We start from the raw sequence: 144,179 nt of genomic DNA, 5'->3' as shown, positions 1-144,179 counted from the left end.
AAAAGTTTTCTTCTCTGCATGCTTCCTGCAAATAATTAGGGCACATTTTCGAACTTTTTTTCCGTCACTACGTATTTCCTGAATTTTCATAAAATATGTTTTCTCAGTCTCTTTTTTCGTCACCATTATAATGACACTATATTATGTTAATACATTCATTGAATTTGAGGACAGTGTCAACCACTGGTTGGGCAATAGGTAGCGTAAACCTTCCTACAAGTCCAGATTACTAAAAGGCTGGTGTATGGAAAGATTTCACAGAACCGCTCTACTATTTGAAAATCCCTAAGTATGTCGGTGCAAGAATGTTGCAAATGAGGTCGCATTTAAACAAATCAGGAAGATTAAGTAATGAGAATGTAAATATTTCCCTTAACCGACACTTGCACGTCTACACCACTGAGTTAATATTTGTAGAAGTATCGAACGCGATAATCGTGTAGCTTATTTCATTATGATGGTATTAATAATAGGTTTGAATATTTATGATACTAACAACCAATCTCTTTCTGCATTAAACATTCAGAAAATGTCATAATCTATGTTGCTTAAATGATCTGGCAGGGATACCGAAGCGCTTGATGCATTTTTGGATAAGCAGGACAAGGACTAATAAGCGCTGTAATTTCAGTTCACTTTAGTACAGACAGCTTTCCCCAACGTGCAGATAGCTGGTTTGTTTGTGTAAGGTTTAGAGGCATCCCTGAAATTTAGGCCATATACAGGGTGTTTCAAAAGTGATGGTCAATAATTTAAAGGTGAACTGTACAGACTAAAAGTGAATCATTTTCGAGATATTGCACATTTCTAGTTGGGATCCACCATTGACGAGGTGAACTGTACAGAGTTGGGATCCACCACTGACTTGTTTGTTTAGGTGAGGTTATGCTCATTCCCGCCCTTTCCCTTCTCTCAATGCTCTGAGACATAGGAGGCATACTAACACTTTTATGGAAAGATGTTACAGCAACGAAGAGTACTTAAATCCCATGGATTTTTGTATCTGGGGTCATGAAAAAAGCTTGGTGTACACTTCTGACATTAACACAGTTGAGGAATTGCAGCGTCGGTTTGGAGCCTTTCAGCAAATCAGAAATTGCCCAGAAATGCCTAAGAGGATTCGCAACTCAATGCAAAGAAGACTAGAAAGCAGTGTATGGATGCAAGGGCAGCATTTTGAGCTCATCCTGTAACAAGTAACATCTGTAAAATCCTGTGGTGTTGAAACCAAAAATTAAAAATATATTATCTAATGTTTAATAAAACCACCCTTAGCAAAGGATTCACAGCTTTTTGATACACTAGTGCTCCCATAGTCAGTGGCACATTTTAACAGAAAATGTGCATTATCTCGAAAACGGTTCATTTGCTGACCGATGTTCACTGGGACTTTTTTTTCTTATTTTAGTTTGTACTTTTCACCTTTAAATTATTGACCATCATTTTTGAAACACCTTGTACAATATGTCGGTAAATTGCGTGGTCGGTTTGCTGTTTATTGGACGAAATACCCGAGTTTCCCGGAGGAAAAATCATGCTACCCTCGCCTAAGACCGACTAACTTAGACAAGTTGTGAAAAAGGACCCATAAAAATTCCTCGGTTATTGACGGGATTCAAACTCAAGTCTTTTCCACCCGGTGTGGGGAGGACGGTAATTCTACCAATTGCGTTACACACGAGAGCCGTACAGTTGGAGAAGTTGCAGAAGAGTTGCAGAAGAAGTTGCAGGCCGTACAATTGCAGAAGATATTATCTCAATAAGAATGACAGAAAGAACGTGTTATTTTATAGTAAAGAATAGTTTTCTGGACTGAGCAGGAATGTAAATTAATAATTTTTACTGAAGTCATTGTTTAAGAAAATAATGAACCACCCAAGAAATATTCTTGAAAGGGAAACTGGACTCATTAACTCATGGTGTCAGCAGAAATTTCTGTAGATAGACATATTGACCACCATATGTTCGATTGAGGAACTCTTAATGATTTCAAAGCAAATTCAAGAGCAAAATCTTCGAATCTTCTGTGAGGTCATATGCAAACACCATATAGGAAAAAGCAGACTTTCGTTTTCATCGGCGATAATGATGTTCAACCCAAGCTGATGTGAATGAAAAAAATAATATCGATCTCAAAGTTTGGAAAAAACCTCACTAGATTTGAATCTCATATAACAGTGGCATGGAAACTTTTAAGGTAGTGCGTATCATTATCATTTATGATGATTACAACGCAATTTCTACTCCCATTTACTTGAAAAGGAAGATTGAATTGCATTGACATTAAATAAATTTCAATGAATACAATAGTTTTTTTTATACCATTTCAATGTGCTGGTTTCATTTGTTTATGATCTTAAACAAATATCAAAGTCAGCTTAAGTATCTTTTATGGTCACTATCTGAGACGCATGAGGGATTTCACCTTTCTGTGTTTCTGATAATGCAGTCAAGATCAGCGTACAAATAGTATTTTTATGTTTTCCCAATTTGTTCTTAAAAGAAAAAATAGTCAGTTAGTTCCCCTGCGCAGGACCTCTCCTTCTTACCCCATCCCAGATCTCCTCCACAAGAATGCAACTACTATAGAGATTATCGGGATGCATTGTGGGGATGTCTATTAAAGTTTATTATACTCCCAGTTCTCTCCCACGAAGTATGTAGAAAGTGTTGCACCGCAGGAGTGGTCCTTATTGACTGTAGGACTGCTAAATTCATCTACTGGTATTATAAGTACTTCACTATGAAGTTAAATCACAGGTATGACCGGATGGCTGTTATTAATTAGAATAATTTTCACGTATTTAACTGGATCCATTTGAATCGTAATTTAGTTTTTTTCATGACATTAGAACATAACTATCTCTTGATAAAAGTTTACATTTTTTGTCATAGCTTGACATGCTAACCAGTAAATTACTTACCTTGTGTCTCTTATAGTTTTAAAAATACTAATAAATATTAAGGGCTATAACGCTTCAAGCTATGAAAAAATTCAGAGTATAATGTACTTCTACACATGCATCATTGTAACGTACACTGAGTGATCACTGAATTATGACACCTACCTAATACTTCGTAGGATCTCCTTTTGCCCTAAGTACAGCAGTTATCCGACGTGGCATTGATTCCACAAGATGTCGGAAGCGTTCGGGAGGTATGGCCAATGCAGCTATCAATGCAGGTATGGATGTGATTGGTGTATCCAGACACCTGATATGCGATTTCCATAGTGTCCCACAAGTGCTCTATGGGATTGATATAGGGGGACTTCGGAGGTCAATCGATATGCTGGAAGTCAGAACTGTGTTCCTCAAACTATTCCTGCACATCAAGTGTTTGGCGCATTGTCATCTTGGAAACACCAGCGCCATTCGGGAAAAAGAGTAACATAGCGGGGTGTACACAGTCAGCAAACAGTTTACGATAGCTGAGACCAGTGATACGTTCTTCCACGTGCACCAGGGGTCCAAGTTCCTGCCAGTGAAACATACCCCACAGCATACAACCGCCTCCACCGGCCTGCACTTTTGATAATATGCATGATGGATGAAGAAGCTTCATGTTGTTGAAGACAAATCCGTACACTGTGAGGTTGAAGCCAAATCCACAGTGTACAGTAAATAACGTGACTCATCCGACCAGCACACCTTCTTCCACTCTTCTAACGTCCAACATACATGCTCTTTGCATCAGGCGAGTCTTTTGCGCCGATGAACCTTGGTTAGGAGAGGATGCTGTAGGGGTCGTCTGCTGTTATAGCCTATACGTCCGAGCGTGCGACGCATTGTCATGCCAGATATTGTTCCTGGTTGGCCCATGTTGTATTTGGTAGTCAATTCCTCAACAGTGCTGCGCTTATTTGCCTGTACGAGTCGTCGGACCCGGCGCTCACCTCTAACATCAACCTTTTTGCTGATCTTTGCAGTTTTGCCATCGAGTCGTTGTTTGACCATTTTGATCGGGTCGTTGTTTGACCTGGCACACTTTAACAACGACGACTCTCGAACACCCTAGCAGTTCAGCCGTTTGGGAAACTGAGGCACCAGCTCGTCGAGCTCCCACAATCTGTCCTTTATCAAAGTCCGATAAATCCTTCCTTTTACCCATCACGCTCGGAATTTTATTACTACTGAACCACTGAAATCTTATCTATGCTACGTAGGTCGATTAACTGCGTAGTCTCGTATCTCACGTGGTCAACGGGTCGCATTCAGTTTTCATAGGTGTGGTCATAATTCATTGATCACTCAGTGTAGTTGTAATGTATCATTATACATCGTTGTTAGGATTGCCGTCTTCCCCATACATGGTGGAAAAGATCTGAATTCGAGTCCCCTCGATCACGAAAGGAAATTTTATGGGCCTTTTTCACAAGGTGGCTTAGTTAGTCGGTCTCAGGCGAGAGTAGCATGGTTTTTTCTCCCGGAAACTCGGGTTTTTCTTCCAGAAAATAGAAAATAGCTCTCAGAACACACGGAATTTACAGACAATATATACGGAGCAATATTTCCTTAGTCGCACATGCTCCTAAAACCCAATAACAACGATAACTCATATTCATAAACATTACAGTTCACAAATTTCGGAATAAATGTTATGACTTTCAAAGCTTTTATTCCCAGACAGTTTTTTCACTAACTACTAAAAGCAGAAGTGTATAATAGTTCAGTGTCCGTTTAAAATTATGCATATGTAGTATTTGTAAAATATAAAAATTTCATTGGATTTAATGAAGGAAAAGAGAGAGAAGCACCCCTATTTCATAAGAGAAGCAAGTATAACGAATGGAACATACCCTGCAAAAATGTTAATTACCAGGTACATTCCAATGGTCCTGGGACAAAGAAAGCTGAGGAATGATGTGTATAGAATCCCGGATTTCAGCTTTTAGTCCAATTCATTTAGTTTCTGATAATAACTTTTAGTCCAAGAATTTAAGTTCTGAATTTTATCTATCAAAATCTGGTCTATCCAATTGTGAACTTTCCACAAGTTCCTACTTGATGCAGAAAATGTGGACATCATAAGGTTAACTATAATTGTCGATCAATTAACACTACACTTAATAGTTGTCTTTAAATCATCGATAATATTAAGCAACTCAAGGTTATTCAAACATTTCTCTTTATACGAGCTTAAATTTTGGCAAGGATGAAAACCTTCATCTTCAGACACTTGGGCATCAATCAACTGAAATATATCAGAGTAAATAAACCTTTTAAACTTAAATCTTTTTTGAAGTTCACCGTTGCTTAGATTTCTCTGGATACGATGACTGAGGTTAAAGTGAACAACTAGTTATTTGAAATAACCTGAAACTGAGATCTTGGTGATTATTAAACCAAAGTACGCAATTCGATATTTCTGGCGTTATCGAGAATATATCCATACACATAATTTAGCGTACACTACATAAATGCACTAAAATGGATAGTCTGCTACAAATAAAATAAAGCACCGAAATGCGTGAAGAATTGTTTTTGTTCTCCTTCCGCTCAGGAAGACCTCAGGAAGGTAGTGGAATTGCTTAAGAGTTGTTGTTGTTGTAGGCTTTTAGGAGCATCAGCATATTGCTCTGTATGTAATGTTGGTAAATTTTGTGTAAATGTGTGCTGAGATTGATTTTCTGTTTGCTGGACAAAAAAACTGAATTTCCTGGAGAAAAAACAATGCTAGCCTCTCCTGAAACCGACTAACTCAGCCAACGTTGTTAAAAAGGACAATAAAAATTCCTCCCGTCATTGGCAGCATTCGAACTCAGGTCTTTATTTTAGTCACCAATTATTTTAGTGGATTAATTGATAACTTCTGTTAGCATAATACGAGGGGATATCAGTAAGCGAGTTAGTAAGTTGCACAGAAGGCAAAACTCTGGAATCCCGCTACGCAAAAAGATATTGGTTACTGTCATAACCAGTGAATACATAATTTAAAAACCCCAGCATTGTGAGAAAAATATCAGGATTGTCTTCAACGATGAATCATGGGTCCATTACATTCAATCCAAATCCAAAAGTCCATCAGCGCAATGGAAGTATCCTAATTCATCCCAAGCAAAGAAGTTGAAGATGGTGAATCTAGGAATGTCAAGGTGTCGAAAATGATGTAATTAACGACATTTCTATGAATTTTTATTCATAAGAACATTTTTAAATATTAAACATTTATATCGAGTTTCATCCAGTTGTTTAAGGTAGCAAGGAACGAAGTATAATTTCTATCCATATAATTGAATCCACTCAAGTTCTTGGATTTAACAACATATCTCGAACAGTTGAAGACCAATAATAATAAATCATTTCCCATTCAAACCAACGCAAATTGCACAACAGTATGCCTTGTGAATATCAGAAGCTTATGAGAAAGAGATAATACAACTTTAAGTGGGCACATTGTACTCCGAGTTCAGATTCCAAATGTTATAATCACGAGGCAATCGACCTTCCTTATTTGTCTTCTTCATTCACAGTTTCATGCATTTTGAGTATACTATAATGCTAATGTTTGATGTCTTAACCTCTTTCGTATAACCATTGCAGATAAATACTCAAATACGTCTTGACTGATATGAAATGATTTCTTACAGTTAGAGAATAAGACTCTAGTGAATTCACTGTTATTTTTTCTGATGTTCATGTAGGAGCAATCGAAATACTCCTACATAAAAGAGCCGTCTTCTATGTAGGTTTAAGTTGTCATGCAGCATGGTCATTCCAGCGAGATGCACTTTGCGTTTTTGTAAATGTAAGATAAACATGGGTTGTAGAAAAATTTAAAATGTAACATTTAAAATTTTTTGTGATGCTAGTAGAATGAAGTTAGAGATATCTACAAGCATTTCTTTTTTGACATTTTACATTGCAATAAGTTCTGACTTCTATCTACCCACGTAGTCGTGGATGAAGTTCCACTTTTTCTAGTGCACGAATTCATTCATAATTGACAGATCTTTGAACTTTTCCAACTCAGTATTTCAGCAATATGTTTTGTTTTTCTTGTTTCCCATTCTTCATTGGAGACAACCCCAAAAGTTCCTTCCCATCTACTCGAACCATTTAGCAACAATTTCTCCGTTCCACGACGACCACCAAATATATTTCGTGGTAGCTAGAAGGTTAGTAATCATCTCTGTCGCGCCAGAATAGAGATTAATGAGTACAGATTATCTCTAATTAAATAAGAGATAATCTCTAAGATTATCTTGGGATTATATAGGGATTAATACTTACTTCAAGAGATAATTCTTAAACCATTCTGCTTATTGTAATGATGAAATAGCAATGAAAATAATAATAATTATTATTATTAATATTTGTTTATTGCTCTGCTTTAGAGCCACCCCCTAGACAGCAGTAAGCTAGGGGGGGGGGTGATTATTACATTCATATGTCCATTAGTTTCTGGCGTCTCTAAGTGTGATGCTAGCAGAATTTATCGAGGTCGATGGTTGGACTGTTTATCAAATCAATCGGGTGTCCTGGGAAGATGGGCGTCTCAGGCCTTTCAGGTTGCTGAAACTGATATTCGGCGGGAGCCTTGTGTCCACTTGACTTCTTCCGGCTATTCGGGGAGTTTTTATTAGGTCACTGATATCAGGGGCGTCAAGTCGTCCTATAATTAGTCTGGCCAGTGCAAGAAGGTTAGCTGCAACAATTCGTTGTTTCCATGGTGTGACGTCTAGATTGATGTAGAGTTGGGCCCCTAGAAATAGTGTACTGGTTGCCAGTCTGCCAGTCGAGCCATTTCAGGAGCCAGTATTCCAGGCTGAGGAACTTGTTGAAGTGTGTGGTAGGGGCCGATGACCAAATAGTTGCTGCATAAAGAGGAATGGGGTAGAGACATCGAAGGACGTATTTCTTGACCAATTCAGCATTGTGTATCCCCATTAGTTCCTGGCGGATTGCCCACACAGCAGAATACATTTTTGTTTCCATGTTCTGGAGGTGTGCCTGGGATGGCAGACTCTCATCCCATACTAACCCCAGATCCTTGTGCATTTTAACTTTTTTAATGGGTGATCTGTTGATGGTAACGTTGATATTATTGTGTGACTTCTTTCAGGTGAAAGACATTTTGGTTGGTTAATCTGTAAACCAATCGAGGCCAGAAATTGTTCAAGTTGATGGATCAGGCTTGGTGTGGCCCAGTGGTCAGGAGCGGGAGTGCATAGCACGCGTTCCTTGAGTAGACCGGGGTTCAAGCTCGTGACTACTAAATACGATAAATATTTGTATTGACGATTTATTGTAAACTCTACTGACTTGGTTGTCGTGCCGGAGTATAAACAGGAAATTTATTATTATTATTTGATTTATTTATTTGCCTGCAGAGTGGCAAGAACCTGCTTTTTGTTAGATGATGTAATGTAAAATTTCAGGTAATCAGCATATGACTAGAAATCAGCTTGGGATGCCAGGAAGGGCTCTAGCACTGCGGCAAATAGGGTTGATGATAGGACTCCCCCTTGTGGGATACCCCTATTAATAGTGCACGTTGTCCGAAAGCTACGATGTGAGATGATGAGATGTCTATGCTCCAGGATTGATTTAATTGATTTAATCACGATGAAGTGGTCGGAATATATCACAAAGCTTCTCATTTCCATCTACTATACTTTTCAACTGGAATTTTTTTTATGGATATCCCAAACACGAAAAGTATTAGAACCTATAGTATTTAGTACGAGCGTGGATTGAAGGTTGAGTAGCTGAAAAAAGATTTCTACTGATATTAGACTTAAATTTCTGTAGATTGTAATTTTCAGGAAATACATAGGTAGAAGGTTGTTCCAGAAAACGGAGAGTAAAGGAATAAACGAGGAATAAGAAAAGTTGGTTCTGTGAGTTTGATATTGGAGAGTAAAAGGATGCTAACTGTTTGCAGTGCATATTCGGACTGGTTTCCAAGAGACAAGGGGAATTACAGAAGAACAATGTCCATGGAAGTATCTATAGAAAAGGCATGCAGCAGGAACAGAAAGTCTATTAACAGAATTGCCCTATTTTAAATGGAGTGTAGAAGTCAGGGAGAGTTTATGGTGGCATCGGCCCAAATGTGGGAATATTATTCCATGGGTAGGGCGGACTTGAGATTTCTACAGAGTGGGGAGCTGTTTAGAAGAAAAATAACTCGAGAGCGAAAGAGAAAATCTAGTTTTTTAGATGCAAAAGAAGCAGTACTTTTGTTGTGCTTATGCCAAGAGAGATAAGAAGTCAATCTTTTCTATAAATCTGAGTGTCAAATAAGAAAGCAGAGAAGCAGAAGAATTCAGAACTGAATTTTAAAAGAATTGAAATTATTGAAGTTATCTTTGTTCCACAGTGCAAGGTTTCTCAAACTGGAAGGTAGGATGCAATGAGCTATCATCAGCAAACCTATGGATAGGATATCTAGTTAACGGAAGATAGTCATTAATATAATAATAGCGGAGAAGGTAGAAGACAAAGAGCCGTATGCCATCATACGCAGTTAAAAAAAAAAACTGGATATCCAATTACAAAACACAGTTGACAATCCAAAAGATGGAAGCTTATTTAGAAGACCTTTATGCCAAATACGATTAAAAGCCTTTGATATGTCAAGAGCAACTGCTTGAGTTTCACCAAACCTATTCATCGAACTTGTCCATAGATGGGTAATAGAAGCCAGAATATCACCAGTGAATCGACACTGACGGAATCCATATTGGCAATCATTGATGAGGTAGAAGGTTTCTACAGAGAGTTTAAAAATGACCAGTAAATAGATTTCACCATTACTTTAGAAAGACTAGAAATAAGTGCTATGGGACGATAATTGGATCGGATTGGATTTTTAACTCTTTTTAGGAACTAACTAGCAAGTTTCCAAGCAGAAGGGAAAAACGCCAGTGGAATAAGAACGTGTAAAAACACACAACAGGAGTAAGCTCACGAGCATAAGTTTTGAAAACGAGTGGAGAAATATCGTTAGGACCTAGAGCTTTCTTAGCACCAAGATTGTACAAAATTCCCTTTCACGACAAGAGGCGTTGAATAGAGTGCGCTGGGAATGGTAAGAGATGGTTTACCAAAATCATCAATATAAGAGTTAGAAGAAAAGTAAAATGGTAGTAGGTCGAATTTATCATTAGCTGAGGCAGCGACAAAGCCATCTGGGTCTAACATAGGTGGGAGTAGAGATGGGCAAAAGTTTTGGACAATATCTTTGGCAAGAGACCGGAATGCTCGACTACGTTTGGACAAGAAGGAAGTTTTCAACTCTTAGCCTGTCAAAATAAATGCTATGGGACTTATTTTGTTGCAAGATTTGATGAAGGCAAAAAATGAATCAGGAGATTTGGATGCAAGTCAATTGCGATATGCAGCATTCTTAACTTGAACAGCCTTTCTCCATTTATTGGGAAACTAAGGTTTAAATAAAGGATGTGCTTTTAAGGTGGAATGTGAAATAAGGGATTTCGTCCAGACAAGAATAATTTCACTGACACGATCACACAAAAAATTGACATCAGAAGATTTAAAACTGTAATTTAACCAAGGAAAAGAAGAATAGCAATCTGGCAGATCATTGCATTTTGCATTCTTGTAATTCCAAGCAACACGGGGCTGAGAAGGGCAACAAGAGAAACGCTCCATTAGAGAAGAGATGATCACCAATTTGTGAACTGAGTTGCCTAGAGGACCACGCACTTCGACCGTGTTTATGGAAGGGTTGTTCGTGAGAAAAAGATTAATAGTGTTGGCTGTGCGGTTACGATTGTCTGGTGTTCTGGTAGGTAAATGAACAGTCTTTGCAAAAGCCTCGGATCTCGAAACGCTTCAAGCTATGGATGGCCTATTCCAGGCCCACTAAGATTAATGTTCCAACCAGAAAACGTAAGCCAGCGCTGGAGTTATGAAAATTAAAATCATGAAGGGAAATTTCCCACTGTTAGGAAAGTTTGACTGTAGAAAGTGAAGTTTAAAAGAAGGGAAGTCAAAGAGTTCCAACTGATAGGTGGAGTTGGGAGAACGATTGAGGCAAAATTGGGAGAACGATTGAGGAATTGGACAAATTGGGACAGAGACATTTTAAGCCAGAGAAAATAGAAAACAAGAGATTCGAATTACTAAGTCTCTGACAGGGAATATCAGAGCGGACATATGTACAAGTACTTCTTTTGAAGGGCAGTGGTTGAATATACTGATAATTGGGATTCAGTCAAAAGGTGGATGGCTTGTACATCCCCAGTGGCGCAATTGGTTAGCGCGCGGTACTTATAAGACAGTATTTGTGAGTTATGCCGAGGTTGTGAGTTCAAACCTCACCTGGGGAAAGTTTTATCTATTTTTTTTTCTTTCTTACTATTTTCCTAGCACAGATTCATCAGCTGATAGAGCAGAAATATAACAATATAGTGTATGTTCCATTTATGTTCTGAAAAGCCAGTTCAGATTTTGGCCGTTTTTGAACGACAGGCCCGCTAAGATTGGTGTTATCATACACTTTTGAGTCCTATACACAACACTTCAATTCTTCTTTTATCTAAGCTGCTTTCACAGCGGTTTTGAGTGGTTCTCTGTCCGGTTTTTTTTTTTTTTCTTTTTCTTAAACTAATATTTCTTCTCCAATTGTGAAAATACATCATCCGTATCAGTAATTACCGAAGTAAAAATGGAACTTCCAGAATGACTATTTGAACTTGTTGACGGGTTTCGCTAACTATTTATTACTGTAATTAAATTGTTTTTCACTTTTTATTTATAGATCGTAACGGCACTTATCGATTGGCACCGAACAAAATGCTCTAAAGTAAAATTAACGAAGCCTATTTCCCTCCTATTTCAACACGATGAATCACAAAATCTATTTTAATTTTGTTTCAAGATGATTGAAATAAGAATACTCCAGAACTGCCTCCCACATGCTGTAAATTTAGTTTGTATCAGACTGTAACCACAAAAGTTATGCCAGAGATTTACAGTACACGCAGACACCATGATTTCATAAACGCATTTTTTTCCCCCGAAAGTAGGCTAAAAATACAGCATTCGTCTGACTAACCCAGTTCCTGAGAGTTTAGCAAGTTATTCACATTTATATATTCACTTGTCTTTTGGTTATTGAATTTTTTTTACTATATTCGTTTGTCTTTTGGCTACCGAATTTTTTCCCATATTCACTTGTCTTTTGGCTACTGAATTTTTTTCCTGTATTCACTTGTCTTTTGGTTATTGAAATTTTTTTCTCTATATTCGTTTGTCTTTTGGTTATTTTTTTTTCTTCTGATACAAATGTTGATTTATAAAATCGATTGGTAGCAGTGTATAAAGCAGACGAACGGAACATTACACGACAGCTGGATGACATTCAGTCCTAAGTGTGCGAGTGATATAGTTCCTGAAATAATAATTTAATGGATGTCTCTGCTCTTAGCATGGTAGGCGAAATTTCCTGATGTCATGTATTATGTCTAAGGTGGAAGTAATTTGGGGCTTATTAAGAAAATTCTTTCTCGTCATTTGAGGAAAGCGTGAGCCAGCTCTGCACGCAATTCCGAACGTCAGAGTTTCATTCAAACCGGAGTCTTTTGGTACAAATCATGCCAAGTTTGTTCAAGTCACGCAAACGATGTGCGCGTGTGTGTGATCAGAGATGGAAAGGAGGTGACTGACATTTGGTTTGGCACACGTCTGTGAAATCGAGTTGAAATATTTTTGATTCTTGAGTGAAAATTTTGAATGAATGAGTGATTATTTCAATTACAAATTCTTGAATGGAAAATTTTTGAAAGAGTTTATTTCTTGAGACTTGCATCTCTAACGGTGACAACATATTTTTTAAAAAAATCTTTTTATTTAACTCATAGTATTTTTGGCAAGCTTCCTAAAATGAAAGCAGGCTTACGAGATCAGTATGTCTTTAGATTTCTGTTTGTCCTTCCGTAACTTTTGGGTTCGCATTGTAATCCAAGCTAAATTCACTGTGTATATGAGGGTATGAAATTGGTGTTTTGAATTGAGCCCATTACCTTGAAATAAGGTGATAGCTAGTCATAGTCATATTATAAGGAGAAATAATTGAGTGTCCGGAATCAATTTACACTGCCTGTGCACTTTTTTAGGACAATAACCAATGCCAAATTCATGGTTAGTGGACAGGATCTTGGGGACTTCCAAAGACGTATGATTGTCACTTAGCGAGTGCTATGGTAAAGAATGGTTGCGCATTATGACGGGTAATCGACGGCAGACGATGAAACAAGCTTTCGTGGTTAGCACAGTGGATATAATTACCGTCCTCCGATAGATAGTGGGTGGAAGAGACTTGAGTTTCAATCCATAAATGGGGCGGAGAAATCTTATGAGCCATTTTCACAACGTGGTGGAGTTAGTCGGTCTCAGAAGAGGGTTGCATGGTTGCTCCCTCCAGAAATTCTAGTTTTCGATTCAACAGAATTCAACATATAGCCTTAGCTGCTTTGGCATAAATATCGATGAAACAGTGCACATATGGAGGAAAGCACAGGAGAAATTGAACTGTCCTGTTTTGTGTACTGACAGTACAGGCTGTTGGAGGAGGTGTAATGGTGTGGTGCATGTTTTTGTAGCATTTAGCATTAGCAAAGGCACATGATGCAAGAAAGCAAGCTTATATAGTATCAGCCAAAAAAAAAAAAAAAAAAAAACCCTTATTTCACCCATTCACTCGCTCCAAATGTTTGTCTTCTGCCTTGACTCTATTTAAGCTATCAACTTCTACAACGACAGATGGAAGTTTGCTCAGCAATCAACCACCCGCTGGCTAAAGGCAAACTTCCGCACATCTATCCTACAACCGTCTTTCCTCTATTTGAATTTATGCCCTCTCAGGCGATTATTCTGAGCAAGACGAAGAATCCCATCATCATTGAGCATGATCAAACCATTCAAGGCTTTCCACACCTCAATCAGATCACCTCGCAGGTGCCTAGTCTCCAGACACTGTAATTTGCAAAACTTAAGCCTTTGTCCCATTCACTAATCTTGTTGCCCTTCTCTGTACTCAGTCCAACAGCTCTACATCCTTAAAATGAGGCCTCCAGACCTTTATACAGTACTCAAGGTGTGGCTTGACCATTGCCTTATGCAAGGGGATAATCACCTCCTTATCCCTGCTAGAAAAATTACTGTATATCATTGACAAGACACCATGAGCTACACTTGCCGCCCGAATGCACTGCTCAGTAAACACCATATCTGCCTGCACAATTAACCCCAGGTCCTTTTCATTCTCTACTACTGTCAGTGTAGTACCACAGAGTTCATACGCTACTCTGGGGTTACTGCTTCCCATATGTAGTACTTTACATTTGTCAATGTTAAACTTCATTTGCCACCTCTCAGCCCATCTGCTCAACCCTTCTAGATCCTGTTGGAGCAGCGTACTATCATTATTGTCATTAACAACCCTGCCAGCCTTCGTATCGTCCAAACTTGGACATTAAGCCTGATATACCACCATCAATATCATTTATAAATACAGAAAACAACAATGGACCCAACACTGAACCCTGAGGGACTCCACTAATAACATTAGTCCACGAAGAGCAGTGTCCATCGATTACCACTCTCTGTCTTCTCCCACTCAACCATCCTTTTATCCATAGCAGCAATTTGCCTCCAATGCCACACTGCTCTAATTTGTACAATAGTCTTCCATGTGCAACAGTATCAAAGGCCTTTCTAAAATCCAAATATATGATATCAAAGTTATTCTTTGCATCCAGTTCCTTTGTGACTACATCATAGTATCCAAACAAATTAGTCAGACAAGACTTCCCCTTAACAAACCCATGCTGTGTCCGAGCTATAACTGAAGTCTTCTCTAGATGATCCTGCAATGTTTCTTTAACCAGTGCCTCCACTAATTTCACTGGAAGAGAAGTTAAACTAACAGATCTGTAATTACCTGTGTCTCCCTTTGATCCTCCTTCGTGGATTGGGGTCACATTTGCACATCTCTAGTCCATGGGTACCGAACTTTATCTATAACATAGCCTTTATCTCTAATCACACTGGAGGATATCTAAGAAGCCAGCGCATATCTGAACATTGTTAAAGATCATGTGCACTGAACAATGTTGCCTGGTTACTACTATAGACACAGGTGTTCCCCACCATGTTGTGTCAGAACGGTGTTTTGAGCTAAAAACGTGCTGGCCCAGAACGGTTGTGTCAGAACGGTGTTTTGAGCTAAAAACGTGCTGGCCCAAATCAATCTGCTTTTGGTCCATGGTCATAATAGAGTGGCCATGCAGTGTATTATAGATTATTAAAGTCGTTCTTGATATATCTATGTTTGTTTAACCTCTGAACCTTCGATTTTGCATGTACTAATACATCAAAGTTGAGCTAATAAGATCATTAGCTCAACTATGATGAGCTACAACAATCAAGAAGCAACTGTCATAACAACATTTGAAGATATAGACTGTTTGAAATCGGAAAACGTGTGCGACAGAGCTGTGTCTTATCCCCATTTATATTTAATTTGTATACTGAATCAGTTATGAGAAAATTGTATTTGAATGAGTCAGAAATTGGAGCTAAAATTGGCGGCAGAAACAAATAATTTAAGATGTGCAGATGATACAACTCTGGTTGCAGAAAATGAGAAAGATCTAATACAATTGATCTTAATGGTTAAAGATGAGAGCGAAGAAGGGGGACTGCAGCTTAACATCAAGAAAACAAAAATTTTGACAACGCTGAGACAGGAGAAGTTAAAATTAACAATGAAGAGGTCGAATCTGTCCGGGATTTTAGCTTTCTTGGATCTAAGAACTATCGGGGGTGGAGAATGTGGTCCTGAAATTAAAAGAAGAATTTCACATGAGCATGGAAAAGATCTGGAAAGATAAAGACGTCATCCTTACAACGAAGATCAGAATGATTAATGCTATAGTGTTTCCCTTAACAACTTACGGGTGTGAAAGCTGGACAATGAAAAAGGCAGACAGAAGAAAAATTGACGTTTTTGAACTCTGGTGCTGGAGAAAGCTGCTTCGCATACTATAGACAACGAAAGTTACGAACAGAGAGGTTTTGGATAGCATCATGCCAGAAACATCACTGGAAGCCAAGATAACCAAGCTACGATTGACATATTTCGGTCACGTAATGCGATCCAGTTCATTGGAAAAATCGATAATGCTAGGAATGGTCAGTGGAACAAGGAGAAGAGGTCGGCAAAGAACACGCTGGCTCGACACCATCAAGAGCAACACTGGCATGAGCATGAAGGACTTGAAATAAGCTATTGAAGACCGGACAGCATGGGGGCAGCTCGCCCATAAAGTTTCCTAAAGTCGACTGCAACTGAACAAATGAAAACAACAACAAGGCATCATACATCATTATACAGATCATGATGAAAAATCAACTTTATGATATGTATTGGTTACCATACACGGAGCGATCATTGAATTATGACTACCCCCATCCGTAATGGAACATGCCATATAGCTTTCAGCATAAAAAGGCGAACAGCTTCATTCTTTAGAGCAGTGGTAATTTGCATCTGGTATTGCAATTCAAAGTGATAAATTTGCAGTTATGGGACGTAGTAAAGATATCAAGGAGTTTCAGAAGGGAATGATTGTGGGAGCTCTTACGAAGTGTGCGTCCATATTAAATTATTATATTAGGATTATCCATAATTGATTACATAAACCCGTATTTGTGTCTGCAAATTGCGTGTGTTCCCTGGTCGATTTGCCTGTTTTGCCAGACGAAAAAACCTCAGTTTCTAGGAGAAAACATTGCTTTCTACGCCTGAGACCGACAAACTTCGCCACGTAGTGAAAAAATCCCATTAAAGTTCCTCGCGTCATAGACGGGATTCGAACCTGGGCCTTTTCTACCCAGTGTGGGGAGGACGGTGACGATACCACTGTGCTACACGCACAGATGTGTGCGTCCATATCGGAAACTTTGGTTGAGTCAGTCCAACGATTCTGCCAGATTGTTTGTAGATATGTTTCCAGTCTTTTCTTCTTTGCTTGTCTGTTATTTATCGGATCTGTGGTATGGTCTAGATACGTTGTGGCTTTTCCACGCCTGAGTTGCTGCTGCATTCCTGAGGGGATTACTTCCAAGTCGAGAGGCAGGGCTGCCGCGATAACTTGCAGTGCATGTGTGGGTACTATATTGCATGCTCGGGTGATGGTTAGGAGGATCGGTCTGTGTATTATGTCCAATCGTTGGCGATTCACCACTGTTGTGGCCTTGTGATACCAGGCGCCGGAGGCATATGTAATCGCCGGATGATGGCCGCCTTGTAGAGGAGCGCGAGATTGCGCCTCTTCAGGCCGAATCTCGGCGGATGACCATGGCAAGCATGGCCACGCAATTTTTAATCTTTGTCTGAACATAGTTGAGGTGGGAGGTAAACGATCGGTTCCTGTCTAGTATAATTCCAAGGTATTTAGGTTCAGTGACAAGCTTAATAATTCTATCATTAATTCTTATTTGCGGTGGTCTGGTTGGGGTTAGGTAGCATTTTAGGAGTATGGATTTAGTCTTGGTTGACGAGATGGTCAGGTGATGTCCCTCCGCCCAGTCTCGGAGGGTGGTTAGTGCTTCGTGGTGCATATGGACCGTTTCACTGGTGAGGTCTTTTTTTTGTTGTTTTTTATTCTTGTTTGCGGTCTCCCGGGCTTCCCACATACGCCGCTGTATCATCTGTACTTGGCAAATGCGAAAGCCGGCCTTGTAAGGGTAAATGTAGGTCTGTAAGTGTTATATTTGTTGTGTTGTGTTGCGTTCACCTGGCGACTTCACAGCCACGTGGAGGCGCGCCAGGAACTATTACCCAGGACGGGTTTCGCACTGGAATTTCCGGAAAATTCTGGAAGGCCCAAAAGAAACATTGAACAGTAGAGGAAATAGTTGATGAAGTGTGGGGTAAAATGGAGGGGAGAAGCAGACAGACAAGTACAGGAAGAAAGAAGGAGACATCTCCAAGAAAAGTAAAAGTTACAAGATCAACGAAGGAAAGTAAAGGCAAAGAAAGTCTGGACAGTGGCGTCTGTTAATCCCACTCCCTGAAATGGTCAGCAGAAGGGTCCTACCTCGGGCTATCAAGGTCAGCAGGTCTTCAGGAGCATTAGAGCATTAGAGCCAGAGCCATCAAAGACCTCAACCCAGCTGGTTTGCTGGGCAAGCAGGGGCGAGCAGTTCTTGCAGAGTTCCCAACCTTGGAGGTAGGGGTCAAGAGTTGACAACTTTGGGTGAGATGTAGTGGAGCAGTGGTCCAGTCCAGTGAGCAGTCAATCCGGGTTCTTCATTATAGCCAATGAAATCTCAGGTCATTGTTTATCAATTGTTTATCCTTGTTTTTCAATGTTGGTAGTAAAATTTGGGGTTGGTATGCGCATACAGCACAATTAATATAGGCAACGAAGCTTGTCTATGTGCATAGCAAAGATGTCAATTGTAATCCAGTCGAGGTAGATCTCTTCGGATAGTGTTTGTCACGTCTGTGTGGAGGTATATGCTCACTTAAGACACAGAATCCAGGAGAATTCATTCGGGGTTATGTGATGTTAGCATTAGGATTAGAATTAGCATTAAATGAGGCATATGATGCAAGAAAGCAAATTTATACAGCATTAGCCGAAAAAAAAAAAAAAACCCTTCCATTTCACCCATCCGTTCACTCCAATTGTTTGACTAGTTCAGCCTTAAATTTATTTAAGCTATCAACTTCCACAACAACAGATGGAAGTCTGTTCCAGGAATTAACTACCCGCTGGCTAAAGTCAAATTACCGCACATCTATTTTACAATTGTCTTTCCTCAATTTGAATCTATGCCGCCCTCAGGGTCTTAATCTGAGCAAGTGGAAGTATCTCGTCAGCATTGAGCCTACTCAAACCATTCAAAGCCTTATACACCTCGATCAGTTCACCTCGCAGGTGCCTAGTCTCCAGTTGCTGCAACTTGCAGAACTTAAGCCTTTCTTCTTATGCGCACCCCTTTGTTCCTCTCACCAATCTTGTTACCTTTCTCTGTACTCGTTCTAGCAACCCCACGTCCTTTTTAAATGAGAACTCCAGACCTGTATACAATACTCAATGTGTGGCCTGACCATTGCCTTATACAAAGGGAAAATCACCTCCTTGATTCTGCTAGCAAAATTCTTATATATCATTGACAAAATTCCATGACCTACTCTGGCACCAGTCTGCACTGCTCAGAGAATTTCATACCTTACTGCACAATTACCCCCAGGTCTTTTTCGTTCTCCACCTCCCTGAGTGTGGTACCACACAGTTGGTACGTTTATCTTGGGTCACTGCTACCCATATGGAGTAATTTCTATTTATCAATGTTAAACTTCAGTTGCCACTTCTCAGCCCATCTGTCTAACTTTTCTAGATCCTGTTGCAGTAGCATACTGCCTTTACTGTCGTTAACAACCCTGCCAGCCTTTGTATCATCTGCAAACTTGGACATTAAAACTGATATACCTTCATCAATATCATTAATAAATCCACAAAACAACAATGGGCTCAGCATTGAACCCTGGGGGACTCCGGTAATAATATTAGTCCAGGTAGAGCAGTGTCCATTTATTACCACTCTCTGCCGTCTCTCACTCAATCATCCATTTACCCATTGCAGTAACTTGTCCTTAATGCCATACTGCTCCAATTTGTACAGTAGTCTTCCATGTGCAACAGTACCAAAAGCTTTCGTGAAGTCCAAGTATATGATATTAAAATTATTTTTTGCATCCAGTTCCATTGTGATTAAGTAGTATCCAATAAAATTGGTCCCCTTAAGAAACCCATGCTGTGTTTGAACTATTACTGCTGTCTTGTCTAGGTGATCCTGTATCACCTCTTTAACCAGGGACTCCATTATTTTACCTGAACAAAAGTTAAACTAACGGGTCTATAATTATTTGTGTCACCCTTTGAACCCTCTTTGTGAATTGGGGATACACTTGCACTTCTCCAGTCCATGGGGACCTCTCCTGAATCTAAGGATGCTCTCATAATTATGGCTAAGGGTTTGGTTACTTCCCTTGCTGCCTCCTTCATTATAACTGGATAGATTTCATCTGCCTCAGGTGTCTCTTTTATGTTTAACTTCAACAATTTCTCCTCTACTTTTCTCTCAGTTATTACAAAATCATCTAGCTCACTGCCAGAGTTTAATTCACCTGTGGTATTCCCCTCCCTGAATAACTCATCATGTATGAATGTAGATGCAAAATACTCATTCAGTTTATCAGCTACTTGAGCAGGATCATCAATATCGAACCATCTATGTCAAGTGGACCAATGTGATTCATCCCCTTCCTTATAGAGTTTACATAAGTAAAGAACTCTTTGCTGTTTTTCTTTGAGGACTTTGCTAAAGATTTCTCGTAATCTGCTTTCGCCAACCTAACCTCCTTTGTGACTTGATTACAGACTAGCTTATATCTGCCGTAGTGCTTCTTTGTCGCCTGATAATTTATATGCATCCCATGCATTTTTCTTCTCTGCCACGAATCTGATTAATTCATCCAACATCCATTTAGGCCTCAAGCTTGAACAGTATTAGTTGGTATGAAAGGCCTAGTAGTCTCCAAGATTAAGTCCCTGAAGGCTTCCCATTTCGAATTCACCGTTGGTAACATCATCAGTTGATCCCTCTGTATAGAATTTAAAAACTATCTGAGACCACTGTAGTCACCTTTACGAAAACAAAATCTATTAATGGAAGTTAGTAAATTTTTTGGGATTTACTAAAAGGAGTCTTTTAATAATTACCACATCAGTACACCGTGATCACTATTACCTAGTAGTTCCTTTATCTGCAAATTCTTAATGCATGAATAATTATTGCTGATAATCAGAATAAGGGTATTACTCCTTCTGGTTACACCGCGAACATTTTGTTGTAGAAAACAATTCTCCAGAAAATCCACAAAAATCTTGCTAGTGCGAGTGACCAAATACAAGTTCCAATCAATATCTGGAAAGTTAAAATCCCGCATTACAAGACGTTCCGATTTACTGGTCCATCCAATTCTCTGCACAACTGTTCATTGTACTCATCAGAGTCATTGGGCCTATAACATACTCCTACTCTCATTTTCCCTTTCCCAGTGTTTATGTCACACCAAACAGACTCAACATTGCACTGTCCACCCATCTCAACTGGATGCACTTCCTTAGACTTTATTGTGTTTCTTAACTAACAGCATAACCCCTCCTCCCTTCTTACCCTGTCTGTCCTTCCTGTACACTGTACAGGAAGGACAGAATTCCAATTCTGCACCCCAAATTTCAATTCTGCACTGCTTATATACTGGTGTGCAAAACTTAAGGACCAACACTATTTCTAAAGGTTACAACCACAAAATATTTACTTAAGGTACTCTTTACTAATGAGAGTAGATTCAGTCTCAGCAGCGATTCTGAACGTTAGCTAATCTGGTGAGAGGTTGGCACACGTTATCACCCCGGAAACATTACTGAAAAGGATCGATATGGCGGTCGAGGTGTTCTCGTCTGGCGAGGCGTTATCTTGGATGGACGAACACAACTTCAGAACTGGAAGGCGATATTGTAACCGGTGCACGCTACTGTACTGAGGTAATCCTTCCCCATGTGCGTCTGTTCCGAGGTTATTTTGCCCCCGAGTTCGTGTTTATGGACGATAATGCCACACCCCATCGCATTGCAGCTGTTGATATGCTTTTGGAAAGTGAGGACATTGTTCGTATGGATTGGCCTGCCGTTTCCATCGATCTAAATCCCATCGAACACATATGGGACGTTCTGGGGAAACGCCTAGCAGCACGTCCACACCCACCAGAAAATGTTCAACAGCTGAAGATGGCGCTGACAGAGGAATGGACGATGTTACCACAAGAACTTATCAACAACATGACAGGCGGTGAAAAGCCTGCATCGACATTAGGGGTGGCCATATCTCCTACTGAGGACCACCTCTTCCCTTTGTTCCATCTTTGGCAGTGATGCATCTGCATCATGGCAGCCAGTGTCATGTTGCCATTTTTGAATAAAGTCCCTCTGTACCGTTTTGTTTCCGTTGTTCTGTCGGTGTTGTTTGCTTCGTCATTTCTGTACCTCACGAGGTTCCTTTGGTATGCTTTTCCCATATCCAGGCCACTCCTATGAGAACCTACAGGTGAAAACCTGAGTGGTCCTTAAATTTTGCACATCAGTGTATCTGTGTGACACCATGTCTCTGATATCCCAACAATATCTGCCTTTGATGTGTTGATCAGCACTTCAAATTCATCATTTTTTTTACTGCTAGCATTAGTGTACATGCAAATATACATGCACTTGTTCTTACTCTTAATTAGCCTAACACAGCCCATGTATTTGCTTGTTCCATGATGAATTTCGCCTCTGCCTGCGGCTACCGTTAATCTTTTAGTCTGGGAATCCCCCAAGCTAGCAGTTTCTGACCCATCTAACACTTCCTCGATAGCATCAGCAAATATTCTTGCACCCTTTCTATTTAAGGGTATCCCATCGCTGTAGAAGCCTCCTGTTAGCAAGCACAGACCACGCTGAAAAAATTCTACCCCGTGCGCCTTGCACAATCTCTCAAGGGTCGAATTGATCGACAAGGCTCTCATTATATACTCCCTCCTATCGTGTCTTGGCAGAATTGCAGACACTTTCAAATGTAACCCTAACTCGTGACTTTTTTTCAGCATTGACTTGTACTTGTTAAGTAAATCTGCAGATCTCTTACTCTTAAGGTCATTAGTACCAACGTGTACAACAAACGTGTTGTTCAGCATCAGATGACATTTCTTCTTTTGAAGACTTTGTTGGCGTAATGTGAGAAAGCATTGTTTGTAGTTTTACCTGGAGTCTAACAAAGAGTGCGCCTCTTGAAGTGAATAAACTTTACTTAGCAACTGAAGTGGTTTCCAAAGATCGGAATAGTGTCAACATTCTAGTAGTATGTGCTCTGGCGTTTTCTAGGAGCCACAGATGCAATAGGAGGTTTGAGAGAGGTGGATGCTCTGCAGCTTGGCATTCAGGCTACCGTCCAGTGAGGATATTCTGTACGTTGTATATAGTCTTGGGTTCATATAGTCGCATATAGTCACAGGTCTCCGTATCCGAGTGGTCAGGAGTGGGATTGTAGTAGCACACGTTCTTTGAATAGACCGGGGCTCAAGCCCCTGACTGCTAAATAAGGTTTATCTGCCAACCCACACTAGACAAGCGTCTCAGTTATGGTCCGTTTCCCTCAACATGAATTGTTGAGGATGCTTCCATCTTGCGGTGGATTGATAATGGCTGCAGATATTCCTGGGTTGAACCAAGGGAGGAACTGTTTATATAGGCAGGAATAGAGACTCGTAGCAGATCCTGAGAGTGCGGGGTTTAAGACCTCAGCCTCTCCATGTGACTAGCCATCTTCTCAGTTATGTTTTTGATTTTTTTCTTTGAGGTAGTCACAGTGGGTATGGCACAGTTGTTGTCATACATTCTTGTGTATTCGGTCTGAGCATGTTTCTACTTTACTGCTGGTGGTCGCCTGGTGTTCTTTGTACCGCTGATGAGAATTTGTTGGGCCTTGGTGATGGAGACTGTTAGTTTGTTTACTTCACACCACTCTGTAATAATAGAATAGAATCTTTAATTGCAGCATGATAGACATACAATTAGTCCCGTCACGGCATGTTGGTGCCAGGGATTTACAAAACATATTTACAAAGAGATATACATGAGAAAAACATAAGTTACATCAGATTATTGGAAGGCAACAAAGCACAGTTTTACATTTTCAGTTCCACGAGGATTCCCTTCCTGTATTTTTTATTATTGACTACTTCTTGGAGGTCCCCGTCGATGGCTTGCAGTGAGGGCAGCATTTGCTTTGGCAGGAATCTGTGGTTAGTACTAGCCGGTTATGGTTTGCTAGCAGCTGTGCTGAAGACCGGAGATAAGGGGGAGGAATGCGCCAAGAGCAGTGATCACAGAAGTTCGGCTCTGTAATTTTACCGGTGGCCATCTTGATGGTGAACAGCAGCCTTCTTTCTCCGATGTAGGATCGGAGCCTGCGTAGTTGAAGGGCTTCTGCTAACTGCGTTGATCTGAGAGCTGCGGGAAGGTGGAGTTTGCTGTTGGCCCATTTTAGAAGCAGAATTCGGCAGAGAATATTCTTTTAATGTTGGATTCGGCAGCCGTGGCCCATATCTCTGAAGCATACAGTATTGTCGGGTAAAGGATTGATACGATGTATCTTTTTACCAGTTGTGGGTCGGTGGTGTGGAGCAGCTGTTTTTTGGCGACCCAGCGTAGTGAATTCAGCCTCGCCTGTATGAGGTTTATGTGATCGTTGAAAGTTAGTTTGGAGTCGAAAACGACCCCCAGGTCTTTGTGCGTTTGAACACTTGGAACTGAGGAGCCGTTAAGCACAGGCTCCAATGTTGTTGGGCTGCCCTTTAGCGAATAAATGGTAAGGTCATCTAACATAGTGTTGGCAGCAGTCTCAAGTTGAAATCTGCTGCTTTCATACACCACGATGGCAAGATCACCAGCGTAAGCCGACTTGATAACGTTGTTATGAGTTTTTTTCAGCCGTTTATCAAAAACGGCATTCCAGCAGGGAGGCCCTAGAACACAGCTCTGAGGGCATCCTCTGGTAATACGTGGGTTCAACAGGGAGTGGGTGGTTCTCACAACGAGGTTTCTGTTTTCTAAGTAACTGGACATGAGTAGGTATATGAGTTTGGACACCTCAAACTCCCTGAACCTATCCATGACATTTTGCCACCGAAGGGTGTCAAAGGTCCCTTTGAAGTCCACAAAGAGGTCGAAGGCGCGTTTCATATCTGTGTTTCAGCAAGAACAGCATGAACTGCATCCTGCACACAGTGAGCCTTTATGAAGCCAAATTGCTGAGAGTACGGCAAATGCTTTGTCTTGTAGTTTGCGGAGAATCTCTGAGCCAATACCTTTTCTACTATATATATGGAGACGGAGTGCAGGACGATTGGGCGATACGACTCTGGTTGATCCTTTGATTTGTGTTTCTTAAGCAGTATTTTAAGATGAGCCACTTCCAGATGGTGAGGAAGATTCCATCATGGAGTCAAATATTGAAAAGGTTTTGCAGTCCGGACCTGGGCATTTGCAGATTTAGTTATAGCTATTGCACTTTCATTTCCTCTCTGTCAAAGTTTCTTTCATAGGGGTTTCTTTGATAGGCAAGGTTATCAATACGCATGTCAGTCTAGATGTTTGATTCTTTTCTACTGTCATCCTGGTGAATGATGGAGTCCAGAATCTTGGAAGCTGGTTGTTCTCATGAGAGGGTCTGAGCATTGTTTCTGTCTCGGATGGATGAGTATACTCCTCTGTGTGGATCTTCTCAGTTATGATCCTATAGGTCAGTCCCCATGGGTCTCAGTTACAGTTGCTCTCAACAAGCCTTTCCTAGGCAGAGCACTTTTCATGGTAGATGGTTCTGTGATACGTTCTTCTGTTTTCTTTGCTTCGAAGATCTGATTTAATCTATTGACTTCATGAGTCGGCCTGTTGTTCCTGTTGGACCTTTGAAAGTTACTTCAAGAGGTTCTCATCAATCTTCTCTGCGCAGTAATTGTTTCTGTCCACAAAGGAACATGATTGGATCGTCTCTTCCGTCTAGGAAGGGATGCATCGCAGGTCTCAAGTATCAGTTTTTGTACTTTCAGTACCTGGGTTTCGGCTGGAAATGCTCTTACGAGACCATGTAGTCTGTATGTATGTGTTTCCTGTCTACGGTGGCTCCTGGGCGTATGCCTATCTCCACCTGTGATGGAATATAGAATCTCTGTAAACGGGTCTGACATAATATTAGTGTGTGTTTGTATATGTGTTAGTGCGTGTACTGTAGTATGTGTTGTTTATATCAGGGCACTTTGCCACCAGGGAGCAGCTAACACCTGGACAGCTGATTCCTGGTGCCCAACCTCGGCACGTGGAGCCGGACCTGTACCAGTAGTCTGTGCTGTAACGCACCAAATCATCAGTGGGTGTGCCATACCGGTGGATGCCAGCAATCCAGTACCCAGGTCGCCCACACCTGGGTAACAGCAAAAAAAAAAATAAAAAAAAAAATAAAATAAAAATTCTGGATCCCGCAACATCAATTGCCAGCAATATCCCGTATCTAGCTACAAGCAATTAAAAAATAAATAAATAAATAATAAAGAAATAATAATAATAATAAAAATAACAATGAAATAAATTGGCTGCACTAGAGTGGGAACTCAAGGCAGAGCGTGGGAAAAAAAATTAAGTGAATAAAAATAAATAAAATGATAATAATAAAATAATAATAATAAAAATAAATAAATAAAATAATAATAAAAATAAATAAATAAATAAAATAATAATAATAAAAATAAATAAATAAAATAATAATTAAAATAAATAAATAAAATAATAATAAAAACAAATAAAATAATAATAATAATAATAATAATAATAAAATAAATAAAAATAAAACAAAAATAAATAAAAATAATAAAATAAAATAAATAAATAAATTGGCTGCACTAGAATGGGAACTCAAGGCAGAGCGCGTGAAGAACAAATTAAATAAATAAGAAAAATAATAATAATTTAATGAAATAAAAAATAAAATAAAATAAATAAAGAAAAAATAAAATAAAATAATTAAATGAAATGAAAATAAATGAATAAATAAACTAGCTGCACTAGAGTGGAAACTCCAGACAGAGCACCTTGGGGGGGGGGGGAAAAGAAGAAAGAAGGTGGTTGCATGCGAATATGGAACCCTTAAGTCACTGAAGAGGTATTGTTAGGTGCAGTAACAACTATGTTAGGCTATGACAGCTCTTAGGAGACCATGTGCACCCTGCTATGTATTTTTTCTTGGTCAGAAACGGGTCTTCCAAGACGATAACGCACCGTGTCATCGGGCCTGCACTATGCACGAGTGGTTCGAGGAACAGTGAAGATATCACCCATCTTCATCGGCCTCTAAATTCGCCTGACCTCAATCCAATTGAACAGCTGTGGGGTGTTTTGGAACGGGAAGTGAGGCGTATGGACACGCAACCGTCATCTGTTACGACACTCCCTCTCTCTTTTTAGGGTTTTAGGAGCATCGGCAACTAAGGCGATATTGATCCGTGTGTATTCTCGGTAAATTGTGTGTTTTGAGGTCGATTTTGTGTTTGCTGGGCGATAAACCGAGTTTCCTGTAAAAATAAAAAAAAAAAAAACACGCTACCCTCTCCTGAGACCGACTGAGCCACGTTGTGAAAGAGGCCCATAAAAATTCCTCACTTCATCGACGGGACTCGAATTCGTGTCTTTTCCATCCGGTGTGGGGAGGACAGCGATCCAGTCAACCGTGCTATCCACAGACGCAAAGAGAGTATGAGTAAGTGGTAAATATAATCATGGATAGAAAGGATAGTTGGAAATAATCAGGTTATGTGGAAATTTAAAAAACAAATGTTGCGTTCATTTAGTATATTTGTATATATTCTGTAAATATTCGGTGTATTTTGTATATTGTCGATATGATAATCGATGTCATACCAACTTCACGCAAAAAATGGAAGCGATACCATTCTCTTTCTTGCCCCGCTTCAAGTTTACTATTTGATGCACAAAGTTTAATCTGCGCCCACTCGCAGTTAGGATGTCACTGTTAATTCCCAACTTGTTAGATTTGCATATTTGGTATTATTTGTTCATATAACAACAACTATTGCGCGATCATAACATCCTCTATTGTCATGTTTAATTAGATTGAATATGTCGTGGATGTAACCGTTTGTTAAATGTGCGCTCTGTGTCACTGGTGCAATATGCCTTTGAAACCTGTTGTAAATTTATGACAAGTCCTCTTGTACTGACCCAGTGTGGCTAATCACGTAAGCTGTGGACTTGGAACAGGCACGTGCAATCTGAAAATATGAAATTACATAACTCAGTTTTGGGTTGCTTAAAAACGGCGAAAGATAGGCAGAAAATAAAATGGTTCCAAGAAAAGGAGGAGATGGAACTTAGGGGTAAGCAATTTGAGAAAATCTATCTGAGTGCTGAAATTGATTTTTTTTTCATTCAATAGCTATTTTGTTATTTTTAATTATTAATTTTGCCAAATATGAAGTGAAAACGTGTTATGTGAAGTCGTTAACCATGAAGCGAGATATTAGACATAGGAAAGAATGGAATAACTTTCGAAATATTTTTTCTCATTATTATTATTTTTATAATAATGAGATTTATTTATATTATTTTACTCACGAGTTCTACCAGCGTAATGGACACTGGTAGAATGTCCAAGGGACATGAACCCGAGTCCATCAGGCTGACAGACAGTCCAGTGTTGTAACCGATGGGCCCTCACGCTCCTATATTGTTATTATCATTCATCCTCTTTTCAAAGCCTGAAAATAAATATTGCTTCTGATTTTATTGACACGTGTTGCATAATTCAATGAATTGCTTAAGAGCTTTAAACGGATTGAGGTAATTAAATGCTGATGCCATCTTTACTATTTCTTAGATGACACATATAAGGACAAATTTAAATTGGGAAAGGACATTGCAGGATTAATATGTGAAGATGTTCCTTTTCAACCAGAGGGTAGTTGATGATTACTACTAATTTTCATCGGATGTTGTGCAAGTGGGCAGTTTGAATAAATTTGAGGAATCATTAGACAAATTATTAGAGATGGTAGACAGATACAGTGCTTTTTTGGTTGATGCAGCATAAGCTTACTTCCTATTAATTTGAATATCGGTCTCGGTACTAAGAAAAGAATGGTTTAAGAATAAGAAAAACAAGAATGTTAACAGCAGAATCCTCTTACCAAATCAAAAAATGAAATTTCAAGTGTTTGTGAAAATCTGTAGTGTTAAAATCTTAGTTAAAAATTAATCTGATAATTAAAATTACAAGACATTCCAGAAGTTATGTATTACATCATTCACCTATATTGCCAATAATATAGCAGCAGATATGGATTCTTTAATTGTATTATTATTATGAATTATATAGCGTGTTGCACCGCATTTCTATATATATTATGTTTGCAAACTGTGTATGTGTTCTCTGGTCGGCTTGTCTGTTTGGCTGGAAGAAAAATCCGAGTTTCCAGGAGAAGAAACTGCGCTGCGCTCGCCGGAGACTGACTAACTCAGCCTTGTGGAAAAAATCCCTTAAAAATTCCTCATATCATTGATAGGATTTGATTCGGGTTTTTTCCACTCGGTGTGGGGAGAACGGTGATTATATCCACTGTGCTACTCGCGAGGGTACAATATATAAGAGTAGGCATTATGTCAATAGTATATTATTAAAAAAAATTACAATTTTTTCGCAATAAAAAAAGGCTACGAAGAAGAAAGCTAATAAGGACGGACCCTTGTGCATTGGGTGTGGGAAATTCTTAGATAAACCAGCTGGGATTGCGGATGAATTGAACAGGTATTTTGCATCGGTCTTTACTGACGAAAGACCCTTCATGCTGAGAAGAGGCTGAGGCTGAGCCATGTGAAATTAGTGATGTCATAATTACAGATGATTGTTCAGTAGAAAAACTTTTCAGCACAAAAACAAGTAGACTTCCAGAGTTTATTGCATATAGCTGGTAGTTTTGAGGGAGATCGCAAGGGAGTGCATTGGACCATTGAGGTTAATTATGAGGGCATCTTTGGACTCGGAGGAGATTCCTTTGCATTTGAGAAGTACAAATGTATCACCAATACATAAAGGCGGTTCCAAGAGTGAAATTGGTAACTACAGACCGTTTAGTCTGTCTTCAGTGGTAGGGAAAAATTTTAGAGGCAATGATTAAGAGTGCAATCCAGGGACATTTAGATTGATGCATTCTGAAGGACACACAACATGGTTTTGTTAAAGGATTATCATGTTTAACTAACTTAGTAGGCTATTTTGTCACAGTTATCCTTGAGCTGGATGTTGGGAATAATTTAGACACACAGTAGTTTATTTGTATTTTAGCGAAGCATTTGACTTGGTCCTTCATGAGAGGTACTGTATAAGCTTGAAGAGGTTGGGATTACTGGTAAGATTCTAAGATGGATGCTGGGTGGTTGCAAGGCAGAAGGCAGAGGGCAGAGGGTTGTGATTAATGGATATTCTTCAGATTGGTGTAAAGTCAGGTCCCTCAAGGATCGGTTCTTGGACCACTGTTGTTTCTCATTTTCACAAACAACATAGACGAAGGTAAAGAAGGCGTGATATCAAAATTTACAGACGCGTAAAGATTGGTAGAGACGCTAATGATTAGTACCAAGCGGCACTCCTTCAGTTTGACTGGAACAGACTTCAAAGATTTTAATGCTGCTAAATACAAGGGGAAGAGCAACCCCAAAATAAATTATACACTGGGTGGTGGAGTTGAATTAAAAACAGTAGAGGAAGAAAGGGATCTGGGAGTTACGATACCGGCAGATATGAAGATTTGTGAGCAGATTAAACAGGGAGCCAGGAAACTCCATGGTGTGCTATCGATGATTAATCGAACGTTATCCTGTAGAGATAGGGAGATCATAATCCCGCTGTATAAGGCAATTATAAGACCACATTTGGATTACTGTGTTCAAATGTGGAGCTCTCATTTAAAAAAAAATAAAACATTGAGCTTCTTGAAAAGTCCAAAGACGAGTAACTCAAATGCTGAGATCGGAAAAAGGACGACCTACGACGAAAGACTCGATTATGTGGGCTACAAAGCATGGCAACCATGCACCTCAGAAACTAGAGCCATAAATTAAAATTATGGGGGTTGAGGTTTAGATGAGATTGTAGGAAGTTTTCTTTTAGCTAGCGAGTCGTTGATTGCTGGAAAAAGTTGCCCTCGCAGGTAGTTAAGGCTGACAGTTTGACAGGTAGTTAAGGCTGACAAATTAAAAGGTCACCTGTATGAGGAGGAAGCATATAATTTGTATTTTCTTATCTACTTTGTGTTTTTTTTTCCAGTGCAGCAAAAACCTGTGGCTTCCTTGTACCATACGGCAAATACTGTTACTATTCTTATATTATAAAACAATTTAACTATAAAAAATAATAAAATAAAATAAATAAAATAAAATAAAATAAAATAATAACATATATACATTTTTAGAATGCATATATTTATTGAATGTTTATTCAAAATAAATTATTTAATAACTGAAAAATAATTATTAATAAGTAAATAATAATAATTATTAAACAAGTATCTGTTATAATTGGTTATTATAATAATTATTCAGTAGATTTAAGATTATTCCAGTGAGGATTCACTGGACTAATCTTAAATTTCACTGAGGATGAATATCACTAACGTTGGGTCATCTTTGAAGTGCGTGTTATCCAGTTTCATTTGTCATTTATCCAAGGGAATGGGGGAGGGGGAAGTAGTAGTTATGGCACTCACTCGTGGACGCTTTGTAGTTGCGCAATTGTAAATTAAGCTGTAGAGCACTGAATGAAACTTTGGCATTTGACGTGGACATTCCTATGTTAGCCAAGCTGAGTAGTAGCTGAAATCAAAGAAATTACGTCACTGTCACGCTCCATTGATAGAGTTATCAGTCCTCTACTCTGATCGCTCAGTCCACGTCAACAACATTCAAGTGTTTGCGTATTTGAAACAGGTGTCTTGTCGCGTGTTGAACCATGCTCAAATTCAACTTCTTCTTTCGATGTTATTAAAATTAAGAAGCTGCTTATTTATCAATATTCATTATGGCAAACTTCAGTGATTACAAGCTTTAATTTGCATAAGTTTAAAAGAAAATCATATTAAAAATTATAGTGCATTGGATGTTAATTATATAAACCAATCAAGCAACTAGTAGACTGCGTCAACCCCATGAGCAGTGCATAGTCAGCCAGCTTTTCATCAGTTAATTTTTTTTTTAACAATAAAGGAATTTTAACTTATGATTAAAGAGAAAGTTGCGGTTACTTTTTTTTTAGCAATATCAGAGGGAAAAACCCAAATGCAATGTGTTTTCATTCTCTTTTAAGACGAGTGAGAAGCTGTTTTTGAAATACGATATTCTGGACTTCTGCATTGTACTGTAATTTTTTAACAGCATACTAAAGAGATTGTTGATGTTAGGGTTTAAGGAGCATCAGCGACTAACTCTTGGACCTTCCATATTGCTTCGTGTATATTGTCTGTAAATTGCGTTTGTTCTGAGGTCTATTTTCTGTTTGCTGTTAGAAAAAATCCGAGTTTCCGGGAGAAAAAAAACATGCTACCCTTGCCTGGGACCGACTAACTCAACCACGGTGTGAAAGAGGTCCATAAAAATTCCTCACATCATCGACAGGACTTGAACTCAGGTGTTTTCCACCCGGTGTGGGGAGGACAGTGATCCTACCAACTGTTTGAATGGCCAACTGTGAATTATGGGAACAAGACAGTGTGGATGCATGGCTTAATGAGGTTTACGCCACACTTTCACCCTGCTACTTGTGCAAAAGAATGTAAATCGAGACTCTTCAGATCACATGATCTTTTTACCACTGTTCAGTGGTGACAGAATCACTCCAGTCAAATTTTTTGAAATTTTTTTCCAGGAGGAAGTAGCTTTCGTATATGCACACGACTACCAAATCCCAGATTCTTCACCTCCCCTTCATAGTTTGGTTTCAAATGGGTCTTTGTTTCTTTAGCTAAATTAAATGTTCCCGCCATTTGCTGCAACTGAACTTTTCACTCTGACTCGCAATTTGCTTTAAATTCCTGTAGTCTCGTTCTTGTCGTACTGACTTTCTGCTGCATTTCTTATTTTAAGAGCAGCATTCTCCTTTCGTCTTCCACTCATTAGCATTAGTGAAGGCATAGAGCATCAGCCACAAAAAAACAATCCCTTCTCATTTCACCCATCCTCTCGCTTTCTGCAACAGCAACAGATGGAAGTTTGTTCCAGCAATCAATCACCCGCTGGCTAAAGGCAAACTTCGACACATCTATTCTTTAGACATGGTTGTTTTCAACACACCAGTCGAAAGAAACCATCTCTTTGTTTTCTCAATTGCGGCTTTTGCTAAACGCGATCCAATAAAAATGCCATTCTGAAAATTGGATTGATCACTTGTCTTCCCCATGACTGTATTGACTCAGAAGCCCCAGAAGCGCGTATAGTGTTTATCTGATACCAAGGACTTGTGATATGACAACTTACATTTGTATACCGTACTACGTTTATTATCTGCTGGTGACAATTGCAAAAGTATTCTAATTTTTTTGGCCGGTGAGTGTAGAACGATAGAATAATAAATATGAAATAGGAAATATTGATTCATTTGAGAGATTCGTTTTAAATATTTAAAATGAATCTGACGAGTCTCGTCTGTCTGGTCTGTATGACGAGTCTCGATTTATCCTTTTTTTTTTGAACGAATGATGGGGTGAAAGTGTGTTTTGGACCTCGTGAAGCCATGCATCCAGACTGTCTCTTGTCTATCATTCAAACTGCTGGAGTAGTATCATGGTATGGGGCATGTTCTGTTGGTATTGAATGGGTGCACTCATACTGTTAAAAATGACATTACCTCCAACGGATATCTTTCTGTCATATCTGACCAACTTCACCCTTCAATGCTTCATTTTTACCGGAATTATGATGGATTCTTTCAAGACTACAGTGCAACTATCCACCATAAAAAAATTGTATCTGAATGGTTCGAGGAACATTCCCAAGATTTCCAACATCTGCTCTGGCTGTCTAATTCTGATACAGATCTGAATGCAATTGAGAATGTTTGGGATATATTGGAAATAGCAGTTCGATTTCGCAGTTCTCTACCAACAGCTGACAAATAACTTCGTGGAAAAATGAACAAATCTGGAGTTTGACTTTCTCACATAAGTAGGTAGACTTCCTCAATCGATGACGCGATATATATGGGCTGTAATTTGGGCAAAAAGGTGGACTTAAAAAGTTTCTATAGTGTAGAATGCGCGCTATAGCCTCAAGTAAGTTTACAACGAAACCACCAGGTTTCCTGCTTAGTAACATATAATAATGGTCTTATAACTTGAACGTTTTAATAACTGTGGGCTGTAAGATAAGTGAGTAGAAGAATGGTTGTAATAGCATAGCAACAGTTGGATATTGCCATAAAAGTACTTATTTCCATAAATTTCTGTTAGCCGGGGTTTGCTGCGTACTTAATTATATACCATGTTCCAGGATTGTTTCTTATGTGTTGGGTAAAAATAATTTCATGTGTTATACAACCATTAATGCTTAATGTTCCTTGTTTAAACTGGGTTAATTCAAAAGAGGTTAATATATTCCGTGTAACTGTTGCTCCCGTTAGAGTAATATCCTGTTAATTCAGCGTATGTTGCGAAATTGCTTAAAAATAGCGTAAACCTTTTAATGGGTAGATGACTGTAGCCTACCTTAAGTTCTGGCAGACTAGTTAATGACTAACCCTAATGACTAAGTGGATTGGTTGGATACACTAAAAGCTACCAGATAGGTGCATGTCTCGCTGATATTTCGATTTCTTTTTTTTTTTTGATTTATTTCTATGAAGCCAGTGACTCTCTCTCTCCGATCTGATACCTACACCGAGTGGAATATTTTCATTTACCACTCTGCATCATTATACACTCGTGTCCGTAAACGTTTAACAACAAATAAACAAAAAATGATCTCTTAAAACTATCATTTTATTTTAATGATTATTAAGAGGTGATTTTATCTGAAAAAAAATCTACGTAACTGCATTAATAATTTATTGATCACGTAGCGTGCAACAAACAGTAAAACATGAATCACACACTATGCTGAACTGTCTCAAATCAGTATCGCTAGAGATGATATTAAAGCCGCTGTGAATAGCCTCAAGAATAAAGCCACAATTGGGCCTGATAAATTCCCACTCTTCATGATTAAGATCAGCAGTGTATACATCATAGATCTGCTCCTTCACATTTTCCACAAAATTTTAAGTGAAAACCACTTTCCGAAGATATGGAATACGTATTTCGTTAAACCTGTTCCCAAAAATAGCAATCCTAAATCCGCCAAAGACTACAGGCCTATTGCAATTGGATGTTCGTTTCAAAAAATATTTGAGAAATCCATTTTAAATACCATCAACCATCACTGCTTCGGGCATAGACCGGAGTACCTTCATTCAGTGATCCCACAAAGATCTACTACCACCAATCTCATGGAGACTCTATTCCGAATACAACACGCCCTTAACTTCAGACAGCAATTAGACATTGTCTTCTTAGACGTTGCATCCGCTTTCGACAGAATATCCATCTCGGCTATTACTATCATCTTGGAGGAATATTTCCATATAACTGGGCACGTATTAGCTATAATAACGAGTTCTTTGAGGGAGAGACACATCACTGCCATAAATGGAACTTCCAAAGAGACCTTCCAAGTCAACAGGGGAGTCCCACAAGGTGGTGTCCTCTCTGCTACTCTCTTCGCAACGGCACTGCATCCCTTCCTGACCCAAAATCAAAAGCAATTTGTCGTATATGCAGACGACTTGAAATATTTCGTCACCTCGAATGACCAAAACACATCTTTACAATGCAACAACGAAGCAAACTCCAAAATCGCCGAGTTGCAAGAATACCTTAATTGCATGGAGCTCCGACTAAATGAACACAAGACAGCCCAAATGGTTTTCACCAACAAGGTATTAAAAAACCACATATCAATACGCGTAAATGGCAGTGTGGTCAAAAACGTCAGGACACATATTGATCTTGGTCTGAAATGGGACGAAAACCTAAACTTCACACCCCATTTCGGACATGTAAAGAAGAAAACTTACGCAGCGCTATGGACCTCCAGACAAGAACTAGTAGGTATCAGGAACCCTGACCTTGTTAAACAATATATTTTAAGATGCGTCATCCCCATCCCTCTCTACGCATCTCAGATTTGGTCTTCTGCCCCAGATGCTACCATCAAGGCTTTCCTGGGTTTAGAGTACTGGATGCTGAGATGGTTAAACAGGATCACTACGAAGCCATTTACAATCTCAAGAACCATTTTATATGCCAACTTGGATGTCACGCCTTGGTCTCACATTATTGTCACCAAGAACGTCCTCACGCTTGCAAAACTACTGACCGGAAGAGTCGACTCGCCGAAAACTGACCACCTGCTGACTCGGCCCCGCATGACGCAACGGTTGGAGAATAGAACAACATCCCTTCCAATCAGTAGCGCGCTCACACAGCTGGAAAGCCTTCGGCGATTTTTTCCTTTGAACACCATTAAGATGTTCAACGATCTTCAAGCAAACCCAGAAAGGCTTTGCACAGAGAAGAGATACAGGACCGAAGTGTTTCAAAAGGCATTACTCCACCTATAAATGTTGAGTGATGCCGACAGAGGGAAACAAAAGAGAATGCAGGAAATGAAAAATGAACTGGTTTTTGCTCCTGTTATCTTTATATTGGACGTCTTGTCTTTCTGTGAACTCGCTGTAAATAGTGCTGTACTTTTGTAGATGTGAACATTCTCTAATTCCTTGTAAAATTGTAAATTATGCTTGTGCTCTCTTTCTATCTGCCTGTCATGTAAAATAAGGCAATGATGTGTATAATATAATTAATTAGACAATGTATGATTTAGAAAATGTATAATTTAGACATTGTATAATTTGTATAATTTATAAAGACTTGATTTGTATAAATTATAAGTAGATAATTATGTATATAAATTATATTTGTATATATGAATGTGCACCCCCTGGTTAATAGCTGTAAGCGGGTGTCTCTTAGGAGAAAATAAAGATAATAATAATAATAAAAAAAACTCCAGTTGGAGAGTGACTCCAATCTTTTTATTCGTATTCATCTCCACTGTATTTATTTTATTTTATAGGCTGTACATGTTAGCATTAGCATTAGTTGAGGCATATGATGTAAGAAAGCAAGCTTAAGAGACCGGAAGTCCGCTTTTCTGGACAAGCAACGTGCTTACAGGAAATGGAAGAGTACTGGAAGAGTACTTTAAAAAGAAATTTGCATCTCTTCTGAAGCAAAAGCGACACGCCAACAATAGATACATAGCGAATAGGTCAGTATGCCCAAAGCGACCATTTGCAAAGCATTTCAAAGATATTAAGATGGATGAAAGCCTTTTTGTTGAGTGGACCGATAATACTTTTGGGGAGAGTCACGTAAAGAAAGAATCGAATCCTCCCATCTCCATCCCATTACGTGATTTGACTCCACTGTCAATACTTAACACCACGAAGGAGAATCTGATGAAAGTAATAAACGAGTTACCGAATAAAGCTACTGTCGGGTCTGACGGATTTCCCTTGTATATCCTGTCTTCGTCGTGGATGCGCCTTTGCACATCTTTAATGAAATTTTGCAAACCTAGATAGTGCTCCAGATTTGAACACACTACTGCGTCAAACCCATTCCCAAGAATTCGAGGCCAAAAGCTGTGAAGGATTTTCGTCCGATCCCAGTGGGCTCTTCGCTCCTTAAAGTTTTTGAAAGGCAATCCTAACTCAACTTATAGAGCACTGTTTCCACCACAGACCTCGCCACCTTCACACCGCCGTCCCTGGAAGATCTACCACCACCAACCTCCTTCAAACTGTCTTTCACACACAGGAAGCTTTCAATTCTCGAGTTGAGCTCGACATAATTTTTCTTGACGTCAAAGCTGCAGATGATAGTATTTCCATCACATCCTTTCTTAACATCCTGAAGAACTACTTCAGGATTTCCGATAACCTCCTTATCGTACTCAATAAAATTTTGCAGGAAAGACGGCTCCTTGTAGGGTACAATGGTCTCCCCGTTCCGTTACACTCTGCAGAGGAGTACCACAGGGCGGCGTTCTGTCAGCAACACTGTTTGCAGCTGCTTTGGAACCTCTGCTGGCAAATTTACAAAACACGATTTCGTACGCCGATGATTTGAAGCTCTTCATTCATTCGGATAAGCCAGAACAAGCGCTCTCAGTCCAAAGAGCTGCAATAAAGCAAATAAATGAGGTAAACGCTTTTCTGCATTACATTGGACTCGAGCTAAATGCCGAAAAATCTGCCCAGATGATGTTCACAAAGAGGAAAAGAATAATCCCAATGCACGTCTCTCTAAATGGATATCAAATAAAGTTTGTCAACTCTCCCTCGGTTTGGTCCGGGATTCGAATCTGTCTTTTCTGGAGCACTTCAAGGAAGCAAGAAACAAATTCTATGCAGCCCTTTGGTCTGCTCGTCAGGAACTGGTTGGTTACGGCAATAAGAAGCTAATATCTAGATTTATCCAAACTTGTGTTGTACCCGTGGCTCCCTAAGCGTGGGAAATCTGGTCCTCCGCTCCTCCAACCTACCTGCAGCAGTTCTTTGGGCTTGAGACTTGAGACTTGGGGCTTGATCGCTGCTGCGATCCCTCAATAGATCTTCAAGAAATCCCCTTACTATCTCTAGGGCTATACTGCACTCACTGCATGGAATCACCCCTTGGAAGCTAATAATCACTACTCGCAATATAATGACCCTCTCCAAGATTGTTTCGGGTATACTAGATGCTCCCATCATCAATAGGCTCACCATTCTACTCAAAGATAACAGAAGAGCAACTAATCACCAAACATCTAAGATCCGACCTGCCCTCAACGAAATCAGCTCGATCAGTCATATGTTTCCAGTATACACGATTGGTCTCCTGAACGACCTAAATATTAACCCCTAGGATTTGCGTGGACAAGATCCTACAGATCCAGTCTATGCGGATACCTACGCAACACTGCAATTTTAGATGTTTTAAGTCTCCTCCGCTCTCCGTAGACTTCTGTGTTTGAGGACAAACTGCACTCCCCCTCCTGTTCCGACAACCGTCTACAACTTGCCTGCTCTCCCGCACCGTGCTTCGAGGGACGTTGAATTTATTTAGATCATTTATTCTGAACATTGTCTTAGCCTTCTGTAATAAATTTGATATGTATCCTTTATATTAATGTATATATTGTTAATCTGTTACAGTTATGTTTACCCTCCTAGCAAATGTTTGCTGTCTAGGGGTAGATGTAACCTCTCCTTTTCCTTTACTTCAATAAATAAATAAATAATAAAATTACCCATATCACCAATCCAGTCACTCCAATTCTATTTCTAGTTCAGCCTTAAATTTATTTAAGCTATCAACTTCCACAACAACAGATGGAAGTCTTTCCAGTAAACTACCGCACTTCTATTCTACATCTGTCTTTCCTCAATTTGAATCAATGCCACCTCAAGTTCTTAATCTGAGCAAGCGGAAGAATCCCATCAGCATTGAGCATGCTCAAACCATCCAACCTTATACACCTCAATCAGATCACCTCGCAGGTGCCTAGTGTCCAGATGCTGCAACTTACAGAACTTAAGCCTCTCTTGGTAAGAGCACCCCTTTGTTCATCTCACAAATCTTGTTGCCCTTCTCTGTACTCGTTCTAGCAACTGTACATCCTTCCAAAATTGTGGTCTCCAGACCTGTACGCAGTACTCAAAGTGTGGCCTGATCATTGCCTTATACAAAGGGAAAATTACTATATATTATTGACAAGACTCCATAACCTGCTCTGGCAACCCGTCTGCACTGCTCAGAGAACTACATATCTGACTGCAGAATTATCCCCAGGTCTTTTTCATTCTCCACTTCTCTGAGTGTAGTACCACACAGTTGGTACATTTCTCTTGGGTTGCTGCTACCCATATGGAGTACTTTACATCTGACATCTGTACAGTTCTTGTCGTAACGAGACTTCTCATTACGACAATAAATGTGCTCATGCTAGCACAGCTTATCACAGACCGAATAGATGCTCCATCTGTATCCCTTTAATCTCTGGCCCAAAGAAGACAAGGGGTGAACGCCGCGACTCCTGCCACCCTCTGCGGTTTACACTTACAAACATTGATTCCCTTAGGGGCATGTTTCCGGCCAACTGCCTCTAAATCTACACTAATGCTTCAAGACTGTTACCAACTATTGATCCTGTGACGATCACCTACACCTGGACTTTTTGCCTGCTGCATTTTTTATTTATTATTATTTTTTTCTATTTATTTTATTTTTTTTTCTATTTATTTTATTTTATTTTTTTCTATTTATTTTATTTTATTTTTTTCTATTTATTTTATTTTATTTTTTTCTATTTATTTTATTTTATTTTTTTCTATTTATTTTATTTTATTTTTTTCTATTTTTATTATTATTATTTTTTAAACTCTGATGTCTACTGCTATAAACTTTATTCATTTGAAGCGTTATGTAAGTTCAATTATGTAAATATCTCGGGTCGAGCACGCATGTACTCTTGTACATTTTACATGTGGTTCCTCTCACCTCAGTATGTAAATCTCTCACCCCCCTGGCACACTGCCGTCCCGGGGTGATCCACAGTTTCTTGTGGTTAACAAACGGATAATAATAATACATTTGTCAATGTTAAAATTCAGTTGCCACTTCTCAGCTCATCTGCCTAACTTGTCAAGATCCTGTTGCAGTAGCATACTGCCATTACTTTCATTAACAACCCTGCCAATCTTGGTATCATCTACAAACTTCGACATTAAGCCTGATATACCTTCATCAATATCATTGATAAATACATAAAACAACAATGGACCATAAATGGACCATTGGAAAGTGTACCATACAGCACCAAATCCTGGGGAACTCCACTAATAACATTAGTCCACGTACAGCAGTATCCACTGATTACCACTCTTTGCCGTCTCCTACCCGACCATCCCTTTATCCATTGTAGTAACTTGCCCTTAATGCCATATCGGTCCAATTTGTACAGTAGTCTGTCATGTGCAACAGTACCTAAAGCTTTCGTGAAATCCAAGTATAAGATATCAAACTTATTTTTTGCAGTCAGTTCCTTTGTGACCTCATCGTAGTATCCAATCAAATTGGTCAGTCAAGTCCACCCCTTAACAAACCCATGCTGTGTCTGAACTATTATTGCAGTCTTGCACGCTTCTTTAACCAGTAACTCCATTATTTTCTCCAGAACAGAAGTTAAACTAACAGGTCCATAATTATTTGTTTCAACCTTTGAATCCCCTTTGTGAATTCGGGATATATTTGCACATCTCCAGTCCATGGGAACTTCCTCAGAATCTAAAGATGCTCTCACATCTCTGAGAATATTGGGCAATTAATCTGGGCTCGTGTTTAATAGACCACATAGTTCTTGGTCTGGACCACATAGACCACATAGCCGCACAGTATGTATTTGAAGTGGATAAGAAAGGATAGGTTACTGTCCCATATCATCTTTAGGTTTTTATGATGTGTGACTCTTTGAATGCATGATCCATTTATACATATCGGGATGTCTATCTTTATAATCTTTTTAGAGAACGTCATCTGGGAGGATTTGTCTGGGTTGATTTCCAATCCAGTTGAAGAGAAGTATTATTTTCACTTCTTTGTCTTCTGTGCAACTTCTTTCTTGATCTGGGATGCTCTGGTGGGAGGTGCAATATAGCCTAAGTAGACATTGCATTCCTCTCTTCATTGACGGGATTCGAACTCAGAGATGTAATATATCATATCAGCTCCGCCCTGGTACACTGTATTAATACAGAAACTCTGCAGAAAAGTCAGAAATGTGTGGTGCAATGTTTATGCTCCGCATGTGTTGTTATGTTGTTAAGTTATTTCTGGCCGCTGCACCAGGAAGGTGCGTCTTGGTACTCGTCTACGTTAAGAGGAGGCAGGCCACAAGAGTGTGAACCTCAGCCAAATTTGAGTGTCACGTACTGAATGCACAAACCATTCAAAAAATTATAAAAAGGGGCACAAATTGCTCCCGCCTCATGGACCCGGATTGAATCCGGGTACGTCAGGCGGGAGCAGACTGATGTCCATCACGCTGGAAGACCACAAGACCAGCATAATATAATGGTAATAAATAATAATAATAATAATAATAATAAGTCGGTGTTAATCCACGTCATAGATTGGACTAACACCGAGCTAGAAGATATCATGCGAAAGACAAGGACAATGATGCCCAAGAGTCGCCAACACCACCCGAAGTCAGCAGTGGAGAGAATAATAATACCTCGGAAATAGAAAGGAAGGGGCCTGATAGACCTGACAGAACAACAGAAAACAGCGATAGTTAACCTGAAAGATTACTTCGAGAACAACCCAGCACCACTCCACCAGTCCATAAGGAAGATAGATAAGTGGTATACCCCACTCAACCTAAGCGAGGAACTCCCTTCCGTCCAGACGGCACAAGAAACGAAGTTAGAAAGATGGGCAAAGAAGACACTCCACGGCAGACACTACAATGACCTCCACCAAGATCACATCAATAACATTGCTTCCAATGCATGACTTACAAGCGGGACGCTCTTCCCCGAGACTGAAGGATTCATGCTGGCCATCCAAGGCCAGGTAATCAACACCAGAAACTATAGAACATACATCGCAAAAGAATCCGGAATGTCAAATGACACATGTCGACGATGCCACCTGGCCTCAGAAACGATCCAACACATCACCGCGGAGTGTAAGGTGATCACCCAGACAGAGTACACTCATAGAAATATCCAGGTAGCCAGGATAATACATCAGAAGCTATCGAGGAAATACCAGTTGACCAAAGAAAGTGTACCATACTACAAGTACGAACCCGAGGCAGTACTAGAGACCCGAACCCACAAGCTGTACTGGGACCGCGCCATAATAATCGATAAGACCATCCCGCACAACAGACCGGACATAACCTTTGTGGACAAGATCGAAAAGGCTACCTACCTGATTGACATAGCGGTGCCCAACATTAGCAATGTTCAGAAAACCCATGAGGAAAAAAATTAGGAAGTACACGAATCTGAGACATGAGGTCAAGGAGATGTGGCACATGCAAGAAGTATCAACCATCCCGATCATCATGTCAACCATCGGTATGGTACCAAAGAGTCTAAATAGCAGCCTAGCAGCAATAGGTTTCCCAGAGTACACCTACAAGGAACTCCAGAAAGTCGCAATCCTGAACAGTCAGTAGGACAGTCAGAGATTTCTTGGACCAAAAGTAACACCAGACATTACAACCACCCTGTGTACTTGGTAGCAGTACTCGTCACGGAGTGGAATCCCTCAATCAGGGAGAAATAATATAAGAGCAATAATAATATAAAAAGAGAAAAAATCGCGAAAGTTGCTTCAGCGGACCTATCTAAAAGGTCGAAGTGACGGCTGAAGCATATAGTGGCACCATCTGGTGTCAACCCAAAGAACTACTACTAACACTGGACGCAAGCCGAAGCTAAACAGGTCCACCTCCATAGATTGATGATGATGTTGTCCAAGAGACGCAATGAACATAATAATAATAATAATAATCATACTGTATTAAGTGTGGCGCCGGATAAAGTCACTTGCGTTCAGGACTTAGGCAGAGGGGTCGGTTCAAAAAGTTGGACATAGTCTTCCGAGGAAGACAGAAGACGAAGTGGCACTCTCCCCCATACGGCTGTTCCAAGGGAAGGGCAAGGACATTGTGCCCAACCAACTGGAAGTGCTTTCCGCGCAACTACGCTAGTGATCATCCAGGAGGGAAGAAATGCCAATGCATGAAGTGAAGCATTGAAATGAATACGTTCATCATGGGAACATACTACGAAGTAACCAAGCTAGAGACCGATTTAATAATAATAATAATAAAGTAATAAAAATGATAAAAATAAAGGGAATTAAAATATATAAAAATAAAATAAAAAATAAAATCTTGATAGAAAACTCCAAAAAATCCCCCACCAGTGTCAGCAAGGACATATACAATAGAGTTAAAAATAGCAGAGAAAGAAGGAAGAAAAATAAAAAGTAAAGTAAACACCTGATAGACTGAGGAATTGAAAAGACAAGAATTAAAAGGGAACAGAGGGAAGAGAAAAAGATTCCACACAGGATAGCCTGTGCCAGCAGATGATTCCACCTCAGCACCAACCTGAGGCCAGAAGGAGATAGAAGATAGACACAGTGGTCTTGTCTAACCAATCTGGTAGGTTAGTATGATACAGTGACCAAGGAACTGGAGACAAAAAATAAAATTGATATCATATACTTGAATTCAGGAAGGCTTTTGATACTGTTGAACATAAAAGATGCGGTATAAACTAGATCAATGTGGCATTAAGGGCAAGTTATGGATAAAGTCACGGTTAAGTGGAAGAAGAAGAAGGAGAGTGGTTATCAATGGGCTCTTCGTGGAAGGATGTTATCAGTGTAGTTCCCTAGGGGTCATTGTTATTTTCAGTATTTATTAATGATACTGATGAAGGTGTATCAGTAATCAGGGTGAACTACTGTAACGAAATCTAAGAAAATTGGGTCGATGGGCTGAGAAATGGCAATTTAAATTTTAACATTGGCAAATGCAAAGTTCTGTATATTGGTAGCAGTAATCCCAGAGTAACGTACCAACAGTACGGTACTACATTCAGGGTTATGGAAAATGAGAAAAGAGATGCGAATTATTGTGCACTCAGATTTGAAATTCTCTGAGCAGTGCAGACAGCCTGCCAGGACAGCTCATGGAGTTTTGTCAATGATATACAGAAAATTTGCTAGCAGGAATAAGGAGATGATTATCCGTTTGTATAAGGCCATGATTAGGCCGCATTTTGAGTACTGGAGGCCTCATTTTTAGGAAGAATGTAATCTTCTGGAACGGGTGTAGAGAAGAGCAAGCAGATGAAGGGAACAAAACGGTGTTCTTACCTATAAAGGCTTTAGTCGTGCAAATTGCAGCCAGGCACCTGCGGGGTGATCTGATTGAAATGAATAAGGCATTGAACGGATTGAGTAAGTTGAATGTGAATGGCTTTCTTCCTCTTGCAGTACGTGTCAACTATAAATATACTCGTAAATCTTCCAAGGAGACAGTAATACGATTGTGAATGCAAGCGTTACCGGTTTGTGAAGACATTGGCGTCGTAAGATTGGAATGGTCATCCCCCAGAGGTCTGACCTCGATCATCAAGGTTTCAGCACATATTAGTTTTCCTGCAAATAAAGGTTATTTGTAGATATGCAAGTAATTTTCATATTTGGCTAGAAAATTCTTTCCTCTTCTGATACTAACCTGAATTCCGATATTTTCTGGTGTACGTCTCAGAGATCATTGAAGAAAAAAGGTATAACTTAGCAAGAAAAATAACAAATAACTGTAAACTCTTTATAAGCTACAATAAACCTGGATTAATTGTACAACTTGCAATCAGAACTTGCATTTGAACGTAACAATCAATTAAAACTGAATGTTACGTTCAAATGGTTGTATGAAACCAACAATGCACACTCATCTGAACAATATATTGCTGGAATTACAACAAAATTAATTTTGGAGCATTATTTGGGGAAATAAAATTTTTATCAGTTTTTAGCAAAATTCCATCATGGATGTTTTATGTTAGAACCTTTCTACTTAGGATTTTATCTAAATTAAATGTATCTTCATAATGGAAGGGGGACATACATCCGGATGGATTCCTCCACAAAGAACTACATCTCAGGAATATACTGGTGGTGAAACATCTTCTGGCCATAGATTAGCAGAGAAGTCTGACCTGGAGCTTACTTTTAAGTTGAACTCTCTCATTAACCAATGCAGTTTAGTGGACGGAGATGAAGAATTAGTCAATCGAATCCTGGTTGTGTTTAAAGAATGGATAAAAGTTCGCAGACAGCGTAATTGGAATCACGAATTTGAACAAAACATTTTATACTTCCTGGCAGAAATGTGTTATTGGTCGAAAATCAACAACGCGGATATTGTGAAGCAGATACTTGATGGTATTTTCGTGTGTGATGGTCACTTCGGAAAAATATTCCATCCTACGCTAATTTATCCGGGATATATTACACTGCAGACCACTTGGACAATGAATTCAAATGTCGAACTGGAAGAGATTCATCCTCTACAGTATTTCCTGCAACATGCTCACGAAAAAAGACTTACGTATCAGGGTATTCGTTTTGCTGATGCGGATGTCTTGTATACTAGATGGCTTCCTCCCTGTGCATCGGCAATTCAAAAAGTAAGTCCTAAGTTACTTCTTCTGCTTCTCCAGTACGGAGCACTACTTTCGCCTAGATGTAATGGATACCCGCACATCAAACGAGACCTCTTTGCGAGTGACTTTGCCACTCTGCTTAGATGGATAATTGGTATACTAGTACTTCGGAGTGGAAAGGATCTAGAAGATGAAGATTTCGAGGTAGACCTTAATAATAACACTATTTCAGATGCTCTCAAATGCGGCCGTATTCTACTTAGGGTCATCCCACAGTTGAGCAGTGAATCTTTAAATGTGCACCGGTATAGTTCCAACAGCGATAGAATAGCTGGTCATAGAAGGAGTATAGATGCAGTAGAAAAGCTCAGCCACGAGCATCTGCTGCCTAAATTAAGATCTCGATGTCTTGAACCATCGGAGCTAAAACACCTCTGCCGTTGCTGCATTAGGCTGAATCTACACAATAACTGGCAGCTACCAGGTGGAATCCAGCAGTTACCTTTGCCTGTATATTTGCTTAACTATTTGGACCTTTTGGATGATTAGGTGTATAATAATGAACAACAGAATCTAGTTGTCCTTAATAAATAAAACCTTTATGATATTCTGCTATTTAGAAAATCATTGGACTTGATTGGGTCCAATCAATCATAGTAATTGACTGGGATTATTTTAATTCGTTATGAGAAAATTCGTTGTGCGACAGTTCGGTATACGAGAAAAATTTGATGAATGACTTTGCTGTATGTGACAATGTGGTGTATAACAATCTGGTAAAAGACAATTAGTGGCTAGGACAACTCGGTGAGTATGACAGTTTGGTTTAAGCGAGAAAAATCGGTGTATCACACTGAGATTAGAAATTAATCAAAATCAATGAAGTGAAAGGTTCAGTTGTTGTTGTTGTTAGGATTTAGGAGCATCAGCGAATAAGTCCATATTGCTCCGTATATACTGTCTGTAAATTGCATGTGTTCTGTGGTCAATTTTCTGTTTGCTGGATGAAAAATTCTAGTTTCTGGGAGAAAAAGCGTACTACCTTCACCTCAAACCGACTAATTCATCCATGTTGTGAAAAAGGCACATAAAAATTCATCCACGGGACTCGAACTCGGGTCTTTTCTACGTGGTGAGGGGAGGACGGTGATTTTACCAACTGTGCTACCCATGAGGGCTGGCTAAAAGATTTAGGAAACGAGAGAAATTTTGGCGACTGAGAAAGAAGCAAGGCAAAAATTTTGAAAAAAAAAAAAGGAAAATAATATATTTTTTATCCACTTATTTAGTATAAAAGGATTCATGCTGACCCTGCTCATAAGGCAAGATGGAAAGTGAGTACATGCCTATTTCAACATTACTTCGTACATATTGTAACAATTTTAATCCAGATAAGATTAGTTATTAACGATTTTTATATCATACCTACTCAGTTGAAACCCATGGAAACTGGTTGAGGATTGGAAAGCTATCAGAAAATTACGAACGCAGAAACTACGTTAAAGGAACAGATTATCGTTCCATCTCCTAGTAAGGAGCGTCGAGAAATACCATGGATCCTAGTGAAAACACCTCACTGGGCTAGACTGCTTTTCCATGTAGGGAACTCGGACTCCAATTCTGACCCCCCTACACAACCACCAGCAAGTTAATCGCCTCCCCTTAACTCATTCACGGTACTAGCCTACTACTAACTTCTTTTAATAAAAACTATAGCAAACTGAACGTCAGAAGATGCGCATTACCCAGCCGGAATCTATTAATGATTTCTACCTTTGGTCTCTGGAACAATTCTCCCCATGTGTATTTCCCAAAAAATGTGCCCTCGTGGGTAGCACAGTTGGTAGATGGCCATCCTCGCACACCAGGTGGAAAAGACCTGAGTTTGAATTCTGTCGATGGCGTGAGGCATTTTAAGGATTTTTTTTCATAATGTGGCTGAGTTAGTCAATCTCAGGTGATGGTAGCATGCTTTTGTCTCCCAGAAATTGGGGTTTTTCATCCAGAAAACCGACCTCAGGACACAAGCCATTTATAGACAATGTGCACAGAGCAATATGGCCTTAATCGCTGATGCTCCTAAAAGCCTACAACAACAACAAATGCAAATTACAGAAGTTAAAGTAAAGTGCGAACAAGGTTCGCTTGTATCCCAATCTTTAACTTGTCAGTGACGCTCTTTAATAAGGATCTTCTAAAAAAAATGCTCTTAAAATACAAAGGTGGACAGTACACTCCATCAAAAATATAAAATAATGAAGAAGTGTGTTGTGATCATGACATGGTAAAAATTGCGATTTCTGTCTTGTTTTCCATACATCAAATTCTCTCAAAGAACTCACCGAATTGTTGAAGCCACCAGTTGTCTTTCACCAAATTGTCATATACCAAATTGCTACATACAGTGAAATGTCATTCACCAAATTGTCATGCACCGATTTGTTGCATGCAGCAAACTGTTGCACAACGAGTGGGTAGCACAGTTAGTAGAATTACCGTCCTCCCCCACACAGGGTGGAAAAGACCTGAGTTCGCGTTCTGTCGATGACGGGAGGAATTTTTCACAACGTGGTTGAATTAGTTCGGCCTCAGGCAACGGTTGCATGGTTTTTTCGTCCAGCAATCAGAAAAGCGACCACAGAACACAGGCAGTTCATGGATTGCATATACAGAGCAATATGGCCTTAGTAACTAATGCTCCTAAAATTTAACTACAACAACAACAACTTGTACAACGAACTGTATTGCAAAGAATTGATGTGACCCTAACTGATTGTCCACGACCTGTATATTACCAACTAGCAAAGGTTAACAGAATAATCTTACCAGTATGGCATGCCTAGGAGACATCACTTCAAGCTGTTTGGTAACTGTTTGTAGCAATCTCCTTATTGAATGACAGGTAGAGAATTCAATATACTGTAGTACAGAAAAGTTTTAGAGGACTGTGCTCGGTTGGCTGGCCAGCATTTCCTCCTGGTATATTTCCATCGATATTGCGACTGCAGCCCCGGCAAACTGCAATCAATTGTACTTGATAATGCCATTTATAAAGCAAGAAGAACATAATTCACTTGCTGTGAATTGTAAGGGAAAACTGCCAACTCATCGGCAACATGGAAGTAAACAAACCCTTAGCCATAATTATGAGAGCATCCTTGGACTCAGAGGAAGTCTCCATGGACTGGAAATGAGCAAGTGTATCCCCAATTCACAAAGGGTATCAAAGGGTGACACGAGTAATTACAGACCTGTTAGTTTCACTTCTGATAATAATGGAGTCACTGGTTAAAGAAGCATTGCAGGATCATATAGACAAGACTGCAGTAATAATTCAGACACAGCATGTATTTGTTAAGGGGGAAGAATCGTCTGACAAATCTGATTGGATACTATGATGTGGTTACAAAGGAACTGGATGCAAAAAATAATTTTCATATCATGTACTTGTATTTCAGGAAAGCTATTGATACTATTGCGCATAGAAGACTGTTATACAAATTAGAGGGGTATGGTATTAAGGGTAATTTGCTACAATGGATAAAGGGGTAGTTGAGTGGGAGACGACAGAGAGTGGTAATCAATAGACGTTCATCAATGATATTGATGAGGATTAATGTATATCAGGATTAATCTCCAAGTTTGCAGACGATACAAAGGTTGGCAGGGTTGTTAATGGCAGTATTCTACTGCAACAGGATCTAGAAAAGTTGGGCAGATGGACTGAGAAGTGGCAACTAAAATTTAAACATTGACAAACGCAAAGTAGTGCGTATGGGTAGCAGTAACCCCAGAGAAATGTACCAACTGTGTGATACTACACCCAGGGAGGTGGAGAATGAAAAAGACGTGGGGGTAATTGTGTAGTCAGATACGAAGTTTTCTGAGCAGTGCAGGCAAGATGCCAGAGCAGGTCATGGGGGTAGTGTCAACAATATATAGGAATTTTGCTAGTAGGGAAAAGGAGGTGATTATCCCCTTGTATAAGGCAATGGTCAGGCCACGCCTTGAGTACAGCGTACAGGTCTGGAGGCCTCATTTTAGGAAAAATGTAGAGTTGCTTGAGCGAGTACAGAGAAGGGCAACAAGATTGGTGAGGTTAAAGAAGGGATCCTCTTACCGAGAAAGGCTTAAGTTCTGGAAATTGCAGCGTCTGGAGACTAGGCACCTACGAGGTGATCTGATTGAGGTGTATAAGGCCTTGAATGGTTTGAGCAGGCCCAATTCTGATGGAATTCTTCTTGTTGCTCAGATTACGAACCTGAGGGGACATGAATTCAAATTGAGGAAAGATAGTTATAGAATAATTTTGCGGAAATTTGTCTTTAGTCAGCGGGTGGTTAATTGCTGGAACAAACTTCCGTCTGTTGTTGTGGAAGTTGGTAGTTTAAATAAATTCAAGGAGGAACTGGACTTTTGGTGAAACACGTTAGGCGCAAGCTCTTTCAGTAAAATCGGAATACCGGACCTCTACTTTGAGTATACCGTTTGGCTTTTTTAGGTGCATTGGCCTATAAGTATAATAAGTTTATTGTCTTCATCATGTCCATCCGTCTGTCTCTCCGTGAGCATTTAATAACCCGACTCCCACTGAACATTTTTAAATGAAATAATTTTATATTTGGGCCTTTTAAAATATTTTTGGAGTCGTTGCAAATTTTATTTAGTGTTTCAACAGTTTTCTTCAACAGAAGGACACTATTGATGAGGATCTCTCGAAATCTTTCAGTTGGTACTTTGCACGCGGTACAAATTATTCGTTTAAAGTTCTAAAGCGACATTCAATTTGATAGATACATTTTTCTCCAACTGCAGATTGGAAATGCCATCCGGTTTATGAATGTCACTCTGTTCTCAAGAAAGATCTCAAACAGTATCGCGATAATAAAAGTTCCTTTACAGACTTAAAGTGATGTAATTCCTTCTAAGGAAACATGTGCACTCTTAGAAGGCGATTTATGTTGGACAGTAGAGCTAAGATGATAGGTGATATCCATGATCAAAATGTGAGGGGAGGTGCCGAGTTCTCACTTTTCAACAACATCAATTTATCTGTTGCTTCTTTTCAAGGACATGTATATTTAGCTTCTGAAAGCGCAGATACTCGAAACTTGTGATAAAAGAAGCATGTTTTCTGTATTATGTCACCTGACTGGGATTATCCACATTACTTCACTATTATTTCACTAGTGAAGCTTCTCACTAACAGTGTGCCACTGATAAACATGCTGCTTTTAAGCATTGTCTGTGTACTGGACTCGTGGCAGTGTTAACTATCATCACTAACACGAATCTTATAATTATCTGAAAAATAATACTGACTTTTGCTGAGTGTATTATGTTTAAAACAATTATAACATTCGTGTGCGCGCGAGAGAGAGAGAAGAAAAAGAAGAAGAGGGAAAAACAAGGAAAGAGAGGAGATCGAAGAAGCAAGAGAGCAAGATGAAGAGAAGGTAAAAAGCAAAGGATGGATAGAGTAGAGACCAAGAAAATGAAGAGAAAGCAATGACAGGAGAGAGAGAGAGAGAAATGAAGAGAAACAGTGAAAGGAGAGAAAGAGAGGAGAAATAGAAAATATAGAGAGACAGACAAATGAGGAGAAAGAGAGAGAAATAAAAATTAAACAATAAATTTTCTGTTTATACTCCTGGACGACCAGACGAGTTCACAAGATAGACACAATACAAGAAACAGCACCGTATTCAGCAGTCACGGGCTTGAACCCCGGTTACTGAATGCACGTGTAGTTATGCACCCGCGCGCCTGACCACTAGGCTACGGCGTCCTTCTATAGAGAGGGAATGATAGAGAGGGAAAGAGAAATAAAGAGAAAAGAGAGAATGAAATAGAGAGGTAGATACAGAATGAAAGAGAGTAATGAAGAGAAAGAGACAGAGACAGAATGAAACAGAGAGTAATGAAGAGAAAGAGTGAAATGAGAGAAAGAAAGAAGAAGAGTGGAGAAAAAAACTCAGGAAAGAGAGAACATTGAAGAAGAAGAAGAAAAGGGAAAAAACAAAAGTGAGAGAGAGAAGGATGATGAGGAGATAAAATAGAAAGGATAGGTGGAGTAGAGACAGGGAAGATGAAGAGAAAGCAAAGACAGCAGAGAGAGAGAGAGAGAGAGAGAGAGAGAGAGAGAGAGAGAGAGAGAGAGAGAGAGAGAGCGGAGGAAGGAAAAACAAGGAAGAGAGAAGGTTGAAGAAGAAGAAAAGGGACAAAACAAACAAGAGAGAAGGATGAAGAGAAGGAAAAAAAAACAAAGGATAAATAGATTAGAGACAGAGAAAACGAAGAGAAAGCAATAGCAGCAGACAGAGAAAAATGAAGAGAAAGAGTAAAAAGGAGAAAAAGAGTGAAAGGAGAGAAAAAAGAAATGAAGAAAAAGGGTGAAAAGAGAGAAAAAGAAATGAGGAGAAAGAGTGAAAGTAGTCAAAGAGAAACGAAGAGAAAGAGTGAAACGAGAGAAAGAGAAATGAAGAGAAAGAATGAAAGGAAAGAAAGAGAGGAGAGATAGAAAATATAGAGAGACAGACAAATGAACAGAGAGAGAGAGAGAGAGAGAGAGAGAGAGAGAGAGAGAGAGAGAGAGAGAGAGAGAGAGAGAAATAAAAAGAAAATAGGGAAAATGAAAGAAAGTGGTAGAGACAGAATGAACGAGAGAGAGGTAGGTAGAGACAGTAAAGAAGAGAAAGAGTGAAATGACAGAAGGAAAAAAGAAGAGGGGAGAAAAAAACTAAGGAAAGCGAGAACATTGAAGAAGAAGAAAAGGGAAAAAACAAAGGTGTGTGTGTGTGTGTGTGTGTGTGTGAGAGAGAGAGAGAGAGAGAGAGAGAGAGAGAGAGAGAGAGAGAGAGAGAGAGAGAGAGAGAGAAGGATGAAGAGGAGATAAAAAAGACAGGATAGATAGAGTAGAGAAGAGAAAGCAAAGACAGCAGAGAGAGAGAGAGAGAGAGAGAGAGAGAGAGAGAGAGAGAGAGAGAGAGAGAGAGAGAGAGAAAAGGATGAAGAGGAGATAAAAGAGAAAGGATAGATAGAGTAGAGAAAGCAAAGACAGCAGAGAGAGAGAAAGATGAACAGAAAAAAATTAAACGAGAGAGAAAAGCAGAGAAATGAAGAGAAAGAGTGAAAGGAGAGAAAGGGAGAGGAGAGATAGAAAAGATAGAGGCAGAATGAGAGAATTATAAAATGAGAGCAAGGTACTTGAGCAAGTGATCACCGGATAATCGGAATATTTTGGCAGTTTAAGTGCGTCAATCATAGCCTATTAACCTATCCCAGTGACTTTTTTGCATCAGTCATTAACCCTGCCGTAAGGACTTTATCGGAGGACGCGAGTAATGCGATGCTGACAGTTCCTCGTAAACGATCTGCGTGTGTCGTTTTTGCACGAGCTGGGAGTACGAAAGCGAGATAAACACATAACAAAAATAGAGCAGCACTAGTTGCACACTCATCGCGTTGCCCTCTCGTAAGATGAACTCTGTTCTGTCCTTGAAATGGGGCAGTGCATGACCTGGAACCACCTTACTGATCAGAAAGGTAGGGAATCGTACGGCCGCGCGCAGCGAAGTAAACACCGGTTCCAAAGGTTGCAGTGACTTAGGCAGATGGTATGAAGATCGAAAGCGTAAGGTCAAAGGGCTTCCAATTCCATTCGCTTTGTTTCTGGTGATTTAAGAGGTTATCGTAGGTGTTGCGGTGAGAAGCCAGCTGTTCGTTCGGATGGGCTGCAAAGCCTACTTAGCCCTTGGACTCATTATCAGAAGATAAATCACCATCGTGCTTACAAAATCTTTGCTGACCACCACTCGAAGAAGAAAAAAGGTGTTGATAATTACCATGGAGATAGCGTAATATATTTGACATTACGCGCACCAATCAAAACAAACATATAACATTTTTCACAAACAACATGACAAATGATCATAAAGTTAACATCTTCTTCTCAAAAGATGCTGTTAGCGTTCACTGGAGCCGAAAGTGCTTTTTGGGACTTATCTTGAGTGCGAACGCTGCTTGATTAATACAACGTACGCACTCCATCATGGTATAGAATTTCATTTGCTATCTGATCATATCGATATAAAATGCATTGGATTTCAGAGTGAGTTATCTATTATGCAAGCAGTTCCTTGGTGGTTATTTTAGGATCCTTTTCCCGAACAACAGAGTGATTTCTGAAGATGAGGATTTGAAATCTGAACATCAAGGAAGCCACACACGTTTGCTACACTGGAAAAAAGTAGATAAGAAAACAAATTATATGCTTCCCTCTTCACACAAGCATGTATCCAGTTGACCTTTGAATTTATTCAAACTATCAGCCTCAATTACCTGCAAGAGCAACTTGCTCCAACAATCGACTCGCTGGCTAAAAGAAGACAAACTTCCTACAATTTAATTTAAACCTCAAGCCCTGTAATTTGAATTGGAATCTTTATAACAGTGAGAATTCCACCTTCGTCCATTTTACTAATCCCTCTCAGGGCCTTATAACCCCAATCAGGTCACTTCTGAAGTGCCTAGTTGCCAAGCTGTGAAGCCCACTCAATAGGAATTTTCCCTCATACTGTCATCTTTCTGCCCATCTCACCATTCGAGTTGCTTGTCTTTGAACCCTTTCAAGAAGCTCAATGTCTTTTTTTTTTCAGATGAGGTCTCCATACTTGAACACAGTATGCCAAAAGTGGTGTTGCAATTGCCTTATACATTGAGATTATGACCTCTACAGGATAATGTTCGATAAAACATCGATAGGACACCATGGGTTTTCCTGGCTGCCTGTTTACACTCTTCAGAAAACTTCATATCTGCCCGTATTGTAACTCCCAGATCTGTTTCCTCCTCTACTGTTTTTAATTCAACCCCACCAAGTGTAAGACCTTACATTTAGCAGCATTAAAACATACCACTTCTCTGGCCATCTTTGAAGTCTGTTCAAGTCATCCTAAAGGAGCGCTGCTTGGCACTGATCATTAACGATTTTGCCAATTTTTACGTCATCTGCAAATTTTAACATCACGCCTTCTATTCCTTCATCGATGTCATTTATGAAAATGGGAAACTACAGTGGTCCAAGGACCGATCCGTGAGGGACCCCACTCCAATATTTTTCATACCTTCCAATATAAGGAAATTATTTAAGCTTTTTAAAAAAGACATAAATACCATGCTCTGATGCATTGTAAACTGACGTATTTTGTAGCTGAATTCAAAATAACTTTAACGCCCCTTTTAAAAAATTCTAATTAAATCATGGTCCTGTTTCAATCCAGTATCAATTGCGGCAGTCAAAGAGGAACTTACTGATCATTTCCTGATTTGGCATATTAGTTCGCCACAAGTGTGCTTGATAGGATTCAGATCAAAATCTAGGAAAGCTAGGCCAATTTTGGAATCCTGTAATCCCCTACGATGCTTGTACAGGTTTGACTTAATGGAAAGTATCCTGCTGGACATCCAAGAACCAAACTAATGCAATGATATGGAATCTCAAAGTGATGTCCCCATTCTCCTCGAAACAAGCAAACCGACGAGAATACACGCAATTTATGGACATAACACATAGGTGGATGAGGTTGTCTTTGGGTAACCTTAATATAAAAGTTTTTTTCCCAATGTTCATAGGTCCACCAACTTGATATATTCTTTTATTTTGTTGGGCTGGGTAATTGTATGCTAAGCTTTGTAAAATCGTCTTTGTGGATTATGCAACCACTTCGACCCATGCTGGTTTCTGGTGATAACCCTACCGATTCTTGAACAATTTTATACATGTTTCCTATCTCGGTACACTTGCACATCGAATTGGTGTTCAAATATTTTTTAGAGGGCTGTATTAACTGATTCAGTAATTATTTTTTATTATATAATTACCCTCATAGTCAGTACAGTGACTACAGTTTCTTTTCTTTCATACCAGTCGAAAGACTTTGGTTCAAAATTGAAATTCATAGGCGTTTCACATCTTGGCGAAATGGATCGGTCTCGAGAAGGGTTACACATTCCCCCCCCCCCAGACAGTCGGATATTCATCCATCAAAACCATCAAACTGACCATAGAATTCAAGTTGCTTAGCCTCAGTTGCCTTGGTGCAAAAACAAAAGCAAAAAAAAGGTAATTGCACTGAATATAATCATATCAAAGTTGATGATACACAAACCTCATTAAAAGAGTGATAGAAAAAGTTCTTTCATTTCCATAAATATTTGGTTAGGCTATTGTTATCCATTTTAATGTGTATGCCACTCTAAAATAAAAATACTTCTGCATGATCTTCATTAATTGGCATGAATAATCTATGTATATAAAACGCCAAGACTATCTATCGATCGAATTGTGTAGTTGTTTCTAAATTGCTTGGCAGTCTATATATTGTTGCTTAGCAACTGACAACTGCCTTCTCTAATGGTGAATCACTATTTCAGGAACGACGTAACTAATAGATCTTGCAGTACGAGTCTGTAGGTCATTCAGGGGATATAAGTGGATGAGGGTGGACGAGGGGAGAGGAGTAATTTGTCTTTGGAGGGCAAAAAATAAACATTCCAAAAATTGAATGATGGGTAGAAGTGTGGATAGATAAGGGATTACTACACCCTAATAGTAATTATACACTGGTGTGCAAAACTTAAGGACTAACATTATTTCTAAAGGTTACAACCACAAAATCTTTATTTAAGGTAGTCTTTATTGATGAGAGTAGATTCAATCTCAGCAGCGATTCTGGACGTCAGCTATTCTGGCGAGAGGATGGCACACGGTATCACCCCGCAAACATCACTGAAAGGGATTGATTTGGCGGTCAAGGTGTTCTCGTCTGGGGAGGCGTTATCTTGGATGGACATACACAACTCCAGAACTGGAAGGCGGTACTGTAACCGGTGCACGCTACTGTACTGAGATAATCCTTCCCCATGTGCATCTGTTTCGAGGTGCCATTGGCCCCCTAGTTCGTGTTTATGGATGAAAAAGTCACACCCCATCGCACTGCAGCTGTTGATATGCTTTTAGAAAGTGAGGACATTGTTTGGCCTGCCCGTTTCGTTGATCTAAATCCCATCGAACACATATGGGACGCTCTGGGGAGACGCCTACCGGTACGTCCACACTCACCAGAAAATTTTAACCAGCTGAAGATGGCGCTGGCAGAGGAATGGACGATGTTTTCGCAAGAACTTATCAACAACATTGTTCTAAGTATGGATAGGCGGTGAAAAGCCTGCATCAACATAAGGGGTGGCCATATCTCCTACTGAGGACCTTCCATCTTTGGCAGTGATGCATCTGCATCATGGCAGCCAGTGCTATGTTGCCATTTTTGAATAAAGTTCCTCTGTACCGTTTTGTTTCCGTTGTTGTGTCAGTGTTGTTTCCTTCATCATTTCTGTACCTCACGAGGTTCCTTTGCTATGCTTTCCGATATCCAGGCCACTCCTATGAGAAGCTACAGTTGAAAACCTGACTTGTCCTTAAATATTGCACACAGGTGTAAGGTGGAATTTCTTCTGGTATCGAGAAATTCTTTCGCTTTATCGAGGACACAGATTAAGTCATCAACATCAAGGTTCTGAACGTCCGTTAGCATTTCTGAAGGTCTCCCAGTAAAGCGTAATCAGTTATCCTGACTAAACAATGAAGGTTCAGTTCTAAGAATCAAGACTGGAGTACTGTCCTTCAATTGCACTGATTCCATAAATTAAGAGAGGCGATGCAGTGATCATCTGAACTGTCCAATTACGTCCATGCATATGACGGAGGAAGTTTCTAGATATTAAGAATTCTTCAGAATTCTAGAATTGGTAGCTGTTATTGAACCAGTTTTACAACAGCTTACTGATAAAAGTATGGATTTGTTTGTTGATCTTCATTAACGCAATCTATGTGGAAATAATCAACAGAAATTTGTGTTTAACTGTGTTCTGTCTACACGAATGATTCCACTGGATGACAATTTTGCATCATTTGAATCCTGTGATTTTCATCACAGGACTCAAATTTCTATTAACAATGCTGAAGAGTCTTATCGACTATGTTGAAAGTTGGTTGGTTAATATTTGGTTTATGGCGCAACTTGGGGCCATAATGCACTAAGTCCAATGAAATGTAGCTGGACATGAAATAAATTCTGATTATGTAATGATATTTGTAATAAGTTTTAAACAATAAAAGGGTTTTGTATTTGGGTTTTGTACGTTTAACTGCCGCTCTACTGTAGAATCTTGGTTGATACTGCCGAGTCATTTCCACAGATGTAATAGAGGGATGACTCCACAGATGTAATAAGATGTAATAAGAAGAAATTTATTTGTTTTAAAAATACATTGCAGCAATCACTATGGAATGGAACACCAAGAATCACTTTCTGCCATGATTTCGAATGTTTATACAAAATTACACATTTCTGCTAATTATTAAATAATAATTATTAATAAATAATATTTCCTGTCAGTTAGTTAATTATTAAATTAACTATTAATAGTCATTAATTAAAAATAACTGTCAGGTTCAAACAGTACTAGCTGCCTGTAGTTGTTTTGATAATTTAGTTGTGAAAAGCTTATGATTATAAACAACAAAAAAAAATTAAGAACTGTGGTGAATATACCACAAGAGATGTATTAGCAGGAAATACTCCAAGAGAGGCTGCAGGGTTTCAGACCGCCTTCCCCACAAAAGATTCAATCAATCTATATAGTTTTCAGACTTCAATTAATCAACCTATATGGTCTTCAGACTCAAAAGGATGTGAAATAACAGTCACATACGCAATGAATATCACTGTTAATTATCAATCATTGCATTTTTCAATAATCGTGAAAATCCACTTAAAGAAAAGTGGATTTTTACGATTGAAATTTGTGGATATTGGCGATCAACCTATATAGTCTTCTGGATTTTGACGAATATTTGAAATAAATTTGTTATCATTATTTCCCAACCACCAAGAGATCAAATGCTGTAACGAGGATAGTTGTGTATCTCCCACGCTCCTCCTTTATCACAAAAATCTATGTTATCTGTTCTTCGATCTTCTGTTAGTTAGTTGGACACTGGATGGTTTTAAAATGCCTGCTCATTTGTCGTCTTAGGTTTGACTTTGTTTATCTCCAAGTCAAAAACTGCAACTTGGAGACAAACCATATGAGTGTTGTTCAGCGAAAGCGCAGACTGTGGATTGGAGAATGATTAAAACCAGACACCCAGAGAACGCATAAGCGTATATGAAATTGTGTTTCTTCATTCCAACGATAAATAATATATCAAAGAGGAAAAGTAAAATTAATTTTTACAATGTAAACTTCTAAACATATCTGATCAGCGTTTAAAAAATAAACTTGCAAGGTAAAAAGAAAATGCCACGTAACAACTTAAGTTCCAGGAAATTCAGCTACAGATGAACTATAAAGTTGCACGTATGACCGACTGGTAATGGTACAGATCGAAGGTATACTGACTCTCGACCCAGAATCATGCATTTATTGATTCTTTTGGTCGAAAGGCCTAATTTCTTCAAAGAACATCAATAACTGTCAATTAAATTATTTCAGAATAACGGCTTGTCCTAAATAATTCAGAACAGCCACGATAAGTTTAATCTCAAAACTCCTAGGAACATTAATAATTTACATTAATCGCAAAACGTAAGGAGAATTTCCTGAAAGATAATGAAAAATTTAACCTTCGTTATATTTAGGAAAAACAAGAGTTGTAGAGAGGATAAAATTCTTTAGAAGAATTCTAGTAAGATTTAATATATATTATACTTAAACGTACTCCAATATAAGGATGAAAAACGACTCCAATATAAGCATTTTAACTAAAATGCTTATATTGGAGTCGTTTTTCATCCAGTTAAACTGGACGTCGTTTTATCTGAAAAATTATCAGGTTCGGTCTCTGAAGTGAATGGGATGTTAAAACGCAAACTGACTGCTGTTAATTATTATTAACCTAATGGCCATTTCTCAAATATTTGAATACAGATGTTTATAAATGTAACCTGAGATGTGGGCTAACAGGTTGTTTAATGTCCAATGTGCGTATTGTATCTCAGTGTCACTCTCCACGTGTGCTTTCACACCCAGCATTCAAGAGTTCCATGCACAGGAAAGAGAAAAATGGCAAACCCAATAAATATGGCAAACCTAATAATGCACTTTTAGTTAATTATCAATCATATACTTTCGAAATGAAAATTATATCAACTTTCATGGTTCTACTGTAACAACCTCTAGAGGTATTTCTTGGGGTTTTAATGCAAATAACATGTATTCCCAAAGATAATTATGTACATATATTTTTAAAATCAATGTTTGTAATGCATGTGAAGTTCGCTAGAACTGGAGGTTGATGAGTATGCATCGGTGGTATTGCTGAAGGTTTGCTAGCACATTGAAGAAATACTTATAGCCCGATGATAGAATAATTTTTTCTTTATATTTTAACAAAATAAAATAAGAGTTGTGCGCTGTATAATTTTGAAACTTGTGTAGGTGTTGCAGTTATTTAATCGAAGCTTATTGGCTGCGTAAAGAAGTCTGATCAACTTTTGACATCACTGTGAATGACGTTTTAGTACGTCATTGCTAGATACAAGAGAGTTACTTTATCTCTCGATCCACTTAAAAAATTTTCTTTGAAATTTTGATTAGATACTTGCTTTTAACCTTTTAGACTACCATCGCATGAACTACTTCAATCATTTCCATCTGAATGAAACGAAAACAGTAAAATACGAAAACAAACTGCAAAAATGAATTTAATTTCATTCCTGGTAAGTGTAAGAACGCGTGCTGCTGTATAGACAAGAAATATGATCTGAGCACGAAATTTCGTAAACGTATTTAAGAAAATCGACTCACGATACAGATAAGTATGCAGTGTGATAAGACACTTTTATCGGACATCGAGGGTGTTTGTTAATGATTAATGAGTTATATAATTTCAAAAAAACAGATTGTAATCTTCATACATTCTTTGATCTTAAAGCTTTAGCAAATTGAAAGTATGCATCGAATAAGTTTTTACTAACAGCTCAAAGGTTAGAAAATAAAGTAAATATTAGCATCAGGGACGTATGCAAGAAACTTATTCGATAGTAGGAGGAAACTCACACATATATTTTTTTAATTAAGGGGAAAGGAAGCTTACATTCCATATTTCATTCCAATTTATTTCTTCCAGAGTTCTTGGCCGAAAAGTGAAGAAAACAGTAACGACAAAAGTCTTCTCAAATCAGATTAGTAGAGAGCAGTTCTTTTCAATTTTTTTTTGGCTAGAAACCTTTTTATGCAAGGTTTTTCCCCCCTGAATCCTAATATATTAAAACATGCACAAATTAATTACACATCAGTAACAAAATACTTTCAGAAAATCTAAGATCCTCTTAGGGGTTTCCATGTTTGGGGACCCAAAGAGTTCGGTGGCTACAGTTCGAAAAACTCTGGTATAGAAGTTTTCCAGTATCTTCGATAAATCTGTATTAATTGTGTAGACGAGAGTGTAGATTTTGACAACACTGAGTAGCCACTTTATTGGATACGCCTACAACATCAAGTGTTTTTATCATGCGCAAACTTGTAGAGATACGTACAGATATTGCATGTGTACAATTCAATGCTGGAAAACTTCTGAAACTCATGTCTTATCTACCTGGACAAATAATAGATATGAGTATCTCGGAAACTACAATCCTGCTGCGGTTTTTACATCTCGGGTGTATCGAGATTGGTCCAATAACCAAATGACATCCAGCCAACTCAGTTAGTATAGTATGTGTTCTGTAAATGTTTTTTAAAATTCACAAAATCAACACTTATATATCTTTTATATAACTTTAATTATGCAGTACCCAATCGGCAATTAAGATTACAGAAACTGCACTGCACACAGTACCTGAAAGTCCAGTATTTAAGTAAAATTGTGACACACATTTGTTTTAAAGTAACATTTAACTCCAATGAAACTATCGGGACATAAGAAGAAACGAAAATGCACCCAAAATGATCACTCACCTGCTTTGTTTCTATCTTAAATTCTTATCCCGTTAATCGATTTTGGCACTCTTTCTCTTCTCGAAGACAGATTTAAATGCAAAGTAATTTAAATGTAAAAAAATTGGTAAAATATACATAAAAACGTAAGCACAAAATCAACACATAATATCGTAACATCGTCTTAAAAGTGCAACCGTTTACAAAGTAAAATTGGAAAAACAGATTTTGTAATATATTGTATTGTAATAAATAAAAAAAAAAAACACTATAAAATTATGGCTCATTAGACGCCATTAAACACTCATATAAATCTCTTAATTATCAAGAATAGATTAAAAGGAGAATTGAGTGCTTTGCTACTGAATATGAATTGATGGTATGCAAATATCCTAGAGAATTGAGGGTATAACCGGCTTGTGAATCAGACATTATTTCAATAATGTACCGTGCAGCATAGCATAGTAATACGTACCACTGATGGTATGTACACTTTTCTGAAGTGGTACCGAGAAATAATAATGTTATCCTAATACAAGAGAAATTTGGCAATACAAGAAAGTTCACTTTAATTTCGATAGTGGCAATAGAATAAAAAAAAATAAGTTTAGAACTTTTGAAATATTTAGAGTAATAATTTAAATAATAAGAAATCCAAACGTAGATAAATTCTGTTGTATTAAGACTAAATATGGACACTGCTCTTCGTGGACTAATGTTATTAGTGGAGTCCCCCAGGGTTCGGTGTTGGGCCCATTGCTGTTTTGTATATTTATCAATGATATTTAACCCCAAGGAGTCGCATCTGGTGAGTATGGGCTTGGCAAACACAGCGTCCTGAGCTGGATATCATCATCCTTCTCTTTCTTGGTGATTCCTCTCTCTCTCTCTCTCTCTCTCTCAGGGTAACTCGGGAAATTTTTTTGGCTGGCGCGGCATAAGCCTTAGGCTTCCTTGCATCATATGGCTAATAATAATAATAATATTGATGAAGGATTATCAGGGTTAATGTCTAAGTTTGCAGACGATACGAAGGTTGGCAGGGTTGTTAATGACAGTAATGAGAGTACGCTACTGCAACAGGTTCAGGAAAAGTTGAGCAGATGGGCTGAGAGGTGGCAACTGAAGTTTAACATTGACAAATGTAAAGTACTGCATATGGGTAGCAGTAACCCCAGAGTAACGTATCAACTGGGTGGTACTACACTCAGGGTAGTGGAGAATGAAAAGGAGCTGGGGATAATTGTGCAGCCAGATATGAAGTTTTGTGAGTAGTACAGACAGGTTGCAAGAGTAGCTCATGGTGTCTTGTAAACGATATGCAGAAATTTTGCTAGAAGGGATAAGAAGGTGATTGTCCCCTTGCATAAGACAATGGTCAGACCACACTTTGAGTACTGCGTAGAGATCTGGAAGCCTCATTTTACGAAGGATGTAGAGTTGTTGTAGAACGAGTACAGAGAAGGGTAACGAATTGATTTGTAGAACAAAGGGTTTCTGTTATGAAGAAAGGCTTAAGCTCTGCAAATTGCAGCTTCTGGAAACTAGGCACCTGCGAGGTGATATAATTGAGATGTATAAGGGATTGAATGGTTTGAGCAAGTTCAATGCTGATGGGATTCTTCCTCTTGCTAAGAATACGCACTTGAGAGGGCATAAATTCAAATTGAGGAAAGACAGTTGTAGAATAGATGTGCGGAAATTTGCCTTTAGCCAGCGGGAAGTTGATTACTGGAATATATTTCCATCTGCTGTTGTGGAAGTTGATAGCTTAAATAAATTCAAGGAAGAACTGGACTAACTTTTGGAGCGAATGGATGGGTGAAATGAGAAGGTTTTTTTTTTTTTTTTTTTTTTTGGCTGACGTTGCATAAGCTTGCTTTCTTGCATCATATGCCTCTACTTAATGCTAATGTTAATACCAGTGAATGGTGTAATGCGACGTATACTAAACGCGGAAGATTTTCAGATCACCAAGTACATTGCATATTACTGAGATTTACTCTCTGGCCGATTTGTCTGTTTTTCTGGACGAAAAAGCCGAGTTTCCGGGGGCTAAAAATCTTGCTGTCCAAGCCCGAATAACTCAGCTTTGGAATAAAAAAGCACATAAAAGTTCCTTGCGTCACTTCCGGGTTTCGAACCCAGGCCTTTTTCATCCAGTGTGAGAAGACAGTGATTATAACCACTGTGCTATACGTGCAGAGTACTGTAGTCCGCGATGAATAAGTAAAAGATAACGTATAAGCATGTGCAAAGGCAGTATTAGTAGCAGCAAACCTCTAAAAACTAAAAATAGTTAGAAACGGCGTCGTTTTAATTGTATCTCATATTGTGAATACCTTCACAACGAGTTGCCATGCTATTGCGCTACTTCGAATAAGTAACGCTTCACCAATGGAGAAGACTATTGTTACTTATTCTCTGCGGATACCACCACCCAGACGGCACCGTTTCAGGGCTATTTGGCCCTTCTTCTGCTGCCTTTGTACAAACTTGTACATTGTCAATTGTCTCGCAGCCTTATGCCCTTAAAATGCTTTAGTAACATAAGATATTATAGAAATGTATCTTATCAAAATTAAGTTAAAATGAATGTTTATTGGAAATGCATCTGAAGCACCAATAACTATGATGGTTTCAATAAGTACCATTCCTTTATTAGCAAATAAAATAGTGAAGAATTTAGTCATTTGGTGCATTTTCTTCATGTTATTAATATCGAAGAAAAATGCCCACTTTCATATATTTTTCTTCATCACCGAATTTAATTTAAAATCTCGATCGTGAACAAAAAATGCCTTTGGCTGTGAAATTTGAATGAAAAATGGTTTCGAATTCTTCGTACATAGAATAATTTTTTCTCTTTGGTACTTGGATACATGAACAACCATTTATTTGAGAAATTGTCGCCACTTTAACTCTTTCAGAACACCAATAAATCACATATGACAAATGTCGGAATTCTCGCAGAGATGTCATCAGCTTTGTCTTGCTGCAAAAAAATTCCGACAAATGAAAAATAAGTTACATGTACAATTTCAGAAAACCATTAAAATATTCTAATATATTAACCAGCCTCTCAGAAGTATTTCGCTAACTCTGAAGGGGGATGAAGGATGCAAACTGGGCATATACAGAAAATGGTGTAAGTGTCTAGGAAATATCAGATTAACAGTATCAGCCAGGATGAGTCGCAGTAAGTTCCAAACCGGTACGATTATCGGAAATTAGTTGTATTTTATGACTGATACTAAGTCAGTTTAATAGTTTTAGTGATAATGAAAGGGAAGATACTCCAAATACTTGGGGTCCCAAGTATACAACAGCTTGGATTCTTCATGGTATGGATTGAACGAAGTGCTGAAACCTATTCGCCCACCTGTTTGATTTGGAACACGTGATTCAGTTACTGAGTGTTCCTTTTCATGAAAAGGGCAGGTGTACCTAATAAAGTAAGCACTCAGTGTAGGTGTGTAAATTCAGTGTTCTAAAAGTCGTGTTGTCTGCTTTTCGGTTGTATTGTAAAGGACTATTTTCTAGTTAAATAAAGGCATTTCCTTATTTTAAGAAAAAGTATCCAGGCTTTGCGGTTTTGGTACTTGGACTTTGGTAGTTAGAAAAAACTAATTTCTCAGCGGGGTATAATCCTGCCAGTCCCTTACAGAAGATGTCAGATGTTTATTCATTTCTTAGAGTTAATATTCGGTATTACATGTAGAATCATGTAGAGTTTTAGTAATTAGCCTTTTTTTAATTTCCACGTTCCAATAACTTTTATTTTGGAACATTGCAGAAAACGTCTTATGAGAATTGAATTTGATCAAAGCTACATCGAATCTTTGCATCTTGTAAATATTCTTATGGCTATAGCTGCAGGATACATATTTAATTGAAATAATGACTTCAAGTTAGCATTCTGCTTCAAATTATTGGAATAGAATGCAAATTTATTACTTTAACCGTCTAAGTTTAACAAGTTGTGCTTTCATTATTGTAATTACAAATATTTTCTGGTATGACTAATGTCTCAGATGATTACAAGAGATTATAATGAAAGCCCTACATGAGATTCATAATCAAACACTTTTATAAGCATCAATTTACCTGTTAATCCGACAAATTCGTTAATCTAGAGAAAAATAAGGAAATTTTCCATAAGGATTTTTTCCATTATTGGATTTGTAGTGTTCAATCGAAATCCTTCATTGTTTGTTACTATTCTAGGACTCATATAAGAGAAAATTTTCCCATCGTTCTCAATTGTGAACTCTGTTTAAATACCTAAATGTACATTAATCAAATTTTTGCAAAGTATTTACACACCAAATAGCAATCTGTGTGAAAATTTACATACTGGATTACAGCAGGTACAACTGCATTCTTATCGACAACATTAAGATCTTAAACGTCGATATGATTTTGATTTGTAGATGGATAATTGACTAATATCCATAATATCGAAGTCTTTTAGGCACGTAAGAGAAGGCTTTGGAATTATGGTACCTTCATTTCTGTCAATAACACTCATTGACTTACACATCTTCGCTCTCAGTCTTAAGGCACATTTATGGACGCTTTTGACTTGGATGAAAAGTAATTTAGCAAAGAAAAAATCATAAGTTCTCTTCCGCATCACTTTCCTTTTGTGCAAACAATTGGCGGCCATTACAACTAGTTCGGATACAAAGCAGAATTGCTGCCAGTCAGATGAATTCTTTTGGGTAAATGCAACATGGTATCACAGCTACGTCAGTACAGTGCACACTACCTCGGCCTGTTGCTGTCGCAAGTGATCTCTCTCTCTCTCTCTCTCTCTCTCTCTCTCTCTCTCTCTCTCTCTCTATTTTTGTTCCTTTCACACGCCCGTGCTGATGTCCCCAACTTTCAACAACAAAAATGAGATGTCTTTGCGGAAACTAAACAGTTAAATGCAATCACTTATTCGAAGGTTTCTCCTACTCATGAAACAAGTACATTGAAAGCGTTAATACCTATTCTGTTCTCTCCAAGCTGTACACTGAAAAACAAAATGACCACCATTTCCAGTAATGGCAATGTCGTGATTGTCTTATCCAGTATTCATACCTTGTCGATCGAAGGTACTTACCAATCCTGACTGCCAATAACATTATCTTCTATCTTCTATCTGTGGAGCGTAAGCACACAATCTTTCCACTTGTGCATCCCTCAAACTTTGAGAAATATCTCGGCAACAGAAACGTTAATCATCTCATAGTCGAGCTTTTTCACCACGCCTGATTGACCCCCTGATTTCGGGAATGTAGAAAGTAAACATGGAATGAAACAATGTTGGACATCTTTGGAAAGCAAACTACGCAGCAAACTAGAGTGGACTACAGTCTAAACCTTCGAAAACGTGGAGGATAAACGGCCGATGATTCTTTGATGAGCGACTAGGTTTACGCTTCCGCTAACGTAGTTGAAAGTGTGCGAAGTTCTTTCCATTATCAAATTAACACATTGGAGATTGCGCAATGATCTCGAACGATTTCATACGATGGTGTGCTCCAAATCCCGACACACATCATCGGATCCGTCTAGATGTTCTACTGGAATTTTCCATGATCTTTCCCAGCGAGCTATCCCTGGAAGGGAGAAACACATCACTCCGGATACAGCAATGAGACTTCCGGCGATATAAAAAGATGCGTCATAACTTCCGGTGCTGTCGTAAAATAAGCCTATGAAAATGAAACAAATACTTAATATATCGAATAGAAACTGAGAAGTAGTTTGATTTCTATAAACTTAAACGAGGGTGAATCAAATGAACAATTATTTTGCTATAGCATGCATTCATATAAGAATTTATCAATTTATCAGCGACCGAACAACCGAAATTATTTTTTTACTATGGTATTGTGCAATAAGTGAATCGTTAGAAGAAGTGTCTGAAGAGAAAGAGAATGAGTGTGTTAAGAAGCAGGGTAAGAGTTACTTGTAATGCAAAGCAATAAATTATTTTATAGGAAAACAATTGTTTTAATTAACTCACTCACTTACTATATTTACACACTAATTAGATTATTTAGAAAAATACTTATTTCAGGATACAGAAAAATAAGGATATTAAAAAGGAAAAATATAATGTCATTCGAAATGATATACGTTATGTCATTCGAGTGACATACACTAATCGAATTATTTCATTTGGTTATGGAGACTCATTCGATTCTTTCAGATATAATCGAATGACATCAAATTTTATGGAAAATAATTGGATCATGGAAAATTATTCAACTATTTCATTCGAATGATATAAATGAATTATACCATTTCATTATTTAATCCTGTCATTCGATTATTTCATTCGAATGGTTATTAACTAGTAACTAGGTGGTAGATGACTCATCAACCGGTGCAATATCACCACTTTGCTTATTGGAGGCTTGAAGTGGTGGAACCCATGTTTAGCCTCTAGAGCTAAGTTCCGGTCAACCCTTTTCCATCTCTTCCATCATGCGGTATGATTGATGTCTTTTGAGGTTATGATGAACATCGTGGCGAGATCCAATATTCCTTACATTTCGAGGGTACAGCTCTAAAATGGTGTTCGCAGGCCAGCTGATAATTAGTACACCGGACCGAACTTATTGGTAACTCTCTAGGAGGCTTCCAGATCAGCTAGTGTATAATCTTTCTACCTCTACTCTGCCAGAAGTGACTGGAGGGAGCCCGAGTAGTATGTATGTCGAGGCCACGTTATGTGAAGGATCTGGGTATATTCTTACCATGTGTACGCCATATCCAAAAATTTCATTACTTCATACAGCATCCCCCCCCCACTCTTTTTCTCATTATTCAATATACAATGAATTGTCAAACTAACAGAGCAAACTTATCTGCGTTAGAAAAGATCTAAATTTCCCAAACACGCCCTAGTTCTTTTCACAAATATACGTGGTCTCAGTTCTAATCTCAATGATGTCCATTTCCACTTACAGTCTGCCAAATCACATGTACTTTTTCTGACAGAATCTCAGTTAAGAAAATCTTTATTGCAATAATAATGATGATAATACAATTCGATACATTGCACTGTTGCCGTTCACGGCCACCAGGCCAGGGGTTAACAGTGATAATACAATATAAATAGAGAGCATTGATATATAAAACATAGGAAATGAATATGTGGAAGTACAACTCAAAACTCCAAGTATAATACAGTTATTTAAAGTACAATATATAAAGAAGATATTGGCGGAAACAAATAATTTCATATACTTATAGTAATATAACCAGGCAACGTTCTTTGCACTGAACAAAAGAAGTTTGTCCATCATTACTAACTGTCATACTGAAAAGTTAGCATGCCATCTTCACACCAGGTGGTATTATTGGCTTGCGGCATTAAGACGAGCTTCGAGGAGAAGGATCAGGGACAGGGAAGTACAATTCAAGGATGAGACGTCTGTATTCCCTGTCAGAAGTGAACTTGTTAAGGTCAGCAACCATGGACTGGGCATAAAGAGATGTGGGTATAAAGTTGGAGTCGCTCTGAGGGACTCTCCATGAGCACAGGTCCCAGAATGATGGTACCGAAATCTCGCCAACCATCATTTTGATATTCGTGGTAAGACGTTTCACCCTAATCAGCGTAGGGAGCCTGTGAATTTGAATTAAGCTGGCCATTTCCATTGTCCTTAGCTGTGGAGGAAGTTTATGTTTGTTTATGGCCCATTTTAAGAGCCAAAACTCAGCAGAAAAAAAGTGGTCTGATTGTGCTAGTGGCAGCTGATGCCCATACCTCTGTAGCATATAAAAGCGGAGAGTATACTGTGGTTTTAATATATATTTTCTAGTAGTTGTGACTTCATTGATATAATGTAGATGCTATTTGGCAATTCATCGGAGTCGAGCAGCCAGGGTGAGGAGCTTGTCTATGTGGTAACTGAAGCAGAGCTTAGGATCAAACACAACCCCGAGATCAGTATGCTTATTGAAGATGGGAATTGGAGAATTACGCAGAGTGAGCTGAATATAATAAGCCGTTTTCTTTAAAGAGAATATCATAAATTCTGATTTTTCTGTGTTTATTTTTAATCCGAACTGGTTGAGGTAGTTTTCAATTTTCGTGAGTGTATTATTAATTGATCGTGTTATCACGAGAAGATCATCGTATGGAGAAATCGGTTTGAGGAGCTTTATATCATCTGCATAACATAAGATATCATACCTCGACTCAACAAGTGGAGAGATAAGTGCTGTGAAGAAGAGCCCAGATAAGACACCACCCTGTGGCACGCCAGAAGAGATACTTCGCTCGTATATGTGCCCGTGGACAGTAAGCTGGATTATTCTGTTTTGAAGGAGTGACGTGAGGAACTGTAGAGTGTCCCCTTGATCTGGTAGTGGTCTGATAGTAGCTTAAGCATTGCAGGAACGTTTATAGAGTCGAAAGCTGCTTTAAGGTCTACATAGGTGACTGCAAGGTAGAAGTTCCACTGCTGGAGAAAGAAATGGCTTGACAAAACAGCATTAAAATAGTTAGCAGGGGATCCAAAATATATGGGCTAAGAGATTTGATAATGAATTGGGGGATTCCGTCCGCAACTGCCGTAGCAGAAGCTGATGTAAAATTAATGGCAGCAATAAGCTGTTCCCTGGAGATTGATACTGCAGATAGAGTGTCAGGCGGGATTCTAGTTGTTGGAGTATGAAAATCAGGACACTGTTCCGTTTTCGAGGTAAATCTAGATATGAAGTCAAGCCACTGGTCAGGTTCAAGATTCTTCTAAAACTCAGTCCTGTATTATATCTCGCAAAAAGGATTCTTCTGCTCCTATGCTTATCTTTGCTAGCACTCCGATTTCTAGGCAAGTTGATATATCTCTTTTGGGGGTTTCCCTGACTTCTAATCTCTCTTGGCACAAGCACATTACAAATATTGCTTCCTCTGCATCTAAAAAAAAACTTGGTTTTCTTTTCTTCCAAACAGCTGTTCACTCTGTACAAATCGCAAATCCGAACTACCATGGAATATTGTTCCCAAATCTGGGGCGGTGCCCTCAAAATCTCTCTCAGGCTTCTAGATTCCATTCAGAAGAGGGCAGTTAGGTTAATTAATGACTCAACTCTAACAGAGTCTCTCCACTCGCTGTCTCATAGACGTACTGTCTCTGCTGCATGCCTCTTCTACAGATACTTCCATGGGCACTGTTCTTCCGAATTGGCTTCTATAATTCTCGCTCTCTCTTTCAATACAGTCCGAACACGTGCCACCAGCCAACATCCATTTACTGTCCAACTTCAAACTCACAGAACCAACTTTTCATCTTCTTCGTTTATTCATTCAACTGCCGTTTTCTGGAACAACCTTCCTTCATACGTATTTCCTAAAAATTCCAGTCTACAGAAGTTCAAGTTTAATGTCAACAAATATGAGAGCAGGAGTGTGTTATAGGCCGAATGACTGTGATGAGTACACCAAACAGCAATACAGAGAAATAGAGTGGACCAGTAAATCAGAATGTCTTATAATATAGATTTTAACTTTCTACAGTTGATGTTGACTGGAACTTGTGAGTTGGTCATTAAGAGACTAGAAAGATTTTTCTTAATTTATTGGATGAATGTTTTCTAAAGGAGCATGATAGAGAAGCAACAAGAGAGAGGAGAGAAATACTCGTTATCTGATTATCACCAGCGATTCTTCATGCAAAGAGGAGCTTCAGATAAAAGAAAAACTATCCACTTCCATCCGTTGTTGTGGAAGTTGATAGTTTTGATTCAATTCAAGGAGGAACTAGACAAACAATTGGAGGGGATGGATAAGTGAAGTAGGATTTTTTTACTAAGCTGTGTAAACTTGCTTTCTTGCTTTATTTACCACTATTAATACTAATACTAATACTAATATAAAATATGGGTCGAGACATTATTAAATATTGGTTCCTTTAAACACTCAGGTTCTGGAAATGTAGTTTATTTCAACTGTTGTTCACATAATTCACAAGGTCTAGTCCTAATTTTAATGTTCAGAAGAAATTTTGAAATAAAATATATTTAAAGGGAAAGATACTGATTAGGAATTTTACAGTTAGTAGCGTATGATCTCAGTGCTTACTATATTAATATAATTTATGTAAATGCACATTATAATTCATGTTATGTTTATTATTTAGAAAATTAGATTAGATATGTATTGGCTGAACACAAGAAAAAAGAGAGAATGAAAATACAGAAGCAGCAATTTCAAGAAGTTAATAGTTGCAGAAATTCTTTTGGGCAAAACTTTCTTACACGGATTCTAGACAGTGTCTAGGGGCCCCTGTATGGATATTTTGCTTAAGAGTCGCAAATTTATAAATATTCCCCTATCTGGCTTAGTAGTGATAAGATTACAATCACCGTATCTGGCTTATAGAGTAAGATACGAATCCAAACAGACTGGTATAAGAAATTCCAAGGTGAAAAGAAGCATCTCACCCATTGGTAAACATGTTTGCTGAATGAACTGTGAGTTTAAATTAAAAGTAAGTTAAAAATATTCAGACATTACGAAAAGTTTGAAATTAGAAAATGGAGTCCTCACTTAATTATCAATGATTATTGTTTGCCCATAAATGTTTTAGCTGTACCAGTGACAAACCAATAAAATATATGTCACAGACTTCGACTAAAGCTTTTTCTGGAAACAGTGGTTTTCTTAGACATTTTTATCTGCTTCTTTTAGAATATAAACGTGTAATATTCCTTGAAATGAATCCATAACAAGAAGAATACACATTCTTTATTTTTCAGCTCCATAGAATTTCACAGAGGAATTCTTTAGAAGAACAAATTTCTTTTCTTTATAACCAAATTAATATGTTCAAAATTATCATTTTTCAGTATTTCCAACAGTATCTTTAACATTTTCAAAAAGAATACTGAGTTGCCTTCTTCTTCTTCCCTCTCACGAAGGCTCATAGCATTAGTTTTAGTATGAAGAATTAGTTGGAGGGTTTTAATTCCTCAAAACATGCCAAGCAGTCCGTGAACGCACACACTGTAGACGTACTACATATTGTGTACTACTAAAGGATGAAATCAAAACAAAATTCGTACGCTTTAACTGCGTTTATTTGGATCATAGACAAACTCTTTGCCCTCACTGAAGACCGAACACCAAGTACTTGGAACTAAGGCCTCTGAGAAAAAATAGTAAATAAAAATGTTAACATTCATGGGGTTTGCGTTCCTTTTTTTTTTTTTTTTTTGAGCTGTTGTTTCGTACATTTTTTCACATCCCTTGAGAGGCTCAGTATGAAATAAGAAGTAAAATAACGATGTACAGGGTTGTTAAAATTAAAGCATCACTAGAGCAGCAATGCCAACAACGTTGCAGGAAAAGGTTCTATTAGTGAAGCTGTACTATTAGAACAGCAACAATACGGCTGCGGCTATCAGAGAATTCGCCGACCGGGCTAGCCGGATGTGTAAAGTACCTGCCTGCCAACCCAAAGGTCGCGAGTTCGAATCCCGCCTCGGCCTTGGATCAAAGTACTGCAGAAACCTTGGGAGGTGCATTATGGCCACAGAAGCCGATGCGCCAACAACTACCAAAAAAAAAAAAAACATATATATATATATATATATATCAAAGAATTCCGGCGTCAGAAGTGCATAAGGCCCACGTGGACCTATGGCTGTTTGTGCTGTCCGCAAAATGATTGCGAAATTTAAAGCGACAGGACATCTTGGTGTTCAACCACATAGATGTCGAAAACGAATGGACTCCTCTCGTGTTGAAGATGTGGCTATGGCTGTGGTGGATTTATCAAGTCAATCTTCATTTGGTAGCGCAAGTGTGCCAGCTGTTTCTTGTGAAGTGGATATGCCGTATTCCACTATAAGGCTAGTAATGCGTCAGGTGTTGCGGTACTATCCTTTCAAGATGCACATGCTACAGCAGCTAAAGCCATGGTGATGCAGATATTCGTTTCACATACGCACTTCAGTTTCTGGCGCGAATGACAGTGGAATCACTTGGCCGTGGAACATCCTTTGGAGTGATGAAGCCCACTTCTGCTGAAATGGACAAGTGAATACGCACAACTGTCGCATTTGGGCAACAGAAAACCCTCGAGTTATCCAAGAGGTCCCGTTGCATTCTCCAAAAGTGACAGTGTGGTGTGGATTTACGGCCACATTCACGATTGGGCCATATTGTTTTGAACAGGTAACACCGACTGAACCCCGCATATGTTCCGTCACTGGACAGCGATATTATGAAATGTTGGCAAATTTCGCAATATCAGAGCTGCAACAACGTGGGTACCTTCAGGATACCATATTCATGCAAGATGGTGCGCCATCCCACATCCACCGTTGTGTCCAAAGATTGCTAAGGCAAAACTACAGACGAACGGGTCATCAACCGTTGTTTCCAGACATCTTGGCCACCCCGATCACCGCACCTTACCCCATGCGATTTCTAGTTGTGGGGTTTTTTGAAGAACCAGGTGTATTGGGAAGGATGTCAAACTTTGGAAGATCTGAAGGACAGCATTAGATGTCATATGCTGGCTATTCCATGTTACGTTGACATGTTACGTTCTGCTGTAGAAAATGCTGTTCTTCGAATAGAAGCTGTTGTTGACCAAAATGGAGGACACATCGAACAATTGTAGCACTATTCTAGTAATTTTTATTTCCACAGAGCCACACAGTGACAAATTTTGTAACTAATTTTTTTTCCCAATAAATGGCGAGCGCATTCTTTATTGTGCCTGTTATCCAATCTCTTCAGTATGAGCCATAGAACTCGCTCCAGAGCCCTCTACATAGGGATACTTTAATTTTAACAACCCTGTACTTCTCGAAGAAATACAACGGAGGCGCAACATTGTAGTAGTACAATTTGAGAGTACTTGGTTACGAAAAAAAAGCCTCTTTGGTCAAGGAATTTTCTGTTTCCAAGATCAGTTTTTAATTCTTTTTGATTCTCAGTATATTAGCATTAGCATTAGCACTGGCAAGGGCACATGATGCAAGAAAGTAAGCTTATATATAGCATCAGCCAAAAAGAGAAAAAAAACACCCCCTTCTCATTTCACCCATTCACTCGCTCCAAATGTTAAAAAAAAATAACAAATGGATGCAAGTTCTGCTTTTCGTTAATGCTTTTTCAGTTCAGGTAGGCAGTGTGTCTAAGCTAACGCTTTTTTGTTTACAATTAAAGGCAAAGGACTCTGTTCGATCTTCTGCAAACATTGAGAAAGTGGTTAATTTATTAGCTCAATGAGATGTAATTATCTTTCGTTCCGCTAACTACGTCATTGTTACTGACTGATATGGTTCGATTAATTCATTTTTTCAGTAGACACCTAAGCATGGGGTCACGAGAACCCAATGTCTCAACTCGAGAATGTGAATTATGTGAGGACGTTTGCAGAAAGGAGGTCATCTATCAAAATAAATGGGAGCATAAGTGGGACGTTCCCTTATCTTGGTGTTCTACATAATGGCCAATGGCCTTGAGGCATTTTCCGAAACTTTCCATTTCTATTCGCGAAATCGCGAGTATTAATAAACATGTTTTTGTTTAATCTACAAGCATTAAATTTACTCACCAGCTATGGGAGATCCAATTATCGAAGCTATGCCCTGAAATAGCAATAAAAGTCCAAAAGCATTGGTTAACCTCTCAAGACCCAGAAGTTCTACACAAATGATTGAACGAAGAGCTGCAAAGCAGGCTGTAAAAAACAAAGAGAAAAACATTATCATTCGTTTTCGTAATTAATACTTTACAAAACAAAATTGGTTTTTTAATGCGTAACATATTGAAAAATTAAAAAAAAAACTTATGATCTTCCATATAAAAAATGCAGTACATTCAAATTTTAATTTTAGACAAAGACGGTTTGGATTTAACATAGATACACCTTATTTCACTAAAGAATATTAAGTAAACCACCAATCTTCAAGTCTAATTGAACGTCTTGACATTTTCAGAAACGAAACAAAAAAGATCTAATAAAAATGCCATTATGAACAGCGCTACATAAAAAACCTTTCTCGAGAGATAAAAAACCAAAATTTCTCTATAATTTTCATTAGTTAAGGAGATTTTGCTAATAAAAATTTTTTACAGACATTAATTATCTAAGAAACAGAAGTTGCTTATTTTATTATTTATACATATTAAGTATAATTTATGATGCTATTACAGGTATACACGAATTTGCATTTATTTTATTTATCAACACTTTTTCTAAAATAAAAGTTTTAATAACTTATTTCATATCGATTTATTTTATTATTTTCATGATTGCATATTTTTTTTATTAGAAGAAGAACGTTAGAGGTCGCTGCATTTATTGTGAAGTCGTCTGGCAATAGATAGTTTTAGTAAGTTCCAGAATTTAACTACAGAAATGTAAAAAACAAGTTTCGTTGTTTTATTTATCTAATATTACATAAATTGTAACTGAATGTAATAATTTTAAGAAAATATATTTTATTTTAGAATCTTATTTGAGAGATTTAATTTTATCAGTGTTATAGACAAACTATGGAAGCTGTTACGTATATACTCAAGTATTCTGGTAAATTATCATTTCCTCTATGCTTCATTGAACTTTATAATTACGTTAGTAAGTACTAATTAGCAAAATCTTCATTTATATATTATTTATTAGTCTGATATTCATATATCTTCATTTATCATTATTAATCATACTAGTCTAAATGCCAATCAAAATGACAGGCTCTTACAAATGAATCAAATTCATCGTAAACAAGTCCTAACCATAGCACCTGGGTTACAGTTTCCAAAAATGGGTAAACACTCAAATATGAAGAAAGGAAAGTATGCCAAGGCAATAAAAGAGTGAGGTTACTTAAAATGTATGGTTTCTCTTATCATTTGAATGTTAATTTACAATATATGCTGAGTGCCGACACAGATAAAGAAGGGCTGTTTCACTGTAGTGCATGATAATTAAGGGCTAGAAAATGATAAACTGGCATATGTAGTGGGGTATTTCGAACATTTCAGCTGGTGAAGTCTTATTTTGGAAAAGTAAAGAATGCACCTGTTAAATGTTTGAAGACTTCGTCTTCGTCTTACGTCTAAAATATCTTCAGATATTTTAGATGTAATATAATATGATATAATACTCTTAAATGCGCTTTTGGGTGTGCGGGGGTGAAGGTTAGTGTTCCCATCTCCTGTTTTAAAAATACTAAACTTCTTTTTCAGGAATTGCCCTAGGATATTCGTTATGGATTTCATTAAGTTACAGATCATATGTACTTGGAACCGTTTCCGTTTCTCTTTTTTATTTATTTGTTTTTTTAATTGATTGATTTTTAATAGATAAATTATTTATCATTTTGAAATAATTTTTTAAAGAAAATTTGAAATATTACTTACTACCTACTGTAGAACGAACAGCCTTAAAAAATAAAAAAATGTTTATTCTTCGGGATCAGTAAAGAAGGGCGCTAAAAGCGGAAATGTTATAACGGGATTTGGAGTTTACAATAGTGTAGTAGTAGTAGTAGAGGCATGTGATGCAAGACAGCAAGCTTACGTAGCGTCAGCCAAAAAAAAAAAAAAAAAAACATTTCACACAACCATCCCCTCTAAAAGTTTGTCCAGTTCCTCCTTGAATTTATTTATGCTATCAACTTCCACAACGACAGATGGAAGTTTGTTCCAACAATCAACTATCCGCTGGCTAAAGAAAAATTTCCGCCCATCTATTCTATATCTGTCTTTCCTCAATTTGAATTTATGTCCCCTCAGATTCGTAATCTGAGCAAGAGGAAGAATCCCATCAGCACTGAGCCTGCTCAACTCATTCAAGGCCTTATACACTCCAATCAGATCACCTGGCAGGTGTCTAGTCTCTAGATATCGCAATTTGCAGAACTTAAGCCTTTCTTGGTAAGAGGATCCCTTCGTTCCCCTCACCAATCTTGTTGCCCTTCTCTGTACTCGCTCAAGCAACTTTATAGCCTTCCTAAAATGAGGCCTCCAGACCTGTACGCAGTACTCAAGGCGTGGCCTGACCATTGCCTTTAGTCCATCGAATAGTCGCGACATCTCTATGGTAACGCACAAATGCGAGTTTTAAATAAATAAATTTCCTGTTTATTCTTCGGGATGGCCACAAGTGAATTTAAAATAGAGACAAGAATATTACCGTATTTGGTGATGTCACGTGTATGTGAACACGCAGCATGGATAACTGTACTTGCATACAATTTTGCAACATAAAATTTGCATACTTGGACTCTGATGTTGCACCATTGGCCACAGCAAAAAGGCATTCATGAACGACAGCTGTGGTAATTGAGCTGCTGCTGAGACGTGTAGACAAAGCACCTGTTCCATCAAATTTCCTCATCGTTTTCGTAATCCATTTTGGGAAAGGAGTCCTTTTTTAAGTTTTTCGAACGGCAGTATTTCCGAACAGCAGGCAAAGTGTTACTCTTGTTTTTGAAAAGAGCTTTTCCAGAAATAATCTTTCAGTTGCAGTCCCATATTGCTTTTACTTGCCTACTGTGGTTGCATCTGCTTTTATAGCATCTAAGACGCGTTTTTCACTAGTCATAAGAGGAAATTTACTTTGCATAATGTTTACTTTGCTTGCACTACCGAGTGCACCTTGATTTGGAACTTTTTTATATCTTTCGCTTCTGCATGGTCTGCACTGTGTTTCTTTTTACTTTCTTCTCAGTATGATTCACAGTTTGCCACCCAGGAGCGCACTATCCTATATGCAAAAAAGACATCTGCCTGGGCCCAATCAGGGGGGGGCACTAAAATCACTGTTTAAAAATCTCATTGTTGTTTTTTTTACTAATATCTTTTTAGTGGTCAGAAACTTAACTTTCTACATGGAAAGGTCAATGAACTTTACTTGAAAATTAATTTCAAAATTACGTTTTTTTCAAAAATGTTTTATCGATTTTGATGAAATTTCATATTTAGTTCTTATGTCATATAATTTTTTTTTTGTTGTCACAATAAAATGAAATTGAAAATGTTCTTTATTAGTTTTTTCTTTAGATGATTCCCCCAAATTCCATTTTTCCTTTGGCCCTATTAAGGTGTAACGCGCCACTATTGCCACCTTTGGTCAAAGTGACGCACTTTGATTATAACCACCCTGTATATCATTGGAGCGATTTTAATTTTATGTTTCAATACTTTGGACTTAGTGTAGAATTCACCAATAAAGGTGGGGAGGGGAATTGCATAGTTCTATCTCTCATAAGATATCGTATTATTCTATTTGTCTCAGAACAGTCCAGTCGCTTCTAATATAGCAACTTGTCTTGAGAATAGAATCTTGAGAAAACAGATTTGAAACGTTTACAACTTCAATTGCAATTTTATATAATTGAACATGCCTTTTTGTAATAAATCCACTTTTCCACTTCTGGTTAGCAACCAATAACCATTTAATCTGCAAATATACCTAGGATCTCTTTACAGAAGATGGGTGTGATTATTTTATTTACTTTTTCGAATTTTCGAATAGATTATAGTCGTTTTAACTCCCCCTTAAAATTACTGCATTTAATTAATATTTTAATCTAGGTATTTTGACAAAATTTTGAATCTTTTATTCAGTCATATTTTTTGTTCCAATTAGTTCTAGGCTCCTGGAACTAATTGGAACAAGGGGCCTGGGTGAATTAATAAAATAAATAAATAAAATAATAAAATAAATAAATATGCAACATTGCTATATCCTACAGGGTTGTAGAAGGTAAATTAAGCACTTAATAAGCTCCTAATCTTTCGGGAAGATCTATAAATGGCGATATTTTCTCAAAATTAGCTTTATTTGATAAATTTTAACCCATAATTCATTATTATGTATTATTTGTCAACAGTTTATATGTTGATAGCCGCCTTTGATAAAAAAAACAGATCCAAAATTTCAAAGGAACTGCATAGTGCTATGGATAGTTCACAACATAAGTGTATTTTCTTCTGTCGTAAAATTAATTGAAATATAGAGGAGTTAAAAAATTCCTGTCCTTGCAGAATATTTACCAATCTTCAGAAAAGACTTCGGCTGTGTCTTGAATGTCAACACATGGAACGTATAACTCACTATCAAGTATTGTGTAATATGATATAGTATAGAAAGTATGGTGTAGTAAAATTATTAGTGTTATCATTAATTAAAGAGAGCCACTACAAATCTTCAAAGGATTCCTAAATGTTGACTCTAAGTAGAAAGGTTTATTGCTGGGTGAAAAGCTGTGTCACTTTTCGGTTGATCGTTTTCTTAGATTCACTGTAATTCAACCCAACTTATATATTGTGGAAGTTTCTTATAATTTCATTTTAGAGTTAAATATTTACGCATGAAATTTCCTACTAGAAAGAAACAGTAATTAATGAGATTAAATAATATTGGTTACAAAACCGGTGCAGTTTTAATTGGCAATATAGATGAAATCTAAAACTATATCCTTACCTATTGAGAAGCCAAACAATGCTCCATAAGTCATCAGCAGACCAAAAGAGTTCAAAAATGGACTAAAGAAAGTTGCCAGTCCACCAAAAACGAGAGCACAGTTGTTGATATACAAGGCATTCACTTGGGGCTTGTCGGATATCCAGCCACTAAACACTCGACCGACTGTGTTAGTTATGCCAATAACAGAAAGAATTAAGGTTGCCTGCTGCTCAGGTATACCAGCCAGTACAGCTCTGTCCACTAAGTACATAAATGGCACAAAGAATCCAGCCAGAGTCAGAAACCCCGAAAAAGATAACATCAAGAATGTTGGACTGCGCAGAAGAGAAAAGTCCAGCAGCTGTTTGAAGGTGTCAGTCATATCTGAAGAACAAAAATAGCTGCAAGATCGTTGTTCATCAGGAATAGGTTCGGTCTTTGGTATCCTAGTGATACTCATGTGATACTCATTCATATCTGGTTGAGAACGGAACTCAGGAAGACGGATAAGACTTGCGCTAAAGAGAATATCTTGTCTGTAGAAGGGTTTGGTGAAGTAATGCTGTTTCCAGTTCTTGTTGTTTTTCTTTTTATTTTGTTCCTTCTTAGACTCTTTGGAAATTTTCGAAGTCCACGGGAGTCTCTTAATGATATTGTTATTGTTATTGTGACTTTTTAATAGAGAAAAGAGTCCTTCTTGTACGACCTCACTGTAGGGTGGAGGCGGGCTATTGTTACTTCCGGTTGGAGAACTTGTGCAGTCAGTGTTGTAATCACTGGACGCCAACTTTTCGCTGTCTTTGTTCGATAGGCTTTCGTGGTCTTTGTACTCCGTGTCGATGGGGTTAACTGCTGGTTCATTTTGGTCATTGTTAGTGATGATGGTGGGAAAACTATTAGTGGTCTCTCGAAGGAGGGCATCATCTACTGATTCTTCTGAATCCCATTTTCTCATAGCGTCTCTAGCCTCTTTTATTCTTAAGAGTAATGGTTTCACTTCCTGTGGTTCCAGCGGTCGAAACAAAGACCCAAATACTGCACAATTCAGAATGATTCCGGCTAAAATTAGAAGAGCACCACGCCAACTATATATCTCCATAAGAAATTTCACAAGAGGCGCCATTATGAAGGCACCAACACCAGAACCACACACTGCTATCCCAGTAGCAAATGCTCGCCGCTGCTCAAAGTAGAAACCGACAGTTACTATGGCAGGTAGATAAATAAATCCAAAGCCAATTCCTGAAAGCACAACAAAAGTGTGTTAAACAAAGATACTCAAACATCCTTGAATTTATGAAATAAATACGCATAAATAAAAAAATTAGGTATATTCTAAAAGAATAAAATATTGTCCACAGTGTAAAAGTTAACTTCATTTAGTCCACGTCTAATTCGAGAACTTTGTTCCTAACAAAATTTTATTGTCTAAAAGTTATTGTTTTAACAGCACTCAAGCATATGATTACATTCGTATGCGTGTTATGTGAGTGCAAATACGTGTTCACCGGCTGATTTGCATGTAAATCCTTCACTTATCAACAGGAAGAACTCTGACTTTCTCTTAAAGAGTGACAGATGGCGATGTACAAGACGCAGATTAAGATGCTAGGACGACGTGTTGTTCCGAACACTTGAAAGAGGTGCTTAAGTAAAATACGGCACTTCGGAGGATTAAGCTAAACAAATGATTCACAATCTGTGTGCTTTCACGGAATTCAGTATGTGACATGAAATTCTTTAATGAATGGAAAGTCGCCTCCGTAGCCAGGTGGGCAAGAGCAACAGTGCATAGCACACGCTTCTTGATTAGACCGGGGTTCGAGCCCGTGACCATCAAATACGGAGGATGCGGAAAGGTCAGGGAATACCTCTGAAAACCAACAACAATGAATGGAAAAGAAATCTTCCAGGTATTGATATGAGGGAATTTGCAAATAACCAGCATTTAAATGCTTTTACTGAATTCCAAAAAATCTTTTTACTGTTACCCTAAACTACTAGAATACTAAAAATAAGCACATTTCATGCAAATTATTATTTTTACAAATAGATTTTGTTTTGGGTTTTAAGCGTATCAGCGATTTAAACCATATTGCGCCATTGTGTATTATGTTTGTAGAAGTGAATGTTCAATAGGATCGATTTGCATGTTGCGCGGGCTAAAATCAGCCCAAGCCGAAACAAAACTAAAGAAACTAAAAGTAGACAAATGATGATATGTAAGGCAGGAATTTGTGTGCTTTGGATTTTGGAGCTGCTCAAGTACATAAACCAAGTGTTGTGATTTTGGTCATGGGTGATTCTTTGGTATGAAAGCTACACGCATGAGATCCGATAATGAACAGCAGCAAATGTCAATGAGCAAGGTGTACGCAGAGTATTACACCGATGGGTATCCATTGCCCATCGGTGCCGTGGTTCGGTTGCACAAACATTGTCACGAAAATTAATTCTCCCTCAAACGGACCCCAACAATAGTGCAGCCCATTTTAAGAGGATCCGCGATTTCAGCCATCCAACAACCTACAGGTCTGGGCGTTATTTTTGACTAAAAGCTCTCTTTTCTGCCGCACATAGACCACTTGCAAATAAAGTTCTGTCGACTCCAGTGGATGATTAAACAACAACTTATGCATGTCCATGACCAGGCTGTTGGGTGCAGTTATATTAAGACGTGTTTATCCGGTCATACTCTATGGCGCCGAAGTCTGGACGTTAATTGCTATGACCCATCTTAGACGAATTTTCGCGGGGGAATTCTGGCTACTGAAGTGGGCCATATGGAAATTTCGGCTTCCCCCTGCACCAAGGACCACCGAGATGGCGGCAGCTCTCAACATCAGACGTCTTCCTGCCATCATTCATGAGAGAAGACTCGTCTTTGCCATCAAAATGATGGTCGGCATTATTTCAGTACCAGATTTCTGGGCTAACTGCAGATGGAGGATCCCGGTTCCAAGCCTTAGGGCTAATCCAATCCTCCAAGCTATTTCAAACCAGTTAAAGTTATCTGGTCGGTTCCTACCCGTGCAAATGTTGCAAGACATACAGTCCTTGGACGGCGACCTCTACAAATTCGCAGTCGATAAGAAATATAGGAAGAAAGTACCCGCCTTCCCAGGACTCATCCATCACTGCCATGGATTCATCACTCCAGTGTTCAAACCTTTCTGGAGTCATAATGCTTTTTTTTTTTCATCTTTGTTTATTATGTTGTATAATTTCTTTTATGTAAACCTCTGGCTTGTAGCCGTGAAGGGAGTTGTATACAGCAATGTGCCTTCTGTATATAATAAAGAGTTCTTCTTCTTCTTCTTCTTAATGTACAGCGCAATAAATAGTGTGTTACTCGAGAAACGAATCTCTCGGGGAGCGGAAAAAGGATTTTCTAAAACAGTGAATATCAATATGTTATTTTCATCAATGTGAAGAACTTGGTTGTAGTACCGACCCTGGAAAAGTTTTGAAACGGCATCTCAAACCGTGAAGCATAGTAATGATGGTTTGACTGATTTGGCCTGCTTTTCACGACGTGGTGTTGGATGGTTGGTTTTTGTGAACGGAACCTTGCAGAAGCAGCGGGACTATGTTATCCACGATGACACCGATCTTCCAATACTGGTGCCGTTTCATGGTGCAGGACATACGTTTTCCAACAGGAAAATGTCTCCTATCACAAAAGTTGGCGTGTGACTGCTTGGTTTGGGAGAGAATAATGCGATATTGATGAATTTTTTTGTCTTCTAAGAACCATAGAAACACTGTGGAAAGAACTGGAAAAATGTCGTTTAACATGAAGCTTCGTACATTTTAAACGACGTCATCTGATTTGTAAGCCAATATCGTATTTTTCTTAGTGTCCCAATACATAATGCACACTATTTCGTTATAATACTTGCTTCTGTGTGTACCCGACTGCTTTAGTCAAATTTAATATGCCACGAACGTATTACAAAGTGCAGGACTGACACATTCGTACCACATGAAGTAATCATCTGATAAGTGTTCAAAGTGAGGTTCTTAACTTTCAACATACTACATAAATTCCCTGATACTACATAAATTTCCTGGGTTCTCGGGTCGATTTTTATGATTAAAATCCCGCTATAAGGTTTCTTGGGCCAACTACGAAAGTCGAACTCAAAGTTTTCCAAATGGGTGATAAATACCAAAGCGATTACACCATGGAAGTTAATTATGGTTTGTTTTATATTTTAATATACTTAGTTTTTCTGTAGTAGGGAGTTAATAATAATAAAAAAAATTATTATCCATGTAAATGAAATGTTTTTCCAGAATTCTCATTTCTCGTCTTCTGTTACCAGACTTCGCTGAAAATAAGGTATACTCGCTAGCGTGCAGCTCTCAGCGATATTGATTAACTCGAGCTGTACGTGGAAATGTTCTGCAGTATCTTCAATACAGGATCATATGTCGTCTAAAACTAAATGTCAATACTCGTAATCGATTTTTCTAACCAAGAAGTATTCTTTATGTCATCTGGTATTTGTGATCTCCGCTAACCCAAATTTACAGTATAAATATTATATGTGGTGGCATGCAGCATCGGAAATTATATTACCCAGTTTATAAGTAGAGCATAGTGTTCTTTATGTCATATGGTACTGTATATGTATTCCAAGTCAATAGTTGCCATCTCGTTTATATACTAACCTCCAAGCACTCCGAATGTCAGGCACAAATAAACGACATCGGTGGCAAACATCGAGAGCACAAAACCTATTGATGCCAAAACACTTCCAAAAATAGTTACTGGACGGCATCCATAAGTATTTGCCAGAGCACTTACAACTGGACCTAAGGATAAAAAATAATCTATTATTTATTTTTTTTAATAATAAAGTAGCAAAAATTTCTTTTAAATAATAGTAAATAAATTCAAATTAATAGCTAAAAATATCGATCCCACTTTGTTTGTTGTTACATTTAGCAAAGTATTAAAATCACCAAATTATTTGTTTTCGCTTGAATAAAAACGAATTAAAAAATTAGAAAACGAAAGGTAAAGCAACAGAAAAAATGAAGTTGATATTATAACAGTCGTTATAATATGTTAATTAGGAATAAAAAAATTAAGTTAATAAATAAATAACTTTTTCTATAGAAATAAAATGCAACAACTTTTATTCTACAATAACTTAATGATTAACAGGTTATAGTAAGAGCTGTAAATATAAATAATACCACAAATACTATTTCGTTTTAAATTAGTCATGAAGCTTCACTTCATGTAATTCAAACTGAGTGTTTACTGCACTCTTATAAGCTTGCAAGGATAATTTATGAGGTGTTAATTGACGTGACCCGAATAGCATCAGTGTCTTACAAGACAGGCCTATTTACAGGGGCATCATCTGCAAGTTTGCTGGATCTACGTGACATAGCAGCTGGATATGTGTTTTTGTGGTCTTCAGCAGAGTGTTATCTGCTGAATGTAAAATCATTGGGCCAAGTCCTTGACCTATACACATCTTCAAGAGCCGCTTCATAGAGACTCTAGTTTCCAGAGGTAAATAGGGTTTTTTCCCCTGATAGCTAATATGACAGTATCATTATTTATGGTGTTGAAGTGAAAACTAAAGAAACAAGAAACTAAAGATGGGAGTGTTAAAAGGAAAGGGAGGGGGGGATTCGAGGAATGTCACATGTTGTTTGAATGTATGGGTCAAAATCCAAATAAAAGCCTATATTTCTATTTTTAGCTCTAGGAAAACGAAAGTTGTTTGAGAAGAAAAATTTCGAGGAGATAAAGCTGCGCGATTTCAGATAAAGATGCAAAGTTCGTTTTTTTTTTTTTTTTTTTTGCTGTTAAATAATAATACTAAATAAACACCGTCTTTTTAGGTCAACACTTAGAACGTTTAACATTTTGAAATAATTTGAAATTATTTCATATGTATCGATATTGAATTCGACAAAGTGGCTACTAGATTCTTTACACAGAAATTTGATTAGAGGCGATTTAATTCAACATTTTGACTTTTCCGGCGTGAAAACTGAAGCAAGTTGAGTATGAAAAATGCTGCGAAATTTATGATTCTTATTTAACAGCCGACTTGCAGAATATCCATTAATAAACAACAACACTCCATATACATGACATTAATTTACCTAATGAAAAAATATTAGAATGCACAGGACTAGCTGTCTTCATGCATAGTTGAGTTTAAAAATTTATTCAGAAAAGTGTTATTGGCTTTCCACGAATGCATGACACCTTGATTAACAGTTTTAAGCAAAAAATAAGGAATTACATTAACATAAAAAGCAATCAAATTCTATTAAATAATAGAACCATTCACCTACCTGCGATTAAGTAACATCCTGCTAGAAGCGAACCTACCCAAGCAGTTTTAGCCTTGCTTTCATTGAACGCCGTTGCTAGCTCCATAAGGAATATTCCAAAAGAAAATATGACACCGTCCACAATAACATTACACATAAAAGAGGCAAAGACGATCAACCACCCCCAACCACCATCTGGAGGAACAAGCAAAGAATTTTCAATATCTCGAGATTTGTTATTTTCCGTCAATTTTTTCTCCTGATTTGAAGACTCCATTCTGGCAGGTTTTAGACAGTAATTTCAGCTTCTTTCGATTTAAAATTCTAGTGAAAAAATATTAAAATATCACATGACTTCATACAATATATTTTAGTAAAAACTAGAATTTGTTGTATATAACTTTATTTATTATGGGCATTATATATTATTAGATAATGCACACTTTTTTATCAAAACCAATCTTACAATGATAATTACCATAAAAAATCGCGCATAATTACAGTAAGTTTAAATTTTCTTCCAATTCAGAACTAATACTGCAAACTAGATTTTCAATGAATGTATGCAAGCAATAGTTCGAAATTTTGGCTTGCAACAGCATCGAACAGGCCATATTTCTTCACACCTTTCTCTGTCGACCTCTTTGTAGTATCTGGAGCGCACCAACAACTCTAACCAATCATATATGTTGCAATACGCACTTCCTAGTATGTTAGTTGCTACTCATTCTAAAAACATTAACTAGAAACAGCGATTCGTGGGTATGAATATATCATGTGACTTCACTTTCGCTTGGTTCAGCGTAACTCTTTCAACCGACCTTCTGCATGACAAGGTTTAAAATAATTCTTATCACGAAGTGCGCAAGCTGGCACACACTACTTCGTACGATTGTGCGTGTATTCCCTTTACTGTTGCTTTGCAATTTACTACTCTTTGATGTAGCTAAGGTAAAAAATGTAACTCAATCCATGGCATAATGGGATTTTGGCCCAGTTATTGAAAGAGAAAAATATAATCACATGCACGCTCTGCCCAGGCTGTTAGCACACACACTGGTACGTTCTCTATTCTTCTACGTATAAAAAAAAGGTCTAAGTTCAAATCCCATCTCCACTGGAACAACTTTTACCAGCTTTTTTCATAAGTGGTCGAGGTTAGTCGGATGAGGAAAGGGGGTTGCATGACATTTTTTTCCTACTACAAACTTGCATTTTTCATCATTTGGAATAAGTGGATTGACCTCTCTCAGCACAATGGTTAAGTGTGGGATCAGGGTGTCGCATTGCTGGAGAATTAATTGGTTCAAAATTAAGAATTGCAGTACCAGGAACACTTATGGAGGTGATTGATCGATTGTTGCAGGTTTTACAGACTTAGACTATATTGCACCGTATATATTATGCATGTAAATTGCTTGTGTTCTGTGGTTAATTTGTCTGTTTGCTGGACGAAAAACCCGAGTTTCCAGGAGAAAACACCCATGCAACCCCACCTGAGACCAACTAACGTAGCCACTTTCTGAAAAAGGCCCATAAAAATTCCTCACGTTATTGACGGTATTCGAACCCGGGTGGAAACACCTGGTGTGAGGAGGACAGCGATTATACAATTTGTGCAACCCGCGAGGGCACGGGGGTAATTATGGTCTGGCAGTTAACTTCATTTTGAGTACAACGTCGATTTCTGGTGAAAACCATTTCTCTCTTTCAATTATTTGGTTGTTTAGCCTTCGAATAATCTGGAAATGTTTTAATAATCACAGTTTCTTTGAACATCATATCAGTAATTTATCGCTCAAGATAGTGTCATTCTTTGAAAATATATATTCGCACTTAAGAAGTGACCATGATGTATGGGTAGAAAACATCTACATGAATATTTCAAATATAAGTCTGTAACAAACAGCTATCGTTTCTTTTCTTTGTAAACAGACTAGAGAATCCAAGATGAATGAGAGCTTACGCAATCCGAACACAAACGTCACAAGAGAGTGTGCCAAGGCAACTCACTCGTGGCTGCTAATAAATCAGAGGCGATACACCGAATCTGTTGCCAGAGTTGTAAAAGGAAGTAGTGAAAGTTTGTTTGCGCTAGAAAACATCGGTCAAGAAGTATAGTGAATTACTGCAACTTCCCATAGGACATCATTTATTTTCTTGACTGGAGAAGAGGAGGATGTATATGCTTTAAATATAGTTTATCTCAGTGCATTTTTTCTAATTAGTGTTCATTTAGATAATTCTCCATATATAACTCTTCGAATCTTAACTACGTAATTTTAATAATTCTAATCATATCTGAGCATTTATGGCTATCGTTACTTTTTGAAAGTATCATACGAATAATCATATCATTAAAAACAAATTTAAAAAATTAAGACCCTCTGTTTATTTTAAAGTAACAATGTTTAAACATCCTTAATAAATAAAAATTGTTGTATTGAAAACGTTTGTAAAAACAAGAACTTTTTATATTGGATTCCTGAGCTCGCTTAGAACATAAGATGGGAGAAATCGGTCCCATATTCATATTTCGCGTGTGAAAGGAATACGTTTATTCCCGCATATTTACTATAAATTTAAAGTAAAATGAAACACTTCTCAGAAAAATTCTTCGTTTATTAGTAGTACCAATTCTTAACAATTCTGTATAATTATGACAATAATAAATCCCAGCTTTGGGATTTATTTTCTAGTCTAAGGGAAAAAAACCCCTCAGATATTTTAATCACTGGGAAGTGCTGGGGAATAAAATTTTGAATTAGATATGATTAGTTACTAATAAGAATAATGTGTACTATTACAAAAAAAACTTTTTATGTTTTTACTTACCAAATTTATTAGAATATCCGACTTTTTTCTTCTCTTCTCTTCTCTTATACTTTAAAGAAAATCTCAAGATGCGTTCAAAATGTTTGCAAGATAGTCGATTTAATTGGATCTCTTTTGTAATTTTTACTCAGCACCAATAAAAGAAGAAATTTGCTTAATATTTATGGAGTAAGAAGTGTTTAACTCGAATTTACATTCCTTCATTCTGTTTAAGAAACTCCATTTTCCATTCAAAGAATGAAATTTTCAAGTAATATTTCGGTTTGGTCTTGCTTCAAAATTATAAAAATAGATGCTAATAATCAAAGTGACAACTACAGTCTTAAGTACTGCGTGGGAATATATATAACTATTCCGAATACAAAGTTTTTATAGTTAACGTAGCGTTAATATCGTGGTTATTTCATAATTATTGGTAGCTCAATTTAAAGGGAGCTATTTTAACATCATCTAATTGAACTTGTGCGTTTTCTCAAAACCCTTTCAATGTCACCGGATTCCCCTATCGCAAGCATTTCGCTAACCTTTGAATTCATCCGGAAAGCTTTAATTTCCTATGTTTGATCTTAATTTCAGATCCTATGACACACAGAGAGAGAGGTCCAAAATGGTCCATCCCTTTACATAACAAAAGGAATGAGATAGACCTTATCTTTCCCTTATCGAAGGTCATCGCTGTGTAGAAATGTTCCACCTCTCCTGTTTGGCTTTGTCGCTACCATAGCTTCAAACACGCGAGCACATGAAAATCAGTGGCGTGAGGCTGCAAATAACACTGCATCCAGTTCAAGGTCAACATTATGACGTCACCGCCGAATGAACAGGAGAAGAAAACGGTGATTGTAAAATTCGTAATAATCGTTGCTGAGCAACACCAAAGCTCCATGCAAACACTGCATGCGAAGACAGTGGGGGAAACGTTAATAATGATTTATCTAAACAGCTGGGAAATACGTCTCAGTAGACTTGTTGTTGCATTCCTACTAAAAGCTTTCCAGTTGTTGTTGCTTTTCTGGTTAGAAAATTTTTCGAATTTCCTTGCTGGAAATTTTCTTGAGGTTACATTCCAAAAAAAAAAAAGATATGTTTTCTAAGTACTGTATTCATTTTTGTCATTGACAATCGTAATATGTAGTAAACATTAGTATTAATTTCCATTTTATGCCATTTTACTACCATGTTATCGGTTATTTTTATCTGCATTTCCATATGGTTGTTGTGCTTTTATCTCAACTACTTAGGCCAGCTCTCTACGTGTTGTTTATAATTCATATTTCGTAAATTGAAGATAAGACGTAATGACGTTATCCCTTTCCCTTTCGCAATTCCTACATCTTTGTATTCATTTCGGAATATACAGAAGCAAAAATACAATTAGGGATATACATTGAAATACAAGGGCTATCCCTAAATAGTTGAGAGTAAATTCATTGCATTGAAACTAGGTTGTGTTCGGTCATCCTAGTAACATTCTTTTTCAAAATTCATTCCACTGATGTGATGCACAATCTCTGAAACTTTGATTACATACACGAGTGAAATTAGACTCTCTTTAATACGTAGAAAAAGCTGCAAATCACGTGAACGTGTAAGCTGTAATGGACTGAAATGGGACCGAAGAAAGGATAGTGTGCTATGCTAATTCGATTTGATTTGTTTGGTTTTTCTGGATGGAGAAGATACCATTGACTGCTCCAAAGAGGTTTCTTACATTGTTTCGAAATCATGGTAGAAACTGGGTACCATCTGCTATGACTACTCTTCTCATCTGGATTTTATTAGTAACAGTATGCATATCGGCAGTAAAAAAAATTCAAATCTAGGATAAAGAGGTGATTATTCCATTGCATTTAAGTGACATCATGAGTTCTGCATTCAGGTTTGGAACCTCATTTGAGGAAGATCGTAGAGCTGTTGAAAGGGTCGCAGAGAAGAATCATACTGTTAGTTGAAGAATATAATATATTAGTAGATATTAGTAGAAGAGTCATAATATGGGGGTCATAAAACTGTATTCTTGATACGAAATTGCGGCGTCTTAAATTGGGTTTTTTAAATTGCAGCGTCTGGAACCTTCGCGGAGACCAAAATTTTTCGGGTTTTAAAAAAGTTCTGTAAACCAAATTTTAATGGCATTTTTACTCTTTCTTAGACGACACACCAATGGGACTGTAAATTTAAATTGAAGTTGCAGAATAGATGTACGAAAATTTGCTTTCAGCCAGAGAGTAACTGAATGTTGGAATAAACTCCCACATAGTGTTGTGGAAGTATAATGTTTGAATGAATTTAAAGGATTGGAAAAATCATTAGAGAGGAGAGACAAATGAAGTGGGTAAAGCTTTTTTTGGTTAATGCTGTATAGGCTTGCTTCCTTACAACGCTTCTATCTGCATCGGGAAAAAAACTAATCTATCTCTTTTGCTTTAGGGATGAATTTTCTTCTAAGTAGTTGCTAATACTAGAAAAATCATAATTCCGTCCTATCTCTAGATGTGGAATAATGTTCTCACATGTAAAGATTGCGTGTCCAGAAACTTCTTTAAAACTCCTCGATTCTACTTAGAAGAAGTCAGGTTAATTAATCATTCCATTCTAATACACCCACTCCCTTGCCCATCATACAAATGTTCAGTTTCTGCTTCATGAATTTATCATGAATATTTCCGTGGGTACTCTTTCTTAATTGGCATATGTACTGTCTGACCACCATGAAATGAACCCTGTCAATCATCCTGCCTCCAGGGAAACGGAGGAGTTCATTTTTGTTTGGGTGTTGTTAGCTTTCGCAATGCAGGATTGCTGTAAACGCATACTGGTGGAGGAAGCAGAACTTTGCAGAAGTAGTACTAGCTGCTTGCATTTACAAACGTACACCTATCCACATTGAAATTCCGTTTCCATGGCTGTAGAATGATTGACAGGGCTCTTCTCATGGTGGTCGGACAATAGTTCTATGTTTTTTTTTTCCAAACCGATCTATTGTTTGTTGTTGTTTAAGAGCATCATCTACTAAGGCCATATTGTTCCGTATATACTGTCTGTAAATTGCATGTGTTCTGTGGTAGATTTTTTGTTTGCTGGACGAAAAACCAGAGTATCCGGGACTATGCTACCATCGCCTGAGACAGACTAACTCAGCCACGTTGTGAAAAAAGCCCATAAAAATTCCTTACGTCATCGACGGAACTCGAACGCGGGTCTTTTCCACCCTGTTGGGGGAGGCAGCGATTCTACCAACTGTGCTACCCACGCGTGCCCAAACCGGTCTGAACATGTGCATTAGCTAACATACTCCAATTCACATTTCAACTCCAAAATCGCTGAAGTAACATTTACAGAAATATTTACATTATATATTTACATTTATTGAAATACAGAAATTCAATTCCAGCATCAACAAGTATCTTCAATCTATACTCGGTACTGGCGTATGGGTTCCCTGTAATCTTTCATGATTAATTTTGGGGATAATATATTATATATATATATATATATATATATGTAATATATTATCCCCAAAATTATCGACTATGTACTGCAGTATTCCTTCATACATTGCTCCCCATTAATATAAAATCATCCAATATTTCGGAAGTAGTTCTCGTACAACAAAAAAAATATTTAAATTATAATGTTGAGAAGTTAAATCAAAAGCTTTTCTTCTTTAATTCGTGTTACTCATATATATGAATGGAAAAAATATTAATATCTTCATCTTGCCAAAGATTTGGAATTTCCCAAGGGGTAACTAATAATTGTACTACCTGTAACAAATTTTTGTTTTATTTTTCTTTACATCAACTACTTGGAGCTCGTCAGACAATTTATCACCACTCAGACTGACATGTAACACGATTAAGTTCTCTGAAAGGCTAAATGTAATTACTGTCGGCAAGAGAAAAATAAAGCAGTAATTTCTATTTATCATAAGTATATTTTCCTTCTCGCTTATCTCATAAGGAAAAAGAAAAACTCTGCATGACTCCATTTCTTCAAAAAAAATCTTACATTGGTGAAAGGGGGGGTTAAATAGGTGATGAGGATTTCGTCAGTCCACTTCCTCTAGGCAACACAGGCTACTTGCGCCTTTAGGCAAGACTGGTTCATAAAACTATTTGTCTTCATATTACAAATTTGTCATGAAGAGACGTATAAAGACAGATTATTAAGTAACCAGAATTAACTTATATTATTCAAATTTATTGCCTCATTGTAATAAAGGTAGCATAATACACAATGATGTGCAACCAGTTATAATTTTTCAACATAGAGGAAAGATTTGGAATATGCGGGCTATAGAGCTTGGTAACTAGGCGCCCTTAGAAGGGACCTGATTGAGGTCTACGAGGCTCTAAGAGGAGGAATACTAAATTGAATGAAGCTGAAATTTTCACAGTTATAAATGACACTAGAACTACGGGAATGAATTCAAATTAGGACGGATGCAGAGCTGCTGCAACGAGTACAGAGAAGGGCAACGAGATTGGTGAGGGGGACAAAGGGTTGCTCTTACCTAGAAAGGCTTAAGTTCTGCAAATCGCAGCGTCTCGAGACTAGGCACCTGCGAGGTGATCTGATTGAGGTGTGTAAGGCTTTGAATGGTTTGAGCAAGCTCAATGCTGATGGGATTCTTCCTCTTGCTCAGAGTTTGCACCTGAGGGAGCATAAATTCAAATTGAGGAAAGACGGTTGTAGAATAGATGTGCTGAAATTTGTCTTTAGCCAGCGGGTAGTTGATTGCTGGAACAAACTTCCATCTGTCGTTGTGAAAGTTGATAGCTTAAATAAATTCAAGAAAGAACTGGACAAACTTTTGGAGCGAATGGATGGGTGAAATGGGAAGTTGTTTTTTTTTTTTTTTTTTGAGTTGATGCTGTATAAGCTTGCTTTCTTGCATCATATGCCTCTAATGCAAGTTACGGGGAAAGGTTGGTTTGTAGCAAATTTTCTTATAGACAGCGAGTTGTAAATTACGAGAATAAATTACCTCCGTAAATAGCTGAGGATAATACAGCACGGGAAGAGTTCAGTGGGATCAGAATCTATATGAGCAGTGAACGCCTAATAAGGATTTTTTCCCTAGTGCAGTAAAAGTCATACGGTACAAGGAATTCCTTGTATCATATGGCAAATGCTCATACTAACAATAAACTTGTGTTTTGGAGATATGAAGTAAAGTTGGTTTTGTATTACAAATTGCAATGCATTTTAATTGCATAATCCTGTATTATTCGGTTAACGTAGAAATTGCAACTTTTGCAACTTTTCTGAAATGGTTCAGTGAACAATTGTTGTTAGGGGTATTTCCTCTTCATACCGGGTCAATGACACGAGGAATTTTATGGGCTTTTTTCACAACGTGGGTGAGTAAGTCAGTCTCAGGCGAGGTTTGCACGTTTTTTTCTTAATCCAGGAAACTCGGGTTTTTTTTGTCAAGCAAGTAGGAAGGTCGATCACTGAATACACACAACTTACAGACACAATATACTGACGCCTCGTAGCCTTAGTTGCTTTGGCGATTAAAACTCACCTCTCCGATTACTTAGTCATATTTCTGTCTCGTTCCATTTTACGTTTCCGTATATCTTTATAATTCCATATATCCTTTTAAAATACAAGAAGAAATGTTTTTTCTTCAAGGATCAGATTTCGCTTTCCTTCTACTCAAAACGCATTACACTTGGCGCCATGCTGTCTTTCTCTCTTCGATCAGCTAAGGTTATTCTCTGACAATTTCGCCTACGGCATTCTGAGGTTAAACAGTTTCTTAAATCGACTAGAACAGGTTTCTTTTATACAAGCTGTCATTAAGTCATGACTCATCTACGTCCTATCCGGCAGCCTTACAGAATAATTCCTTCTAGCTTTTTTTCTTCGAGATATTATTCTCTCAAACACCTGTCTGTCCGCAAATCATTATTTAATGACAATAATATTAATGGGTGAATATCTAGCGTGCCTCGTATAACTACCTTAATATTTTAAACACGTACACAAATTATTAATGATATCTTTTACTGATTTAACTACCAAAACTATTCTGTTACTAGACATTTTCAATTTCCTGTACTCAGTACGGGAGTCTCTCCAACTTATGATAAATCTGTTAGGAAAATAGTAATTTCGAATCTTACCTAGTTGCTTAATATTTTTTAGCATTTTAGAGAATATTTCATGCCACTAAACTTAACCAATTACGTTTCATACTAGGAATATACTGATTTATTGATATAAATCTATAATTGATTAATCAACAAATGTAGCGTTATTTCTAATTATTATTTTGACTTCTAAATGGACTTTGTGGGGGGACCCTTTAAACAAAACGTTCATAGTACTGTATTAGAATTTCTTCTCATTGCAGTTCTATTTCTAATTAATTTTAGATCCACAATAGTTTTTGGTTATAAATCGAAAATTTTCTTGTTCATTTGTGACTGGCGTTATCACACCTGCTAGACTGTATTTAAAGCAAAATATGAACTTATTAATAAATATCATAACAGCAAACCCATTGGAATTTCTCATTTCTTTGGTGCAAAATTAAAAAAATAATAATAAGTAGAAATGGGAGAACGGTGTTTGCATCTCTGATTGTGGGTTTGGTTGACTCCCATTAAGACTTTTTTTTTGTTAAATAAAGCAGAATTGTAGTAATCATCCCTAAACTTTAAAAATGTAACCACTTTCAAATTTTTTAACCGAGACGAACTTAATGCGTTCGATATATCTATATAAAACTAAAATTAATTGGTTAGGGATATTGCACAAAAACAGTAAATTACAAAAATAAAAGTCAAATTTTTGATAGCTATAAACAATTTTAAAGTAACGGAAATCGCAGGTAGGATCTGCACTATATTTCCAAAAGTAATCGGACAGCTGCATATTTAAAAGAACCTTTAATTGATACATTAAAAGGTTCTTTGAAACCGCATCCTTGCCGGTAGATTCCGAACCAATTTTTGATAAAAGGAAGGCAGTATTTTAATCAGTTTCCTCTTTCAAACCTGCGATCAATTCAGCAACTGATTACGGTTTTGTTTGCCTATCTGGAAACCGAAATAATGATTCCAAAGATATTCATTGGGATTAAGGTTGGAGCTCTCGGCAGGCCATGTAATTTCTACATGCACATATCTGTAACCATGTTACTATAGGATACGCAGTGTCACATGGCATAATGTCATGCTGAACCAGGAAGGGATCTTCACCACAATGTTTTACAGTGTAGGAAGAATGGAACTGTCTAGACTGTTGGTGCATGGCACGCACTGTTTCAGGAACAAGAATATTTAAGCCCAAACCAAGATAACTAACCCCAGGAAGGTAATGGCAGCGCCTGCGCCCAAACTTCACAGTTAGAATCATATATTCTGGTAAATAACGTTCTTCGATCATCATATTGGAAAATCCTCTAATGATTTATCACTCCATAACACAGATCTCTAAAGGATTATAATGCATTAATACTTATTAAATATATATCGAAAGAGTAATTAAAAATTATCTTCCCGATTTGAAACTTTAATTGTCAAAAAACCAACAAATACTCCCAAAAGCAATTGACATTTAGATAAACATCCTCAAGAATTTTCTAAGCTGTAAAATTCGATATTGCTTCATTTGTCTCTCTTAAGACGTCAAGATGCCATTCAATTTCCCCTTATAGATTTCGAAATTCTGTAACAAATCATGGGAAACATTTGAAATAGCTTCATTTTTCCATTCCTTTTGTATTTTTCAATACAAAAGCTTTAATTTTAATAGTATTCCCAACATATCTTTAAATAAGACGTTTTCTCCATGGATGTTATTCACTCAGACGTTGGGAATAAGAAATAATGGAGAACATCCATTATTTCTTATTCATAACTTCAATATAGGTCACATTGTCTGCTTTCTCGTATTCCGAAATGATATCTGTTAGCCGATCCAGAAGGATGGAATACTGACTCATTACTAAAACAAATTATAGGCGGGTAGGTGTCGTCATATTATCTAATAGCAAAACTGATAACATTGCACTTGGTCTTCTGCTGCGGCATATTGCATCAGTTGCAGTTTGTAACTTTTCTCCAGGACTGACGTGGTATGTAGATTTTTTTAGGTCTCTGAGCAAAAGAATGACGAAGACGCTCAGTTGTTGCTGCACTGGTAGCATGCCGTCCTTTTCACCTTGAGGATTCAACCCATCACTACTACGTACTAATAGATTTGGTGCAGCTTCGTACATTTTATGAAATTCTGTTGAGCACTGACTACCACCTTCGTTATATAAAAAGCAAGCACTCTACATGAAACCCTTTCGCTGGTTTATACACTGTCTTGAAGACTGAGAACTCAGTACACCCAATTGGAAAGAAACCGGACGAACTTCATTACCTTGGGAAATATAAAATACTTTGAGCTTATCCATTATCACTTGAATTTCAGTGTATTTTTATTGGTTTTGTCACAATAAAGTTTTTAACTACCAAAGGTTGTTTACTATTGTAGGGTTTACGTTATAGCCATCAGTGTTGCTATTAAATTTACTGCTCAATCTGTCTGATCCATCCATGTATTTAAAGTTTCTGGCTGCTTCTTGTTCGCGTTGGCTGTTTCCACGACAACCAGTAATGTCTATTAAAGACGCTATGGACACAAACAGCGTGCTCATATGGCGTTCTGCTTTGCTAAAATTGTATCTAAAAAAAGGATAAACACAGAAGAGACATAGGAGTAAAACTCCGCAATGTAGGAGACTTTGTTCCCACAGTGGGGGTCCAGTTAAAATTTAGTAACTTTAAGACAGATTTGGAATTGTAACTATCTACTCAGCTCCACCATGTATTGAGCACGAAGAAAGTTAAAAGGTACTACGGCAAGATGGCGAGAATATCTATAAGCGATCTTTTCTGGCAAGGAGGGATTTAATTATTATTTATTATTATTAAATTTAAACAATACCCACAGATAAACCACGCAGCTCCGTCAGAGTTTGAATAGTTTTTGACATCGTTCTTCAAATTTGATCTAAACCTCAGATGGTGGATCATTCATCTCCACGCACTCTAGATAAAAGTTTTGAACAGTTTCCTTCTCAAATTTTTATGGTATTTTCAACCATTTTTCTTTCTTGAACTTAGGCCTATATTTTCTAACTTCTCTTTCTTTTTCTTTTCTCTTTCCAGTCTCTCTTTTCCCCTTCTGAAATATTCACTGATAAACAAATTTCATTTATGATTAGTGGGCATAGATTATCGAAAATCATGCATTATAAGGCATAATGAGTTTTTATTAATATATTTTTTATTAAAATTCGAAAAGGGCAAATGGTTGGGGCTAGGAGATGAGTTTGTCAACAACCTGTCTCCTCCATATTGTCTCCATAATCATTTTGTAAAGACAAAAGTATACAAAAAAGTAGAAAGAAAATTAAAGTAACATTTTTACAGAGGATACAGTGTATCCTCTAATTTTTTAAGTACTAAACTAACAGTCATATTATATGAAGATCAGAATTTGAGATCCGAGCAAAATTTTTTTTCCATTGATCAGTCAGGGCCGGCATTACTGGATGAACAGATGATTGCCCTTAGTCGCTCATGGGTCAGTAATAGTATAGAGTTATTTGGAATTTTTATGTGGGTAACTGATTTTTGAATTTTTATGTGGGTAGCTAAGGTATGAAGCATTGATATATCATGTCTCAAAACGTTTTCTATGATATGGTCGATTTGTCTGTTTGTTGCTCGAGAAAATTGTTGCTCGAGAAAGCCCTTGCTCGAGAAATTCAGCCACTGTGTAAAAAAAAAAAAAAAAAAAAAAAAAGAGCCCAGAAAGTTCCTCTTTTGGGCCTTGGGAAGTATTTTTCCACTTGGGAATTGATTCCTTAGACATTTTTTATGGTACCAAAGAGAAAGAAGCAAAACAACATTATCCACTGCGCTGTTCGCAAGGGCCCTATAATATAGTGCAGTATACTGTTATTATTGGTTGAAATCGGACAAACAGAAACTGTGTGCAACTGTGCGAGTGCTCATTAGTCCCAAAGGGTTAGATTGCTTGGGATTAGCTCTACGGCAATCAGTTTTTCTCGCATGATAGATAAACATGACTCTGATCATGCTACTAGCTATGGTATTGTAATAATTTAATATGTACAATCAGTTATGTTCCGAGTTCTTTAAAATATTTACATATTTAAATATCCTTTTGCTATGAGGCTATGTTAATTTTTTTACAAGATGGTAGCGGAAATTGTTAAATAAGACAATTTTGTAAGCAATAAATTTCATGGATATTTTATTATTATTGTAAAAATAACATATAATACTTTTTCATGATTTGCTAACTCAGAAGGACAAATAATCTCAAATCAATGACCTCAGTCTCAAATCCGCCCTACCATGAAATACTGTTCCCACATCTAGGGCGGTGCACTGAAAAGCTAGCAGGCTTCTAGCCTCCATTCAAAAGAGGGAAGCCAGGTAAATTAATGACCATCTCTTAAAAAGTTTCTCCACTCTTTGTCTCATAGACGTTCTGTTTCTGCTGCATGACTTTATAATTCCCTTCTCTCTTCCAAACCAGCCCGAACACGCAACCAGTCAGTATCCAATTACTGTTCAACTTCAAATTCAGAGAATCAACTTTTCTTCTTCCTCATTTATTCCTTCAATTTCCGTTTTCTGGAATAATCTACCTTCACATGTATTTCCTGAAAATTATAGTCTATAGAAATTTAAGTCTAATATCAACGCGTATCTTCTGTCTTCTCAATCTTCAACCCATGCAAGGTACTAAGTACTATAATCTAAAACCTTACATGTTTGTGGGTTTTCATCAAAAAAAAAAAGAAAGAATCCTAATCAACATTATTCTATGATTCATTAAATTCGCATTACCATTTTACAGAAGTGTTGTGTATACGAGAAGCACTCATACAGCTAGCAGTACTGACTAGTAAATCCAATCGAAATGCAGCTAAGTAATATACAATAATGTGCAATTATACATTATTGTTCATGTGCAATAATGTACAATTTTCTACCACTAGGAGCTCCTCATAACATTTCATAAAATAAGTTTAAGAAACCACAAACTTTGTCGAGTTACAGTATTAATTTTTTTTGGTTGATGTATCATTTGCCACTACTAATACGAATAAGTAATTTGAGTGTAATTAGACTCTCCTCTCAAATGAAACTGTATTTGTATATTGAGATAGAGGATGTCCTTATTTTCCTTATGCTTACCATCAAACCTGTTTTGCATGGTAGCATATAATTGGCACTTCAGAAACTCTGAATTCTGCTTAGAATGTTACCGTGTTGATTAATTAAAAGAAGTTATTATCAGCCGATTAACAAAAATAAAAGTGACTTTCTGGAGAAGAATTATTAAATATGTCACTAACTAATTAACTTGTATATTTACAGACCTAATTAATGCAGTAGAGCAACTAATCAAATGAATCGATGTAATTTTTCCAAGTCAAGAACTCCTGGCTGGAGTAATGAAAGTAGGTTACATTCCGATATGCAACATAGTGTCTAGAGCAACCAGGACGGTATATAAAGAAGTGTTACATATGGATTAGTACATTGCAGTAGGCAGTGATGAGACTAATATATATGAGATCTGCGATAGAATTCTACATAAAAGATTACTTGGATTACTAAGTGTAATAGCCACTGTGTCGTCTAGTACACTGCTCGACAAAATTAACAGAACACATAGAAAACTTGGTGTAATTCGTGCACCTTGCGATGAAGAGGGACAAAATTGGTACAGTCTATTCTCTGATTAGTGCCGTTTTAGCCTAAAAACATTCTACCGGTTATTTCATCTGGAGAAAACGAGGAATGCATTACCATCCCTCGAATAATGATCAACGGCCGCAATCCTCTTCATGTTTTTGGTAGGGGTACAGAGAACAGATCCTAGAATCCTATGTGCGACTTTTTAAGGTTGCAGTTGGTCCAGATTTTCTTTCCATGCAAGAAAACAAAACGCCACTGCACATACACCGATGAGCCAAAACATTGTGACCACCTACCTAATATGATGTTAGTCCTCCACGTGCAGCCAAAACAGCTCCTACTCGGCGAGGCATGGACGCTACAAGATTTCTAAATGTGTCTTGTTGTATCTGGTACCAACACGTAACCAGCAGATCCTTTAACTCCTGTAAGGTCCGTGGTTGAGACGCCGCAGATCGGAGTTGCTTTTCCAACACAAACCACAGATGCTCGATGGGATTGATGTCTGGAGAATTTGGAAGCCAGGGCAATACCTGGAAGTCTTCCTCGTGTTCCGCGAACCAATCTCGAACAATCCGGGCGGTGTGGCATGGCGCATTATTCTGCTGAAAGACGGCACCGCCAAAGGGGAAGGCCATTGCCATGAAAGGATGTACCTGGTCAGCTCATCGGTGTAGAGCTGAAGTGGTGGAGGAATATCTTGAAACTGAAGATATCCAACGACTGCCATGGCCAGCACGATTATCAGACTTAAATCTGATCGAAAATGTGTGGGAAGCCCTTAGGCGTCGCATTGCATGCCGACAGCCAACTAATCGGTCGCTTGGTGAGCTAAGATCTGCGCTGGTAGAAGAATGGGATTTGTTGGCACAGAATCTAATAGACATCCTTATATCGAGCATGGTTCACCGCTGTCAGGCCTGTTTAGCCGTTGGAGGGGATAATACGCCATACTGTTGTACAGCGTATTATATATTTTGGTAATTCTTATATTTCATCGTTATTCTATAGTCATATTGTCAAATTTTGTCCCGCTTCATTGCAAGTTTTACGAGTTACACCACGTTTTCTAAGTGTTCTGTTAATTTTGTCAAGCAGTGTAGCTGACCTGAGTACTGTACTTATTGTGTATAGTCAATGTAGTAGTAGCACGGCGCTTTTTGAAATTCGGATTTTCAGAAATATAACGGCCAGATTTAAAAATACCTGGATAATGCTTATTTGTGGAAACTGTTTCTGATATTGGCTGTTTATACTTAAAATGTAATTCTTCGTCTTTCTACCACCAGATCTGCAATGCTAATTTAAATATTTTATGTATTTAATGTATTTAATATGACAAGGAAAGTATTATTAATAGATTACAGTAGTTATTAAAAAAGACACACTCTCCCTCTCTCTCTCTCTCTATCACTTGAATATTTAGTTTATTGGTAATGATAAATTGATAGAGTATGATCGAAATAGTCTTGAATAAAATAAATTTGGCTACGTTTCAGAGTTTTATACTGAGATCCATCTTCGGGACTGGATTTTATGGTTATAGATCATTAAATTGTGGAAGAGAAGTTAAAATGACTTTTAATAGTTTTCCCACGTAACGCCCTTCTCAAGTTTTATTAAAGATAAACAGCTTTTCAAAACTTCAGTTGCCGCTCACTCCCATATCTTTGCGTAAACCCTTGCTCAGTTGATAGCGAAATGACAGGTTTGCAAACATTAACAAAACATTAAAAAAATAATGTTAAATTAAATTAAAAATTCGTTAAGGAAATCTAAGAGGAAATTGCCAATTAAATTTCTGTTTTACAAATGTTTAGATATTTTTGAAAATGAGAAGATATCCAGTTTCCAGAAAGAAATAATAAACCATAAACCAAATTACGCAATACTCATGAGAGTTTAAAATAAGAAATTCCTATATGTAAGAATAATTTTTAACAATTGATAAGTTTCGCAATGACAAACGTGGTATGTAGAATTGCTTTGAAGAAATATAAAAGATTAAAAAAAGAAAGAATAATACTTTAAAGAGTAAAAAATGGTAATGTATCAAACCATGGATCATGTTATTTACTACTTGACCTTGATGTTATCCATAAAACTAATGTTACCCAAGAAGATAATACATTGAAGAAAGTTTGCTGTCAATGTTCTTTCATCATCTTCATACATAAGTGGAAACGTTCATAGAATTACGGCAGGCCTTGGCCTCTGATTCAGGAGCAAGGTTGATTTAAAATATAATCTCGTAAAAACAAAGTGAAAAAACACACAACTTGAGGGTTATTATAGTTTTTAGTAGTGATATTTAGTTCTAAATATAATTGCACGTATATCAAGTAGGTATTGTATTTCATTAATAATATTTATAAAAACGAATACCAAAATTTGCTTAAAATATAAGATTTTCTGCTCAACCTAACTAACAAAGTAACCACCAGAAATGAACCCCAAAATGATTAAATTTTTTAACAAATCTCTTTATTGTCTGATTAACAAAGGAGGTTACTGGTTTTTGTTGAAAGCTAAACTATTTAACTGCGTTACCACAAGGGAAAATATGTGATTTCATCTTATCCTCGTTTTTATATTTGAATCCGGTAACAGGAAATAAACACACCACTGTTACACCAACTTCCTCGATCTTGCCAACTATTTCACTTGATAGGAAATTTCAGAATGCAGAACTATTCTGTAATTAAATAATGAACCCGTTATATCTTACAATCAGAGGTGTATTACTAAAAACATAGTACCGGAACTCTCGTTCTCCAGAAGACTGTATGATAACGCCACATCGATTGTACAGTAACTGGATCAGACTCACGGTTCATAGAACAACCAGTTCTAGCGTTCAGCTCATGGCGAATCAAAATGCAGTGTTCGCACGCATCACAGTATATCTCATTCGTTGGATCTCTTTATCTAGCACATTGTACTTTAGTAAGAAACGTTCAAGTTTCATTGCGAAATTTATATTTTTGTTTTTAAATATATTTTTAAAGAAATCTATTAATTTTAAAGATTTCTATTAATATATATTTTTAGTAGCAATGGGTAAAATAGATATTTCTCCTTCCCCTTTGATTATGCCATTGTTTCATAATATTAGGTGTATAAATGTAATGATTTTCTATTATGACATTTAGAAAAAAAAGTACCTTACAATGTACCTATCGGTTAAAAGCCAATTATTAGTACTAAACTGCCAATTATACTTTCAGTTGACCAGTTTGGGTGGCCAGTTCAGTTACACAGACTACAAAGAGTTGACCAATTTATAGGTGTTGGGTGTGACCAGCTACCGTCCATCTGGCCAGTAGTTCTAAATTAAAGACGGCTTACCCTAGAACTTTCATTATAAAATTCCATTCGGATATAAGCAATTAACCAACTAACTACACTACATTGCCAAAAGTAACTGGACATTCGAATGTTCAAAAGCACCTTCTGTTGATACAATATACAACAGCTTGTCAGTGTACCTTTGGTCTTATTTAACCATGTAAACTTGTCGATAGACTCAGAATCAATTTTTCCTAACAGGGAAGTGGTATATCGTATAATATACCACTTCCCAGACTGCCAACCTCTACCACCCATGAAGGTAACTTATTCCAGTAATTTATAATTCGCTGGCTAAAATAAAACTTCCTGCAGTCCAGTCTAAACAACTCCCACCGTAACTTGTAATTATGGCCCCTAGTTCTAGAATCATTTATAACCGTGAAACTTTCGTCCTTATTCATTTTGCTTATGCCTCTCAGAGCCTTAAACACTCTACATCAAGTCTCCTCTAAGGTGCCTAGTTTCCAAACTCTGCAACCCACATATTCGAAGTCTTTCCTCATATGGACGCCGTTTTGCCGATCTCACCAGGCAAGTTACCCGTCTTTTGACTCTTTCTAGAAGAACAATGTCTTTCTTTAGGTGCAGTCTCCATACTTGAACACAGTATTCCAAGTGTGGTCTAACAATAGCCTTATGTAATGGGATTATGACATCCTTGTCTCTACTAGCGATTGTTCGATAAATCATTGATAGGACACCATGGGCCCTCCTTGAAACCAGTCTACAATGCTCGGAGAACGTCATATCTGACCGTATCCTAATACCCAAGTCCCTTTCCTCCACTACCGGCTTTAGTTCAACTCTGCCAATGTATAAGTTATTTTGGGGTTACTGTTCCCCAGGTGCAATACCATACACTTTACTGGATTAAAGCATAGGTGCCATTTTTCTGACCATCTCTGAAGTCTATCTAGGTCATTCTGAAGAAGCTCTGCTTTGCGGCAATCATTAACTACTCTATCAATCTTTACATAATCTAAAAATTTAGACATCGCGCCTTCTATCCCTTCATCGATGTTATTTATGAAAATCAAAAACAACAATGGTCCTAATACTGATCCTTGGGGAACCCCACTTCTTACATCAACCCAATATGAGGGATAACCATTTATCACAACTCTCTGCCTCCTGCCCTGAAGCCACCCTGCTATCCATCTAAGGAATTTTCCTGTGATTCTAACCTCTTCCAGCTTATAAAGTAACCGCTCATGTGGGCCTGAGTCAAACGCTTTGCTGAAATCTAAATAAACAACGTAGAAATTATTCCCTAAGTCCAGCTCTTGAATGACACTGTCAAAATAGCTAACCAGATTAGTTAAATATGATTTTCACTTTACAAAACCATGCTAAGTATCCTTCAGAATTCCATTTCTATCTAAGTGATCCTGAATTACATCCTTGGTCATAGTCTCCATGATTTTCTCTACTACTGAAGTTAGACTAACCGGCCGGTAATTTTCCACTTCATTCTTAGAACCGCCCTTATGTATTGGAGATACATTGGCACTTGTCCAATCCAACGGAATCACTCCCGAGTCCAGTGATGCTCTCATAATTAGCTTCAATAGTTCAATGCACGCCTCCATTAAGGTTATAGGGTAAATGCCATCAACCTCAGAAGCCTTACTGGCCTGTAGGCTCGAAAGTTTTTTCATTAAATAAACATGTGAAATTTAAACATCATTAATTACATTTTTTTCAACTTCACTTCCAGAATTTCTCATTGACGTGAAGGGTTTTTCTTCTGTAAATATGGATGCAAAGTAACTGTTGAGTTCATCTGGAACTTCGGCTGGGGTATCTAATACTATCCCACGTCCATTACACAAGGGTCCGATCTGGTTTATCCTTCTCTTCTTTCATTTATATATGTTAAGAATTCCTTGTCCCCCCTCTTTGCTAGCGATTTCTCATAATCTACCTTTGCCAGGGTAAATGCCATCAAACCTTTTCAGTGGCATTATTACAGATCAATTTCTAGCTGTTATAGGCTTCAGTACTTTTTCTTGCTCTGTAAGGTTTTCCATGCCGTCCTTTTCTGCTCAAATAATTTGGCAACTTCATTATTCATTCAACTTGGAATTCTTCTCGTGGAGTAATTTTTTAATGGTATACACGCATTCAAGGCTTCTGTGATTAATGTTTTAAAGGTATACCATGTTCAATTGTATTCGCTCTCTGTAAGATATCTACCCAGTTAATAGAGGCCATGTAGCACCTTAAGGCATCGTAATTTCCTTTCCTGAAATTATAACCCATTCCTTTGCCTTTAACTACTGCTACCTCTCTCTTCATTATTCACCGTAGAACTCCGTGATCACTTCCTGCTACTGGTTCCTGTAGTCAGCCCTATTATGTCATCTGGTTCATGGGTGATGATAAGGTCTAGAGCAGTGTTTCCCAACGTGGGTCCCACGCCCCACATGGGGGCAATTTGATTGTTCAGGGGGGCAATTCAAAAATTGCTCGTCTAGAGTTTAAAACAACCGCCTACTATGATTTAACTTGTACAAAAGAAGAATTGTTGGTATCTCAATTTTAAATAAGCATTCGTTAAATGTTGTACTTTCTATAGAGCTGCACTTGAAAGTTTGGAGTAATATCAACTACAGTTTGCTCGGAGAGTATTGCTTACTATGCCTAGTGAAGGAATAGTACATACTGTATTGGACGATTGCTTATGGCATATGCAATGTGCAAGCAAAGTGGTTGTCTACTGTAGCCTACCGCAAACTCAGCATGTTATATGAAATAGGTAATTCCTTTCATACAAACGCTCGTTTGGGCATCGTGACTGTACATTTGGATAGGTTTGACGATCTCAGATTAAAATAAAAATTACTTTGTCCACGCACAGAATTATTATTAATGAAGAACCGTGATATACAATGGTATGTATTTGTCATATATGTATTTCTGTGGTCTCAGTAAATAAGCAAATAAGTCCAAAAACTCGAATTTGCAGGAGAGGAAAAATAAACTTCACACTCTCATATAAACACGCATATATTCGAATATACAAATATTTATTACTCACGCTAAAACTACAATAACGAAGATAGCTGCGTGTCACATAATAGTAAATAATAAATACTTTATTATAGTGCACTTATCTCATTTTTGACAAATTAGACTTATCTGCTTGTTCACAGAGACCACAGATTTAATAGCCCGAATTCAGTAATTCGTGTGATTTATTCATTCAAAAAGCGTACTAATAATTAATTTTGATATATTAAAATAAAATTAAATTAACTTTAATGCATAGTTTATTTTTAGTTTTTGATTTATCTTATATTTATTTCTTTCAGTTGCGCAGTAAAATGAGTAGTGCAAGTAAAAAAAAAAGTTCGTCAGTATTCAGAGGAATACTTAAAATTTGGTTTCATACCCGCTATCCACGATCAAAGGTCACCTTTTTGTCTTTTATGCCAACAATGCTTGACCAACGAATCAATGAAGCGAGGTCGTCTTGAGGCGCATTTGAAGGCGAAACATAATGCTCATGTAAATTCAGATTTAGATTACTTTCAAACTTTAAAGAAGAATTTTGAAAAAAGAGCAACATTAAAGTCTCTATTTATTGCTCATACTGCAACTGTCAATCGTACTCTTGAGGCTAGTTATGAAATTTCTTTACTCATTGCTAAATCTGGGAAAAATCATACTATAGGAGAGAATTTAATCAAACCATCAATATCAGCATTTCTTAAAACAGTTCTGGAAAAAGATGACAAAGACGTGAAAGCTATGCCACTCAATAACAATACTGTTAGCAGAAGAATAGATGAAATGAGTGAAGATATTGAAATACAACTTGTTGGAAAGCTGAAAACAAGAAAATTCTCAGTGCAAATGGATGAATCAACTTTGAGAGACAGTGAAGCCGTACTGATAACTTATGTGAGATATATTGATAAAGGTAATTTTGCTGAAGAAATGTTATTCTGTAAATCATTAGAGAGCACCACTACCTCCAAAGATATATATAATAAGCTAAAAAATTACTTAGATGACAATAATATACCAATGAAAAATATAACATCTTGCGCTTCAGATGGTGCTCCTAATATGATGGGCAAGAAAAATGGCTGCTTAAAATTGATGAAAGATGAGAATCCAGAAATGCTTCTTGTGCATTGTGTTATTCATAGGGAAAACTTGGTAGCTAAAAATATTTCGCCTGTTCTTCATGAAGTACTAAAATCAGTTATAAAATGTGTCAATGCTATTAAAGCTAATGCCAAATGTGAGCGTCTCTTCAAGCTTTTTTGTGAAGAACAAAATGGAGACCATGTGAGACTTTTACTTCACACTGAAGTAAGGTGGCTCTCGAAAGGGAACTGCTTGAAAAGATTCATGGAACTATTTGATACTATTAGTGACTTTTTAAGTGACAAACCTGAAATGAAGCATCTGTTAACGGTCGATGGTAAAGCATTTGTGAGTTATTTAGCCGATATCTTTGAAAAACTAAATATATTAAATAAACAACTTCAAGGAACAAATAAAACTCTCGTCGATGCAAAAGCGAAGATATTTGGTTTCATTACATTTATTGAATTATGTCAAAAATATATTTGTAACAAAAATTTTGAACAGTTTCGTTGGCTGCAAAAATGTGAAGTGACTGATACCGCTGTACTTGTTATTGTCGATCATCTGAAAATTCTGTCCGCTGATTTAAAAGAAAGGTTTTCTGATTTAAAACAAATTGATTTTCCAACCTGGATGATGCAACCAATGTTAGTGGATTTGTCTGATGTATCAATGCAGTACCAAGAAGAACTCTCAGAAATGCAAAATGATGAGTCAGTTAAAACTTTATTCAATATAAAAGGAGCGATGGCATGGCTTTGTGATGAAACAGAAATTAAATACCCAAATTCAACCAACTTTGCAAGAGAGCTATTGTTACCGTTTCCATCTTCATATTTAGCTGAATGTGGATTTAGTGCCATAAATGATTTGTTCCTAAAGAAAAGAAATCGACTGGATATCACAAAACGGGGAGACTTGAGACTGAAGCTGACTAAATTGGAGCCCAATATAAAATCTCTCTGCGGCAAGCATCAAGCACAAGGGTCTCACTAAATTTAGTGCACTCATCTAGAAGTGACTTCACATGGAATGTTGAAATTATTAAACAATTAAATAATAATTACTAAAAATTAAAATATTATAAAAAAATCTTTCATATAAATTATTTTGTACTTGAATTTTAGTTGTCCATTATATGTTTTGAAAATTTACTTACTGTTTTTTTCTTAATAATTTCCTAATGATTTCTTCCTAAAACCTAAGTTTTGTGTCCTGAACAAGTTGTAATTAGGCTTCATTTAGGAAATAATTCAATTTTTGAATATAAAAAATATGTATATCGGTGTTTCCCAACGTTACATAGGGGGCATCAGAATTTTAGAAAGACTTAGGTGGGGCATGGTAAAAAAAAGGTTGGGAAACACTGGTCTAGAGTATTCTTTTCCCTAGTACTTTCCTTGACATGTTGATACAAATAACAATCATCTAGTTGATTTAAAAAAGTTGTACCCCATGTGGAATTTCCTTCCCATTTGTTCCAATCAATTAGAGACAAATTGAAATCATAATGAGACATTCACGCTTATTTGTCCATTCCATTTGCATGTAGAAGCTCTCATCATAATCTTAACAATCACATCGCCTGTAGATTACTCCTACTCTCATTATACCTTTGCTTCCAACTATTTCACATCATACAGATTCGATACTAACATGCGAAACGTCTGAATCCGGGAAAGCTTTCGTCGCGCTCAGGCTACTTTTGATAAGAAGCATGACCTCATCGCCCCTTCTATCTTCCCTGTCCTTCCCAAATACGTTATACATACCGTACTGAAACTCATCATCCCTTATCTTCGGGTGGCACCACGTTTCTATAAGCCCTATTATGTCAGCGTTACTTGTCCTAACCAGCAGCTCGAATTCACTAATTTTATTGACGATACTTCTGACATTACTGTATAAACAATTAAGACTTAGTGTTCTTGTATAGTTAACTACCCTGACACACCCCTTAAATTTATTTAAGCTCGCTTCCCTGGCATTTACTACCTGCTCATTTGAAATGCTTTTGCCCTCAGAACATCTTGCTACTATGTTCTGTTGCGGTAACAAACAAATACTCTTGAGGTATGTGCAAGAGTTAATTTGACCAATACTATCAGATAAACTCGTATCTATATTCGTATTTATAAGTAATTTCAGTATAACTGGAATTTCCTCATAAACTAACGGGATCTACTTACCACTCTTCTGAGCGTTATCTGCCAGTCTCTTTCCTTTAGTTTCTGAGGTCAGCCCGAACATTCCTCTGCTGTAGAAGCAAAGTGACGTTTCCATTTGGCACGAATTTTGACGTTTCCAATGGCACGAACAGATTGATTGCTAATATGTCATTGAGCTCAACACCTCAGCCCATCTACTGTATTTCGTTGATCTGCTTAATTTAGCTTGAATACAGTTGTTTATATCTGTTCCTTACAAATGGATGGCTAGTATGGTTCTTTTTGCAGATCTCAGGGGTGTACCTTTGGCAATATAGTGCATACTATTACGGCCACAATGGTTATTCTGTTCGTTTTTCGCAAAGCTAAGAGAATTGGAAATCACTGAGCTTACACTATCTACTTGTGGACTCCTGGAAGAATCTTTGCTATGAATGTGTTCAGTATTTTGAACTAAGAGGAATGACCAAAGAAGCTCGTAATCGCTACTCCTTTAGTCCTTGATGTGAAAAACTATTAGTGCAGAGGAAGATTTTTATGCACTTCGGAATTTGCGGTCCAACTATTCAGAAAAAGGGGGATCTTGTTACAGTTGGAGTAGCATGAGCCAGATACTGAATGATGGTTAAAAAGGGCATGACGTGATACATTATTATGGTAGACAGGGTGGAAGCAAGCAGGATGAGTGGTGCCGTTCTGATTATAGGCGGGAGTCTATGCTGTGAACACTATATATTCTAAAGAACCTCAAGATACATACTCCAGATTCCTCTTCCACTGACTCATTAAACTAACTGGTTGAATGATTCTGCACGAAAAAAAAAGGAATTATCTTACCTGGCTCATTGCGCTAGGTCTGCAGGTATAACTTCAATGGCTCACTGTCATTATACTGTTCTGATTGATCTAAATATCTGATTTTGTCATTTCTACAGCAAGATTTCTACTGTTTCGATCGACCAAAATGGACAATTATATCATTTCTGCAGTAGGAGTTATAGGTTTATGGTGCTTGTCTGTCAGTATTCGTGGTATATATAACACAGTATATATAACAACATGTTGTATCAGGTAATTCAGAGCAGTTGTTGAGGGGACCACTGACGCTTTTCGGGAGGGCTCATATCGGAGAAATTGGGGCTCCAGTAGAGAGATAGACCACCATGACGAGACTGCAGGATTGCGTTGTGGTTGCATCCTCAATGAATGTGCTGCTGTGGTGTTATTGTAGTTCCAGGGACTGTACATGGAGAGTAATCGAGATATTACATTTTACTGTAAACTGATGTGCTGTTGGGATTGCTTAGTAGTAATAATGTCAAATGATGTCAGAAAGCAAGCTTATACAGCATCAGCCAAAAAAAAAAAAAAAAAAACAGTTCACCCATCTGTACCTACCAGGAATTTGTCTAGTTCTCCCTTTAATTTATTCAGTCTATCCACTTCCACAACAACCGATGAAAGTCCGTTCCAACAATCAACCACAGCTGGCTGAAGGCAAACTTCCGCACATCTATCCTGCAACAATACTTGAATTTATACTCTCTATGTGTGTAATCTCAGCAAGAGGAAGAAAGAGGAAGAATGCCATCAACATTTAGCTTATTCAAACCATTCAAAGCCTTAAACACTTCAATCAGATCACCTTGCAGGTGCCTAGTTTCCAGAAGTTGCAATTTGCAGAACTGAAGCCTTTTTTTGGTAACAGCACTTTTTTGTTCCTTCACCAATCTGATTGTCCTTCTCTGCACCCTTCCAGCAGTTCTACATCCCTCCTAAAGTAAGGCATTCAGACCCGTATACGGTACTCAAGACGCGGTCTGACAATGGCTTTTTTCAATGGGAAAATCACCTCCTTGTCCCTGCTAGCAAAGTTTCTGTACATCATTGACGAAACCCCATGAGCTGTCCTGATAGCCTGTTTGCATTGCTCAGAGAGCATTACATCTGACTGCACAATTACCTCCAGGTCTTTATCATATTCCACTACTGTCATTCTAGTACCACACAATTGATATGTGAAAATTAATTTTGAGTGTGCCGGATATTGGCCAGATGGAAAAAAATCCAACTATTTTATGTGGAGATGGGCTAGAATAAAACAACAGTTAGATCACAATATTATATGCCGAATATTATATGACGAGTTCAAAAACTGTCTTTCAGGAAGGACATTGTTCCCGTGCTATTTCACACTGGACATGGATGCCTGTTGGGCCTGGGCCCCGAAGTTTTAAGCATCGTCTACAACAGAGTTTCCCAACCTTTTTTGACTCGCGAACCCCCTTTCAACATAATATTTTTATCCCGAACCCCTAAGCCTATATTTTATGAAATCGTATAATAGTACAGTACTGAATTTTTATTATAAAATATTTCTAGTACTACATGTTTATAAGCGATATTACGTATTCATATAAAATTATTATAAAGTACCTGTACAAAATGTATACATATATTCCAAAACTTTATTTCTTCGTTGTCATACTGGTATTTCTCTTTTTTTTTTTTTTTCAAGATTTGAAAACAATAAGGAACTGATGGGTATACCCAATACCTGTACATTATAGTAGACAAAATTTTGAATATCATAATTTATGCAACAAATTGGAAGGTTGTGAAGGGTAATATTAAAATATATAAGACCGAATCGAGAAACGTTGTTTCAAATTCGATTAATAAAACACGGACTAACCGACTACTTCTACTTATTTATTAGCACTTTACAGATAAATATAAGAAAAAAAAAAAAAAGAACCGTTGACTTTGAGACAATAAAAAAAATAATAAATAAAATAAAATAGATGGTATTATGTAATTTTTTTTTCTTGCCAGCATTTCTCCATGGTATTCCTGTTTGAATGAAGTTTGACACTTTTGACCCATATTGCGCGTTTTACATAAATCCATAAATGTTTGAAATTAAAATTTAAGTATCCATAATTAAAACTTCCGTATCATTCCAAGTTTTCTTTACGTCACCAACAGCAGTTCCAATAATTGCCTAAATGTCAGAGGTGAGAGCAATGCGTGCCCAGTTGAGCGATATCTGTATTTCCCGTGGGAATCAGAAAGCTTAATTTATTAACAGAAAAAGCATTAATGTACGCGCTCCCATTAACCAGCTCGGTCTGATCGAGCTGGCTTAACATTGAGATAAGAGCACATGCTCAATTGGCCAGGAGCAGATGCAAGGTACACATCAGTGGTTGCTGATTAGTCCTGCTAGTCATAATTTATTTCCAGTAAGTCAGGTCAATGGCGAATTTGTTCAGGTCGGCGTCAAGTGCCTGAGTTTGTTTGAGCATCTACTGAGGAAGGAACCTTTTCGAGAGATGGAGTCGTGCTGAACGCGGGTAGAGCTCGGGATTGGCCCTAAGGGCAGCAGGGGAAATCCTCCAGCCACAGGTATCCCAGAATGAAGATGTTGCCATTATGCCTGTTATCATCTTCACTGTTGCTAGGAGGCGTTGGTTGTCGATTAAGGTGAGAAGCCGTGGAATCCCGAGAGAGTCGGCAAGTTGCGTGGTGCGAATCAGAGCTGGAAGGTTGTGCTTCCTGTTGGCCCACTTTAGAGCCAGAATTCTGCGGCAAACAGTGGTTTCTTTATTGACGGTGCCGCTGACACCCAGATTTCAGGCAGCATAGAGTAAAGGTGGAAAGATAACTGTTCTTATGTACTTCACGGTTGTATTTTTATCGGTGATATGTAGGAGATGTTGTTTTGCTATCCACCGGAGTCTTGAAGCAAGTGTGAGGAGCATGTCTAAGTGGGCGTTAAATGGAAGTTTGGAGTCGAATACATACAACGCCCTAGATCACGATGGCTGGACACAATTGGGATGAGAGTGTTGCCGACCGAAGGCTGGAGAGATCAAGGAGTTTGCTTCAGTGAATACGCCATGAATTCGGACTTGGCAGGATTGATCTTGAGCCCAAACTGGCAGAGGTAAGATGTGACTGCGGTGAGAGTGTTGTTAATTTTCGCTTTTACCAGGTCTAGGTCTTGACTGAGTATGATGGGAGTGAGTATCTTGATATCATCCGCATAGCTCAGTAGACACCGAAAATGTGCAACCAGTGGAGAGATAATAAATGAAAACAGAAGGCCCGAAAAGACCCTTCCTTGTGGGACTCCAGCAGTGACGGATCTTGTATGAAGATTTATAACTCTGTCATGCAGAAGAGAAAGCATAGTATGTTCCCTGTGATCTGGAAGTGGCATTCCAGGAGAGTGAGAAGTTGGTTTACTTGGACGGCATCAAATGCGCCTCAATGTCTCAGTAAGTAACAACTAGTTCTTGCCTTTTCTCAAATGCTGACAAGATAGTACTCGTGGTCGTTAGCAGATTGGTGATTGTTGATCTGTTTGGAAGGGAGTAGTGAATTTAGGCTGGATTAGTGGACAAGATCTGCTTAATGAGGATGGGGAGTAAGGCCTTCTCCAGGAGCTTCAGCAGACTGGAGGAGTTGGAGATGGGTCGGTAATGTTTAGGTTGCGATGGCGACTGAACTGCGTTGAGACACAATTAGCTAAAGATTTGATGATATATTTTTCTACTGCTGTGGGAAAATCTGCTTCGAGAGTAACTAGTTGAAGATAATTAAAAGTGGCTGAATAATGTACGGATTTAGGCATTTGAACATGAATTGGGGAAGTCCATTATCACCGGTGGTTGACGAGGCAGGTAGAGAATTGATGGCTACGATCAGCTATTGTTTTGTGATCTGAATGATATTCAACACTTCGTGCTGGGTGAACTATGTTGGTATAGCCAGATCTGAGTTTGGCACAGGATTACGGTTAAATCTTGTGACGAAATCTAGCCACAATTCAGGATCAAGTTTCAGAGGAAAGTGAAGGCTCACTTTCTTGTATGGAATTTTTCCTTTAGCTAGATCACGGTTAACGTACAATTTGATTGCCTCAGATTTCAAGTGGTTGAATTGAGCCCCTGCCCTTGAATAAAGGATGCGGTCATTGACATTTTGCGACTGTTTCCATGTGCGATAGAGCTGTTGCTTCAGCTGGAAACTCATTTTGAGTTCTGAATTCCACAAAAGTCTTGTATAGACTGATTATGATTTTTTTAGAGGCAGCATAGTTGTAAGGACATCTGCTTTATCAAATATTGAGATAAATTAACTTGGACAATTGATGAAAGATGTGTGGCTTACGATTCTAATAATATATTTTTCAAAAGTATTGGAGCCTTAAGATACCTGATGGTCCTAATCGCACATTAAATATAAATTGTTGTAGGGTTTTAGGCGCATTAGCAACTTAGGGCTATATTGCACCGTACATAATGTGTGTAAATTTCATGTTTTTTGTGGTCAATTTGTTGTTCGGACGAAAAACCATGCCACTTGCGCCATGACTCAGCAATATTGTGAAAATGGCCCATAAAAATTCCTCACGTCATTGACGGTATTCTAACTCAGATCTTTTCCACTCGATATGGGAAGGACGGTCATTTTTCCAACTGAGCTACCCACGAGGGCATTAAATACATATAAGCATATTTTGTGTCATTTGTTGGTTACGCAAATATTGTGCCGGTATACTATTTTATTTATTTATTCAATTGATTGTTAGTTACAATTACCTCTTGTACAGGGTGCAAGCTAGAGGAGAAAAAAATACAACTCAGCGAATAAATTTACAAAATATTGACAGTTTAAAAAAAAAAAAAAAAAAGGTCCTTCGTGCTGAGTGTCTCAAAGAGGTGTTTCAACAACATGTTGTTGTTGTTATTTGGTTTTTAGGAGCATTAGCAACTAAGGCCATATTGCTCCGGTGCGGTGGTCATTCCCTGACCTTTCCGCATCCTCCGTATTTGGTGGTGACGGGCTCGAACCTCGGTCTATCAAGAAGCGTGTGCTACGCACTGCTGCTCCTTCCCACCTGGCTACGGAGGTGCTTCCACAACATGTAAAGCTTACCAAACTTCTCGCACGAACTGCTTGATGGCTAATATCTGTGCCGGATTTGGCCAGAATGATACATCTGTCACCTGTAGAAGACAGATGTATAATTTTTAATCCACGTGGTACACAGGAAAGAATTGCCGCGAATTTAAGTGGTGGGATACCCCAGAGCAGGCTTTTGAGCATGATGGATTTTAGCGCTTTTCAACATTCCAAAGCCATGGAATATCCAACAAACCAAAGCCAACTGGTCATGAGAAAAATTGAACATCAGCTTTGACCACACCCTTTGACAAGACATATCCGAACAGTCAATGTTTTCCATAAAAACCGCAGAAAATGTTGTCATCCTTTCTTTTAGCTACAGCGGTGGTGGAAACTAATGGTTTGGGCTGCTTTTCTTGATATGGCGTTGGTCTGATAGTTTTTGTGGATGGCAAAGGAGCTGAAGAGAAATATTGTGACATTCTCGAAAGTGCCATTTCTCCAAAACTGGCAGTTTTATATTTTCTTTGTGACTTGCGGTTTTCAACTTCCTTCTTACACAAATCTCGATGAGTGACAGCTTGATTTTGGGAAAATATCTGAGTCCAACGGTTTCATTGTGGGGCTAACTGGAAAGAGATATGAGGGTTTCGTTTCCGTTTTCCAGCTATTTTGCTAAAGAAACAAATATGTTCATGGATGTGATCAATATCTGTGAGCCTTTGTTATCTCTTAGCTTAGTGTCCTAATATTTTTCATAAGTGTTCAATGAGGATATTGCTTTTAATTTACGGAGCAATATGGCCTTAGTTGCTAATGCTCCTAAAAACCAAATAACAAACAAACAAACAAGCTTTTAATTCAGAGTCTATCGTTATATAAGATTTGCTGTCATGCATCGCCCTCTTAGGTAGCACAGTTGGTAGAATCGCCATCCTTCCCACACCGGTTGGAAAAGACCTGAGTTCGAGTCCCGTGGATGACGTCAAGAATTTTATGGGAATTTTTCACAACGTGGCCGAGATAGTTAGTCGCAAGCGAGGGTAGCATGTTTATTGGCTCCCGGAAACTAGGGTTTTCTTCCAGCAAACAGCAAATCTACCACAGAACACACGCAATTCACAGACAGTACATACAGAGCAATATGGCCTTAGCTGCCGATGCTCCTAAAACCCAATAACAACAACTATCGTAGATCATTCTTCCACAACTAAAAAAAAAACTTATCTCTGCTAGTATCATTCTTATTATAATGCACGGGAGTGTACAGTACTGACTATCACTTAAACTAAGCTATTTTGTCCAAACTTGAGTGTCAAGGCAGAGGGTCTATAGAAAAACGAGCTCAAGGTCTTTTCCTAATGATCAACATAACCAAGGTTCTCATTGAAGGATACTCAGAGGGTTCAAGAATACACCCTCAACTCTCTGTTGGATACCGAATGTGAGGGAGAGGGGGGGGAGAGGAGATCATGTGATTATCCATGCAAAAATTGAAAGCTCAAAATAAAACGACTATCCACTATGAAAGAAACGACTATCGAGATACTATATATCGATAGCTGTTTGTTTTATGTTTCAAACTTCGATATTGAATCTAATGTGTTACGTTAATCGTTTATTATGATTAATGTATACGAAAGCCGGTCGAAATAGTACGACGGCCGACTGCGATTTACAGCTGTGTGCTCGACACTGAATGATTTAACTTTGGCCACACCTACTACGGAGTGACTTCATCGAGAGCGTTGTTGCTAGGGCGCAACAGAGGCATCACAAGAAGTAGCGCGCGCAACCTGCATTATAGGCGGTATTAAAAAAAAAAAAAAAGGAACGCTTGCATCGAGTCCGTTATAATAGGCGCTTTGGGCTGATTTAAAACGGGAACGAGAGCAAATTTCGTATTCAGCATTTTATGAAGTTTGTTCTTTCATTTTCGTTTAACAGATTTAGAAAGATGTCTACTGTTCAACTTTCTGTAATTAGAAATTAATGACACCTAATTAGCTTTGATATGCAAAGGACATTAACCCACGTCTTTAAAATCACAGCTTTGCGGAGAGTATTACCATAGCAACGAGTCTCTTATGGAGCCGGCTTGTTCTAATGGCACAGTCATGGATTTTAACCTCTATTTACTACTACTACTACTACTGCTACTTTGTCTTGCACAATACCATTTGATCAAATTGCAATTTACTCTGATTTGGAGGACCTCTACATATAACTAAATGTTGATAACTACCATAGTTTATTTATTGATTTTCTAAATCAGTGGTTTACCCATATCCATGATTAATTGGGAGGATTTCAGCACTTGCATTTTTCTTAAGGAACCCGGGTTTTTCATCCAGCAATGCAAATCAACTAACCATATAGTACACGCAGTATACAAACATGAAAATTATATGGAAGACTTCTATATATAACTAAATGTTGATAACTACCATCATTTATTTACCGATTTTCTAATTCAGTGGCCTACCCATATGAGTATTATTCGACTACCGTAGAACGATTGCTTGGGAGGATTTACACATTCATTTTTCTTAAGGAACTCGGGTTTTTCATCCAGAAATGCAAGTCAATTAACTATACAGTACACGCAGTATACAAACATGAAAATACTGACGTCGAGTTATCTCTGTGAAATTCTAAACAAACCAACCCTGCTCTAAATCAGCTGCTGTCGAACTGTGGCCACTGAAACTAGGAGCTATCTGTTAAAGGTGATGGAATGTTGTTGTAAACAACGTTATAATGGATTTCTTTCTATTCAACGCTGGTATTAATTTAGGTCACTTTGCGTAGTAATCATTAAGTAATTAATTAATTAATGTGAATAAATAAAGTACCAATTAATACTGCAATAATACTCATAATTCTAGAAACAAGACTGCACCGCATTTCACATAATTTAGATTAATAGGCTGTATCAAACGTCATCCTTCATCATCCTTCATACTACAGTCAATAAGATAGGCCCACATATACCAGTGTTGATGATTGATGTTGTACCCATACTGTTATTATTGCCACCTACTTTTAGGAAAATTTTAAATCCTCTGCGAAGTGCTCTTATCACATCAACCTAAAATAACAGTGCTAGCACCTAAAGAAACCACATAATGGCTTCTGGTCCCACGTCACACACCTACATACGCTCACACAAAATTTATCTAAATATAATTTATATCTTGACTTTCCATTCACGATATGGAAAGCTGATTACTTTAATAAAATAATTTCAACAAGATTTCTGCTTTTTTTCGTGAATGAATAGCATATTTCATTCTGACATCTCGGTATGAGATATCAGGATCAAATACATATACACCAATTAAACTATAGCTCTATCGTGATATGTGTAATGTATGGTACACGATGCACGCAATCGCATAATCCATCTATCTGAATTACGGGGAGGTTTTCCAAAGAAAATAAATATATACTTGAATCATGCTGTAATCCAGAATTGAAATTCGGTCATTTAACATATATATATATATATATCTACCCCTCTTGTTTTAGGTTAGGATTTCGTTTTCTTATTTTAGTATGACATTTGCAGAAGTTTCCTAAATAATCAATATGATGCAGTATATAGTTCCCAGATCGAAGAATCAATAACTGAAAGAGATACTCCGGCTAAAGTTGGTTTTAATTTGAAATATTGAATATACTGGCTAGCTAAAAGATAAGAAATCGAACCGGCTTTGTTCAATAAAAATTTTCTTTCAACCATTTCAAATTTAAGTTCACGATAAAATAAAGTCGAAATAGAGAGAGAGAGAATGAATTTTTATTGCAAACGTTCAATTATACACATAGGCAAACTGAATGATATTGCAAAAGCCCTTCACGGTCCAAGGCCAGAGGTTGTCATAATAATGATGTTCCGTTTTAGAGTTTTAAAAAACAACTTAATTTCAAATTACACGCTAAAACTCGTTCGTTTGATTGCTATCCAACATTTTCTTCTTCTTTTTTTGTTGTTATAACAACATCTATTTACAGCATTCAATTGAAAAACCTAAATAGTTTCCGGAAACGCCAATGTCCTGTCCTACGCAAACCTGGAAGCAGGTGAAAAAATTGAACTGCGGATAGGCAAACTGTTGAACTTTCCCTCTTGTGTGTTCAGGGAGGTGGGGGGGGGGGGGGGAGTTGACACGGATACTACGAAAACGCGCACCTGCTTCTCTCTCTTTTTTTTTTTTTTTTTTGTATCGTTTATCTCAAATTTTGACTTTTAGGGTTACAGAAAATATCATTAAAAATAGCTTTCTAAGATTTCACGTACACACGTTGGGTATAAAGAATTACTTGATTAAAGTCGAGTTCCTGGATAGTAATATAGCGTACGTACGTACATATACGTACACAATTTTTGCATTATATTTGATTTATCCCGAAATGAGGTCCAAGCCATTTCGAGCTTTACTTGAGGCTTATTTTAAATATTCTAATCTCTGTCTACGAATGCAATTTCTCACATGGGTGTACATGTTATGTAGATGAGATTACCTATACACACTTTATGTATATACGTATGTGTGTATAGTGGTCTGCTGTACATAGGGTTGTTTACTTCCACTGCTCCGTTACTGAAACAGATGTAAGCCGGTGGAATGACTTTTTTCTTTTGGCACCGTTAAAGCCATGCGCATTATATTAAGGGATTGCTCAAGTCTAAGGACGCTGTTTAATAAAAACGCTATATTAGTAGCATTCACTCTCCGTGCTGTCTAGTACTTGCTTGGCGGTGTTGGCAAGCACTGGGAGATCTCCCGTGCGACGCAAACAACGGCTTTAAAGTAGAAACCAGCTGGTAGCAACACGTTGGCCTCGGAAAAGACCACGTGTTTACCAGTCAGCGGTGAATAACCAAGCTCACAGCTCTAATTTTGACGGCAGTTCTTTGCGTTTTCAGACATCAATAGAATAGCCTGGCATTGATTTTTACGGCGTAACCTCGTTCGTCGCAATATGCTTTTCATTGCGAAATTGCCCATTGAATCGATTTATTAAAATGATTTTCACTTATATATGTGGTTTCAGCTACAACTCTTGGTTTGTCAAGGTGTAATTTAACCCTAACTACCATAAGATCATATGATTGTATGTGCAAAAGCTTTGCATCAAAACTAAACCTTTTCGAAATTATTTAAACATGCAAACTCCATTTTTAGTTATTTAACCTGCAATTCCTTGTTGGAAATTATATTTTAGCTTCTGCACCACCAAGAAAAGTCTCGTACTAAAAAGAGATGTTGTGGAACATTCATATGAAAATGGCCTTATAATTTCAATGGAAGAAAATGTTAATGCTCAGCGAAATTTAAACGAAATAGTTCTATGAAAATCTTGAATTTTTGTAATATTTTTCTAAAAATAAAATGAGGTTTGAATTTCATTACCCTCTCGCTGTTATTCATAGAGAATACAAATTGATTATTTAATTTTAGAATCAATTTATGAATTTGTCATAGTAAAGATATTGTAGCTAATTTTAATAGATAAATTATTATCATTTATAGAGTTTATTACTAATCTGGGAAATTGGATTCTGAAAATACTTTCGCTTATCCAACTGAGCATTATTCAAAATCGAGGGGACTGGTATACATTAAATAACTGAATATTCTACTTTTAGTCTGTTTGCTGGTAAATCGAATACTTTTGGTAGTTATATAAAGACAAACATTGGGGGGTTTTATTCGTACTTACTGTATACTCATGCAGTTTCAAAAACTGCATAATAGAAACTGCTGCTTAGTATAGGAATATATGCAGTTTCAATAATCGTAATTCCTTTCAGTACTGTTCTATTCAGAATGCTGAATTCATACACACGATCTTTTATGTTATGGACCTTAACAAAAATGATCTCAGGAGGCGATCATTATTATCCTAAAATAATGATCTCGAGGTTCTTCCATGAGAATCCTATTCCCACCTCCTGAGATCAATTAACTGCAGCCTCTATTAAAGAAGCATTTAGCAACTCCTTCAGTCTTTGATGAGATTCAATCAAACCCCTCTAAACAAGTGACGAACGACTATAAAGTAACGGAGAATAATGCAGTTCTGACAATATTTTCTGAATTATAAAATGCCCTCTCCTCTCGCTGTACTTTAGGTATAAAAGTAAAACTTTTTGAATCATTAATGTTATTAAACATTTTGTATCAAATAACTATCATCATTATTTTAAATTTTAAACAGCACTTCACCAAAAGAAAGAAGGAAAAATCATGAGAGCCACATATATTGATATTTAATTTACTTCTATCTAAAAATATTATTCACATGCCATTATTGCAAATTTTAAATGCACCTCAATTTAAAAGTTCAGTTATGCAAATAATAATTACGACAGTGTGTAGCAAGAATTAATATTTACAAAATCTTCCTGCGTTTCAATCTTAAAAATAAGAATAATTATTAATAATACACTTAATAACACTATTAAATTAAACAGTAAAATAATGAATCAAAAATATTTTTGATTCATTATTTGAAAGATCAGTTTCGTTTGTTCCATTAAAAGTAATTCTTCAAATAATAAATTTAATGTGATTTAGCAACATTTAATAGACATTTAGCTTGCTAAAATAATAGTTTTTTCACTTTTTTCTAAGTGATAAATTATAAACCTAAAATGAGACATAATACAGATCATTTCAGAAAATCGAACAACGTTATACAGTACCGGTATAAAATCTCTGCTTCTGTCTTACCTTTTCTGTACTGCTCTAATGAATAAAAGATTCGGTAGACTGGCTGCTAATAAACAAAAATTGATGCTGCTTCACACTTATAACTATAACTCACTGACAAAAACATCGAAGCTACTTGTCAAAGCACCTAAACGTCAAGGGCGCCTGAGCCCTTCTGCTTAACAGCATGAGCTCGAAAGACACATGTTTCAATATGTTACTACTAACGCCCTCTGACAGCTGGCAATGCTAAAAAGGAAAACAAGAATATTTAACAGTTATCTCCCGGATGATAGATAAACTGCACTAAATAATATTATTAAGCACAATAAAAAAAAAAATAATAAAAAAAAAAAAAAAACTGGGAAAAGATTATTTCATTGCTATTTAACTATGAAAAATGAAACCATAAATTTTCAAATTTTACAACTTAACTTATCTACTCACTAATAATAGTTATTTTAAAATTTTCTATCTACTAATAAGGAGAAAAATGATGTTTTAACTTATCTATACACATTTATTGCTCAAATAAAGAATGACTTAAAATTCCAGAAATAGCGATTTCGAATTAAATTAAATTTTAATTTAAAAGTCGAAGATATTCTATAAATTAATTCAGACCATTAGCCAATGTGCGTAAGTGTTATATAAATCGCGTAGCTTGAACCTTATTGGCTCTAAATTATTCTGAGTTGAACAAGTACATCTTTTAGCATCTTTCATATTGTGGGAATATATCATCATTGGGTTGTCACGTCTTGCACTAATCGATGCCTAGTTACACATTAATGAAGAGACCGTAATCACCAAAGTCAGGCTAATGGCACGTGTGACAAATACGTATCAATCGGAAGCAACGTTATTTATTTCTTGTATAAAATCGAGGTAACTCGTGATGATTTTATTCATAGTATGAGATTTTTGATGCAACTATTGTAACCTTAGCTCTGTGTGCACATGTTGTATTTTCATCATGTGGTAACTGTACTTTAAACTGTGGTAAAAAAAAAAAAACTAAACTAAACTATTATATTATTGTCACCAGGAAAGTCTCATTTCAACTACCTATGTGTATTGTGTCTGTAAAAAAAACAATTGCGTGTTCTCTGGTCGATTTTCTGGACGAAAAACCACAGGTTCCGGGTGAAAAACCTTGCTGTCTACGCATGAGACTGACTAATTCAGCTACTGAGTGTAAAAAGCCCATAAAAGTTCTTGTCATGGACGGGATTCGATTCCGGGGCTTTTCCAGGTGTGGGAGGATGTTGACGATACCACTGTTACCCGCGCACACAAACTGTGGTAATTCTATACCATATGTACAAATCAGCCGTTTTAGCGCAAAAGTAGGTGGCATCATTATGGTTTCAAATATTAATATTTGTTCTGACGGATCTTGATCTTGATTTGATTTTCACAGTAGTAACTGTGCATACGTAAAGAGATGAAATTTTCCTACACTGTAGTTTTGCTACCGAATGCACATCGAGCTGCTTTAAAGCCCGATCGGAAACAATCATCAAAGAAAGGTTCGCATGGAATCAATCTAATGCGCTGGGGATTCCTATAGAAATAATGTAATACAAAGGAGGACGATAGTGCAATGGAAAGACAATGACTGGAGAACGGTTTGTGGTGCTGGCTGGCCCCACTGGAAGTAAGGCTGATTCCTTGGACCAATAGACTATAATACTATTCGCACATGAATCCAGGTTGATAATTGTTACACGTTTATTTGGAGATCACACGATACAAGGCACCTCCCTGATAACATTGCCACAAGGATCAATTTAGAGTTGAAGGCTCACGATGTGAACAGGCGTCATTCATCACGTGCTTAATGACCTGCATTTTATCATGGAAAGTCCAATGCACAGAGATACAGAGATGAACTTCTTCCCACTGTTCTATTATGTATTAATGGGTATTTTTCAAGATACAATCAAGGAAAATTTCTTTTAATTTAACAAATCTTCTCACCAAGCACACCTTATTAAAATTTCGTGAGGATCACGGAATCCACGGAATGAATTGGTTTCGGCACTCACCTGTTGATCATTTATTTTCTTTTTTTTTCCGCCGAAGCGACCATGCTTCGAGACGTTAGTGTTTTCTATGATCGGTTTGCCCATTTTTCTGTGATGAAAAACCCAATACCGAAACTCCATAGAGAATGCATAGAATAGTTTCATGGCAGTTTGAGGTATCACTTTCCGCTGCTTTCAAAATCCTGGACACAGCACTCATCAATTTCATGGGCTGCCATTCTGATGGATTAAATGACTCTTCAGTAAATGATGCAATATATCAGAATAGCTTTGATATGCTCGGCAGTTTCAGACTTTCTCGAATTTTTTGTTTATCACATACACAGGTAGCTTTAAATTAGGATCGCCCTAACGTGATGTCATGAGCAGCGTCTGCTGCTGTCGTTTCCACATGGTGTACTATCTATATAAAAGCAGAGCCTGGAACTACAGCATTCAGCAGACTGGTTTATCGCGTGAAGAATTGCCCGAAGACATGATACCTCTCTCTCTCTGAGTTCCAATCGGAAATGAGCGTTAGAGGTAATATTGGTAAGGACTAGTATCACGGACACGACCATCTTCGTTCAGTGTTCCCGTACAGATGTGTCTCGTGTTTATCAAGAGCGAACTAGCCATGGACGAATCAACCAGATAGTCCCATGTAGGCCAACTACGAGTCGTTAATCAAAAGGGTTAGACCAAAAAATCTAATGTACTGTCTAGGGGAACAGAAGCCCCGCAGTGCAGCAACTCTTGTTTGTTGTAACAAACGTCTATTTGTTTTTGTGGAAGCGTGTAGTTTGAATAAATTCAAGGAAAAACTAGACAAATTATTGGAGGGGATGAACAGGTTATATGGGAAGTTTTTTTTTTTAGCTGATGATTTATAAGCTTGCTTTCTTGGATCATTTGTCACTACTAAAAGACCTGAGTTCGGGTCCTGTCGATGAGGGGAGCAATTTTTATGGGCCTTTTTGAAAACTTGACTGAGTTAATCGTCTCACGTGATAGTATCATGGTTTTTTCTCCCGGAAACTCGGGTTTTTGTCCAAAAAAGAAAATTTACCCCAGAACACACGCAGTTTACAGACAATATACACGGAGCAATATGGTCTTAGTTGCTAATGCTTCCGAAATCCTACAACAACAACTAATATTGCCATCTTGTGTAGCACAGTTGGTAGACTCGCTGTCCTCTTCACACTAGGTGGAAAAGAAATGAGTTCGAGTTCTATAGATGACAGAGGAATGTTTTTGGGTATTTTTGACAACTTGGCTGAGTTAATCGTCTCAGGTGAGGGTGGCATGGTTTTTCCTCCAGGAAACTTTGGTTTTTCGTTCAGCAAACAGTATAAGGACCAATATGGCCTTAGTCGCTGACGCTCCTAAAAAAAAAAAACTACTAATGTTAATACTAATACTAACTGACCACGTAATACAACTTGGGAGTTGCATGGCCCAATTCAACATACACCATCTGTTGGACTCTAGTGTGGTTGGGCTATCGTTCAACCGACGGCCAACCTGGGTATACCTACGCTGATGGTCTGTCACAAGCAAAAAGGCCTAAAGTAGGCGCGAGAGGAGATCCATTAGCCAGATGATTGGAAACGGGTTTCCTGAACCGATGAGTCGCGCTTCAAAATCCACTTATTCGGAAAGGAAGGGTACGGGGTTGCATACTTAATATGGATTTCATATTATGAAACCATCAGACCTTGCTGCACGACAGACTTTGTGCGCGGCCGTAGGGGATAGAGTAAAGATATGAGGCATGTTTCCTACATGCCTCATATCTTTGATTTGAAGCCCATGTACACCCTCTCCCTAGTACCTATCGATTTGCGTCTCGCTGTAAACTCGTACAGGTCCATCATTTTTGATCGTGTACGCGTTTATGGTGACCGTCGTAGACTACGAAGGTATCGTTCAAGATCATGTCACTGGGCTGCAGTGGTATTGTACTGGTTCGAAGAACGTTCCGGCGAGTTCTCCTTCCTCCCATAACTGGCAAACTCGTTCGATCTCAGCCCAACTGAATATTTGTGAGACGTAATGGAACCAAGAAGACCAATTCTAGCGCACGGGTCCGGTACATGGAATACCCAGCAACTGTAGGATGCCGTATGGTCAGCATGGATTTCTATACCTGTGGATACCTTCCAGTATCTTGTGGAGTATTAAAAAAAACGAAGCTGAAGACAAATTAGTATGGTGAATATGATGACAGTTTGTTTATGCAAACAAAATGGATTGCGTGTGTGTATGTGTTATCCTGGGTCTTCAGTTTCCACAGGAAAGTCCTCATGGGTAGCACAGTTGGTAGAATCTCCGTCCTCCCCACACCGGATGGAAAGAGCTGAGTTCGAATCGAGGAATTTCTGTGGGTTTTTTTCACGTCGCTGAGTTAGTTGGTCTCAGACGAGGGTAGCATGGTTTTTACTCCCAGAAACTCTAGATTTTCGTTCAACAAAGAGCAAATAGACAACAGAATACATACAATTTACAAATATATTATGTAAGGCGCAGTATGTCCTTGATGCGACTAAATCCCTACAATATTAGTCTAAGAGTGGATGGGTCACTTTCATAGCAGCAGTATACAGTATTTCTGAATCTAATAGAAATAGACGCTGCTGCTTATATTAGCATGCCAGAGATGGCACATAGCAGAACAATAATTTTGCCTCTCATTTTTACCAAGAATGCAACTGATATTTCGAACTTTTGATTTAAAGAACCTTTAGTAGGTAGCGGTTATAAACATTACTGTGGGCCGGATATAAAGGGATTTCTTAAAGAGAGCATTTAAGTATAACTCATCTGCAACTAAGTTACTTAAGGAATAAAATATGCTAAGGCAGATATTGAAAAGACTAGTAAAGGACGAAGTTCAAGGTCATCATTTCCCTATAACTTTAATTCTTTTCAGTGAAAAATGCACAATTAGTGAATGTAATAAGTAAAAATTGGTAAACGGGAAATGTTGAAAGAGTAATTTTGAAAACATGTCTTTTTTATATACTTTTAGAGCATTATTTTTCTGGGCCAAGACCAATGGATGACTACGGAACCGAATAAATTATTAACAGAAAAGAAAGTCGCGTGGAACGATGCAAATGATCGAGAAACACTAAACACTTTAAGGCAGATTTTGAAAAGACATTGGTAGAGGGCAAAATGCAACGACAGGCATTTTTTTTGTATATGCGAACACTAAAAGATGAAGAGTGGGTGTGTTTGTTTTTTCTCAAAGCGACTAAGGCATCATTACACCTATATAAATGCCATATATGCTGTAGTTGACTTTCCTGTGTTTCTGGATGTAAAACCCAATTTCTGGAAAAAAAATCGTACACTCTCGATCGAGATCGACTAACTCGGCCACACTTGTGAAAAGTTGACAAAAATTTCTTCCGACTTCGGAGACTTCGAACACAAAGGTTTTCACTGCGTGCGGAAAGATATCGTTCGTAACCATTGTGTAAGAGCTAGGGTAGAGAAGGAAGATATTCATCCTGTTGGGCCACTACGTGACAGCTTTAGTAACATTAGGGATGACCCTATGCGGATAGCTGCTGAGCACCAAATAAATTTTTGCCTCAACTTTATCTGATCATTCTTTTATGCTTGCCATGGAAATATTGGCTCAAACTACAGATATTGGAAACGAAAATGGATGTGCGATCCCTGAAATTGCATTGGAAGAGAAATTATTACACATGAATGGGTGAAAGCATGAGGTGCTGATGGAATTTATTCAGTCATTTTAAAATACAGAGCAGGACAGACAGCCAAACCTTTATTTATATCTCTGAACTTAGGTGAAATCCCATTATGTAGTAGACATGCAAATACATCTCCGGTTTACAGGTATCGTTCCATGTCGCAATAGGAAATTGAAGATCTGTAAGTTTAACTTGTGTGTGGCAGGAGTTCATGGAATCCATTATTAAGGATACACTGCAGCAGTATCTGCACAGAAATCAAATTATACGATAAAGAGAATTTTTTCCTTTCTACGTAACGCAATCTACAGAATATTATTAAGGAAAGATAGTGTGGACTGAATGTAAGAAATTTTTCCTTTCGCATAAGAGTTATTAACTGTTGGAATAAATTTCTATCTAATCTTATAGAAGGAATGTAACTTGAAGGTAGGGGTAGACATATACTTGGGTGAAATTTTATTTAAGGCTAATGCTGAATAATCCTGACTTCCTTGTATCAGTTTTCCTTTATTTAAATTGTACGGATGGAAATATTCAACGTCTGGCACGCAAGTACGATAATTCAAAATGTAGGGGCAATACGGCTGTTACCAAAAACAAATTTACTTTAGATATATTAAAAATTGAAAATTTTCTTTGTGTCTCAGTGTATCCCTTCTGATACACTGAGTGATCACTGAATTATGACCACCTACCTAATACCGTGTTGGGCGACAGTTTGCAAGGATAACACGTGTTATTTGCCTAGGCATTGACTCCACTAGATGTCTGAAGACGTTCGTAGGGATCTGCAGCCCTGCTGTCTGCAAGGTTTTCCAGAGTATCGTAACAGATACGGTTGTGTGTCCATAAGCTTCACTTCCCGTTCCAGAACATCCCATAGGTGTTCAATCGGATTGAGGTCAGGCGAATTTGGAAGCCAATCAAGATGGGTGATATCTTCACTGTGTTTGTCGAACCACTCGTGATCAGTGTGGGTCCGATGACACGCGCATTATCGTCTTGGAAGATCCAGTTTCTGTCCGAGAAAATACAACATGGCAGGGTTCTCGTGGTGTACTAAAAGCTGCCGGTAGACCTCACCAGTGAAACGTTATCCCTTACGCACCAGGGATCCTAGTCCTTGCCAGAAAAACATGCCCTATATTAAGCAACCGCCGCCACCTTTCTCGATAGTTGGCACAGAGCGCGATTGGTCCATGAACTCAAGTTGATTGCGCCACATACGAAAGTGTCCGGCGGCGTGTTGCACCAGATTTTTGTACTTATCCTACCAACACACTCCTTTCTAGTCCTCCAGTGTCCAAACAGTGTGTTTTTGACACCACAGCATTCGCTGTCAACGATGATCACCGGTGAGGAGAGGGTTCTCTTGGATCGTCTGCTGTGGAACCTCCCATAAGTCTAAGTGTGCGGCGTATCATCATTTGGGATATTTTTCTTATATTGTATTGCGATGTCAACTGCCAAACAGTGATTTTCCGTTGAGCTTGTGCAACGCACTGTACCTTTCAATAACTCTGAACATCTACCTTGCGTAATCCTTTAGAGCATCGGTTCCCAAACTACTGAGATTTACGGACCCCTTCATAAATCAAAACAAGTTTGCGGACCACCTTAATAAAAGAAAACCCAGTATGAACACTAGGTTTCCTGAAAAGAAAATTCAAAGTTTAATGTGTGAAACAACTCAACTTTATTCTTATTTTTATACAAAAACATAATAATAATTTTATTTATCATCAATTTGCTATACATATCACAAATAATTTGAAATATGTATACAATTATAATGATAATACTATATGTATACAATTATATCCACTAATATACACTAATCATTAAAATAAGTAATGCATTATTTGGGGTCAATTACGCAATAATTGGGGTCCATTTCCCAAGCAGCATTTCCCAAACTGGGGTCCACGGACCCCAGTTTGGGAAATGCTGCTTTAGAGTTCTGTCGCCGTGAGGTGGTTTGAACCGTTCGACACCATTCTTTGTGCACCTTAACCACTGTGTGGCGTGAGCAACCGACAAGGCGTGCCGTTTCTGATATGGAAGCACCCGATTCACGAGCTCCCACAGTCATGCCTTTTTGAAATTCCGTGATATATTTACTATGTCCCATAACTGCCACTTTAGCACTTTAACTTGCACAATCAGATGCAAATTACCACTGCTGTAACGTAGGAAGCTGTTCGCCTTTTTATACTGCGAGCTATGCGCCATTGTCCATTATGGATGGGGTTGCTATAATTCATTGATCAATGAGTGTATATTTTCACAATTTGATATACATATTTTTTAAATTAATATATTTACATACCTATTAATGCACAACTACATTATTTTTCTTTAAGGTGGAATTTTGAATTTATGATATTTGAAAGAGTTTTATTTTGTCGCAGTTCACTTTGATATGCTGTTACAGTCCACGAGTAGCATCTCACATCTATTCTTAAATTTGTATTGATATTTTCAGATGGAAGAATGTAAAGTCTTTGCCGGTTCATATTGTAAGTCTATAAAAATTCTGGAAGATCTCTTTCCGGTTGTTGTGTCCTCCCAGAATTTTTACTTATTTCTTCCTGGATTTTAATAAAAGCTAAAATGCAACACGTATTTCATGGACATTATAAAATAAACAAATAGCAACGTACCTCACAGTGTAGTATTCAACTGTCTTTATACAATCATTTACTAATTTCCTCGTTGATTTTAATAAATTGAAATACAACACATATTTCATGGATCTACTATGATTAACAGAATAAATAAATAGTAATAATTGATTATTTATATTTGTAAATCACAGTATTAACAAAAAAAACAAAAATAAAATAAAGCAATTAATGACATATTCGTGAAATTGAGACTTTAGTGAATCACGTTGAATTTCGCAATATTTGTGAGTGTTTGAAATCAAAGATGGCTTTGTCTGTGAAAATAATGCTTTGGAGGAAGCTTGCATCCAAACAGTACAGGTACTCTTAACAGAGCAAACAACCGAATCGAATATTTTCACCACAAGGTTCTTGTGTTTGGGTCCACCCTCAGACTTCAACTCCTGTAACATCTGAACCTTATAAGTATGTAGCCTGTGTGTAAGCATCTGTAGAATAGAGGCGGGTATCCATATCGGTTGTGACGTTGCACTAATTAATTTGTTCGGGCAACACGGAAAACTCGGTGTACATGCTCCATATATGACATCACTTCCAGTCTTCCAGTCTCCATAATCTTTCTTATGCAATACAGTACACGCTTTCTTATTCCATTGAATACTCTTTCATAATCGAGGAGCTGTTTTTGAATGTTTTTCGCAAGTTTCGCCTTGTCTACATATCCGATTTTTAGCCTTTATTATACCACGCAACAGCTCTGGTATCCTCTTGCGATGTAACTATCTTTTATATGCCATGATTCCTGTTCACTAACGCCACCTAGGGAGGAAATGTAAACCTTATTAAAACGTCCGTCAAATACAAACAATATCATTAATCATATCAATCATTTTTAAGTTATTAAGAAGGAAATTACCACTTTAATTTCTGGAAACTGTAGTATCTTTCCCTGTCGAAGCTTGTGTTTCCACAAAATAATGAATGATCTGTAATTATTAACTCAACACTAGTATATCCGGTGCTGTCAAAAAAAAATTACAGCAAGGATGAAAACTCTGATGGTTACTTTTGTATCGGAGTATATAATCATCAATAATTAACAATGCACTTACCTTTTGACAAGAACTGATAATTGAATAACATTTAAATCTGTTTAAATTCTAGGAAGAATTAGAATTACCTCATTAAAGTTAAAATAACTTCTTGTATTAAGAACACATACATTAGCTGTGGTACCGAGAATAAGTTCAACATTTCTCATTACGTTGGCTTAGAAAGATATCCGTGTCTTCTAATTCCTTTCTGTTTCTTTAGAATTATCTTAATTAGGTAATTAACATTAATGTAAAACAGTTAATCTCTGGAAATTCTTGTTTTATAAGAATCCCAAAGCTTTTCTAAGCCGTCTTCTTCTTGATAGGATTTATTTTAACGGAGGTCGTTTGAGATCATTTCTTTCTAGAACGAGGCAACACCTTTTATGTAAAATTTATTTTTATGATTTCACGTTTTCCATATATTACCCTATTAAAGATAGTAAATATGTTTTACAAAAAAAAGCATCGTGAAATTTAGGAAGTCTAGAAGCAGCTGCCGTAAGATGAATAAACTAAAATGTAAATTTTGCACTTTTTGTAGAAATAATTGTTAAAAACTGCTCTATTTTTGTTTCAATTTTAAAACTAACTCAGCGTGCCATGAACTTATACGAATATCAATTAAAAAGTTTTTCCCGTATAGTTTTTTTCGATAAAAATTTATTAAAAAAAATTAAAATTAGTACTGTACATGTGTTTTTAAATATGTTGTTCGCACATACTCGTATACCCCTATTGCCAAAGGCATGTAGACGTCCCTGGGATTTAGAAAAACTGAGCTGTATCCACTATCGACATGTCAGGAATAGGTATAAAAGCAACTTTGTGTAGTTTCACGTGTCATACTCTGGCTATTCTAAGGAAAGTCTCCATGATCCAGCACGACAATCCTCCATCCTGGTGTAAAAACCTGGTTTGAAGAAAAAGAAGTCTAAAAATTGGCCTGGCCAACCGAGAATCCAGATCGGAATCTACTGAATACTTTTGGAATGAAACGGAACATTGGATCAGGGAATGGGCAATAACTCATCATTCCATAGATGAACTGGCCACCTAGTTCATCTGTGGGGTGGTGGAAGACACTGGTTGAAAGTGTTTCACGACAGATCGTTCTGTCATATGTCAAAGGTAGACCAACACCTTACTAATTTTTTCAATAAAACTCATGTTTTTTTCATGTGGTGGTGTTTTTGAAAACTTTTGTTTATAACAGAATTGGATATTTCTTTCACCAGCAACACACGAACCCCATGGAGTAGAACTTTAGGGAGAACATCTGCGTTATGAAAGCTAGTGTCTGTCCTTTCAATAGTCTTGCGAGGTAGCAGAGTGGTTATAATCACTATCCACCCCACACCGTGGAAAAGGCCCTGATGCATTGTAAACTGACATATTTTGGAGCTGAAATTCAAAATAACTTTAGCGCCCTTTTCAAAAATTCTAATTAAATCATGGATTCAATTTCCTTTTTCAATTCAGTTTCCATTGCAGCAGTCGAAGAGTAACCTACTGATATTTTTTGATTTGGCATGCCAATTTACTACAAGTGTGTTTGATAGGATTCAAATCAAACTCTAGGATGTCTAGACAGTTTCAGAATCTCGTAATCTCCCTATGATGCTCGTACAAGTTTGGCTTAATGGAAATTATTCTGCTGAATATCTAAGACCTACTTCCAGAGTCGATGCATAATTACATATGTACAAAATGTTAGTACGCGACGTGGTAGTCTTAGTTCTCGGCATCACATCACGATCAGCAGTATCAATTCGGACGGTGAGAACCAACCTAATGCAATGACGTAGAATCTAGAAGTTAAGCTAACAGGACTGTAATTACTCCTGTTATCCTTTCATCCCCCCCTTGTGAATTGGGGATACATTCGCATATCTCCTGTCCACAGGGACCTCTCATGAATCCAAAGATGTTCTCATAATTATTGCTAAGGGTTTGCTTACTTTCTTTTCTGCCCCCCTTAATATAGATCCACTCCACCCAGGTGTCTTTTTTATGTTTAACTTTAACAGTTTCTCTTATTTATTACAATCATATAACTCCATGTGGGAATTTGATAACCTTCTGGCATCGACTTCCGTAAGAATTCCTCATTTGTGAGCGAAGATGCAAAATACCTATTCAATTTGTCAGCAACCTGAGGAGTTAAGTTAGCATCAACAGTTAAACATTGATATCAAGTGGACCAATGTGATTCATTCCCTTCGTTGTAGTGTTCATTATATATAGGCTGATGAGTTAGTCCTTGGGTGGTCTCCTAAAATGGCAGTTTTTTTTTTGTCCTTTCGATAGTTTGCGCTGTTGGTTGGTTGGTTGTTGAAGGGTTTAGGCGATTGAGCGACTTAGACTATATTGTGCGGTACATATTATGTCTGTAAATCGCATGTTTTCTGCGGTCAATTTTCTGTTTGCTGGATGACAAACCTGAGTTTCCGAAAATAAAAACCATGCTATGCTCCCCTGAGGCCGAATAACTCAGTCAAGTAGTGAAAATTACTCATAAAATTCTTTTCTCCATGACAACTCGGGTTTTTCATCCAGCCAAAACAAGCAGATCGACCAGAGAACACACGAACCTCATGGACATAATTAGTAATTTGACATTGTATAGTATTATACACTATCAAAGTCCCTTGTTAAAACAAAAAATATGAAAACACTGATGGCAGCAGATGGTTTCATCTGATCTACGGCTGTCTACCTAAGAGAGTTTCACTATCTTTTAAATGATATTGAAGTGTGCTATCTATACCACAAAGCAATGATAGCTAAACAGAGAATGAATCTTGAATGGATATGTGGCTTAAGTCATAAATCCGGTTCAGGATTAATCCTCTCCGTTTATCACTCTTTCCGTAACTTCCATCAACTCCTTTTACTTGAAGTTGCATTTACATCTTTGATTGCAAACACCTATCTGCGATTAACTGTTTTCAAAAACGGAGCACAGCAAATTAAAACTTAAAGAACACCAAGAGAAGCAAGGTGAGAACTTTACTAACATGAAGCTAGATAATCCAGGTGTTGTGGACACGTAGTTTCAAGAATCCCTTTTAAAAATATTCTTTGTATTCACATAACGAATAGAGCTGAATTTTGATCACGTTTGAATTGCAGATCGCTGATTCTGTGGTTTCCAAATCCACAACGTTAAATATAAACCAACTCTCATGAAATGAGAGTCGATTGATAAGAAAGATTGTTGCTTTTAGAATTTTAGCTTGAGTTTCCGAACGGAAAGCCAGGTAATCCTTGCCAGAAATTGACTAATTCGACCATGCTGTTTATCCAGACAATCAAATTTTCACTTAATTGTGGATCGGTTCATCATATATGCTTTAACGGGAAAACACCTCAGAAATTTCCAATAAATATAATTTCAAGGTAAGCAGTCTTTCTTCTAACCTCCATCGTTCTCTATAAAGCCTTTTTGTTTGTACTTTTCCATGTGCATATACTCAGAATTATTTTGATTCAAATCACCATGGCGACAAACTTGTTTACTTCGAATTTCTCCTTTAGTCATTACCCAATTAAGCATGACATTTCACTATGAGCACATACTGCTCATACTCTATTGCAGAGTAGTTCAAGGAAGTCGTAATTCTTATTTACTGCATAAAGATCGTGGCCTAGTTACAAGATATCAAGAGGCTACTTGTGATACAGAGGCTAAAATAGGCAAACACTTGATAACTCGAGCAAGGGAAAGCAAAATTTAGTTGTCTAAACTATGAGGGAAATAATCTTAACATCTATAAAAATAGAAGTATAAACAAACGATAGATTTGTTATTGATAGGTGAGTAGGGAGTGTTTGAAATCGTTACCAGTAGTAGACAAATAACCGCCAACATATGTTGTTTATTGTGATAAACCTATTTGCAAAACAATAATGATAAAAGAATTATTCCATTAGCCTACATTCAATAGTTTGATTTGTAATACGTTTAGTGATACATTTCTCTACGTTCTCTAATATTGAGAAAGCTCACTTCAGATCCTGCTGCAAAACAATTCAGTTTTTATAACCCAAGGCTATGTTGCTCATATTATAACCCATATTATAGGAATTTAGACTAATGCTTTCGTCCTTACATCATCCATCAAGATGTGGTTGAACTCCTGGGAGTGAACTTGTGTGAAAAAACTTGTACAGTCATGGTGATCAAGAATTCTTTCACGTGGAGAATAGAATCACTAAGTATTAAATGATAAACCCTCACGGAAGATGTCTCAATTTTATATTTCCATGACATTTCAGAAATGTGGGACCTATTATTATTTTTATTTATTCAATAAATAAATAAATAAATTACATTGGCCCCGGTACAGCATTCATATTCTAGGAGGGCAATAAAGAAGGTTATTATACAACAGCATACACGTATTTAAAATATAGACTTTACTGTTAAACTTAACACTTTGTGGTACGGGTTCCACGTAATTGGTTATCTATTAAATTATTCTTTTACTGTTTACAAATCATATCATATAAGTTCATTAGGTTGTTTCAGAATTGTAGTATGGCGTAGGTTTTCTTCAAAAACAATTTTTCTATAACATATACTTCACAAATCCTCCGAAGATCTATGTCCATGTCGTTGACAAATTCGAGTGTATTAGCTGGGAACATATTATCCAAACAGCCTATCTGATGAGGGGAGAGACGTATCTGCGTTTTTTGTTGGTCTGTAATTCTTCTGTTAGTCGTAGGTTACTTGATGAGTCTGTGGATGTGGATGTCTGGAGCATCGAACCTTCCCGTTATAAGTTCAGTAAGGATGCCTATGTTCCGGGTGGTAGTGATAAGAATCCATGGAGTTGTTTCCAAGAGTGAGATTAAGGCTGTCTTGGAGATGATGAGGGGGTTTCCAGCAATTCGGTTAAGCCAACTTGGTATCCAGTACTCCACCCAATATACTATTTCAGATATGTTGGTGTGGCCGATGCCCAAATCACCGAGGCATAAAGAGCAACCGGGGTGATGCAACTCTGTACACATTTTGTGACTAGTTTTATATTGCGAAATCCAACCAGTTCTTATCGAGCAAAACAAGGGAGGAAAGAGCTTTAGTTTTTACTTCTCTAAAATGATATTGGAAGGAAAGGTTTCTGTCCCATACCAAGCCGAAGTCTCTATGACACGACGTTCCGAATTTAGACGCTGCCAGATGGGTAAATGGTAGAGGGACCTTCATCCTCCTATCAGTGAAGGTCGTCTGCATCGATTTGGATAGATTTATTTCCAGCCTGACTGATTGTGTGTAGCTGTCGATATCCGATATTTGTTTCATTGCGTTCTGGTAGACTGAGTGCTTGCTCAGGTTTGTCACAGGTGAAAAAAAAAAAAAATAAATAAATAAGGTCCTCTGCATACGATAATATGTTATAGCTGTTGGCAAGAAGAGGTTCTAACGTTGCGGTGGACAACACTCCCCTTGAGGAACTTCTCTGAAGATGCTATAGCAGCACTGGAATTGTTGATGAATGAAAGGAGATGCCGCTCTTGTAAGATCTTTCTCAACACCGCGAGAAGAGAGCCTGTTATTCTGAAGTAATTCTCTAATATTGTTAACAAAGGGGGCACCGAGATTCTCTCATATATACAGCCTTAATATCAAGAAAGATTATATCTAGTTTGGCTTTTTTTTGTTAAGGACTACTTATATGCAGAAGAGTGTTTTAATAAGATTGGTAATAGCAGATCTCCCAGGTATAACTGAGTGCAGATGTGGAGACCTATGATGTAAGCAGAGATCTATTATCTGTGGAAGAATGGCTTTTTCAAATAGTTTGAGGAAGGAACGCTCAATTGAGATAGGTCGGAAATCCTTCATCGTTTTGGTCTAGCATTCTTTTAATGAATAGAATTATTACACCTAATACACCTAATGTGCAATAATTACAAGAAACTGATTTAAATCTTTTCCCACCGAGTGAGCTATTCTATGTATGCTTTGTGAATTATTATTTGTGTTTCTCACTGAATAATTTCTACTTCTTTTTAATAAAAAATCAACCTGTCACTATTCAGTTAATTTTATATGAATTATATGCAATTACCAATTCTACATGTCTATTTTTAAGGCAAAACGATTGCCCTCTAGTACCAAGAATGAGTCCTTGAATGGTTTGAGCAGTCTCAATGTTGATGGGATACTTCCACTTGCTGAGATTAAGAACTTGAGGGGGCATAGATTCAAATTGAGGAAAGACAGTTGTAGAATATATGTGCGGAAATTTACCTTTAGCCAGCGGGTAGTTGATTAGTATTAGTATTAGTAATGGCCGCATGGTGCAAGAAAGCCTATGTCTTATGCTGCACCAGCCAAAAAAAAAAACAAAAAAACAAAACAAAACCTACATAAAACAATGATAAAAAAATAAAATAAATAACAATAATAATAATTAATAAAAGAAAAGAAAATTAAACCTATCATCCTATGCGCTTCCCTCACCCGAAGGTGCTATCCAGATGACCTTTGAATTTCCGCAAACTGTCAGCCTCTACCACCCATGTAGGCAACTTATTCCAGTAATTTATTACTCGCTGGCTAAAATAAAACTTACTGCAGTCCAATCTAAACATTTCCCCCCGCAATTTGAATTTATGTCCCCTAGTTCTAGCATCATTTATAATCTTGAAAATTTCGTCCTCATTCATTTTAATGATGCCTCTCAGAGCCTTAAACACCTCAATCAAATCTCCTCTAAGGTGTTTCCAAACTTTGCAACCCACATATTCGAAGTCTTTCTTCAAAAGGGTTCCAGGTGAGTTACCCGTCTTTGCACCCTTTCAAGAAGCTCGATGTCTTTCTTTAGGTGCGGTCTCCATACTTGAACACAGTATTCCAATTGTGGTCTAACAAAAGCCTTATATAATGGTATTATCACGTCCCTATTTCTACTTGCAAAAGATCGATAGATCATTGATAGGACACCATGGGCCTTCCTTGCAACCTGTTTACAATGCTCAGAGAATTTCTTGTCTGACCGTATCGTAACACCCAAGTTCCTTTCCTCCAGTACTGGGTTTAGTTGAACTCCACCAAATGAACTCCACCAGGAATGGTCAGAAAAATGGCATAGCTGCCATTTTTCTGACCATTCCTGAAATTTATCTAGGTCTCTCTGAAGAAGCTCAGCTTGACAGTGATCATTAACTACTCTACCAATTTTAACATCATCTGCAAATTTAGACATCAAGCCCTCTATGCCTTCATCGATGTCGTTTATGAAAATTAAAAACAACAGTGGTCCTAATACCGATCCTTGGGGAACCCCACTTCTTACATCAACCCAATCTGAGGAATAGCCATTTATCACAATCCTCTGCCTCCTGCCCTGAAGCTATCCTGCTGTCCATCTAAGGATTTTCCCAGTGGTTACAACCTGTTCCAGCTTATAAAGCAATCGCTCATGTGGGACTGAGTCAAAAGCTTTGCTGAAATCTAAATAAACAATTTCGAAATTATTCCCTAAATTCAGCTCGTGAGTGACCCTTTCAAAATAGCGAACCAGATTTGTTAAACATGATTTTCCCTTTACCAAACCATGCTGAGTATCCTTGAGAATTTCAATTCTATCCAAATGATCCGGAATTCAACCCTTGATCATTGCCTCCACTGAAGTCAGACTGACAGGTCGATAATTTCCCACTTCACTCTTAGAGCCACCCTTATATATGGGAGATACATTGACACTTTTCCAATACAAGGGAATCTCCCCAGAGTCTAGTGATGCTCGCACAATTAGCCTCAATGGTTCAATGCACTCACTTGCCGCCTCCCTTAAGATTATAGGGTATATTCCATCAACTCCAGGAGCCTTACTGGCCTGTAGGCTCGAAAGTTTTTTCATGAAATAATGTTGCGAAATTTCAATATCAATAATTACATATTTTTCAACTTCACTCCCACAATTTCCCATTGCTTACCACAAAAGGTTTCTCATTTGTAAATATCGATGCAAAATAACTGTTGAGTTCATCTGCAACGGCAGCTGGTGTATTTAATACTATCCCCTTTCCCTTACGTAAAGGTCCGATTTGGTTTGTCCTGCTCTTCTTGCCATTTATATATGTGAAGAATTCCTTATCCCCCCTTTTTTTGCTCTGTTTGCTAGTGATTTCTCATAAACTGCCTTTGCCTATCGAACCTTTTCTGTGGCTCTATTACAGATCATCTTGTAGCTGTTATAGGCTTCAGTACTTTTTATTGCTCTGTAACCTTTCCATGCCACCTTTTTCTGCTCAAGTAATGTGGCAACTTCACTATTCATCCAACTTGGAACCCTCCTCGTAGAGTATTTTTTTAATGGTAAATACGCATTCAAGGCATCTGTGATTAATGTTTTAAAAGCATACCACAGTTCAATTGTATTCATTCTCTGCGCGATATCTACCCAGTTAATAGAGGCCATGTAGTACCTTAAGACATCGTAATTTTCTTTTCTGAAATTAAAACCCATTCCTTTGCCTTTTACTGCTGCTACCTCTCTCATCATCATCCACCGTAGAACTCCTTGATCACTTCCTGCTACTGGTTCCTCTACTGTCAGCCCTGTTATGTCATCTGCTTCATGGGTGATGATGAGGTCTAGGATATTCTTTTCTCTAGTACTTTCCCTGACATGTTGATATAAATAACAGTCACCTAGTTGATTTAAAAATTTTGTTCCCCCTGTCGAGTTTCCTTCCCATTTACTCCAATCAATTAGAGGCAAATTGAAATTACCCATAATAAGACATTGACGATTACTTGCCCATTCCATTTGCATGTAGAGGCTTTCGTCATAATCTTCACAATCACCTGGTCTGTAGATTACTCTTACTCGCATTATACCTTTGTTTCCAACTATCTCACACCATACAGATTCTATACTAGCATGTGAAACGTCTGAATCCGGGAAAGCTATCATCGCACTCAGGCTGCTTCTGATAAGAAGCATTACCCCATCACCCCTTCTATCTACCCTAGCCTTCCTAAATACATTATACAAGCCGTACTGAAACTCATCATCCCCAATTTCCGGGTGGTACCACGTCTCCGTAAGCCTTGTTATGTCCGCGTTACTTGTTTTTACCAGCAGTTCGAGTTCTCATTTTATTGACGACACTTCTAACATTACTGTATAAATAATTAAGGCTTACTGTTCTTGTATATTTAACAACCCTAACACAACCTTTGAAGTTTTTTAAGGTCGCTTCCCTGGCATTAGCTACCCGCTCACTAACCGCTGATTGGTGGAACAGACTTCCATCTTCCATTGTGGAAGTCGATAGCCTAAATAAATTTAATGCTGAGCTGGATAGGCATTTGGAACGAATGGAGGGGTGAAATGGGAGCGGTTTTTTTTTTTTCGCTTCTTGCATCGTATGTCTCTACTAATAAATTCCCCGACTTCGCTCTATGATTTCTGGCTAGGACGGAAGTGTACGACCTGTACCCTTGTAACTTCCTATAGACTGAGGAATTTCCTTTCCGGTCACAATCTTCACTTGTTGTTATGAAATTCCTCTCCAATCTCCAACGTAACACTGACCAGTAGCAGTATACGTTTCTCCTGAAACATGTACTGCTACTGGTCTAGTACATGTTTCAGTACCATACGATTGTATGAGGTCCAACACCGTATAATTCTTGTTTTTCCAGTGAGAGAGACTGTTTTTGTGCAAGGCATGGCATCACACATTTGTAAAGAATATAATTATGCAAAGACCTCGACAATTTGTTCGAGATCCAGTTGTGACTGCAGAAAGCAAATTCCCAAAGCAGACAGTATTAATCATCCTCAGCTGTGATAGTATGAGGTTAATTGATATCCATTTTTAATTACATCTACGAAAACAAAAGCTTTCAAAGAATTATTAAAGAACTCTTCCGTCGGATGCAATTAGTCGATCTCAAGGGGAGGAATTAAGAGTTTTTCCCATGAGTTATTCTAAGTTTTTTCACCCTGTACAACATGGTAATTGGCCCTTGAACACACACACACACACACACACACACACACACACACACACACACACACACACACACACACACACCTGTACCCACATAATGCACACAGAGCAAGATTATTTCAGATGCTGATAGAAATCCTAATAACAACAAGTACAAATGAACATCCTTCCAATATTTATTTTTAACCTGATCAGTTAAAAAAGGTAAAGATTTCTGTACTGATGTTCAATAAGAAACTGATTACTAATGGCTTTCCATCTAATTTTTCCGTTCTAACAAAAGCCGGATGTGATTGGTTAGATTATTATCCTTCTTCTATATCTTCAACCGATAAGATTCGATCCATAAAATAATGCTGCCGATAGTTTACCGTCCGTACTAAGAGTCCATAATGCACAAACAAAGAACTGCCAGTTCACCTTAACAACCCCTAGGCTTACCTATAAAATAGCATCATGGCGACCGTGTTTGGCTAGCTCCGGATTTGCATTTTGAAAGGGTTAAAAGCTTTTTTCATGTCAGTGGATTTTGCAAGAGCCTGAAGAAGTGTCTCGCAGGGATAATTACTATTATTATTTATATATTTTTTACTATCTATTCATGTATATGTGGATATGTGTTGTATCTTATGTATGGCAATTCCTGAACGTTACTTCAACTCTGCCATGATAGTACATAATTCTGTAGGGCGAGATACTGTATGAGCGTAATGCTATGCAGTATGTGTTTCGTTGTATTAAGCAGTCATCAGCAGGAAAGCTGATTCCAATTACCCGTCCACGCTACGAGGAGGCGGGACACAACCGATCGTTCATGCACTCATAGAAAGGAAGAAGGCAAACCTGTGAGTACTAGAAATTCCATGTCCTCGGGGTCAGCACTGGAGACACCACAATTCTCCCTGAAGAGTCCAGAAAAAAGAATAAAATAAAATAAATGCAAATAAAAAAAAGCACTAGAAGACAAGAAAACTACAGCGATGTAGTGCCAGCAAAAACCATTTCTGGTGCCAAGTTCCGGCATACAGCCATTTAAAATTTCACTGGATAGCCTAGTAGTCATCACTTAC

At 37.6% G+C, this 144,179-nt stretch overlaps 1 protein-coding gene and 1 non-coding gene across 2 annotated transcripts; one reads left to right on the top strand and one right to left on the bottom strand.

Moving 5' to 3' along the window:
- Positions 1–11,207: 11,207 nt before the first annotated feature.
- TRNAI-UAU (transfer RNA isoleucine (anticodon UAU)) lies at positions 11,208–11,299 on the top strand. Its single transcript is given in 2 exon segments — positions 11,208–11,245; positions 11,264–11,299. It is a non-coding gene; the product is annotated as a tRNA-Ile (tRNA).
- A 54,147-nt stretch (positions 11,300–65,446) lies between these two features.
- Positions 65,447–123,743, bottom strand: LOC150080102 (monocarboxylate transporter 12-B-like). Its single transcript, XM_090381370.1, has 6 exons — positions 123,662–123,743; positions 86,816–87,118; positions 85,163–85,306; positions 80,504–81,727; positions 75,626–75,751; positions 65,447–67,750 (listed from the first exon to the last, which is right to left on the bottom strand). The coding sequence occupies exons 2-6, from the start codon at positions 87,069–87,071 to the stop codon at positions 67,560–67,562; spliced, it is 1,941 nt and encodes a 646-aa protein (XP_090237496.1). The 5' UTR covers positions 87,072–87,118; positions 123,662–123,743; the 3' UTR covers positions 65,447–67,559.
- Positions 123,744–144,179: the final 20,436 nt, after the last annotated feature.

Source organism: Mastigoproctus giganteus, chromosome 9 (genome assembly GCF_048544385.1).
Source record: "Mastigoproctus giganteus isolate SK-2022 chromosome 9, ASM4854438v1, whole genome shotgun sequence".
NCBI classification, from domain to species: Eukaryota; Metazoa; Arthropoda; class Arachnida; order Uropygi; family Thelyphonidae; genus Mastigoproctus; species Mastigoproctus giganteus.
The sequence above is the reverse complement of the archived record's forward strand: the minus strand, read 5'-3'. Positions and strand labels throughout refer to the sequence as shown.

Bases quoted from the DNA above. Each gene is read 5' to 3' on its own strand.
- LOC150080102 (XM_090381370.1), bottom strand. From the start codon at position 87,071: ATGGAGTCTTCAAATCAGGAGAAAAAATTGACGGAAAATAACAAATCT. The intron at 85,307-86,815 runs GTAGGTGAATGG...TTTTATCCTTAG, and splicing joins AGGATGTTACTTAATCGCAG to GTCCAGTTGTAAGTGCTCTG. The intron at 81,728-85,162 runs GTTAGTATATAA...TTGTGCTTTCAG, and splicing joins GACATTCGGAGTGCTTGGAG to GAATTGGCTTTGGATTTATT.